The following is a 144,179-nucleotide window of genomic DNA, read 5'->3' on the forward strand; positions in this document are numbered from 1 at the left end:
CACATAGACTCAGATTAGGAAAATAACCGTTATAAATCAGGCCCTGCATTATTCAGGGTAGAAGATCAGACATAGTGCATGGCCTTTGTTTACATTTATTCCAGCTTTTTCCCCATACTAAAATAATTTATTCACTTGGCAGACCAGCTAAAGAGCGCTCCTGTTGCTATTTTTTAGGTTTATGATCATTTCTCATATTAAAGTTCCAGAAGATTATTTGACCCTGTGATCTGTGCAGTTTGGTTGCTGGTTCTCCCTTCTGTGCAGCTGCCACATTGTTACAGTGGGGCATTCAGAAATTAAACAACAGTATAAAATAAATACTGTGTACATTACTTAGAAGGCTTTACTCGGTCAGACTGAGAAATGAATATGATCTAGAATCCAATTACTGATGTATTGTTGGCCCAAAATATGAATGTTAACCCAGATTGTGAAAACTGAACAAGGATATGATTATTGATGTGTAAACCGTTGAGATCTTCTTTTGGAACGACGGTATATAAAACACCTAAATAAATAAATTCCAAGCATCATTGCCATCCTTCCCAGGTCAATCTACACGCAGACTTCAAGTGCACACAAGATGCAGTCCCCATCATGTAAACTATAATCACACATTCTGCTAAAAGTGGAGATCTGCGCAGTAGACTGGCTTTACTAATACTGATAGGATAGGATTACTAGCGGAGGAGAAATCCAATCACATCATTGCCAGCGGCTCTGTCTATCTGCCTGCCTCTTCTCTCTCTTGCTAACCAACCTTCTAACTCATTGTACTTATATTTAATTTCTATATTTAATTTGATTTATATTCCACCTTTCGTGCACTTCAAAGCGGATTACATTCAGGTATTGTAGGTGTTTCCCTGCCCCCAAGGGGGCTCACGATCTAAATTTGTACCTGAGGCAGTGGAGACGGAAGTGAATCACCCAAAGTCACAGGGAGCAGCAATGGAATTTGAATCCTGGTTTCCCTGGTTCACAGCCTCCTGCTCTAACCACTCGGCTACTCCTCCGCCAAGCAGGGTTAGACGCTCAGTCCATTTCAGAAAACCTCTAATTGGTGAATGAAAATTTTGATTAATCAAGGAGACAGAGAGAAAGCAAGCGAGAGATAGAAAGGTGCCAACAGTTGTTTAAATGAATCCATTATAATTCATTCAATTTCTGAGTTTCCAAATCAGATGACTTTAAACAGCCCTGGCACGAAAAGATGAATTATGAAAGATTTATTGAAAGTGAATTGAATTTAATTAAATTTGTTGGGCCTGAGACTGCACTGTTCTAGAGCAGGGGCTCTCAGCAGGTTTGTCGGGACACGCTGGTGTTCTGCAGGGCCAGCGGAGGTTGCTGTCTCCTTATCAGTCTGGGTGGGAGTTGGTTGACTTTTCTTATATTAGTGCTCACTACTAAACCAAAAATGCAGCCTCAGGAGCAATCCCCAACACTAGTAACATAAATGACATAGGGCCTCATTTTCCATCTGGATCGCATGCGATACCAAAACGGGGGCGGAGTCGGCCCCGGAAGAGGAGGAGTCGGGGCGTCACCGGGGCCGACTCCACAAAGACGCCGCGGACGACGAAAAGGTAAGGCCCTTTTCGCGTCCGAGTTCGCGCCCAATAGCTACACCTTCTATGGTGGCGCTATTGGGTGTGAAACCGGCAGCGATTGCACCGTGATGGTGCGATCGCTGCTGGCTAGTGCAGGCCCGCCCCCCCGTCCCTCATTCCCTAAAGTATCGCAGGCCTGCGATACTTTAGAAAATGAGGCCCAAAGAAAGGGGAAAAGTATTAAAGTATTAAAGAATGTTGGTCAATGCTATTTTCTGATAAAGTTAGCCAGCAGTAGTAGCCTTACTTAACCATTGCAGAATACGTACTGTACCATTTTTAATGTATTTAATATACAGTACATATTCTGTACCTATGGAAAATATAGGTATTAAATATTTATAAAATAAGGTCAATTGTATCTTCTCCATTCCCAGCAGCAAGGAATGTAACACTAAGAAGTAGATAAATAAATAAATCCATAAAAAAAATCTAAATATACATATACATACATATACATACATTCATATATATATACACATATACATACACAATAATGCTAACACCAATCCAATTGACAATTATGCTATTTTTTAAAAACATTTTTATTGCTTAGAAAAATGATTTAAATATGCATATTTACAAGCAGATAAAAATGCTGACTTAATAACAAAATAGCTCTCTTCTGTAATTGCGTTGCTGAAAGCTACATTCAATATGTGACCCAATCCATTAGATTCAAAATGTTCAAAAGTCCATATAGTACCTATTGTGTGTCAATATCCTTCTGGAAAATTCTAATGCATGCAATGTCCCAAAAGCACAAATGTTACAATGATGGAATCGTAGAGTAACTTGACTGTGGTTCTACCAAAAACGTCTTAAATCCTTAGAAAATTTCGATGTGCTGAAACTGCTGAGCTTGATGACCAATTGCAACCTAGGCCTCTCCCCAACAAGGATCTCTCATTTCACCAATTACTGGCTTCATCAGGAGGAAGAGATATGAACCATTCCAGCGTAATTTCATCAGGATTCAAGCGTGTATAAAAACTTCATAAAGTGAATGGTTTCTCTGTTTCTTAAACCAAACCTGAGCCTCAGAAATCAAAGTGAGGCTAAGTTGAATGTCTAAATAAGAAGTAGGAGTGCTGAGGTTTCTCAAACCTCTTCTGAAATACCTGTTTATTTAAGATTACACTTTGTGACATATCCATGGTTTTCTGAATGTTGATGGGTGTCCGCTGCTTGATGTAGACAAAGCCATTGCCAAGCAAAACAGGGGCCTCTGTCAAGGAATGAATAATTCTTCTGGCCCTGCATGTGCGACTTGTCTTCAAACGTTTAAGGGAACTGATTGGTCCCCAACACAGAAAACTCCACACTTTGTTTTATACTGAAGAACTTTGGGGTTTAACACGTCTTGTTAGGTTTAGTAGAGGTTTATGGTTGTGTAAGTAATATTACATTATTTGCTTGTTATATTAGGTTTTATATTTTTCTATAAAATGTTTTTCTATAAATATTTCTATATAAAAATTGAATACAAATCGGAATATTATTAGTTAAGTAGTACTTTTAGATTCTTTAGCATGAGTGTTCACTTATTCCATTTGTTTGTGTATAATAATTTATAAATGCACAATAAAATGATTTAACTCTTAAGCCAATCAATTATTGAACTAGTTATTAAAACATTATGCCACTAAAGAAAAAAACAAAGACTATATAAAAATGAACAATAAGAGCTCTTAAAGCTCAACATGGCCATGTTTTGGCATGATGTCTGCATCAGGGTATAATTTAAAATACCTTTAAAAAAAAAAACCCACTACAAAAAACATACAATACAAAACAAAATTAGAAGACTTGAACCACACAAGCTTGGAATTAGAGCGAGAAACTGGAGCACACTAGGAATCCAGGAAGGAGAACAAAGAGAAGGCTGAAGGTAGAATTCAGACAAAAGTGTTCTTGATACAAGTATGGAACTAGAGTACAAGGACCAAGCTCTGACAACTGACCAACAAAACTGCCTCAGATTCTCAGAATAAGTACAAATCTATACAGGAAACAAAATGGCCACCAAGGAGAAGTAAGAGGCACTGGGCTGGAAGGACTAGAAAGATAAATCGAACCAGCTCTTAGCACCACCTGCAGACTGAGATGTATTCGTTAACAGTTCCTCACAGAAATTGCAAAACTGGCATTCATTGTTCAAAGATTGCTACAGACCAAAGCCAATACTGACTACTGTTTGAGCAGTACCAGAGGGATTCTTGCAACTCTGGATCCTCCTTCTTCCTTGATATGTAAGACAGTGCTCAGTGAAGGAACACCCTTACAAAATGGACTAAGAAAATCTTTGGTGTATGGTGTTATATGTTTTTGCAGTTTCTAAAGGTATTTTGAATTATCCCTTGATGTAGACATCATGCCAAAACATGGCCATGTTGTTTTTTTTAAAGAGCTGTTATAGTCTATTTTTGTTTTACTTTTTTTATTGGATTATCATTACATTTTTTTTTATTGCAATACATCAAGATCTCAATGTGATTTACAACACAGATAAAAATTATACAATATCAATACAACTTAAAATTGCATCTGGTACTATATTGTTTTAATAAATTATTCAACAATAGATTGGTTTAATTATTTTATAATATTTTATATATTGCTACATTTTTAGAGCTTTTATGGATTTATTAATTCATAATTTATCTATTTTTTGCTGCCATTTTGCTTGTGATTAGTATTTGCCTCTCTTGCATGCTGTCTTCTCCACTCCCATCAGATTTTGCCGTGTGTACCTTTAGTGCCTAAAATGTGTTTTGAAACGAATCAAGTTTTACAGTGGTGACTTGTTGGCATGGGAGTCTCTTTATCACAATCAACTTAACACGTTATATTCCTTCTATCATTCTATCACATGGTGACCAAAGCTATATAGTTGTGGAGTCATGTTTATGGGTAAATGTTGCTGAGAAATGGTTCATTCATCAGATCAATGTTTTAGCAGCTGATTAATACCCATCTGGGAGGCAGACTTTAGACAAATGACTCATCAGCCAGTTTCACCCTTACTGTCTTTGCTATTGGCTGAGACTGCACCATCAATCTCTTTGCCTCTTTAGCTGTATATCTGTCTCATTTGCTGCACTGTGGTACAGATATCTATGGATCCTGAATTAATCAGTTGACAGTGCAAAAAGGGGGAAATAAATTCTGAAAACTTACTGCAATTAGAATTAAATAAGTAGCTTTCAGCGATTAGCAAAGAAACTGAGGATCCAGATACAGGAAAGCTTATCTAAATTAATGTTTCCTGGGTTAAACATATTACTTTGACGGTTAATTATCAAAGTCTAGTCATTAGGTACTACAGTCAGAAATGTTTCCTTGAGTATATTCCCATAAGAGAATTAAGAAGTCCTCCCATTGAGCAAGAAATTGGAGACTTTTTATAGAATCCTGAGTTTTCTTTTTTTAAACGTTTCTTCCTTACTCCTTTGATATACCTCCATTTGCAAAAGTGCCTTTTAGGGTTTGAAAGAAAATTAACTTTTAGACACAGAACATTTGTCTGGCAATCATAACCTTAATAGTGGAAGTCTTAACTTCACTGTAAGGTGCCATGAGCTTCAACTGAGTTATTAATTCTTAATATTGTAAAATCATTGAAAGACAGGAATAAAAAGAACTTCAGAGGGTCATCTAGTCCATCCCCTTGTCTACAAGCAGGGTTCATATTACCTAAAGCAGTCCAGATAGGCGGTAACCTAACCCCTAGCAGTATGCAATGTACAATTCCAAAATAAATGAATGATAGATACAATAAGACAACTTTACTATTCATGTAACTCCATAAGAAGTGACAAACTTTCTATTCTATCCTATCCAGCTCACTTCCATCTTATTTTAAGGCAATCCTATCTTCTGCTCATCACTTGCTGGAGCCGACTGGATCTCAGAATGAGTGCATGAAACTCATGCAATTTGACCTGTCTGCTGGAAGTTTCCTATCTCCCTTTCCCCTGGTGAGTTGGTAGGTGTTATATTGCATATGTTCCACCTCTCTTCAGAGACTCTATCTACAGGTAATCATCGTAAATCTCTGACACTAAATCATATCACATGTCATCAAATGTGATAAAAAATGCATTTCCACAGACCATGTGTCATTGCTTTTACCGAAAGAAGGCTTAAGCAATAATTCCTTATGAACAGGACATTTGATGACAAATTCCCTGTCTCACTCTGGATGACATGAAACTATTGTAATATTGTAATGATGTTTTATATTTTTGCTCTTACTCGTCTTGGTAAAGCCTGGAAAAGCATGTAAGAAATAAAGATTGACTGATAGATTTTAACCCCAACATGAAGCTAAAGCCTTTAACCCAGAAAAGAGATTCATTACTACCACTACTTAACATTCCTATAGCATGATTAGACGTAGAAGTAATGGCATGTCAAGAAGAGTTTGTTGATACTTTATTTTATTTAGCATGCTTTTATGATTTCGGTCAACAGCAGTAGCAATTCTGGGCATCCTCAAGTGTGTTAATTAGGGTATTTTAAGTAATAATTATTGTCATCAAAATAAGATGGGAATGTAGTAAAACTGTGCCTCTCTTTCTTTTTTTAATTTAATTTTTTTAACTTTCTTTTTATTCCATTTCATGTTAAAGCACAAAAGCTTTGTACAGTAACAAAAAGGTAATAAAAGAAAACTCATACAAACAATAACTCAATCATCCTTCCAAGTAATTCCCCATACATAAAGAAACAGAGAGGAAAGGAGAGAAATCGAGGAGAATATATGAAAACATTTACAAAAAATAAACAAAAAACAATAGCGAGACAAAGGATTCCTGTACCTAACAAAAACAAGACTACTGGTTCACTATGGGAGAGGGAGAAAATGTTGTTAGTAACCTTCTGGCATCCAAGAAAGATTTAAGTTGCTCAGGGGAAGAGAAAGCAATCTGTATAGAGTTTAACAAAACATTTACAAGGATAATGTAGGGTGAATGAAGCACCCAAAGCGAAATATCATTCCTGGAAGCCAAAAAAGCTTTGTTTCTCTCCTAAGTCAGCCTTGATTAAGTCCGGGTAAATTCTCACCTTTTGACCAAGAATGTCTGCGTTTAAATTTCTAAACTATGCAGCCATCACTTTACTGAAATCAGCGTCAGTTATAAAAGAAATAAGAAGAGTGGCCCTCTCAATAATTCCAGGCCCAAATGCTTCCAGCAATTTAGTTAAGTTTAATGAAGAAATAGGAACATTTTGTTCAAACAAACATGAGATCTAGGAGAAGATGGTAAAACTATTACTTTATTTATAGGAGGAAAGCATCTCAGATGAAAACTGTAAAACCCCCACAAGATATTTTTTAAAAGGGCCATATGTGGAGATTAAGCCTCCGAGATGCATTCTCCAAAGTCTCAATCCTTTCAGAAATCATAGCTCTTGAATTGGACGCCCTGAATTTTCCCCACATCTTCTTTGAAAACAGTCAACGGAGTTTCATGTTCCTGTATTGGTTTGTCGTGCCTGGAGTCCTGGGGCTCCAACTTTGAAACAAGGGAACCCATTTTAATAGCTGGAACAGAGAGCATTTGACTAAACTGGGCCATGAACTCCTAAAGGGAGTCCAGTCTTTTCAGTCGTTGAGCAAACTCACCCGCAATGAGGTCCTCTTCAGGTCTGAGCCCAGAAACAGCTCCAACTGAGAGCCCAAGGGGGTATCAAGGATTCACCGCAGCAGGTCAACCACGTGGGGAGACACTTCAGATGCCGGCAACAAAGATGGCACAGGCGCTGAAGCCTCCCCCAGCCCCCTCCTGTCCAGACACGAGAGAGAGACGTCATCATCGGGCGCCTGTGCAGCCTCCCGGGAGGGCGCACGTCTGGCTGCCGGCGGGTAAGCCTTGATCCCAGAGGCTGAGGGAGACCTCCTCCTTCCCCATGCTCAGCGACAGCGACAGCGACTTCACCACTGGGCGGTGCAGGAATCGCGGACGTGAGGAGGTGCTCCCATGCTGGCCCAGAAGGGGAGTCGGTTCGGCAGGGAAAACCCTCACCTACCCTTTCTGTTTGGGAGCCATAAGAAAGAAACCTACTTAACAAGGGGGAAAAGATCAGGCACAGCAAACGTCCTCTAGGTGCTCGTGGCCATCTTGCTCCTCCCCCTCCTGTTTGTGTTTGTATTAATATTTGCACGTGCGATAATGTGCAAACAATGTGCTATGAATGTGGTTCAGTGCATTACCAGCGCATTTAGCATTTGCAAACACAAATACAACATCAAAATATGTACAAAATAGGTATAAGCTGGGAAAATTAGCTCATTTCCTATGTTTACAGAATTGATTTTCTCATGATAAGAACATGCTGAATCAGACCACAGTACAGGGAGCCCAGCAGTATATTTATTTATTTATTTTTAGATTTTTATATACCGGTGTTCCTATATGAAATAAAGATCACATCGGTTTACATTGAAACAGAACATGAAAATTGCCAAAAGGCATTACATAGAACAAGGTTATGAAACTTGGAACAGTGTACATAAGTTCAAAATTTAACATTTAACAATAACGTTGTATATGCCACAAATAACTCGGCAGTTCCTAAAAAGTAGGAGATCCATATTCAAAAGCATTTAGCCAGTTAACTCAAGCTATCCAGCTAAATAAAGATTTGGACACTTATCAGGCAAACTTCTATCCAGATAATAAGTTATCCAGCTAAAATTTAGCCTGATAAGTTAGGGGCGATCTGGAAGCATAACTGGGAGAAGTTGAGTTGCTAACTCCAATATTCAGAGTTAGCCAGATAACTTATTCGGCTAGGTCTGATCAGGCCAAAGAGCTGCCCTAAAGTTAGCCAGATAAAGTTAACTTTAAGATAGTCATCTACAAATGTTTATATGGCTAATTTTGCTATCTGGACAGTGCCTGAATGTGGACCTTGAGAATTCTATCTTGTTATTCCCTTCCAGGAATAGGGAAAGCTTTCCCTTATCCACCTGGCTAATAATGTTTTATAGAGTTTTCCACCAGGAACTTGTCCAAATCTCTTTTAAATCCCGCTATACTAGTCACCTTGACCACATCCTCTGGTAACAGATTCCATAGCTTGATCGTGCATTGAATGAAAAATTATTTTCTATGATTTGGTTTAAATCTGCCAGTTAGTTTCCTGGAGCATCCCTTGTTTTAGTATTATCTAAAAGGGTAAATAGCCATCCTTTATTTACCCATTTCAACCCGCGCATTACTTTATAAACTATCAAGTCTCTTCTCAACCGTCTCTTTTCCAAATGGAAGAGCCCTAACCTGTGTAGCCTTTCCTCATAGGGAAGCTGTTCCATCCCTTTTATAATTTTTTTTTCACCCTTCTCTGTACCTATTCCAAATCTGCTATGCCTTTTTTTGAGAAGGCGGTGACCAAAACTGCACACAGTACTTAAGATGTGGTCGCACCATGGATCGATGCGGTTGCATCATGATATTCTCCATTTTATTCTCTATTCCTTTCCAAACAATTCCTAATAGTCTATTTGCTTTTTTGACCTCCACAACACACTGAGCTGAGGATTTCAATGTATTGTGCACAAGGACTTCAAGGTCCTTTTCCTGGCTAGTGATTCACAATACAGAACCGAGCATTGTGCACCTGTATGTAACCCCATCTCTAGTGGGGGTACCTGATGCAGGGGCTACAGCAGAGTCTCAGGGCTGTTTTTACTCCCCTGGACCTCTTTCACTTGCAGTCCTGGGGGCCGATGTTCTTCAGCGGGAGGTGCTATGGTAGAATAATTAAGCTTCACATTTACTCTCACTCGTAGCTAAATACTCATAGTGTAGGGGGTCAGACAATCCGAAAGGGCACACTTGAATAAAAGGCTAAGAGTCCAAGGTTGTTGTTCAAATATTAAAAAGATTTACTTAAGCTTGAAAATTAGGATCCATGTGTTCGTGTATGTGCAATTGTTGTAAAATGGCCGCATCCCTGGGCACGGGCTGAGGAATACGCGCACATGTGCACCCTTGCACCTGTTTAAAAGTCACTGTCCCAGTTTCTTAACACGCAAGCTAATTTTTTTTTAAACTCCCAATACTGTAAGCAAATAGCAGGCTAATGCATTGGGAGTTAAAAAAAAAATACAATCAGACCATAAAATGTGTGCAAAGAAAAGGCTTAAGAGGTAATATTAAAAGGAGTTACATGTGTAAATGTATCATACTGTCAAAGCAATTTTAAAAAGTAATTTACCTGTGGAAAGTGCACTTGCACATGAATATTCTATGGACAATTCAATGGCATAGATCGTAGCAATTTTCAAAAGCCCATTTACATGTATAAAACCCAATTTTAAACATATAACTGCTTTTTAAAATTAGGCCCTATGAGCACAGCAAAACATGGTTTATGTGCACAAAAAATGTGCATAGTTGGGAACAGAGAGGTAGGAGCATATCTTTCGTATTTCTAACCTGAGTTAGGAACATATTTTTGCGCTCCTAACTTGAGTTGGAATATAACTTTTCTTGTATGCTCTTCAGTGCAGCGACTGTTTTTAGCACAGAAAGCTTCTTTTGTGCACATTAATCATCTTTTATGCGCAAACATGCTTTTTGTGCACAGGGAATGTTTTCTGCACATAAAATCCTGACTGCAGATCCTGGCACCAGAACTCCAGCTTCTGCCCATAGACTCACATTAGCCCTGGAAAATTTACTCCACTGCTGACTGATAGGAGTTAAATTTTTCAGCTATAAGAAAACATGAGGTAAGCAAGCACAACTCTCTGCGTAGAGGGGGTAGTAGCTAAGGTCTTCATTAGCATGGGATCTGCATGAGAGGGCGCTAAGGAATACGCACAGTTCTATGTGTACATTTTTTGTGTGCACTGCTCCTTGTTGCATCAGCAGTAAAGTTTACACACACAAAATGTGCGTACAACTGGAGGTTAAACTGTGTGCGCCACTGAGCGCACCTTACTGCATCAGCCTGCACAACAGGACACTGTCCCATCCCATGTCTTTTCAATTTCCTAAGGAGTCTCTCATGGGGGATTTTGTCAAACGCCTTCTGAAAATCCAAATACACTGTATCAACTGGCTCACTTTTATCTATTTGTTTATTTACACCTTCAAACAAAAATCTAATGGATTTGAAAGGCAAACTTCCCTTTGCTAAAACCATGTTGATTTTTTCCCTTTACGCTGTAACTGTCTAGGAAGTGAGGTTAAGGAGGTTTTTTTTGTGTTAATCTTCATGATTTCCTGTGACTTTTATCAGGGATAAAAAAAACTGCCCCCGTCAATTAGCTCATTGTGTCACTATCCTAGCTGAATGTCAGATCTCAGGCTTTCAGCAAGTGTGACCCTAAAAGCAGAGTTCAGGGCTACTGAAACAAACCTAAAAACAAAAACCAAGGACATGAAAAATTCTGCCAAAAGCAGATTATTCCTGGGTCCATTTAAACTGCTTGAATATTGTATTTTATTTCAGCCATGCAGCCTTGCAGAATTAAATGGCATACAACTGACATGGCTGGCTCTATCAAGCTTGGGAAGAGAAAGTTAAAACCATCCCTCCCTACCTCTCCCAAAAAAAAAAAAAAAAATCCCAGAATTTGCCACCTGCGAAAAGACTCTTCAGCATTGCAGAGCCACGAGATGCCTGAATACACTTTTGCCTGCTTCCTCCGGTGATGCCTGCCTGACTCTCCTATTTTCTTTAAACTACAGAAAGCCTGCACAGACTGGAGCTCAGCAACAGCACCACCACCTCACAAGTTTAGCTTCCAGGGACTGAAGCAAGCCTGCCCATTATCCTGCCTCTGTGCAGAAAAGACATTGGGTAAGTACACAAGGCTTATGGGAGTTTCATTGTATGAAGGACCGTATTCTGTTAACACTGCTGATTGATCTCTGTCATAATATTTCCAGAGAAAACAACTGTGGGGGAGTAAGAGTAGGCAGGCTCCTGGCAGCCCGGGAGACATTCTGGCGCTGATACTTAATGCTGGGACTGTTCTATTGACCTGTGAAAGGACTGTTCTGATCCTGGGGGATCTCTTACAGCCCACGCTCCCCATGCTGGTGTTAAACGACTCTAAAATGACTTCGCAGCCTTTCTGGTAATACTGCTTTTAAGACAGTGCTGCTCAAACGGGTCCTGGGGTCTCCCCTTAGCCAGTCGGGTTTTCAGGATTTCCGTAATGAATACGCATGAGAAATATCTGTGTAGAGTGGAGGCAGTGCATGCAAATCTATCTCATGCGTATTCATTAGGGATATGCTGAGAAGCAGACTGGCTGGGGGGGGGTTTCAAAACTAAGCACAGCTTGAGCGCCATTGCTTTATTTCCTTCGAATACGGAGGTAATGTTGCGCTTGGCGGTCGACAGTTCCATGCTAGACATTGTCCTTCTTCCCTGAATGCGGCCCGACAGCACGTCGTATGGCACACGCAGCAAGGTGCCGCAGTCCCTGGTCCTGCTTCCCTCAGGGCATGTGCCAATCGACTCCTATTTAAAGGGAAAGCACCTCTTGATGACATCACCGCTTCCATTGTATATAAGGCCTTCCCGGACGACCCTCCAATGCTTCAGTAATAGGTCAAATCCGTTGGAGTATTGCATTGCCTTTGCATTCCTGGCTCCTGGGAGTTGCGATCGTCGCTCTTCGACGGCTTCACCCCGTCTACCTCTCACTACTTACAGCTACTCCCGCTCACCTCGGACTGCTGGCTGCCGCAACGTCTGTTTTCCGTCCTCTCCGGCGTCCCCGGACCGGCTTTGGTGCTGCCTCCCGCCATGCTCCTCCAACGTACCTTAGGGCGCACGCCGCCCTCATCTTTATTTCCACTTTGGCGCGAACCTCAGGGGCGTCCCCCTGATATGACGTCACGCTGCCCGGATATTTAAGCCTACAGTATTTGCTAGCTCATTGAGTTAGCTACGGTAACTCTACGGATGGGATTCGCTCTCCGTACCGAAGCTGCTCTGCCACTCCAGCGCTATCTGGAACTCTTACACCCTTCGGGGTTGCTAACGGGGTACCCGCTCCTCGGGGGCCTCTTCTGCTTCTTTCAGGTGCTATCAGGAAACCGGTACTCGCTCCTCGAGGGCCCATGTTCCCTGAGTCACTGCCTGCATCTTCAAACCTTTCTACTTGGAAGACTTCACTAACAGTTTCCATCTGTGAGTACAACTACCATCTATTCCATAGTACTGCTTCCCTGGAACCAGGTACTCGCTCCTCGAGGGCCTGCCCTCTGTTCCAGTGCCAGACCTCTTGTCTAGTGGAATCTCTGTTACTGCTACGTGAGTACAATACAACTGAGTCTCTCTGCTCTAAGGGATCAGGTACTCGCTCCTCGAGGGCCTGCTCTCCCTGTCTCGGAGCTTCTCCTAATTCTACCTGGGACTCTGAATGCTTCTTATTGTGTACTCATAACTCGCAGTCTCTTTCCACTACAGCACTGCCTTGCAGAGGATTCGCTGTTCCAGCGTTCTGTGGGAGACCTGCCCAGCCGGGCTCAACATCCACTACTCACTACTGCCACCTGTGGTGGCTTCCAAAACTGTTTAATAAAAGATTCAAATCTGTGTTTGTGTGTCCAGAGTCTAGCCTGACACTGTGGTCCCTCATGGGACTGCCCCCCCGTGGGCATGGTCAGCTGCCACAGTGTCCAAGGATCCACCCAAACATCAATAACCATAACACTGGGTCCTGCTCCTTGCATCCTTTTTCTGGATTCTGCTGTGTCCTAATCCTGGTTCCTTGGCAGTCTGGTTTGTCTTCTGAGTTCTTGTCTTTGTGGTCAGGCTTCCCTTCGTCTGTCCTCAGCATCTCGTCTTGCTCCTGTGGTCCCCCGTCCTCTTTCCTCCTCTTCGTTCCTCGACTCTTCAGATTGGACGTCTGGCTTGACCTCGGATTGGACCTTCACGCTGCTTGACCTCTGCCTGGCTCTGACCACTCCCTGCTCACCGTTGCCAACTGTACTTTGCCTGCCCCAACTGCTATCTGAACCACGACACTGTTTGAACTCCGTCCACCTCTGACCACTGCCTGAGCCTGTCTTCGTTTGCCTGCTGCCTGCCCTGGCCGCTGCTTGTCCTGACTCCACTTTCTTCACCGTGCTGGCCTGCAACCTCCTCTACGCGACAGGGCTTCACCTCCACAGGGGCCCGCGCCTAAGTCCAGCCGGCCCCGGCACCGAAGGGCTCAACCTAAGGGGAAACGAGAGCTGGTATTGGTGAAACTCCAGATGTTGAGTGAAAAATAATTTTCTCCAATTAGTCTTAAATGTGCTACTTGCTAACTTCATGGAGTGCCCCCTAGTCCTTCTATTATTCGAAAATGTAAATAACCAATTCACATCTACTCGTTCAAGACCTTTCATGATCTTAAAGATCTCTACCATATCCCCCTCAGCCATCTCTTCTCCAAGCTGAACAGCCCTAACCTCTTCAGCCTTGAGAACGTTTGTGTAGATATGAGACTGAGGGTTATATTTGTGTGTGCCTTGTCCATTGGTGTAGCGGTGACTCACTGCGTGCTTAACTCGTACTGTAACTGCTGAACAACAGGTTGTCCTCTGCTGTCTTAGGGCATTAATGCAGTTTTCTTATAGTTTATAGGAAGCAAATTCTTCAGGTCCTTTCCCAAGTCAGACTCCCAGGGCACGTCTCTTTCCTAGACGGCTCGTTTTGCGACTGACAGGTTCATCTCAAAAAAACAATGCCAACTTACATCTAATAGGACCCTCTTGGATTTCTGTTAGTTAAGAGGGAATTCAGCTGACATTTTGTAGTTTACCTTTTCCAAAATAATAAAACATGAAGTTCAAGATCAAGGTAATTCATCCCAGGGAAAAAATGCCCAAAGATGAATTAAATTCTAGAATGAAAGCGCAGTGGCTCCCTGTACCCTTTAAGCTGAACCCTGAGATGGCAGGCTCTCCCTTTCTCTGTCTCTCCCCTTCCCACTCATTGCTCCAGCGTACATACGCAGTGCTGTCTGCTCAGGGCTTGGAATATCATTAAGACCACGCGCCTTGGCTACAAGAGAAACTGTCCACAGATCAAAGAAGATATCCAGTTAATTAAGAATGAAAGAAAAGCAGGCTGAACTCTTCCATGGGTGGTGGGAGAAGGCATCTGCAGGGCTAGAAGTTGGTGATTACTCTGAAGCTCCAATTTGCACAAGCTTAGGAAGTCAAAAGGCAGAATGAGAGAGGGAGAGAGATTTGAAGCGTCCTGCTCCTGCATACATTTCAGAAACATGAGGGACTGCAGAGAGACTCATTGTTAGGAGAAATCACCGCCAGCCTGATTTACTAAGGCTTTGCTCCTATTCTCTGAATCAGGCCCCTGTGTCTCCAAGAGTTGCTGTTAGTTCCAGCTCATTGCTACCTCCACACACAAAGCTTAACCAGTTTCAGCGTCTTGGATTAAGGCTCAGCATGTTTTTATAGTGACAGACAAGAGGATTTTTCTCCATAGCTTCACTTTCATCTAATGTGTTTGGAAGCAATACTGAAAATTTAAGAAAAGAAAATTTGCAAAATTTCTCACGGGAATACTCAGAAAATTCAAGTTATTTACCACTTTTTATTAACCCGTTTATTCATTTTAAGGACAGCTCAATATTGGTTTAAAAGTCTGCATGCCTTGTGAATCCCATTGAGGAACTAATACCCTGTGTGTGCATCCCACTTCACCCTCTGGCTAAAGTAGGAATGCCGGTATTTGCATTTGTCCACTGATCCTACCGTTCTATGATGAAAGGCGTGCGAAGACTGAAAGGACGGTGCTGTGTACAGTGCACGGCGCTCACTGCACTTGGAGTCTGACTGAGAAGTATAACACTGGCACACTGTTGGAAGGGTAGTTGATAGCTTGGAATAACCTTTACCAGCAGAGGTGATGGGAAGCAATAATGGGACAGATATCAGAGGCAGCGATAGGAGCAGGTAGACGATGTGGGGATAGGGGACTGGAATGTTGGTTTAGGTCTGGAAACTTGTGCACTCACCTAGCCATAATGTTAAAGGACCACGTCCCAAAAAAAAGTTATAGCAGAATTAGAAAAGGTGCAGGGAAGGGTGATCTAATGATAAAGAGGATGGAATGATTCCCCTATGAGGAAAGGCTAAACAGGTTAGGGCTCTTCAATTTGGAGAAGAGATGGCTGAGGGGAGATATGATAGACGTCTATAAAATAATGAGTGGAATGGAACGAGTAAACGCGAATCAGTTGTTTACTCTTTCAAAAAGTACAAAGACCCGGTGGACACACAATGAAGTTACTAAGTTGTACATTTAAAACATGTAATTAAGCACTGGAATTTGTTGCCAGAGGATGTGGTAAAAGCTGTTAGTTTAAAGCATCCCTGGTTCCTTCATTTAACATCAAATGAGACAGAGAGAGAGAGAGAGGGACCAATATGTCATTCTACATTAGCAATGAGCTGACACACATCAGTTTTTTGTTTTTTATTGACAGTGACCTGAAAGAGCGTTGAAGCTGAACCACTGAAATCTGGGGACAGCTGAGGCAGATAACACAACCTTTCAACTCATCCCAGAGCACCTGTTTAGGAAATTAAACACTGTAGAGTTAGAAAAAGTAGTGAATAGGCAAAAGGCTCCACCTCTCACCTTTCCAAACTCAGCAAAATGGGAATAACATTGCACGCGGCATAACCGTCCAACATTCCCATTCTGGACAAGCACACAGAGGCAACTGAGAGGGAGAATAAAGGGAAAAGCATGAATTAAAAAAAATGTGTGCTGCTAAAATATGACTTCATTCTCTGGAAAAAGATGGAGAGAGATTTGGGATCCAGAATGTTTTTCATGATCCCAAAAAAAAAAAAAAAAGATACTGGGTCAGATTTTCCCCAGTGTTTGCTGTTGTGAATAAAATACTTGGGTTGGGCAGTGCCATGGGATACTCCATAAATCTTTCAACCCACTTCTTTTGGCCTGGAAGTAAAGGGTTAGTCTGTGACCCAGCAAGCACTTGCATGCTTGCTTCTGACTATTTTTGATGTGAACTTCTGCCCAAACAGTAAAGTTTTGATTATGGCAAGATATAAATAAGAAATGAGTGTGTTATGTGGGATTAGATTAAAGTTTGAAAACAATTCTGTGTTTTAAAATATCAACAGCTTGCAAAAGCTTAAACTTAGAAGTCTGCTGCAATGTTTTTTTTCAGTAAAATGATAAGTTGGTCTGCAGATGTGGGCATTAAATTCCACCAAGCTGAATGATTAATAAGAGGGCTAAAATGTAAACCAGTCTTTTGTACTTACAAGATCAGATGGAGTGGGTGTCACAAAATATTGATAAAATATATATATATATGGCATGTGGAATGAAGCTGAATCCCTCTGGACCAATTAAACGGATATTCTGGCATCCTGGAATCTCATTTCAAATTCTTTGGTGAGCAAATTGCTCTTTCAGAGGTAGAAATAAGATGTCTGAACGCTCCCTCCTGGTGCCTGCATAGATTTTCTCTGCCCTAGTTCCAGAAACTGGGAGCAAGTTCCGAAATCTCTCAGAATGGGGGATCCTGAATCCACAAACTGGAGCTGAGTTTGGACTCTCCTGAAACTGGATTCAAAGGTGGGCCTACAAAGAGGGCTGGCTCCTGGCAGTGGGAGTCCGATGGCACAAACTGGAGTAGAGCCTCAGGTATCTGTGGACAGGGCCTCATTTCTGGGGGGGATGGTGGAACCCATACCTGAGCAGAATCTCATCGTGCTTCTCTCCTGTGATTACATCAGGCTTGAAAACCCCACGTCCTGGAGAGGAGTCACTCCTTTCAGGAGATTCGGGTCAATAGATTAAGGGCCTTATTCCCAAAATAATTTTTTTCCCATTCTGTGCCTAGGAAAAAAAATGGTTGGTGAGCAAGGTCCTTAGTGTTTCCGGAGCAGGGAAAGGGTCTTATGCAGAAAACGGTTCTAATATTCCTGATGACAGAATTTCACCATTGGCTTTTTTCCGCTTCAGTCACTCAGATCTTTACATAGTCCCGGAAGAACACTTATTTATTTATTTAATGTTTTTATATACCATTTTACCAACATTAAATGCTGACCAAAGTGGTTTACAATGTACTTCAAATTAAAGGAAAAAGAATTAAGTTAAAAAAAAAATAAAAACTTCAATAAAAGCAAGAATAAAAATACAGTAAATAATATTATCAATAACGTAAAAATTAAATAACATGGGATAAGAAATCTGGCTATTACTTTTAAAAAAAACTTAAAGATCAGAAAATAAAGCAAAGTATAAAATATTCAATATCACTGATCTACAGTATGAATTAAATCTAACACTTCAACATCATGTAGGTTCCCCATATTCATGTCAAAAAATAAGGAGGAACCACACTGCGTAGTATCAAGGCCAAAAAACGACAGTGTTAATACTAATCACGTTTAACCATAAACATAAAAAATGAAAAAAAAATCTGTGTATATCTAAAGGCATCAGACCTGTGAAGGTCTCCTGATGAAGATCAGTTTCGAAACATCGATGTTGATGCAATTTGTTGCTAATCAGCATTCCAGCTAACACCCTTAAACCCCTTCAAATGCTACAGAACGCCGCAGCCAGGATACTGACTAAGACTAACAGGAGAGATCACGTCACCCCCATTTTGAGGGACCTACATTGGCTTCCAATAAAGTACAGAATCTTATTCAAAACACTATCAATCATTCACAAAACCCTTCACAAGGGCATTCCTCTTGAACTCAACGTTCCACTTCAATTTCATCTTCCAACTAGACCAACAAGAACAGCTTACAAAAACACTCTCCGAACAACACACGTCAAAACTTCGCTAAGCAAACGCGCACTGTCTTCCGCAGGACCATCAATTTGGAACTCCCTACCTTCTTCTCTCCGGACAGAACATTGCCCAATCAACTTCAAAAAGAGACTAAAAACCTGGCTATTCGAACAAGCGTTCCTAGCATGACAATAAAATACATCAACACCTACTCACTAGCAAATAGTCTATCTAAAGACCCTCAAACCAAGTTTAAAATATAAAATATTACTACAAGATAATTTTCAGCTTCTCCATCCTCCATTATGCACTAAGTTATTATACCCATTTTAATTTACCCATGTACAAAGTTATTTTTACCCATGTAATCTGTTTCCAAGTTTAACAAAGTTATTCCAAGTACAAAGTTATTTTTACCCATTTAATCTGTTTCCAAGTTAACACCCGGTTCTATGTAACTTGCATTACTCATGCTTGTCGTTTTCAGTTACAATGTAAACTGAGATGATATGCAAATTCTGCATGAATCCCGGTATATAAAAATGTTAAATAAATAAATAAATGCTACTCCTTGAATGCATTTTGGAATTACTGGATCCTTTACACATGAAAGCAGTGTGGGAAAGTTTGCAAAAGTTAAGTAACCTGTTTGTTGACTGACACGGGTATCAAATTTAGAATTAAGTGTTTTGCACTAGAGTGAATTCATTTTGTCTTTAAAAGTAACACTTTTCAACAAAGGATGCTTTTTTAAGAAGCTTTTCAAATGTTTTTTGTGAGTTTAATCATGGCACCTTTTGTTAAATGCACCATAACATGCATTTGATGACATTGGGTGGAGTCTTTCGCTTAAATTCTTGATGAAGTTCCGAAAAAAGTCTCGTACCTGCAGTCCAACAGAGTCCCAGATTTTCCCAGTTTGTGTCCTGCGTTGGGGTCTCCAGTTGATCTTGAACTCTTCTCTTCTGCACTTCTGTGTTTTGACCTCTTAGGGGGAAAAGTCCTTTTCTGGGTACCAGATACCATTACAGCAATCGGATTGGGGACTGCAGCCAGCTGGTCGTAGTCTAGGCATTTCTGACTGAATGAATACTAACGGACTTACTTGCAATGCCTCTAAAACAGAGATCCTGGGGTTGGATTGGGTGCTCTTCATAGTTAAACCACAGGTTAAAGGCTTGGGAGTTGTCTTGCATTCTTGCCTTTATTGTGAAGAACATATTTCATCTGTGTTTAGAATATAAGCTTCAGATGGTGCATCTTTTGAGAGTTTTTCTAACAGACACCCTTTTCTCAGATATTGCCGTTCTCTTCTTGTAGTTCTTCCATTACATGCCCTACATGGCTTACAGAGGGTTCAGACTGTGACTGCCAGGTCTATTTCTGGATATGGTTTTAGAGCAGTGGTTCCAATCCTGTCAGCCAGTCAGGTTTTCAGGATAGCCACAATGAATATGCATGAGAAAAAATGTGCATGTTATGGAGGCAGTGCATGCAAATTTTCTCTCATGCATATTCATTGTGGCTATCCTGAAAACCCGACTGGCTGGCCCATTCTTACTTGCAGGGTTCCTTGTTGATGGCTTTTGTCCTGCACCTGCAGGAGTTCACGGAAGGGGGAGGGGAGGGCATCATTTTTGCTTATTTTGGAGTCTACGTCAGAGTCTGGGATAACAATTACAGGCCAGGGGGGATGAGGCTTGTGCATTTCCCTGGAATCCCTCCCCCCTGCATTTGGGTTGCTTTGCAAACATTTCACAGGACAGCGTTGGACAAATTGCACAGAGCTATTTGTCATCTCTTTCATGTTTCGTTTCCTTTTGTTAGTACTTTATTGCTCTTATTTTACAAAGTCCAAGTTGCTTCTGCGGTTATTCAGTGTATTCATGCTGCTTTATGGAATCGGCTGCATGCTCCTGGCTTTACTGCTCTGGCACAGCTTAGCATGACACAGTGATGGATCAAGGCATTACTGAGCAGCTGAAGGTGTTTCTCTCCTCCAGATTTTCTTATATTCCGTTTTCTTTGCTAATGGGCTGTAATTCATTTGCACTTCTAGGCACAATTAGAGCTGCATGCACTATCGATTTGACATAGGATATAGATCATTTCCATTTGAGAAATGGCCTTTTTAGATCTTGGCATTAGGTAAGTTATTGGGTGACTCCTTCATGGTGCCATTAGGTGCCTGGGCCATGGGCTTTGGGAGCTATCGGCTGGAAAGAGAAGGAAAGAAAAATTGTTTTGTTACAGTCTCCTACACTCAAAAGTCTTGTATTTATTTAAAAACATTTTTTGCCCACTTATAATGCACCTGGCAAGCTAAGCGGATTACAACACTATAAAATGTAAAACATCATAATAAAAAATACAATCATAAACCATGAAGCATAAACCTGGATCACATTTGCAATATACCTCCACAGTTATTAAATACTAAATACTTCCCCAAAGGCTTCCTGGAATAAAAAAGATTTCATCTTTTTTCTAAAAATCTTTATATCAGAGAGATTGCCCTCCAATGAATTGGCAGATAGTTCCAAATTACAGGCTCTATAACAGAAAAAGCTCTGCTCCTGGTTTCACTTAAACAAATAGATTCTATGGATTCATTCTCAGATTAAGCCCTTCTCTTTTATGGTTTGTGAAAATTATGCATCTTAGGAACTACCAAAATCTACTTCCCTGTCTTGGACTGTGTGCATTTATGTGTCTATGGGACCATGAGCCGTGACCAAGTTTGGGTTGGGTGAACTGGTTTGAATTCCATCATCCCCCTACTCTGAGTGATGAATTCGGTCTGACCAGAAATATTCAAACCCTTTCCAGTTCTGGTCCAGATTCAGTTCGATACCTCCACTAACTTGGACTGAAATTTGTAACAATTGGTGTGAGGTGCAATGATGGTTTTCTATGGTAGAATGTCATTTAAATTCTCAAAAAACTTGCAAGATTTTGTAACCTTCAAAAGATGTTTCTGGTGTAGTAGAATCATGACAAAACTGAACATCCCCATCCAGCAAACATTAAAAGCAAATCAGAACCTGGGCAAATCCTGGGTAATTCGATTTTTCCTTACTATAACAAGGCTCAAGTAGGCCCAGTTGACGCTCACTAGGGAATCTTATTTGCCATATAACTGATTCACATTGGCCTATCTTTAAAACAAATGAACTCTAAACTAGATGGATCTAGAACTTCTTAGATACAAAAAAACATTATATTTATAGGACCAGCAGGTTTATAAGAAAACTCTTTTGTATCTCCTGCAATATTTCAAACATCTAGATGGCAGTAAGTAATAGGTAAAAGCAAGGGCATGTGTGAACTTCCTCTTCAGACCTGGTAAGACCAGCATAGATGAGTGCTACCAGCAGAAGGAAGTGGAAGGTCCACTGAGCTTAGCTGAAGATGCAGAGTGCAACAGTTCAGCAGGCCAGGGCAGAAATTCTCCGAAGTCAGAGACATGTGCCTATAGTTTTGGTCTGCTTGGCTTCTCTGGGTATCTGCCAGTAGATAGGAAGGATAAGGTTCAATCAAATGAGCACGACAGCATATACATGCATGAATGGCCACAAGCAGATTTAGGAAAGTATTTATAGCCTATACAAATGATATACATGTGTTTTATAAACTACATGTATCTCTACCCTGCAACAAATGCACGTGTGTTGGCTTGGGTGTGAACACATGCAATGCACTGAAATCACGTATATCGATGCATAGAACCTGCATATTTTTCCTGCCTATTTTAAAAATATGTGTGTTGGGGCTGATGTGTCATTAGTGGGGGGGGGGGGGGGGGGAGTACAATTTTGACTAGCTTGCACTGTTTACAGTTTATACAGACACTTTTAGCGCAGTACATCGCAATCAGTTTTCCAAAGGGAACCCACCATGCAGTTTCCCTTTTCAAAGGGTAAAAGTGTCAATTTCCTTTCTAGGTTCCACCTGCTATTCGTTCAGGCAGTTGATCAGGGGATAAAATAAACATGGAAGCAGTTTTTATATTTCAATATTCTGATTCCATTTCAAGAACTGTAACAGGATGTACAGTATAATACAAAAGCTGTTCAAAGTTACATCAACGCTCTATATCATAGAGCAGCAAACCCATCTTCTTAAAATACCTTTCCTTTTTTTCATATTTTCCTTACTCCTGCCCGCTCATCAAAGAATTCTCCCACCCTCCCAACCTCTTTTAAACACTAAATAATACCTAACAGTATTCAATATAATTCCAAACAGGTTCTACAGTTACTTTTAGACTAGATCGGTATATCATTTAAGATCAAACTTCTAGCGTTAGGAGATAATCTCTGTAAATATATATTCCACCTCTTCAGGAAATCATGTCTTTTTAAGGACCAATCTACTCTCGCCACGCTTTTTTTCCCAACACATACTCTTGGTGTATTATATTTTACAATTGTGGCAATGTAGGTCTTTCCGATGTCGACCATTTTTGTAATATACATTTTTTTTGCCAGCAATAAAACTTTTCTACCCCAGAACCTGGAATATTTATTTTTAAAAGATACCATCTTGAGGTCATCCCACAAAAACACGGATGTGTTCAGCGGGATATTCACTTCCATTACCCTAGAGAGATAATGTTGCAATGTTCCCCAAAACCTCTGTGTTGATATACTTGACCAAAACTGGTGTCTCAAGGTTCCTGCATCTTCTCCACATTTTTTACATTTATCAGACTCAGCAATCCCTAGACGATAAGCCGGTTTCAGTGATATATAATAACAGTGTAAAAACTCAAGTTGAGTTTCTCTCAAATTAACATTAGTAGTAGGAGTCCCAATCATTGAAAAACATTTATCATATTCCAAGGAAACAATCTGAGTCCCTAGTTCTTCCCTCCACCCTTGCAGAATATTATCAAAGCCCAAGACGACTATTTATTTTCAAAGTGCTTTATACCAAAATGAAATTGTGTTATGGCTTGGATCTTCCATTTCAAGCATCTCAGATAGGAACTCCCATGACAGATTTTGACAGTCTGGGAGGTCTATGGATTGAACATAGTGTCTAAGTAGCAGATAAACATAAACTTGTAACTGAGGAATACCATACTCCTCTTGGAGATAGGGTGATAGGGAAATGGGATAGGGAAATGCATTCATTTCCCTATCACATGAAAAAGAGTCTGAAGCCCCTTAGCGTGCCACTCACAGAACACTCTTGACTGCATCCCAGAAGCAAAATCTTTATTACCCAAGACTGGCAAATAAAAGGAAGGCCAATGTTTTACTCCTAATAATTTATTCAAGCATTTTTAAAATGGAACATACATGCACGTTTTATTCCTCTGTACCAAACAAGCCCCCAGGAAGCGCTCTTTTTAATCTGGCTACAAGCCTGCAAGATGTGAAAGCCCGCATTTACTTTTAGCCTTTAAAGGAGGGCAAATGGCTTTGAAAATTGCTTTCTAAATTGTGCTTGTTTCAACTGGCAAATGAATTCACTAAAACCATGTGCGCCACGCCTGTTGCTTTAAGGGCCTCAGTGCAGCGTCATGTCAGACAGGTGCTCCCGCACCGGTCCAGGTGCAGGCTGTTGAATGAGTCCAGGGCTATCGCTCACTTTCCAGCACACCAGAAGTTTCTAGTGCCCCCTCAAGCTGTGTCTGCTAACTGGTTACCTTAAAATTCATCACCGGGCTTCTTAACCTCTACTTCTATCCCATCTTCCTCAGCACCGTTAATTGTTCTTACTGCAGATTATATCTTGACCTCTGCACCTGTGGTATTCAGTCTGTTGCTATGGAAACTAATGGACTGCCATCCAGTTCCATTTAGGGCCTAAACTGAGCTCCCACATCTGCCAGCCAGAGAAGTAAATGAGTTTCCTGGTAACCATATCCTAAAGTATTCTTGAACGAGCTTACGTTCATGGATATGAAATAGAAACGGGTTAATTTATACAAGGAACAGAACCTTTCCATTTTCCGGTTTATGACCATAACATGGTTGCAGACACAGTTGTCCAAACCAGCAGACCTGTCTTGTAAATCTTTCTGTTTTTACTGGTTTACACTCCCATAGATATTTTATTAGGTATCAATTTATCCTCTCTTCCTTCTTTTCTTCTTTGCCTTTTCATTTATCTTCTCAGCGCTGCATATACCTAGCGCTAATTTTCTATGACATCAACATCTGAAAGTAATTTCTTTGTGAAGAAACATGTCTCCATTACCACATTTATTTATGATTTATTTATTTATCTGTTATGGGTTTGACATGTTTGTGGACCCTTGGTTGCTATATTGATGACTCCTCCCACAGGGAGGAGTCCCATGGGGAAAATACAGCAATAGGCTGCCTCTACAGTAACGACCACAGAGAGAATGGAAGCTTTATTATACAGCAGTAGGCAATGCCCGAGGAGCAGGCAGTGCGCCTCAGCCAATGGAGTATGTCTCAGATAATAAAGTTCAGTCCAGGAACTGTGTTGTATGAAGTGCAGAGAAAGTCTCACCAGAAGCTGGGAAGTGAGGGGTCCGGTAGTGGTCTGCAGAGCAGGGTAGGCCGAGAACCCAGTCACAGTTAACGTAGTCAGCGATGGTAGATCCGGTAGTGGTCCATGGAGCGGAGTATGCCGAGAATCTATTCTGTGGTGAGACAGGGCAGCGAGACTGAAGAGTGAAAATATTCACGAAGGCTGGTAGCTGTAGGAGAGGTGACCTCCGTAGCACGAAGGTAGAGATGAGGCAAGGCCCGGAGCACCAGAGCCAAGATGTCCTTTGTAGAAGCAGGTCGACCCAGGAAGTAGACAGGCATGAAGCAAGGCCCCCAGGGAGCGGGTACCTAGGGTCCTGATGAATCTGGGTAACCTGGAGAGTAGACAGGAGCGAAGCAAGACCCCTGAGGAGCGGGTGCCTTGAGCGTCCTTGCTGGACCAGCGTAACCCTGGAGGGTAAGAAGGAGCGAATAAGGCCCCCGAGGAGCGGATACCTGGAACACCCTAGTGTAGCCAACGTAATCCCGGAGGGTTGTAAGAGCGAGAACTCTGAGTGGAACGCCTCTGAATGAAGTCAAAATTAGCTAGAGGGAATCCTTGCTAACTGCCCCGGACCGCCCCACCCCTTTTTGCAAGCCTCGGGATTTACACACTTCGCCGGGCCTTTTTAAAATAGGCCCGGCGCACGTAAGCCCTTCTACGTGCGTAAATCCTCTGAAAATCTGCCCCATTGTCTTCATTTACCAAGAGAAACTTAACTGAAAAACAATATTTATTTATTTATTTATCTATCGAGTTTTATATACCGTCATTCGGTTTCGCTATCACAACGGTTTACAAAGTTTTGATGTTTAACAGTGTTCAGAAATTCACTTGCTTGTTAACATAGTTATCGTAGTCGTTATAAACATATGTACAGGTTAAATTCCGTGCTTTGTATTGGTTCTGCAATGGAAGTTGTAGCATAGAGTCATTGGGTGTTTTGGTAGGCGTTGGTAAACATCCAAGTTTTTAGTTCTTTTTTGAAGGTTTTTAAATTTTGCTGTGTTCTCAGTTCAGTTGGGAGGGTGTTCCAGAGTTCGGGGCTTCCTAGGGAAATGGCTCTTTTCCGAGTTGAGGTAAGTTGTTTGTGGCGAACAGGTGGAATTTTTAATAGACCTTTGTTAGCTGAACCGCGATTTCGGTTTGGTGAGTGGAGTTTTCTGGATGTACTTAGCCAGTTTGTTTGGTTTTCATATATTATTTTGTGTATTATGGATAGTATTTTGTAGTCTATCCTGTATTTTATTGGGAGCCAGTGTAATGATATGAGAGTCGGAGTAATAAAAATAAAATAAAAAATAAAAATGGGAAGATTAGAAGCGGTCTTTACTGAGGAGGGTAACTATTCAAAGCTGGCAGCTGGAAAAGCTTGCACGTAGATCTAAAATTAGTAACACTTCCTAAAGGAAAGATAGTTTTGCTGTAAGGCAAGAGAATCTCAAAAGGAACTGTGCTCTGTAACATAGGAGCTATGTAGCTAAATGATGAATTATGATTAGAAACTAATTTACCACAAAAAAGAAGTGCCAAAAGTGTATTTCTCCGAGGACAAGCAGGATGGTAGTCCTCACCCATGGGTGACATCATTAAATGGAGCCGCAACACAGAAAACCTATCTCAAAGTCTCAATATCAGGGATGGATATGAAAAACCTCATACTTTAAAACGACTGAAACCGCTTCTCAACCATAATGACTTTCGAACAGTCCTTCAATCCCTAATCTTTGCTAACTTATTTATTTATTTATTTAACATTTTTATATACCGATATTCATGTAGAAAATTACATATCACTTCGGTTTACACTTACAGTATAACAATAACTAGCATGTAAGAATGCTTTTACATTTAACAGGGATAAAATAACTTGGAGCAATGGAACAGGGATCAAAGCAACAATTAAATAGGCTCTTTCGTGGGGCCAGATATTAACTGGCTAAAGATCTGAGTGCATATTGAATTAACTTAGGGTAAGGGTAAAAAGGAGCATAATTAGACAGATCATCTACAGAGTTGGGGTGCTAACCTAAGAGCTAGTCTGTTGGTATGTAGGGTGATGTACTAGAAAGATCCCCTGCATAAATGAAAAGCTTGGTCAAACAGCCAAGTTTTGAGTCTCTTTTTGAAGGTGAACTTAGGGACTGATTTACTAAGGTTTTTCTCCCATTCTAGGTCTATGGGAAAAATGCTTAATAAATGAGGCCCTTAGATTACTGCAGAGCTTTGCTATTGGAACTTCCACAAAATACATTCAGACCTTTGCAACTACTTCAAAATGCAACCGCTAGAATTCTAACAGGAGGAAAGAAATGTGATCACATTACCCCAACATTGATCACTTTACATTGGCTACCCATTAAATTTAGAATTGAGTTTAAAGTTCTTTGTATATTGCATAGATCTGTTTATAATGAAAGGACTGAGATAAAAAATGGTGACAAAACATTTTTCAGATACATCAGCGAAAAGAGAAAGGTCCAAAGTGGTATAGTGAAATTGAAAGGTGGTAATGATCAATGTGTGGAGAGAGACGAAGAAATGGCAGAAATATTAAACGAATACTTCAGCTCTGTGTTCACTAAAGAAGACCCTGGAGAAGGACCATCTCTACACAACAAGAAACTGGAGGGAAGTGGAATGGATGAAAATCCTTTTACAGTAGAAAATGTGTGGGAAGAGCTAAAGAACCTGAAAGTAGACAAAGCCATGGGGCCTGATGGGATTCATCCAAGGATATTGAGGGAGCTCAGAGATGTTCTGGCGGCTCCGCTGTGTGACCTGTTCAATAGATCCCTAGAAACGGGAGTGGTGCCGAGTGATTGGAGAAGAGCGGTGGTGGTCCCGCTTCACAAGAGTGGGAACAGGGAGGAGGCTGGCAACTACAGACCGGTTAGCCTCACTTCGGTGGTGGGAAAAGTAATGGAGTCACTGCTGAAAGAGAGAATAGTGAACTATCTACAGCCCGGAGAATTGATGGACCAGAGGCAACATGGATTCACCAGGGGAAGATCCTGTCAGACAAATCTGATTCACTTTTTTGACTGGGTAACCAAGGAATTGGATCGAGGAAGAGCGCTTGATATCATATACTTGGATTTCAGCAAAGCTTTTGATACGGTTCCGCACAGGAGACTGGTGAATAAAACGAGAAGCTTAGGAGTGAGGGCCGAGGTGGTGACCTGGATTGCAAATTGGCTGACGGACAGAAGACAATGTGTGATGGTAAACGGAACCTTCTCTGAAGAGAGAGCGGTTTTAAGTGGTGTACCGCAAGGATCGGTGTTGGGACCGGTCCTGTTCAATATCTTTGTGAGCGACATTGCGGACGGGATAGAAGGTAAGGTTTGTCTTTTTGCGGATGACACGAAGATCAGCAACAGAGTGGACACGCCGGAAGGAGTGGAGAGAATGAGACGGGATCTAAGGAAACTGGAAGAGTGGTCGAAGATATGGCAGCTCAGATTCAATGCCAAGAAGTGCAAAGTCATGCATATGGGGAGTGGAAATCCGAATGAACTGTATTCGATGGGGGGGGAAAAGCTGATGTGCACGGAGCAGGAGAGGGACCTTGGGGTGATAGTGTCTAATGATATGAAGTCTGCGAAACAATGCGACAAGGCGATAGCAAAAGCCAGAAGAATGCTGGGCTGCATAGAGAGAGGAATATCGAGTAAGAAAAGGGAAGTGATTATTCCCTTGTACAGGTCCTTGGTGAGGCCTCACCTGGAGTACTGTGTTCAGTTCTGGAGACCGTATCTTCAAAAGGACAAAGACAAGATGGAGGCGGTACAGAGAAGGGCGACCAGGAAGGTGGAGGATCTTCATCGCATGACGTACGAGGAGAGATTGAAGAATCTAAATATGTACACCCTGGAGGAAAGGAGGAGCAGAGGTGATATGATACAGACTTTCAGATACTTGAAAGGTGTTAATGATCCAAAGACAACGACAAACCTTTTCCGTAGGAAAAAAATCAGCAGAACCAGGGGTCACGATTTGAAGCTCCAGGGAGGAAGATTCAGAACCAATGTCAGGAAGTATTTCTTCACAGAAAGGGTGGTGGATGCCTGGAATGCCCTTCCGGAGGATGTGGTGAAGACCAGAACTGTGAAGGACTTCAAAGGGGCGTGGGATAAACACTGTGGATCCATAAAGTCAAGAGGCCGCCAATGAAGAGTGGGTGACTCGCCAGAATGATGCCTACTGCCTGGAGACAATACCCTTATTAAATAAACATACACATGCTTACTGGACTCCAACATCGCTCTAAGCTTCAACCGCAAGAGGAAATGTGGTAAAAAAGGATTCACACTCACAAAGAGGGGAGTAGCTGGCTTGTTACGGCGGTTACTACCCCAAATCAAATAAGCCTGATACTTCACTTTCAATGCATATACAGCATAGTTCTCTGCTTCAACGGCAGGGGAGAAGAAAAACTGATACTTCACACATCCAGCAGAGCTCTCTGCTTCAACGGCAGGGGAGAAGAAAAGAGGGTTCGCACTCACAAAGCGGGGAGTAGCTGGCTTGTTACGGCGGTTACTACCCCAAACCAAATGTGCCTGATACTTCACTTTCGATGCATATCCAGCATGGCTCTCTGCTTCAACAGCATGGGAGAAGACTGATACTTCACGCATATCCAGCATAGCTCCCTGCTTCAACGGCAGGGGAGAAGAAAAACAACCGATAAGGGCTGTATAACATAGTCTGGGTAAAACAAATAAGCATGGGTGTAGCTTGCTTATTGCGGCGGCTACTACCCCTAACTAATCAAACTAGATATTTCACTGGGATGCAGCTCCATCACTGCTCTCTACATTAAAGGTGGGGGTGGAAGGGAAATAGAACAAAGAGCTAAGAGAAACAGATAAGTATGAGAGAAAAAATGTGTGAAGCTTGCTGGGCAGACTGGATGGGCCATTTGGTCTTCTTCTGCCGTCATTTCTATGTTTCTATGTTTCTATGTTTCTATGACTGAATGGTTGAATGCTGCTATATATATGTTTTTTTTCAATTCCATCCATTCGAACCGCACATTTAAGTGGGGTAAGGGAGCGGACGATCTCAATTGCTGGCTTGAAACTCTGGAACACTCTCCCCGTCAACATAAAGCTACAGAAGGATTTTTTAATTTTCAAACAAGATTTCAAGACTTGGCTGTTTAGGAAAGCATTTGAAAAGGGAGTTTAAAAGTGGTTTTTGCAGATCGATTGAACTATGATGAATCAGAAACTTGATATACCTGAGGTCTTTTTTTTCCTTGACTTATTTATCCCATCATTCATCAAAAAAAGTTAATAATGCATAGTGCAGTAAACTTAGCACGCACTGTGAGAATCCCTATTTTTCACAGAGAGGGAGAGAGAGGACTATCTACAAGGCCCTCATAGTAGTTACTGGTATATCTCTATAGGAGGGCCACCTGATAGGTCGAGGTGAAAGGCAGTCAGTAAGAACTCAGTAAGGCAGCTTCTTATCTACTTATGTACCAGGGGCGATATAAAGTTCCTAGCAAGATCAAATCACCTGTCTTTGCAGATTATTATGTATTATTTATTTAATTTATTTATTTAATTCTTTTATATACCGACCTTCATGACGGATGTCATATCAAATCGGTTTACATGGAACTAGGGGGTAAACACTCTTAGCAACCATTTAACAATAGAACATTCAGAAGAGGCAAAGTTACATTTAACAGGGAGATCAAACATGGGAATAGAAGAAAGAGAAGGAAAGAGAGACAACCATTATGGGTATAAGAAGGCTTAGCTACGTATATTGCCAGGTAGGCTTAAGTTGTAGAGTTCATAAAGCGGAATGATTATGGGAAAGCTTGGCGATATAGCCAGGTTTTGAGTTTTTTCAAAAATGTTTGTAGGCAGGGTTCCTGTCTGAGGTCCGGTGGTAAATTGTTCCAGATGGTGGGTCCTGCTATCGAGAATGCTCGTTCTTTGGTGGCAGAGTGGCTTGTGGCTTTGGTTGAAGAGGCTTGAAGAGATCCTTTGTATATTTCTCTGATGGGTCTGGATGAGGAGTGGAGTTTGAGGGGGATCTGGAGGTCCAACGGGTGTTGTTTGTGGATAGTTTTGTGGATTATGGTGAGAGATTTGTGTAAGATTCTGTAGTTTATTGGTAGCCAATGTAGGTTCCGTAAGATGGGGGTGATGTGATCTCTGCGGTTTGTATTAGTCAAGACTCTAGCTGCTGCATTCTGGAGCATTTATAATGGTTTTGTGGAGGAGAGTGGAAGCCCCAGAAGAAGTGTGTTGCAGTAGTCAATCTTGGCAAAGAGCATGGCTTGGAGTACTGTCCTGAAATCATGGAAGAAAAGAAGGGGTTTGAGCCTTTTTAGGACTTGCAGTTTGTAGAAGCTGTCCTTAGTCGTGTTGTTAATAGATTTCTTTAAATTTAAACGATTGTCAAGGATTACTCCGAGATCTCTTGCATGAGAGATTTGGGTTGTGGGAGGGGACTGAAGTGAGGTGTCGGTATGGTCAGCTGAGATAATGAGAAGTTCAGTCTTGAACGCATTTAGGACTAGATTCAGATTGTTGAGGAGTTGGTTGATAGATTGAAGGCATTTTTCCCAGAATATGAGTGTCTTTGAGAGTGACTCTTTTATGGGGATCAGGATCTGTACATCGTCTGCGTAGAGATAATGTGTTAATCTTAGGTTGGTAAGCAGCTGACAGAGGGGGAGGAGGTAGATGTTAAATAGGGTGGGGGATAAGGAGGATCCTTGAGGAACTCCAACTGATGATTTAATGCTGGGTGATTCTTTGTTGTTGATTTTGACTTTGTAGGTTCAGTTGCTTAGGAAAGAATTGAACCATTTGTGTACGGAGCCTGAAATACCGATGTCTGAGAGTCGGCTTAACAGAGTAGAGTGGTTCACCGTGTCGAATGCTGCAGAGATGTCAAGAAGGGCTAGAAGGAATGCATGACCTTTGTCTAGGCCTAAGATGATGTGATCCATGAGGGAGAGGAGGAGGGTTTCTGTGCTGTAGGATTTGCGAAACCCGTACTGTGAAGGGTAGAGAATTTTGTGTTCATCAAGGAAATCTGAGAGTTGGAAATTGACCAGTTTCTCAGTGATTTTAGCAACAAAAGGAAGGTTGGAAATTGGGCGGAAATTAGAGAGATCCTGTGTATCTAGGTTAGATTTCTTCAGAAGAGGTTTGAGTGACGCGGATTTTAGTGAGTCTGGATATATTCCGTGAGATAGGGTGCAATTTATGATGTCTGCCAAGGGTCTGGATATGGTGTCTGGGATACGAAGGAGGAGTTTTGTAGGTATGTTATCTGATGGGTGGCTAGATGGTTTCAGTCTCTTTAGGAGGGATTTGATCTCCTTGGCTGAGGTGGGTTCGAAGGTATCAAATTTGGCTCCGGTGATGGTAGGGGTGTCAGTAGTAATTTGTTGTGTGGAAGTGTTGGAGGGCAGCAGTGCTAGGGTGTTTGATATTTTTTTTGAAAGAAAAGAGCAAGCTCTTCTGCTTTGCTTTGTGCCTGTTCCTCCGGTATAGCCGGGGCACTGGTTTTCGTGAGTTGGGAGACGTGTGTGAAGAGAGCATAGATTCTGCTGGCGAAGAAGTTTCTTTTAGTCCATAGTATGAGGTTTCTATATCGGTGGAAGTAGTCTTTATAAATGGACAAAGTAGTGGAGCTGGGTGCTTTGTGCCATTGGCGTTCCTTGAGTGTAAGGTCTAGTTTAAATTTTTTAAGTTCTGAAGAGAACCAAGGTTGTTTTTCTTTCTGATCCGAGTTGATTGTTCTTACTGCTGCTGGGCATAGCTTATTGGCTATACCCTCCGTGATGTTCTGCCAAGATTGTATGGCTGCATTGGGGTTGGTTATATTCAAATTGGAGAGTTATCTGGAGAGGTGTTCGGTAAGGATGTCAGTAGGGCATGACTTCCGGAAGTGGATGGTGAAATGGGGTTGTGGTTGTTTAGAGCGTGTTTTAATTGTCAGGGTGGTGGATACCAGTGCATGGTCTGACCATGGGACTGGAGTGCATTCAGGGGGAGAGGAATATGAAAGACCGGGGTTAATGAAAATGAGGTCCAGTGTGTGGCCTGCTCTGTGTGTAGGTTTGTCTATGATTTGTTCAAAGCCCATGACTCTGAGATTGGTAAGGAAGGCCTCACAGTTGGCTGAGAGTGGAGTGGCATCAACATGGAAGTTGAAGTCCCCCAGGATCATAGCAGGGGAGTCCGTGTTTATATATTTCATGGTAGCTTCTATGAGCGGGGAGAAGTCCGTGTCCAGCAGTCCAGGGGGGGCATATACTAAAAGGATTTGGAGCTGGTTTGAGTTGATAAAGCCTAATTCCAGTTTAGAGGAGGAGGTCTTGACTGGATGGTTAGAGAGGTTGAGAGGTTTTTTTGCTGCTATCAGAAGACCACCTCTTCTTTTTTTCTGTCTGGGAATAGAGAAAAAGTCATAGATGTGAGTAGGTAGTTGATTTATGAGGGCGATGTCTGAGTTTCTGAGCCAAGTTTCTGTGATGGCACAGATGTCTGGATTTGAGTCGGTGAGATAGTCATTGAGAATATGGGTTTTCTTCGTTAGGGGTTGCGCATTGAACAATGATAGAGTGAAGAATGTGAGTCCTAGTAGTTGAGAGAGTGGAGAGGCCATGATAGAGAGTCGGTTTGAAAGTTGACGTGGTGCTTTTGCTCGAGAGGCGTGGTGGTGATATATAATGGGAATAGGGTAAGATTGCATCTTGTTTCTTAAGATGTGTGATGGTAGATAGTTTGGTTGTGGTTAGGCACTGATCCAGGAGTTGGTCAGATGTTAAGTATTTGAAGAGTAGCCTTGTACCTATGCCTGTGGATTGGGCAGGTGGATTGGGCAGGTGATCACCGGCACAGGTTCGCATGAAGGGGCGCATAAAGGGGCAGGCCCCATTGTCACGCTCCTTTGGCGCGTGACGCCGGGGTGGAGCCCTGTTTAAAGGGCTGGAGAGCTGGAGGCGGTCTCTGGCCTGTGATAGGCCTAGATTGGAGGTGAGGGCGTGGCTTCCTGTCGGCCGGGGCGGTGGCGTGGTCCGGTCGGCGGCGCAGCGGCGGGACGATCGGGGTCTCTTACCCGCGCGATCTCGGCCGCGTGTTGGGGTCTCCTGACCCTTTCACTGCTCCGGGCGGAGGAGGAAGAAGAAGAGGCCAACGCCGGGATGGAGCCCTGTTTAAAGGGCCGGAGAGCTGGAGGCGGTCTCTGGTCTGTGATAGGCCTGGATTGGAGGTGAGGGCGCGGCTTCCTGTCGGCCGGGGCGGTGGCGTGGTCCGGTCGGCGGCGCAGCAGCAGGACGATCGGGGTCTCTTACCCGCGCGATCTCGGCCGCGTGTTGGGGTCTCCTGACCCTTTCGCTGCTCCGGGCGGAGGAGGAAGAAGAAGAGGCCGACGCCGGGACGGAGCCCTGTTTAAAGGGCCGGGGCTTGCATTAGAAATTTTAACTTGGGCACCACAGTTGCCTCAGTGCAGTAGAAAGTTAACCATGGGATGGGCCGAGGTTGCTTTATGTGCAGTGCAGCTTCAGCCCCCCCCTGAGGGGGAGCTCAGTCACAGTGCTCAGAGTCGTAAATATTGTGAGTCATAACTGCCTCACAATATGGTTCTGTTTTCCCAACTTCATCCCTTGAGGATCTGCTCGCTGCGGGGAACCTAGCACAGCCGTTCCTGGAAATCAATACTTCATTTCAATGCCGGGCCTCTGAGGTCCTCTATGTGACTGTGATTAGTCTATTTGTTCCTTGTGAAGAGCTGGTTAAATAGCAAGGGGAGTGTTTCTAAGGCAAACTGTATTTGCTTTGTAATTTGATTTCAAAATTATAAAGTAAAAAAAAAACAACCCCAATAGCAAGGGGAAAGGAAGAGCTCTAGCGAAATAGTTAATTGATTTTGGTAAGGCTGATATCCAACCCAATTCCAATAATTTCAGTCACACCTTCAAGGTAAATCGTTCTGCATGATAGATGGATTAATTAGGAGAAAACTGATTTGATTTCTGTATGCATGCAGTATAGTTCAAGTTTCCTTGCACTGCTAACCTGCTTATAGGGTCAAGGCACTGATATGGGATCAGTTTCCTAGGGCATAAAATGTTCAACATTCCTTCCAGTGATGAATAACAGAGGTACTGAGGTTTGGGGGTATGGAAACTGAACGGTGCAGCACGCTGTCCCTGAAGTGACAGCAACCATCAGCCTAATCTGGATGCACACCCAAAGGTGCAGGATTCGGTTCAGTCTGGGACCTCTACAGGGAGTAACTCAGGTTAGCTCCTAGTATGAAGTAATGTTTGGCCTGCTTTTGGCTAAGATCCAGGTGCAGAGCCTAACTCACGAGCTGAGGACAGACTTTCAGCTGAAAATGAGGAGGTACTTACTGGTATTGAGTACTTTTCCTTGATTTACCCTGTAGTCCCTCAACTCCCCCCTCCCCCCCAAAACATGCATCCTGCATGTTTTTTTTGGGGGGGGGGAGTTGAAAAAAAGCACGGAGAAGCTGTATGATATGGGGGAAGGGAAGGGAAGTGTTTAACACTCTGCCACCTGACCCTATGGAGGGAATGATGATGTAATGACCTTTGCCAAAGCAGGAGGATTAAATCTCCTGCTTTGGCAAAAAAAACCCTCACAAGAGACACAGGAAATTCCTGGTTTTCAGGTCCCCTGCTGCAAGGGTATTCACAGTCAGGCCGATTCAGAACGGTGCGCTCAGGCCGAGCGCACCGTTAGCCCCCGTCTGGATGTGCGTTTTCGACGTGCTACAAGGAAAACGTGTGTCCAACCCCTCCAAAAACTAATAGTGCCTGCAACATGCATGTTGATGAGCCTATGAGTTATTTCCACGCCATACAGAAAGTAAAATGTGCAGCCAAGCCACACATTTTACTCTCAGAAATTAACGCCTGCCCAAAGGCAGGAGTTAATTTCAGCCGGCACCAGGAAAGTGTACAGAAAGGCAGAAAAAAAACTGCTTTTCTGTACACCCTCCGACTTAATATCATAGCGATATTAAGTCGGAGGCCCCAAAAACTAAAAAAAATTAAAAAGCATAAAAAAAAAAAAAATAAATAATCAGCCCGCAGCTCGCAGGTTGGAAGACGGACGCTCATTTATGCCAGCATCCGTTTTCCGAATCCGTGGCTGTCAGCGAGTTCGACAACCGACGCCGGTAAAATTAAGAGTCGGCTGTCGAACCCGCTGACAGCCGCTGCTTCTGCCAATAAGGGGGCGCTAGGGATGCGCTAGTGTCCCTAGCGCTTCCTTATTACCGTGGGCCCTCGTTTGAATACAAAATCGCACGCCCAGGAGAGTGGCCTGGGCGAGGGTCGGGAGAGCGGGCGCTCGCCTCGGAGCGCCCGCTCTCCCGCGCATTTTACTGAATCGGCCCGACTGTAGAGAGGCTGGGCAGGACGGCAGCAAGTCCAGTAATTAGAGCAAGCTGGAGCAAGACAAGGCTGGAAAGCAGCGAGTCCTGGAGCTGGAGTAAGGCAGGACAAGCCGAATGCCGAGGATTCTCTGCACAAGAGCTGGGAAGCCTTCCTGCCTCCCATCAGTCCCCTGTACCTGGCCTTCAGCCAGTCCCGGTCACTGAGCAGACTGGCCACTTAGTTATTTGACTCAGTCTTTGCCCTTGTGATTCCAGCTCTCCAGGTAAAGCCAGTTCGTCCTCTAGAGCGCCCCCTGGTTTAAATACTCACTGGTGCTTCATCCTGTCACTGGCACAGAGAGAATCAAGAGACGGATGCCTTCCAAGCCATTTCAAGGACAAACAAGATACCTCCAGCTTTGCACTTCTTATGTTCTTATGTATGCTTCATGCCAAAAAGAGGTTTCATTAAGATCACATAGATAGCAATGACTTAAATGTAAATCAGTAACACAGATGTGGGGCTATCATTAATCTGATGTAATTATGCACAGTGATGCCATGGGGTCCTGCTGCTCATTCCTTTTGATGTCTCACCCCCTGAGCCCCTCTACTACACCCATGTTGCAAGCAGACTTGCGCACCACAGAGGATGTCATTTCTTAAACCTTGCTCACTTGGATGGAGACATATCTGCTGTGCACAACTGATGTCCAATCACTGTGCTCAGATAAGGCTCATAGTGTAGGACTGAGGGCTATGAAGTACGTCTCACTGGAATGGGGAGAAGATATTGAATCATTTGAGCTTCTACTGAATTAAATTAAAAAAAAAAAATTGCATTGGGAGAAAGAGTGCATCATTAAAAACAGGAGATTGCTGCATGCCCCCCTCTGTGGACGAGACAGAACCCAAGCCCACCTAATAGGGAGGCCTCCTCCTCCTCCTCAGGATAAGTCACAGGAAGCACTAGAGGGCTGGGGTTATCTCATCTTTTATTCCTATGGTGGCAGGCAGTAAGGATAATCTGTACTGTGAAGTTTCTTTTCTTACAAGGTTACTCTTATTTGATGTACTTTCTAAATCAATGCGGATGATAATAAATCTGTTTTATGGACTATAAGCCTGAATTCTGCCACCTCCTGACGGGTCCGTTTCGTTTTTACCTGCTCTCTGTTACACTCTAGTGGTGGGAAGGGTCCTAACCCTGGCCACCCTGTACATAGGAAAGGAAATAAACCAGCGAGCACACAGAATGTTGGAAACAGAGTCGGACTTTGTTTATCTCAGAACATTTCACTTTTTTTTTTTGCAAAAATTATGACTGCTTCCGATTGGATATAATGTTGTATTGTCATTCTCAGTCAAACTGCTAAACCAAATCATATCAAGAGTATTAATTATGGACCAGGTGACAATTCCTATAAAGAAGCGGTATGTTACCCTCTAGTTCTTGAAGCTTTTGAGATATACTCTGTAAGTCTCTGTGTCTCTGCATGGTGGGCAGTAAAAATTGGGCAAAATCTTTAGCGTGCGCATCATTAATTTAATGTGCAACCTAAAACTTTACTTAATAAAAATGAACTAAATTTTAGTGTGCAGGTGCAAAAACAAAATAGCCTCTGTACTTTGTCCACTGCATTGAACTTAGTTTTGGAAAGTTGTGGACTATAAGAAATGCTAAATAAACATGCACGCTTCCCTTTACAACTGTTGCTTCTATGATCTAATAGCACCAGTGTGCTAAATAGCAGCTACGTGTTAAGCTGAGCATTCGTCTTCCTTTTTTCCTGAAGGCTCAGCCCTCGCACTGCAAACCGGTACAAAAGGAAGCCTCGCACTATGGGCTGAGGGCAGAAGGGGGGGGAGAGCATCTGGACCATAGGAGAGGAAGTGAAAGAAGAGAGGAGCTTTTCATGAAAGGGCAAACCAAGCTAAAATCTCCAAGGAAGAGAAGGCCTGGCACTAGAAAAGGTGCCTCGGCCAGCCCTGGCACATCCATTCTATTGATGCAAGCCCTGAGTCAGAAGGACCCTGGTATCCGACCAGCTCCCCTTTACAAGCCCTCTGTAGGGTAGGGCCATGGCGACAGCTGTTCAGTCTCAGAATGTCTGCAGTGGTCTTCGGACAGACTCTCCACAGCAATGATAGAAAATAGCCATCACCATACACCAGCAAAACAAGATCGGGTGACTGGCAACACCGCCATGAGCCCCTTCCCTGAGGCTGCTCCTCCTCTTCCACGGAGTCCCATCCATCTCCACCATGCTGGGGCCACTATCTCAGAGGGCCGTGGGCCATAGATGGGTGTCAGCTTCAGTGGGCAGCCAGGCTAGTTTCCAGGCACTGCTTTCTGTGAGGGACATATGACAACTCCTGCAGCCTGGTCTCCCCTGTATCATCGGAGACTCTGCAGGACACATGCAGTGCAACATTTACATGGGAGCTTGTGGAACAGGCTTCCATTTTCACTGGTTACAACATTGCACTTTACGGACTGCAGTGTAAAACAATGTCTAAAAAACACTTATCAATGAATCTTTGGTTTGAAAGTGCATTTCCTTGGTGCAATAAATGTAAAGGTTTTTTTTGACGTGCTGGTGTTTCTTTTCTCTGGCTTTCTCCTCACTCTCTCTTGCTGTCTCCCTGTCTCTTTTCTGTCCTCTACAACACCATCCTTCCCAAACATCTCCTGTTCTATCAGCCCCATTTCCTCCATCAGTAACCCCTAATGTGTTCTGTTAAGTGAGCCCCTGAAACAGAGTGTGAGCTACAGCAGTAACACTTGCTCCAAGGTAGACAAATTGAAGCCTTAGCAGGTGTGTGCTAAAAAGCAATATAGAGGAGACTTACCACACTATTTGTTTACATGCATGTGCAAGCCAAGTTTTAGTATATACACACTAATGTCTTTTCAGATCAGCTTAGTGGTCATGCTAGGGTCTACGTACTTAGCATGCTATTTTTTTTTTAAAACCAAATGGCCTTAGCTTACCCACTGAGCTTTAGTATGGAAGCCCCTTTTTCACCTGTTGCACGAGTGAAAATAGAGTTAACCTGTGTAACCTAACCCTAGGGCACATTAAATGTCCATCTCTCACATTTATTTAATGGGTTCCAGTTCTATGGGACATGCAGTAGGGGAAGTGGACCCTGATGGAGACAGCAGGGATGGCTTACAAATCACTGGACTAGTCAGAGAAAACCACCATTATCCTCCCTTCCATGAATCCTGGCCTTTAAAATATCCCGTAGTGCTGGCAGCAATCAGGCTTTAAGATAAACACACACTCTTAACTTTTATTTCTGATATGAATCCAGCCACTTATACAGGAAGGGGCGGATTTTAAAAGGCGCGCGAATAGCCTACTTTTGTTTGCGCTCTAGGCGCAAACAAAAGTACGCTGTATTTTAGTAGATACGCGCGGAGCCGCGCGTATTTATTTATTTTATTTTTAATTTTTATATACCGAGGTTCCTATAGAGACTATAAATCACTCCGGTTTACATATAACGATAAACTGCCCAACAGAGATAAGGGGCTTTACATAGAACAGTGGCACATATGGAACAATATAACTGGATGACAATTGGATGACAATATAACTGGATGACAATATAACTGGATGACAATCCGCCCCGAATAGCGTAAGGTAGAAATATAAATACTGGGGCGGATTTTCAGAGCCCTGCTCGCCGGGAAGCCTATTTTACATAGGCCTACCGGCACGCGCAGAGCCCTGGGACTCGCGTAAGTCCCGGGGTTTTCGGAGGGGGCGTGTCGGGGGGGCGTGTCGGGGGCGGGCTCGAACCGCGCGGCGTTTTCGGGGCGTGTCGGGAGCGTTCTGGGGGCATGGCTACGGCCCGGGGGCGTGGCCGCGCCCTCCGGACCCGCCCCCAGGTCGCGTCCCGGCACGCAGGAGGCCTGCTGACGCGCGGGGATTTACGCCTCCCTCTGGGAGGCGTAAATCCCCCAACAAAGGTAAGGTGGGGGTTTAGACAGGGCCGGGCGGGTGGGTTAGGTAGGGGAAGGGAGGGGAAGGTGAGGGGAGGGCAAAGGAAAGTTCCCTCCGAGGCCGCTCCGATTTCGGAGCGGCCTTGGAGGGAACGGGGGTAGGCTGTGCGGCTCGGCGCGCGCTGGCTATACGAAATCGATAGCCTTGCGCGCGCCGATCCAGGATTTTAGCGGATACGCGCGGCTCCGCGCGTATCTACTAAAATCCAGCGTACTTTTGTTTGCGCCTGGAGCGCAAACAAAAGTAGGCTATTCGCGCTCGTTTTAAAATCCGCCCCACTGAGTGTGAGTATATATATTTAACATTTATGAGTCACCTACACCGAAGTGACATACACATTGAAATCACAAGTAGTGAAATAAAACATGTAGAATAAAAACAATAAACAAATTAATATGTACAAAATAAAACATTAAACATAGAGGAACATTAACATTTAAATCACAACAAACCGTGAATCGAAAACAAATATTCAGCTTACTTGCTCAGATGCCTGCTGAAATAAATATGTTTTAGCATAGCCTTAAAAGTTTTTGTGCAGCTTAACAGCCAAAAGTTCACCAGCAATGAATTCTAGAGTGTTGAACCTATAACATAAAATGTGTTCAGACTTTATGGGATACAACTCTTCCCCATGGTATGCGGTGTGGTGCTCCCTAGGATGAGTGTACCCATCACGCAGCCTACACTTGAACATCTGTTAGATCTCCCAACTCCACATTCCAGACATTCTACTGGGAATATAAAGATTACATTCCCATGGTACATTTCTCCCATTTTCACACCAGTAGATACTCTTCCTCCTCCACATCCCAACCTACTACCCACCATGAAGGACTCGTACCATACATTCCTCTTCATTTTAAACACCGGTCTCAAATCACAGACTTCAGGCCAAGAGGGAAAATGAGGTTCACCCCCCTTAGGATATACTCATGACTCACTTGACTGTTCAATTTGATCTTACCACTCCAGTAACGTTCAGGTTTTCCCAGTATCCTTCTTGCCCTGGGATCCTCATGGGACACTTCTTATCTCAGAACAACCCCTTTCTCCTTCCTCTTAGCCTTTTCCTCAAGAGAAAAGTGCCTCTTCTCCACCCTCAACTCCTGGATATTTCCTTGTTGGGAGGAAAGCCTTCTTGCACTGTGGCCTCAGGCCTCTCCCCTTGAGGGAAAGAGCCCCTGCAGGGCTTCACTCCATGCTGGGGTAGTCCCCAGGCCCACCAGCCCACAGGCTGGGTACTCCAGGCCACTACATCTCCTCACACCAGCTCCAACCTGGGAAAAAGCAAACTCATGCCAGATCCGCCCCTTTAAACCATTGTCCACCAATCACAATCACACCACTCCTTAAACCCAACAGCATTAACACATCGACTCGCTCAATTGTTAGTTCTCAAAATGCCATCCAGTGGTCATTCAACTTTATTACAAGTGCAACATAGATAAAATATTAAATAATAAACTCCCCAGATCTCCCCCACCCAGTCTTGTGCTGCTAAAACAGAACATGATACACTTTAAGAGGAGACCCCCTTACACCTGCAGAAGTCAGCCATATGCAGACAAAGTGAATTTTCAGACATCTAAAATTCCGCATTTACCTTCATAATGTCCATAAATTTGTCAGCAAAAAAAAAAAAATGCATTTGGGGGGAGGCAGAGGGGGAGAAGCGTGTATTAGATGTATGCACATTTATTTATTATTTATTTGAAATGCTTTTATTCCGTGACCTCCATAAAATGTTTTGCGAGGATTACAATATAATCATAAAAGAACAAAATACATATAAACAAATTAAAAATCATTGACATGTGTTATTTCATTAAAACAATTTTTAAAATGAGTTGTCCCATGTCACCCAAAAGCAGTCTCAAAAAATACTGCCTTCAAGGCCTTTCTGAAGACTTTAAAATCTTGTACCTGTCTCACTTGTACTGGAAGGCTATTCTACTATTTATTTATTTTATTTTTATTTATTTAAGAGTTTTTTTTATTCCGAGGTATAGCAAAAGCCTTCACCCCGGTTTACAATTACAACAACTTATTACATTTAACAGAAAAACTGAAACCACAAACTAATTATTACAAATAACATCAACGTTTAAACAGGGTCTATAAGTGATTCAACCATGTATATTGGGTGAATATGTCTGGGTGATGATTAATGAGTTAATGATTAATGATTTGATGATTTGATGATTAATGAGTTTGATGATTAATGATTTGATGATTGATGATTAATGAGTTGATGATTAATGAGTCTTTAGGCGCAATAGCAGAAAAAACACGCCTACTGGTTTTAACTCATTAAAATTTTTTTTACTGACAGAACATCTAGCAATTGTAAATTCACAGATCTTAATGTGCATGCCAGAGTGTAACACATGATGAGATCCCGTAATATGCAAGGGAAGAGGTTATGCATAAGTTTGAACACAATAGTTAACAACCTAAATTTAAACCTCCACTTCACTGGGATCCAGTGTAATTCCCTAAGAACCGAGGATATATGACCTCTTTCTGAGATCCCCATTAAAATTTGCGAAGCCGAATTTTATACTAACTATATCACACACATCAACTTGTCCAAAAGCCCAGTATAAAGAATACTTCAATAATCTAAGTGACTAAGTACCAATGCTTGTAGTCCCGTCCTAAACAATACTGGGGGTAAGAACACTCTCAACGGTCGAATCATCTTGAGTTTATAAAAAGCTGTCTTCATTTTATGGCAGACTTGCTACTTCATGGACAAGTTGGAATCTAGAAATACTCCCAAGCTCTTTATCTCAGATTGTATTGGAAATGAAAGAGCATTAGATAGGTGAATTTGGCTCTTAATCTTTAACTCAGGATCCTTTCCCACCCATAGGATCTTAGTTTTATTCATATTCAAAAATAAACGATGACTAACCAACCATACTTGCAACTGTAACAATTTCTTGTAATCTGACTTCCGGAATTTCACCTTTTTGACATTCAAAAACTGAAAAATAGCTCCTATAGGGGCCAAGTAGAGATTAAAAAGTGTTGACAATAAGCAAACCCCGTGGCACTCCCCACTTGATTTCATACCATGCAGAATGTTGCACTCCAATTTGAACCCTTTGTTCCCTTTCAGTCAAGTACAATCGAAACCAATTTAGAACAGTAACCCCACACGCATGGTATTTAGATATTTTTTTTTTTATATTCTGCTTTTCACACTTTTTTCAGCATTTCAAAGCAGATTACATGCAGGTACTTCCCTATCCCCAGAGGGCTTGTACCTGAGGCAATGGAGGGTTAAGTGGTTTGCCCAGGGTCACGAGGAGCAACAGTGGGACTTGAATGGTGATCTTCTGGATCATAGCCCACTGCTCTAACCACTAGACTACTCCTCCACTCATGATGAAGGGTGTCAAAAGCTGCAGACAAGCTGGACCAAAATACCAGATCCACCATGGTCAAGACAACTCGATAAAGTATCCATAACAGTTAACAATAGATACTCAGTCGAATGGTTCTTACAAAACCCAAACTGATAGTCATCCAACAGCTGTTGATCCAAGACAAGTTTTTCCAGAATTCTCACAACTGTTGGCAAATTGGAAATAGGATGATAGTTTGCCAGCTCAGTGGCTGGCAACCTGTCATCTTTCTTGATAGGCCTGACTATGGCCTGTTTCCAAGCTTTGGAAATTAAACCATCACTTAGGGATTTATTAATCATTTTTTTTCAAAACTCCATAAGTCTCCTCCCGCAATTTTTTTATAATTTGAAAAGGACAAGGATCCAATACTGAGAAGGTAGACTTTAAACTTCCTTCAACGAAATCATTTCAAATACTTGCCATTGGTCTTGAAATAAACTATGATCTAAACAAGTGGCAGCTACTAAGTTCGGTCCAGTTTGCTGTTGAAGGTTCTGGATTTTAGTATTAAAGAAATTGGCTAACAAATCACAATCTGGAAAATCAGCCTTACCTATCTTGCCTCTTCAAAAGATACAGGCACAGATGACTTTTTACATCATCTAATATATATTTACCCACCCAACAATCCATTTTCAAAGTCAGCATACATGGGGATCGTGGCAGCTAGGTGCCATACAGAAAATTGGCAACTAAGGTTTGGATAGTCGGAACACTGCCTCACATTATTTGTTCTGGATTGCTTTGGCCCAAACTTGGGTGAGATAACGCTCTCTTATCACCTAAGTAATTGCTTGCACAAGACATGATCACTTGTGTTGCCGGGACAGCTGGAGTCCTTATTTCTGTCAAAAAAATATTTTTAACAACCTGTGCTTTAATTAGGCTTTTCTTGCCACCTTCTCCCATCAGGAGGCAAAAAAGCAAGCATGCATGTTTTAGATTAACTTAAAATGCCACGGCATCCACTCTCAATGCAAAATGGGCAAAGAATCAAGCACATTTCCTCAAGCAAACATTACATCATGAGCTTTGCCCCTTTTCAAAATGTTCCAGTTGGTTTTACTTTTCACTAAAGTACAGACTTTGAGGAAGAAAAGCAAATAGCTGTACAAACATTGGAATGTAAGGCTTTTACCCTATAGGCACAGAATGGGAAACCCGATCCTGATAAAGGACATGTTCAGGGTACCGAGACTGCAGCCTCTGTGTAGAAATGCACGGGCAGCTCTGGATTCACAGGGCTTGTGTGGGAGGAATGCTGCTGAGCTCAGCTGGGCAGGATTGTGGCTCCCTCTTGTGACAGTAAAGTGCAGCCTTCTCCAGAAAATTGTATTAAGTTAAAGTTGGTTCAACAGAAAGGCATGGCCTGTGTAACACCCCTTCCCCCCTTCACAGGGGCCACACTTCAGAGACACTGCTGAGTACTGACAACTCATTGCAGTGTCTGGAAAAAAAGCTATGGATTCGTGCAGTGGGGGACAGGATAACCTGTAAGGTGCCCAGGATCACATTCACTCACGTTAAAGAAAACAGTCCTCACACAATGCAAGGTTCCATTGTTAGGAACTGCCATTCAAGAAAAGGATCTAGGCGTCATCATTGAAAATACGTTGAAACCTTCTGCTCAGTTTCCAACAGCAGCAGCCAAGAAAGCAAATAAATGCTAGGGAGTAGGAAAGGAATGGAGAATAAAACAGAGACTATCTTAATGCCTCTGTATCGCTCCATGGTGTCTACTTATCTTGAGTATTGTGTGCAGTTCTGGTCACCACATCTCAAAAAAGATCTAGCAGAATTAGAAACGGTACAGAGAAGGGCGACAAAATGATAAAGGGGTTGGAATGATTCCCCTATGAAGAAAGGCTAAAGAATTTAGGACTCTTCAGCTTGGAGAAGAGACGGCTGAGGTTGGATATGATAGAGATCTATAAAATGAGAAGAGTGGCATGAGAAAATGTTAATTGGCTATTTACTCTTTCAGAGGATACAATGATCAGGGACATACGATGAAATTACTAGGTGATACATTTAAACCTAAGAAAAGAAAATATTTTTTTACTTAACATATAAATAAGCTCTGGAATTCATTGCCTGAAGATGTGGTGAAAGCTATTAGTGTAGCTGTGTTTAAAAATGTTTGGACAAGTTCCTGGAGGAAAACCCATAAACCATTATTAAGGTGGAGTTGCAGAAATCCACTTCTTATCCCTGGGATAAGTAGCTTGGAATGTGTCTACGCCTTGGGATCCTGCCAGGTACTTGTGACCATAATTGGCCACTTTTGGAAACAGGATACTGGGCTTGATAGACCTTTGGTCTGACCCAGTATGGCAAATCTTATGTACACAAAAGAATGGATAAAAAATAAAGCAGTTCAGTGATACAAAATCATTCAGAGACAGTCCAAAGTACAAAAAGAAGAAAGTAGCTTCTTATACAGTCCACAACGCAAATCCTCATGCTCTGTGAGTAGCAATAAACACTAAACAGATGGAGGGTAGGTCTTTTTTTCACTTCTAACACCAGGTCTCCTTCTAACCAGCTACCCATTCAGAATTTAGGAATCTTCTTCCCAGTGGGAATAGTAGCAAACACCTGGCTGTGCACTCACTCTTCCAGACGAGTCTCTCTCACTGGTGGAACTTAGGAAAAGAAACCCTCCAGAGTCCTTTTGGCTGACCTCCTCCTCCAAGCAGACGTGAAAGCAAGGCTTGCTCTCTCATTGGACAGGAAACAAATCCACTTGCCCTCTCCTCTCCCAGAGTGCAGACAGCAAGCCGCCTTTTGCTGCTTCTCTCCAGCTGCCTTGTTGATGACTCTCCTGAGTTGTCTAGGAGTCCCTTTTATAACTTGGAGCCTCTGACCCACCCCTTTGGGGGGTAGACGCTATCTCTCCAAATGACCACAACTCCCCCTGAACCTCCCATTACTGGAATGTCCCTAAATTCAACTGGGCCGCTACCAAGAGGAATGTCCCATATTAACAAGGGGAATAGCAATAGATGTTGGTTGAGTTTAGCTCCCCATGTGAGAGGCTGAAATGGTGGATTTCATAGAGTATAAAACCTAATGCCGCCATTTTTATGTGTGGATGTTTAGTTATCTCTTAAAGGGGAGAGGATATCTCTGCTCCTGCTCCTGAGTCTAGTTTCTTTTCTTTTGGGAAAGAACCCTTAGACCTCATGGAAGGAGGTGTCTTGCACCCACCTTAGACCTCATGGAAGGAGGGTGTCTTGCCACCCACCTTAATGCTGTTATTTTTGTCCCTTGGGATAAGGGAAGTTTTTCCATCCATCCTTGGTCCAGTTTTGGTTATATTTGGAACTGCTTTATTTTCTATATTAACTCAGCCAATCCAGAAAATACTAATTTACTTATAAAAATTGTAGGGTCATTATAAATAGAACTTGAAGTCAAAACAACTTTATAGATAATAAGTTCAATAAATATAATCATCAGTCCTGTAAGAGAGTCTTGAATAAATGTCTCATAAATCCTTAGATTTATCGATGCATATAAAATCATTCAAAAAAGAATGTGACGGGGCTGATATTGAAAAAAAAAAGCTGAGCTCCTAAATTTAGGCCTCTAGATTAGATACTTAAGTTAGGCACCAATTTTCAACCAAACCTATGTGCCTAAGTTTTCAGCTGAAAACTCATATAAATTTAGGACCCTAAAAGTTAGGATCCTAAATTTAGGCCTACAATATGTTTTTATAACTTTTTATCTAAAAAAATACACATCAGCCATCCACAAGGATAATATATCCTTTATTTGCCTAGATTTAGGTTCCTAAATTATTTGCCTAGTTCTGAAAATCAGTGCCAAGCTCCTAACTTTGTTTCCCCACCCTAACACTGCTTCTGTAGCCACCCCATTTTTTAGGTTCCCTAAATTTAGGAACCTCATGAAGCTAGGAGCCTAAATGTAGGCACTCAGCCCTTTTACATTTTCAAAAGGGCCAATTTAAGAGCCTAATTCCAAAGGTTAGGGGCCTAAATTCTTTGAAAATTGACCTTGAAAAGTCCCCACAACGTATCTGCTTGTAAAGAAGTTAGAATACAGCCCTGACAGCACAGGGCTGTGTTTCAAGTGACTCTGCCTCAGAGGTAACATCTTCCAAGTATTTTCACCATCTGACTGAATGTCCTAAGGAGCCAGGAACTCGGTGCTTAACATCTAAAAGGAGTTCCATCGGGCCCTGAAACACCCTGAAGGAATTAATTTCCATTCATTCATAGGAGGAGTAAAAGTGGATTTCAGAGAGGGCCAGTGGCACCTATCCGGTGTTAACCACTATGATATCATCTGGATATTGAAGAAAGGTGTGAGGAGGTACTCTCCAGTTACCAGTAAAGACTGTAAGGAGAATGCAAAAGAAGTAAGAAATACATCCTTGAACATCTGGACAAAGGTAGGAAACTTGGGACTTTAACTTATTACCCCTACATTAGATTTAAGAGTCTATGTACTAAATCTTGGGAGGGAGCTTTAAAACTACCTCAGCAATAGAAAAGGATCAATAATACAAGACTAAATGAATTGAAATTGTCAAGTCACGGATTTACTGGAAAGACCAACTGTGTGAATGGACTGTATGGAGCAAGGAATTATAAAAAAGAATTTTCAGTTTTTCACCAGTGTGATTATTACTGCTGTATACAAAAGGCTGTGGTGTGTAAATATGGATTTAACAACACTGGGAGCCTTGAAGATAATCTCTCCCCCTACTGCCGAACAGGGAATCAGATGGGGCTTGATAATAGTAAAGTCAGACTGAACCATCAGAAGTCCTTAGATTTAAAGGTGCCCTTTGGGATCCTATAAGGGGACATCAGCCCGGAGGTTGCACAGTCTATGGGGGAAAGCTAGTCCCTTCTTGACCTACATTTTCTATATTACTAAACAGAGCTGTTTTTCAGATAAATTCTACCATTGTTTCCAACAGTTCTAAAATGAAAGTTTCAGGGCTTGTTTGGTCTTAGCTAAACATGGAAACTTTAGATCAGAGCTAAAGAGCAGAGGGCCTGCCAGGCCTAATGAAAATGTGCCCTTCCAGTAAGCAGTAGCAGGGACTGATGCTTTGCACAGCAGTTTCCTTGCTTTGACTTGCTGCCCTGTGTGGAGCTTGCTTTGAGATGTGAGATCTGGGCAATGAAGAAGTCACTTTTGAAAACCTATAGCTGGAATCATTTTGGAGGGAGCTCTGTTCAAGGAGCCTGTATCTGTGAGTATATGTAATATATGTGTTCATAAATGTGCATAAACATTTAAAGCAACATATTACAGAAACAAATGCATTTAATACCAAAAGCTTCAATACAAAATATAATGTACATAATTTAACATTAAAAAACAGACAGCTGCTAAAATAAACAAGTTAAACAAAAATATCAACAAGCCAAGAAAAAATGCCAGACTGATTGTTTCCCAGCTTATAAACAGGCCTGTTTAAAAAGAAAAGTTTTTAACAGAACTGTAAATGTTTTTAAACAGATTGACAAGCTCGTTGCCTCAGAAAATGAGTTCCATAATATGGGAGCTGACACAGAGAAAACACATTCTCTCATTCCTTCCTAAAACAAGATCCAGTAAGCCTCTCTGCGAGGATGTCAAAGATCGTGTGGGTTGACAGATCCTAAGGAAAGCATCAGAATTTTATATTCAGTGTGTTGCCGAACTGATAGCCAGTGTAGGTCCATTAAAACTGGAGTAATACGTTTCCTGTGACTAATTCCAGATATGAGATGGGCTGCCGAAATCAAAAGAAACCGCAAAGGTCATAAAGTGGAAATCGGGAGGACAAGGTACACAGCCCGGGCAGGATTGAAGCTTGTACCCCTGTGTGAAAATCAGATTTTTCAAGTAGATGTTTTAGTCCACGTACAATATGTACTTCATAAAAACCGACCCTTGCTACAGTTTTAATATGAGTGCAAGAAGAAAGTTTTGCATCATTCCATACGCCCAAGCCTCTAATACTGGATTGGATGGGAAATGTAAACTCACCAATGGTGATAGGTAAAGGGCACGGTTTTGAATGCGATCTTTAAAATAAGGTGCGAGCTCAGAACCTCTCTCTCTCTTTTGGCCCCTTCCATTCTTTATCTGTTGGGTATGTCCTCAAATCTCAGCCTCATCAAAGAGGGAAATCAGGAAGCCTAAAGAATATACAATGTCCTTTTACCTGGGTGACCAATGAGGAGAGCAGTCTCCCTCTGAGCAGTGCAGGGACTGCAGAATCAATCATTTCCACTTGCTTGGCCCGGAATCCTTTTTGAGATGGAGTTGCTTGTTAGTGTGCAGATCTCAGGGGTATTGGCACAGAAGGACAGCTCTAGAATGATATTTATCTTCCAAGCATTAGTAACAAGGAGGCAATTGTGCCTTGCGAGAAAGTCAGGAGGCAGCAGTCAGAAAGTTCAGATTGCGGATGTGACTGGGTTGCTGCAGGTCAATAATTGCCTAGGAGTGACGCACACAGGCAGAGTCAGTGCTGCTCACAGAACAAGGTGCAGTTAATCAGAGTGTCAGATGCTGCCCGTTTCCTAAAGACCGGAGGGCTTCAGATTCATGGTCTTGCCTAAGGAGGCTGCTGGCACGCTCTGCTCTGCTAATTCCTGCAAACAGAGGAAGATGCTAATGAATGGTTAGGCATGAAAGTGGGCAAGATGGGAAAACTGAGAAAACAGAAAGCAAAACAATGCATTCCTTGTTTCACTCCTCTTTGAATCATGCAATCCTTCCTAAATGTCTCCACCATTTCCCATTTTTCCCTTCCTTAATCCTCTTTTCAACATCTGGGAAACTGGGCACTAACAGCTTGGCATGCATGTTAAACCAACCCTGCACCCCCCCCCCCCCCCCCCCCCCCCCCATGCCTCCTTCCCATGTTACCAGGTGTTTGTTAAAATTGGCACATACCTGCATTTAAAAGAGGAAACATTGTATGCAAATAAGGTTTTAGTGTAAGCGTTGTGAACCCTTATGGCGGTGGTGAGGTTGGCATAGCCTATGGGACAAACCCCATAGGCCCTCACCGACAGCTGGCGGACGCTGGCTGGCAAGAGACTGGTCCTACAGCTTCATCTGCACCGGCCTCTTTCCCCGCATGTTGAGCTCTCGGGTTCTAGGGGCCGGCAGGACTTAGCTGTGCTCTCTTGTGGGATTAGCATATGCAGAGGTCCAGGGCCAGGCAAGAATCAGAGTAGTCAGAGTCCAGGCAAGGTGCCAGAGGCAGGCAGCAATAAGAATTAGCCAGAGTCCAGACAAAAGGTCAGTAGTGGGTGGCAGGCAAGAATAGTCAATGTCCAGGCAAGGGGGTCAAACCAGAAATCAATCCAAATGGAAGACAGGAAGGACTGCCATGAGGACTGGCAGGCGGGCAAAATAGCTGGATATGATGAGGCTGGGAAAATGTTAAGATAACCACTCGTGGGATGGCCCCGTGAGCAGCTCTACTCACCCCGACGCCGGCCAGATGCTGTTGCTCCATGTGACAGAGAGATGCCGCTGATGCTGCTTCTCTGACGCTGCTCCTAGGCACGCTCGCATTACTATTTACTTTAAAGTGCCCGTGGCAGGAAAAGCCATGGCGCCCTCAGATGATGTCATTCCTGCCTGCCCTATAAAAGGGCTCTTCTGACATCCCAGTGTTGTCTCGGCAAGAAGGTTGACTGGTTCTGTTCCTCCTGGTTCCAGCCGTGCTTTTGCCACTGCCTGTTCCAGTCTCCAGCTTGTTCCTGCCTTCAGCCTGCTCCAGTCTTCAGCTTCAGCCTGCTCCTTGCCTTTAGCTTCAGCCTGATTCCTGTCTTCATTTAAGACTAATCGGAGAAAATTCTTTTTCACTCAACGCACAATAAAGCTCTGGAATTTGTTGCCAGAGGATGTGGTTAGTGCAGTTAGTGTAGCTGGGTTCAAAAAAGGTTTGGATAAGTTCTTGGAGGAGAAGTCCATTAATGGCTATTAATCAAGTTTACTTAGGGAATAGCCACTGCTATTAATTGCATCAGTAGCATGGGATCTTCTTGGTGTTTGGGTAATTGCCAGGTTCTTGTGGCCTGGTTTTGGCCTCTGTTGGAAACAGGATGCTGGGCTTGATGGACCCTTGGTCTGACCCAGGATGGCAATTTCTTATGTTCTTATGTTCGCTTGATGTGAAACAAAGGCGAAGATCGCAAAATCTCTGTCTCTACTGTGCTGCACAAGATCACTTTGTCCATCAATGTCCCCTGAGACTGAAAAACTCTATAAAGAGAAGTCTCATTGGAAAGGTAGCCTTGTACAATCCTGCTTCCTCTCCACTACTAACAGTACCGGTGTGTCTCACTTACGGAAAACACTCAGTTCAGACTGAAGCCTTACTAGATTCTGAAGCTGGGGGCAACTTTATCCAAGAGTCACTACTATATCAATGTAGTTGCCAAATTACCAGCTTAACCACCCCCTGTGTCATTTCATCCATCTATGGAGAACCCATACCTGGTCATGTGAATACAGTTTCCTTGCCCATTACAATGCAGATTGGGTCTCACCAAAAGAACCTTCAGTTGAACATACAATCCAAAGCATTCAGCCCTCTTGTACTTGGACTACCCTGGCTGAGTCTTCATCAATCTTCTATTGACTGGAATCCTTTACAGATTAACCGATGGGGTTAATCTGTAAAGGGCATTGTATTATTTCACCCTTGCCTCCGAGCACTTCACTTCGAACTTCCTCATCCAAATAGCCAGTGTTGCCACTTCAATGTACTTCCTGTTCCTATGTGAATCCTGAATGTGTTGTTCTCCTGCCAAAGAATTCTTGTTGATTAATCAGGACCAACCTTAGTCTTCATTTAAGTTGCCAGTCTTGTCTTGTATTCCAGTTCAGCCCCAAAACCAAAAAAATTTCTGGATCATGTGTCTGGACCCCCGAGCCCCCAGTTGGTAAAGAAGTACTTTCATCTCCTTGGAAGCTGCAGAAAAAGAGGCTTGAGGAGGGGGTTTAGAGGAGGTACTGTTAGGCTCACTGCTCGGTGGGATGGCCCCATGAGCAGCTCTACTCCTCCAATGCCGGCCAGATGCTGCTGCTCCATGCGGCAGAGAGACGCCATTGACAACTGCTCTTCTGACGCTTATGGAATATTTTATAATAAATCAATATGCTGAAGGTTCTCAGGCAAGTTGCTCCACTTCTCAGCTCTAACAACACTCACCCAGGAGTCTCCTTTAAATGTACTTGCTTAAATGAAAGAATATCTAATAGCTTCTCTCCTGACCATAAGCAGCGAAGCAAAACAGGGACAGTAAGAAGCTCTACAAGATAACTTAGAGCAGTCTTATTACGAACCGTATAAACCAAATATATCATTTTAAAGCTTATATGCTGTTATATAGGCAACCAATGAAGGTGCTTCGACATTGGGGTCACATGGTCTTGTAGCCTCCCACCCATTACAAGTTGCATTGTGTATTTTGTAAGACCTGTAATGCATGGATTCGACAGGCAAACAAACCATCAAACTATTTTTTGTGATCGGCGGTCTGTGGGCTCCCCCACAGATTTCCGTTCTTACCTCCAGCCCAGCCTGACTTGCAGCAGGATGCTGCTTGCGTATGTGGTGGGTTGCTGCCACCAATATCCCTGGAACTGATCACTGTTCTTCGACGCGGCAAGTACGCGCGCACATCTGTCCTCTGGCTTTAAAGGAACCATGGCAGGAAATGCTCCATGGCCCCTGAAGGTGACATCACTACTTTGCTCCTTAAGAGGGGAACTCCTGAACTGCAACTTGCCTCGGCAATAGGTCCAGTACTACAAGTACTGCAAGTTGCCTTCACGTGCTCCTGGTCTTCGTTCCTGTGGTCCTGGTCTTCGTCTCTTCAATAACTAGTTTTTGTCTTCATCCTGTGGTCAGTCTTCAGTTCTTCTTCAGTTCCTCATCTTGTGGTCAGTCTTAGGTTCTTCTGTGTCTTCTATGTCATCTCTGCCCACCTGTGTTGTTCCTCATCTCCCTGCCTATCCATCCTGCTTTCCCTCAGATGGATTTCTGGTTTTAAATTCGGCCTGCTTGACTCTCGACTTTCTTGAACTCTGCCTGCCACTGACCCCTGCCTGACTCTCGACTTGCTTGAACTCTGCCTGCCACTGACCCCTGCCTGACTCTCGATTTGTTTGAACTCCACCTGCCACTGACCACTGCTTAATTCTCGACCTTGCCTGAACTCTGCCTGCCACTGATCACTGCCAGACTCATAACCACATTTAAATGCTGCCTGCCTCAAACACAGCCAGCCTCAGACTACGCCTGAACCCACCCTTCCTCAGATCCTAGCCTGTGACCTGACCATCTCTCCAGACATCCACCTCATCAGCAGAGGCCCCCACCTAAGACTTGCCAGCCCCCACATCCGAGGGCACAACCTAAGGAGAACAAGGGCTGGTAGAGGTGAAGCTCCAGTTGGGCCTCTGTCACAGCCAGCTCTGTCAGTCAACAGTGGGGACCTGCAGAGCTCCTCCCAGCGGCTTGTGCCAACTCCACCTCAGCCAAAGGGTCCACACCCACAACACTATTACAGTAGTCAAGTATGGTTAAAACAAATGCCTGCAAAACTGTTCTGAAATCTTCTTAGTTTATAAAGTATTTCAAGTAATGTAATAACCATAGATTATAAAAAATAGACTACAACACCATTCATTTACAATTTAAAGATGAGTCAAGCAGGAAACCAAGATCTCTCACATCCCCAAATAGGATATTAACATCAGCAATGGTTAGAACCATCCTAACCTCTGATATATCTTTATGAGAAGCCAATAAAGCCTCAGCCTTAGCTAGATTCATGATGAAATAATTTTCTCTAAGCCAGGCCCGAATATCCAACAAACATTTTTCAACTTATGCAAGAGTACTCTTGGGGTCAGTATGTACAGGGAAAAATAGCTGTATATCATCTGCATATATTTTATAAATGATACCAAAACTATCCAGATGTTGCTCCAGGGAGGAAGACTCAGAACCAATGGGGTAGATTTTAAAAGAAGCGCGATCAGCCTACTTTTGCTTGCGCATCAGACTCAAGCAAAAGTACGCTGGATTTTAGTAGATACGCGCGGAGCCGCGCGTATCCACTAAAATCCTGGATCGGCGCGCGCAAGGCTATCGATTTTGTATAGCCTGCGCGCGCCGAGCCGCGCTGCCTCCCCCCGTTCCCTCCAAGGCCGCTCCGAAATCGGAGCGGCCTCGGAGGGAACTTTCCTTTGCCCTCCCCTCACCTTACCCTCCCTTCCCCTACCTAACCCCCCCACCCGGCCCTGTCTACACCCCCCCCTTACCTTTGTCGGGGGATTTACGCCTCCCGGAGGGAGACGTAAATCCCCGCGCGCCAGCGGGCCTGCTGCGCGCCGGGCCGCGACCTGGGGGCGGGTACGGAGGGCGCGGCCACGCCCCCGGGCCGTAGCCACGCCCCGTACCCGCCCCCCAAACGCTGCCGACACGCCCCCGCAACGCCGCGCGCTCTGGCCCCGCCCCCCGACACACCCCCCTCCGAGAACCCCGGGACGTACGCGAGTCCCGGGGCTCTGCGCGCGCCGGGAGGCCTATGTAAAATAGGCTTCCCGGCGCGCAGGGCCCTGCTCGCGTAAATCCGCCCGGTTTTGGGCGGATTTACGCGAGCAGGGCTCTGAAAATCCGCCCCAATGTCAGGAAGTATTTCTTCACGGAGAGGGTGGTGGATGCCTGGAATGCTCTTCTGGAGGAAGTGGTGAAGACCAGAACTGTGAAGGACTTCAAAGGGGCGTGGGATAAACACTGTGGATCCATAAAGTCTAGAGGACGTGAATGAAGAGTGGGTGGCTTGCGGGAATGACGGCTACTACCTGGAGATAATACCCTTATTCAATAAACATACACACGGTTAATGCGACTCCAACATTGCTCTAAGCTTCAACGGCAAGAAGAAATATGGAAAAAAGGATTTGCATTCACAAAAAAGCGGGGAGTAGCTTGCTTGTTACGGCGGTTACTACCCCAAACCAAATAAGCCTGTTACTTCACTTTCAATGCATATCCAGCATAGCTCTCTGCTTCAATGGCAGGGGAGAAAGACCGATACTTCACGAATATCCAGCATAGCTATCTGCTTCAACGGCAGGGGGAATGAAGAAAAGTGGATCTATATACAGACAACAACCAACAAGGACTGAATTACATAGTCTGGGTAAACAAATAAGCATGGGTGTAGCTTGCTTATTGTGGCGGTTACTACCCCTAACTAATTAAGCTAGATAGTTCACTTAGATGCAGTTCCAACACTGCTCTCTACATTAATGGTGGAGGTGGAAGGGAAATAGAACCAAAAGGTTACTAAGAGCCAAGAGAAACAGATAAGTATGAGAAAAAAAAAGTGCGAAACTTGCTGGGCAGACTGGTTGGGCCATTTGGTCTTCTTCTGCCATCATTTCTATGTTTTTATATGTTGACAAAGTGTCTGTAAGTAGATATTAAATAAAGAAGTACTCAGGGCAGAGCCCTGGGGGACACCAGCCTGTATTGAAAACCCAGTTAGAGGATTTCTGACCAGACATAACCTGCAGCTTTCTCTCTAGCAGATAGGATTTAAACCAACCATACTGCTCATGGATCCTTAGGCTGAGGTGTGATTGGTGCAACTTGCAAGGAGGAGCCCTGGGGTTCTCATCCTTTTTTAGCACTGGTCAAACAAAAGCTGTTTTCAGCATGTTCGGGAAAACTCTTTCGATCAAAGACTATTAACCATTTCTAGTAAGTCATCCTTTGCATTACAAAACATCACTTCAGGACACAGATTTAAAGAACATTTGGATGTATTTAACTTACATAATACAGAGTCAATTTCTTTTAAGGAAACATAAGAAAAAAAGCATCCTATCTTGCAGTGCCGGGAGTGACATCATTTCCAGGCTACTGCTCATGGTATGGGGCAAAGCATCCAACAGTAATCTGCAAATTCCTGACAATCAATAGTGCATGAGAAACAGGACTTTGTTTTTTTCGCTCTGTAAGAGAAGGTACTATATTAAATAATTCAAATGGAGGATGCAAAGACTGGTGTCATTTTTCTGAAAAATATTTTTTATGAACCTCATTAAACAAAAACTTGTACTTAGTGTGAGCTTGATAGAAGTCATCCTTATCTTCCAAAAATTTAAATTTACACCATCTATGCTCTGCTTTTCTCATCAGTCTCTAGCATCAATCAGATCTCTACAGAACCAATGCACAGACCCCCTTTCCCTCTAATTTTCCTAAACTTAAAGGGAACAAGATCCTCAGTTATTTTTCAGCAGAATCACTAGTACTTTAGTTCTGCTTCCTCCCTCCATGTCCTGGCTCAGTCCGTTCCATTCTTCTCCCTCGTCCACCCTTACCTTCTCTTCTTTCACTTCTTGGTACTCTAATTCATCCTCCACCACACTCGTCTCTAAGGATGACGTACATGGAAGACTCAAAGTCTGGACATCAGCTTTCCTCCTCCTTTTTTAACTGCGTTCTCTCATTTTGCCTTTCTGCACACTGTGCTGTGATTGTTCCTAACTTCACTGGACTACACCTTGGGAGGATCTTAGCTTCTCTGGAGAAGATTAATGGTGACATATTAACACAGTGGCATTAACATGAATTCCCTAAGGGTTAAAAAGATCTCTTGTAGCACTTTTTAACCCAACAAATTTGCATAAAAATACCCATCATGCTTTGCAGGTGTTCTCTTTTCCTTGCTGTTTACGGTAGATAAAATTGGTTGGTGGTGCCACCCAACTCCTATCATTTGCCTGCTACGCCAGACTAACACTGCTATCCCTCTGAAGATGTTTCACAGTAGATAAAAATGTTTGGATGACGCCTTTGAGAAACTGTACCACTGATAAAAGCATTGTTTATATTGTCTACCCTGCTCTGCTTTTCCCTTGTTGGAATTTTATTATAAATACCCAGGCAGATGGAGGGAGGTGATAGCGGGTGTGTTTGTGCATCATCAGATGAAAAAACTTCCCTTGGTGTCAGTGAAAACCAGCAAAACTGAAGTGTATTCTTGGTGTTGCTTTTAAGTAGCGGATGAGTCAGTTCCAAAATGAAAAGGTAATTGTAGCTTCCATTGCTCCCACATATCAGATAAGCCATTAAAGAGCTGACATTTCAGCAGAAATAATTTATTCCTAATTCCAGCACTGATTATTATAACAATCCCTTACAGCTGCTGAATTGAAAAATAAAAAGAATGAAATCTAATTTTCTTCTCCCACCTACCCCCTTTTCCTCTCCTCCCTCATCTCCCTCCCCAGTATTTTCCGCTTCTCCATTTTTCTCCTTCTTCCTACCTTTCACTCGCATACACACACATGGTGGAGCATTTTATAGCGCACAATGTTACCACAAGTGTTTTATCTCTGAATCTCACATTGAAATATACATTGGGTTCATAGGTCAAATAGCTCAAGCCTACAAATAATGTGCTGGTTACCAGGTAAAGCAAGACCCAACTTATCTTAAAGCACGTGTAATCACTCTCAACATTTGTCGGCTGATGATGACTCTTAAAACTGATTGAAACCATTCATGCAGCACTTTACTTACCACTTCACATTGGCCTGTTTAATCCACCTCAAGTCCGCTTCTCCTTACAACACCGTTTATAGAGTAACCTATGTTACATGATGTATGTTGTAATAAATTAATTCACATTGTAAACACCATTTTTTGTTGTTGTATTTTGTTTGGGTTATAGCCTGCTGTACTAACCACTAAGCTGCTCTTCCACTCCGACACCACTTTCATGCCTAGATTTAGGTCTGCAATTCACTCATCTATCTAAATTTGGATACCAAACATTGAAAATCAGTGACCTTGTCTCCTTTTCACTGTCTAAATGTAAGCACCTTGTTTAACTAGGCGCCTACATTTAGGGGTTTAGCCCTGTAAGTTTTCAAATGGGGTGATTTAGCTCACTAACTCCCAAAACTAGGCAGCTATACTCTAAAAGGGGACCCCTTAGCAGTTGATTTTCAAAGAGAGCCATGAGCAGCCAAGTTGCAGGAATAAAGGGGGAGGCAAAGGGGCCTCTTTCCATGTTTTCTGGGCAAGCTGACTGGCAAATGCTGCTCTATTCCCTGCAGCTGCTGTCTTGATTCAGGTACGAATTTTGTGACCTCCGGCAGAAACGTTTCTTCTTCGCAGCAGCATGAATGATCCAGGTAACATGCAGGCATTCTTAGCCACTGGGGATTGGTCACTCCTCCCCCCCCCCCCTCCCTTGTCTTCTTATGTGGAAGGGCCCCAGATGGATGCAGGGGAGGGAGGGGGTAGCAGATGCCGAATCAGAGCAAATCCCAGAGGCTGCCACCATTGTGCCTCCACCACCCACAAAATGCCATCGTCAGACCGCAGGTCCCACCTGCGTCAAACTCTGAATTATTCTACTGGCTCAGCACTGAAAGACATATTTGTTCTCCCTCCGTCTTTGGAAAACCAGTGTCCCAGAACAACAATGGAAGGGAATATGAGAGCCATAGCTCAGCAGAGGGTGGAGTCCTTCCTCATTCCCGTAACAGTACATCCCAGGCCAGATCAACATCCTGGGCAACCTAACCGCAATGGCACTGTAGGCCATGAACCCAACCACCTAGTAAGCAGTTAGGTTCTGCAGCGCCTTTTGCCTTGATTGCTAGGGAAGTAGATACTTGGGGGTACTTCTGGGTGGAGGGCCTAACAAGGACTGCCCAGGAGAGAACCACCCCTTTTGATGTCACCTCCCACCTTCAGCCCATGCAAATCTCCCAGGCAGGGTCATTTGTGCAAACTGATGACTACAGAGATTCTTGTGAAAGTTTTCTGGTAGAGGATCCAAAACCCGGTACCAGAAGGGAGCAGACAGGAACCTTCTCAACATCTTAGAGTTAATCACCAGACCCCAGGGGTTGGGAACATGGACATGAGCTGGGAATAAAGAGAAACACTGCTGCCCGTAAAAAAGAGAGGGGTTTCGTATTGGGTAGGGATACAAAGCCTCATAAAATTTGTTTCGGTTCATTTTGTGGGTACCTCAGTTAATTTCATTAGCTTTGGAATGAAAACAAAAATTCATTCATTCCATTTGTTTTTCATTTTACACTGAAGTCAACGAGGGAAGGCCTCAATGACTTCAATTCAAAGGATAAATGGGCCGGAGCCCAGGCCCAGCGCTAGGACCTGGCCCAAGATCGGGTCCCGTCTCTTGAGATCCAGACCCAGTACTGGGTCTGCATAGACAAAGGCCCAGCGCTGGGTCCCAGTCACCACGGCTTGGGCCTAGGCCAGGGCCTGGCACGAGGGCCCAGCTGAAGCTTAGGGCTTTGACGACCAGTCCCCCATTTTCCTATCCCTTCCCCAGTTTGGTTGCCCTCAGTTTGTTATTCTAGAGTGGCCAGAATCAATTGGCGAGTTGAGCAAGGTGCACTATCATCTCTAATGTAATTGCTTGTCATGCTGGGACTGGAGCGCAAGACCGAATTAATGGACTCACCACCAGGCTTTCCATAGCAATTACTGCTTCCCTTCTCACTTAGGGACGAAGGTGTCAGTTCTTCTGACCGGCATTAATTGAGCTGTACTGATGTCAAATGTTGCTGGCTCCTGTTGTAGGGATGCTGCTATATGGAACAGGCAGCAATTATACTTTTCCCCAAAAGATTTAACGCCACCTAAAATAAATACTGAATGCAGCAGCACGACACAGTACTTTTTTAAATGCACTGCCATATCCTTAAGCAGGATATGGCAGTATTCAGTTTTGTCCGATAAAAGGATAAAATGACTTTTCTTGAGAGCAGGCCTGGTACAAGGTTCCTGTATTGTATTGGCACCCCCTTCACCCCCCCCCCCCCACCCCCACCATCTGCTGGCCAGCATCAGTGCTGACGATGCCTCCTTCCCCCTTCGACCCGCTGATGGTGTCTGATATACCCTCCTCTCCCTCCCTCGGCTGCTGATGCCTCCTGACAAACTTCACCATGGCTAGCACACCTGATCGGCTACTCAAATGCACACTGGGCAGTCGTGCGGGTGCCTAAATGTGAGGACCGTAAACTGCCGTGTGCTCATGGTCCTATGGCGATGTGGCCCTGCCTCTTCCCAGTTACTCTGGAAGCAAGCCCAGGAGGCTATAGCCCACGATCTAAGCCATGACTGCCCCAGGCTGGCAATGAGGAAGAGAAGAGGGCATCGGTGTGAAGAGCTAGGAGGTGAGACAAAAGATGGTCAGGAAAGAGGAGGGGCAGCAGAAGGCAATGTTACCACCTTTTGCTGCTTGCCACCTGGGTCATGCCAGCTCTGATAAAAAAAAAAAAAACCCCTATAATGTGCATTCAGACAGCCCAAGTTTGCATTATGGAAGAAAATTAAGATACAGTGTGCACAGCACTTCATCCTCACACATCCTAAATTACAGGACGTAGAGGTAAGAAGACGATAAGAGCTTTCCAAAATCACATACTGTAAGCAGGCATTCAACTGAAAAATGTTTCTTTTGCTTTTTTTCCTCCACAATTTGCTGTTCTCTCTCCGCTCTTTCATCTTCTGGCTTCTCCTATCTTGTTTTTCTCTCTGCAGTTCTCCTTGTCACTTCTCATCTCTCCTCTTGGCTTCTTCCATCCCTCCCATTCGTTGGCATCTCGGTGATTTTATTTACCTCTCACCCTTTAACCCCTTATTTCCCACATCATGCCGTGCCGGCTTTCCATTTCAGGCATCTGCCGCCCACTTCCTTCTCCTTCATCTTCATCCTCTTCTGCCTTTTCGCCATTCCTATTCCCCCTCCCTCAATGTGCCCCCAGCACGCCCAGGCTTCTGAAATCATTCTCTGCCTCCCTCCCTCGTGGCCATCTTTCCCCACTCTCCACGTGCTTCCTCCCCTTCCTCTCCCTTCTAGCTCAGAGCCCTCACCTGGAGCTTCCCGTCCCCTTTGGTTCTTTTGTCATAAAAAACCAGCTCTGCCCCAAATGTCTTGTCGAGCAGCCTCTGAGGGTGCTGCAGTTGGGAAGGACTGAAAAATAAAAGGTGACATGGGGCTTAACCATTTTCCATCATAAATGAAGCTCCCTCAGAGTATTTTTCCTGTTTGTCTGCCTTGAAAAGTTTGTAAGCTCCATGGGGGATGGGACTGTACCACTTTAGAGTTAATACAGCAGTAAGGAAAGGCCGAATAAGAGAAGCACTGCCGTGTATTAGAGACGTTCATGGCCATGGCTAGTAAAGGGGCGAGAAGAAAGAGCCTCCATATTCAAGGCTTTGCAGTTAGCCAGCCAAACCCAGCCCCCTCCCCACTCACCAGCTACATTTTGTCCGGGCAAAACAGTTGACCTCGCAAAATTTACCAGGGTAAAGAGTGACAGCACTGAAGGTGTTCCCGGGTTGTGGTTTCACTTTGGGCAGCGTTGATAATTCAGTTGACAACATGGCCGGCTGAGTATGGCGGAGGGAGGGAAGGGCATCACAGATTCAGGTAAGACCTGTGACAACCCAGTGCAGACGGCCTGAAAATTGCCCTCAGGGCAGCTTATAAAACCGTCTGTAGCTGATTGATCAGTTTTTCTCCAGTTCAGCTCCTGCATTTTTCCCAGTAAAACATTGGGATATTTGCTTTTGATAAATCTGGAACAGTTTTTGCACTGGAGCATAACATTGATAAATCTGTTTCTCTGTCTGTGTTCTTTTCCATTCCGAAGAAAAAGGAGGAAAGCAGAAGTGAGAAATGAATGTGACTTTTTAACAAAACCAGGTCATTTAAAACCTTAATAACCATGAAACCATTTTAAAGTGAAACATGCTCTTCTTTTGGGGTAGCAGAGTACTAAGCTGTTCAAATATAAATGAATCTATTAGTCAAGTAGGTTTACCTATAGCACAGAGACAGCTAAAGCTACAATGCTCTGTAGATGTAAATAATTATCCTACGTGCTTTTAAAAATTTTTTTTAATGTTAATATGACTATATGCAAATGAATAAAAAAATGAGATGGCCCTGTGCAAGTTCCCTGGGTCCTTCGTCATGTCTGGAGTCCATAATGGCACATGCAGACAGGCATTTCTGAAAATATCTTCTGTACCAAAATGGTTTCTGCCTTTATCTCTCACGAAAACAACTCTCTGCAATGTTTTTCATCCTCACATATATTTGATTTGGTTGAAAAGCATATTCTTTCAGCAGTTTGAGGGGGAGGTTATACGTTTTAAGAGGCCAGATATCTATTGCACTTTGCTGGCTCTGTACAAAAGGGGTAGTATATGCTCACGCCTTTTCATTCGTAGCGTGAGGTGGGTTACATTCAGGTCAGTAGATATATTAATGCATATGTTAAGCTACAAGGGACTATTTTTTACTATTCAGACACTGATTTAATTTTCTGATCATCAGTGTGCCAGGAAATGTGCACATACAGTGCATGTGTGCCTAGCAGTGTTTGTGAATGTGTCAGAGTGACGTGCAAAGAAAATTATGGAAGACAATTATGCAGGCTTAGGTTTTTTATGACCACCTCGCAGAGCGACCTTAGGCAAGCTACTGGACTGTTCTTCATAAGGGCTCTCAGCAAGATTTTCCTTTAACTTTTCCCTTAAATGAGTTTCATGTTCATCATATTAAGATTTTATTTGCGGCTTTCTTGTGGCGCTCCACCCAGTGCGCCGAACACACCAAAATGCAAATAGACTGCAGCTCATATTCGCTGTAGCTTAGAGACCGTAGCTTACAACATTCATGTTGCTTCCCTTCTGTGTACCTTTCCTTGCTTTCGTTAATGGCAAATAAATACCTGGTGCTTGCTTGGTTTTCTTACCCAATGGCTGCAGTTTGCAAACCATTACCGGGAAGCAGTTTGTATGAAAAGTCAAATTCGTTTCCTGTCGTTGATGAGCAAACATGCCTCATTCACAATTCTTTTGAACTTTCACAATGCCTGGAGGTTGTGGCCTGTACAGAAGATGACAGCACCACTGCCCAGATCCGTATAAATAAGTAGAGCAGTATTGAAAGGGATCTAGGCAGCTAAACTCAGAATTAGGTGCCTGGTCTGAAAATCTTCCCTAGGAAGAGCAGCAAAACCTGGCCGCATAGTTTCTCAATATGGCTCTGTTTAGCCATTTTTAAAGTAGGCATTCCCAGGGGCGTGTGTGGGACAGGGAGAGAAGTACATAAACCTAACTGAATTTAGTTATGTCCCGGAACCCTGGCTGCACAAATAGCAGAGGCAAAGTCGGTTGGTATTTTTTATACCTGCATAATTCTAGCCAATTTTGAAAGGACAATTAGCTGAGTAATTGCTAAAGATAAGTGGCTACAAAAATAGCTGTGAACTATGACACTAAGAGGCCAATATTCCCAAAAAACCCGAACTCCTAAATTCAGATCCGCAATTTATTTGCCTAGATTTAGGCTCCCAAGTTAGTAGCCTATAGGTCAAATCTGGGTATCTTTACCGCTCACCGTGTCTCTAAATATTTGGGAAAAAAATCCCTTACAGGCCAACAGTGGAAATATCTCTCCACCTCCCCCCAAATAATTAAAAAAAAAAAAAAAGCATGTCAGGACCATAGCAACCTAGACTTCCCTGCTTCCCAAATTAAAATGAAAAGATGGTGGACCATAGTGATCTAATCCACTCTCCCACCCCTCTCCACCCAGGTTATACATAATCATGTTGGGCCACCGCAGCCTGAGACCCCCCCCCCCCCCCCCCAAGTTTTACAAATAAAGGTATAAACCTGATCCTCCCTTCCTCTTTTTAACAAAGTGGGCACCACCGTCACCCCACTCACCAAATCCCAAAAGTCTCGCAGTAGCCCAGCAGGAGGAGAAGAATCTCTTATCTTCTCCCATGGGGTAACCATCTGCACCTCATGACTATTTCTGTCTCCTGAACAAAAACAGATGTATCTTTTAAATATAATTAAGAAGACTCTGGCATTTGATCCTCTGTGCCTCATTGGCTCCAGACAGGCATTGCCCACACCAGTTCTGATGCAAAGGCCTACAATTGGTCCTTTTGAATTATAATAATGTCCCATGGACTGATTAAAAATGTTAATTATAATAAATTCTAATGTCTTCCCCTGTGCACTTGCTGTCTCTGTTGGAAAGTGGATGGCTTTGTCAATAGGACCACATGTTTTCCCAAGGAACATCAATAAGGTAATAAACATCATAAGGAAGAGTTAAGGGCCTTTGGGCTGGATTTTCTAATGTCGCGCACCTCTCTGAATCCCGTGGTAACAGGGGACGGGGGGGGGGGGAGGGCGGGCCTGCGAAATCCGGCAGCGATCGTACCACCGCAGTGTTATCGTTGCCGGTTTTCGCACCCAATAGCGCCACCGTGAAAGGTGGTGCTATTGGGCGCGCTATTGGCGGCGATAAAGGGTCTTACCTTTTCGCCGCCAGTGAAGTTTCCGCTGCGTCCGCCCCGACGACGCCCCGACTCCTCCTCCTCTTCCGGTGCTGACTCCGCCCCGACTCCTCCCCTATCTAGCTAGTGCACGCAAAACGTCCCTTTTCGCATGCGATAGGAATAGAAAACGACCCCCTTTGTTAGCTTTCAAATGGAACATTTGCTTTTCTACTCCTGGGCATTTCCTGAGTTCAGAAGAAAGTGTCTAGGTCTAGGAGATACCTCCTTTGTAATTTAATTTACTCCAGCCAGGCAGGGAAAAGAACAATTTAATAAGACACTAGCTTACAATACTAAATAGACCTGTTGAATAAGGCCTATATATAAGTTTGAGAGTTTAAGACATTGCTGTGGGCCCTTGGGCCTACCTCCAGGACAGGTTAGAGAACAGATTATTATATGTATTTTACTGTAAGAGTATTATACATGTTTGGATCATGGTTACATTCTTAATTTTTTTTTTTTTAAATTTATTTAAATTCTTTTATATACCGAAGTATAGCAGAAAGCCTTCACCCCGGTTTACATTGTAACAATGTTTAAACTTGTAACATAAGTACATAACAATCATAATTTATTTATTTTATTTATTTATTTATTTATTTTTAATTTTTATATACCGGAATTCCTGTATGCAATACAAATCAATCCGGTTTACAAGTAACAAAAAGGTTGCCCTGGTCTGGGAGGTTAGACCGGGGTTTTTTACATAGAACATTGAACAATAACAATCAACCAATGAACATTATTACAAGGAACAGTGAAATATCAATAATATTTAACAAATAATAAATAACCTTGTTCGTGTTTTGAATAGTATGTGTGTGTTCCCCTTTTTACAATGGACTTTAGTAGCGTATATCGACTGCAACGGTTATATAATATGTCCTCTGTTAAATGACTGTTAAGTAGGCAATTTTAAATAGTTAAATGTTAAATAGGCATTGCGAATAAGCAAGTACGTGTAAGAAGTTAAGTGTCAAGCTATTCGTGACACCCTACAATGGTTGGATCTGAAAGACAGGAGGAGGTGCTTAGTTACACTCTGGGAATTGGAATGCTTGCCTGAAGAGCCAGGTTTTTAACCTTTTTTTGAATTCTGGTAGATTGGGTTTGAGTCGTAGGTCTGGTGGGAGCGCATTCCATTGGTGTGGTCCTGCAGTGGAGAGTGCTCTTTTTCTTAGTGTTGATTTGGCAGGAGCTGCGACTAATGTGCCTTTGTAGGCGCTTCTGATGGGTCTGGAAGATAAGTGTGGCTGAAGTTGAATTTGTAGAGATATAGGTGCGGCGTTATGGATTGCTTTGTGAATGATGGTTAAGGTTTTATATAGGATTCTCTGTTTGATGGGTAGCCAGTGGAGGTTGCTCAAGATGGGGGTAATATGGTCTCTTCTATTAGTGTTAGTTAGGATTCTGGCTGCGGCATTTTGTACCATCTGTAGGGGTTTGATGCTGTTAGAGGGGAGGCCAAGTAAGATTGAGTTGCAGTAATCAAGTTTCGAAAAAATAATGGATTGAAGAACGAGGCGAAAGTCATTGAAGTGAAGGAGTGGCTTTAGCTTCTTTAGGACCTGTAGTTTAAAGAAGCAATCCCTGGTGGTTGTGTTAATGAATTTTTTTAGGTTAAGTTGGTTGTCAAGCCATGCTCCTAGATTCCTGACGTCTGCAGAGAGCTCCATGTTTTGTGCCAGGCTGGGTGCGTGGGTGTTCGGTTTGTGAGAAATCAGTAGCAACTCTGTTTTGCTGGAGTTTAGAATCAGGTTCAGGCTGGAGAGTAGATGTTTAATTGGTTGAAGACAATTCTCCCAGTAGGCAAAGGTTTTTTGAATTGATTCTGTGATGGGGATGAGGATCTGGATGTCATCTGCATAGAGGTAATGAGTAAGCTTGAGTTGTGATAGGAGATGGCAGAGGGGGAGGAGGTAAATGTTGAACAGGGTGGGAGAGAGGGATGAGCCTTGTGGTACACCTTGGTCTGATAGGATGGGGTCAGATTCCTTGTTGTTAATTCTGACCTTGTAAAACCTGTTTGATAGGAACGATTTGAACCAACTGAGAGCTGTGCCTTTGATTCCTATGTTTGATAATTGTTCTAGTAGTTGTGAGTGATTTATCGTGTCGAACGCTGAAGATAGGTCTAACAGGACCAGTAAGAATGACTGTTTTTTCTCCAGGTTCAAAAGTAAATTATCTGTGAGAGAAAGCAAAAGAGCCTCTGTGCTTAGTGATTTACGAAAACCATATTGTGCAGGGGAAAGAATGTTGTGCTCCTCGAGATATTCGGAAAGTTGTTTATTTACGGCTTTTTCCATCAGTTTGGAGATCAGGGGCAGGTTTGCAATGGGTCTGAAGTTGGCTGGGTCCGTGGGTGATGCAGTTGGTTTTTTCAGTAGGGGTTTGAGGATTGTAAGTTTTAGTTGATTAGGAACTGTGCCCATGGCTAGAGAGGTATTGATGATTTCTGCAATAGGTTTTGCGACGGTGCTAGGGATGGCGGTGAGCAGATTAGTAGGGAGTGGGTCCGAGGGATGTGCAGATGGTTTAATTTTTTTAAGTAAATTTTCAATCTCCATGGCTGATGTGGGCTCGAATGACTCTAGTCTAGAATTCAGCGTGGGTAGGTATGTGCTATGAGGTGTTGGAAGAGTTTGATGGGTTGTAAGGGAGCTAGTAAGGTTTGAGATTTTTGTCTTGAAGTAAGTGGCTAATTCGTTGGCTTTGCTGAGCGCTAGTTGGTCTGGAATGGAAGGTGGCATTGGTTTGGTAATCATAAGTACATAATAATTGTATGCTGTAGCCATGCATCCCACTAAAAGAATCTCTCTCGCTTGAATCAAGGTGTGTATTAATTTCTTATTGGGCAATTAAGGAGGGGTTTGAGAGAACTATGGGACTGGGTGCTAACTTCATAGTTGGTTGCTTTGTAAAACAAAACATTGTTGGTGTTACCTAGATTGTCTCTCACCCATAATATACATCATGTGGAAACTTAAAGGACTTGAATCTTGAAAGTTGCATAAAAAACTGTATTCAGCTAATAGAAGTCATGCAGATACAATGCCACAAGGTAAGAAAATGCTCTCACTACATCACTTTTTGGCATGCATGGCATGTTTTTTTAAATGGTGCATCATTAATGGATTTGTGTTAGCTACGTTAGGAGAAGGAAAAGTCTAAAGAGACTTGAGACCTGTATGGTTTTGCAAAAGATGTGGCTGAAACGTTAAAGGCAAAAAAGGGTAACCATTTACAGGGTGCAGAATATCACGGCGAGGATGGGGACCAGAATTGGGGGGTAGGGAGGAGGAGGACGAGGCACAGGCAGATAGACAAATCAGAGGGGCACGATTGATTTTGCAGAGCAGTTTATTTACTTTTTATTTGAAAATATTTATAGTCTGTTAAATCTTACAAGCGTGGAGGAGCACAATAAAACAGCTAAATTAGATATACATGAAAACAGACAGTGGCAGAGCGTGTGAAAGGAACCTTACAGGACTGGTCCCAGAGCTCTGCTCCCAGTCCACCTTAAGGCAAGGCATTCTGGGAACAGTGGGGCTCCTCTGAGCAGGAGTATAGCTTAAGGCTTAGAGGAGAGCAAGAGAGACCCTTGGAGGATGAGAGGAAGGCAGCTCCAGATAAATACTGCTCTGTTGGTGTTGTTATGTGAAGTACTACAAGGTAAGCAGTTTGGGATTTATGTTAAATGCTGTGAAGAATAAAGATCTGTGTAAAGAAGAGCCAGAGTCCTGCATGTGTTTGGCCTCTGACAAGCTACAGACTGCTCTTGCTATACCACACAGACATTACCACAAGAGTGGATTTTTTTAGCTGCCCTAGGTAGCAGGAATTTACAGAAGTCTGATCCTGTGAGCTTTCATCTCCTTTGGGGAAAGCTATTGACACTTGAAAAAATGCAACCAAACCCAAAGCTTTATTTATTTATTTATTAAATCTACTGCTATCAAAACAGAAAAGAGAAACTGAGGTAAATACTGGAAAGTGGAGACAGTCAGAGCAGGGAGTGAGAGACAGATTAGAGACCATGGAGAGAAACGATATAGATCAGAGATAAGAGAGAAAAAAAAATAGGAAGGTCGGAAGGAAACCATTAGAATGTCAGTCCCATTTACAATAAGCAGAGAAGGAGAATGTGCGTAAATTGCTCTCCACACGCCAGATTACGCATTCAAGACTGGAAGGTGTTTGATGACTTTCTGCCTGTTGGGATGGATGTAGTTAGCTCTCTAGAACAAGATTAGCCCAAGGTGTGAGATAATATGTCATGAACATAGTGAGCCTCAAATTTGTTCTTTTTTTTTTTTTTACTCTTTCCTCTGACCTAAGCTACAAATGTAGTCATGACACGCAAAAAAACCAAATGCTGATGATACAGAGTTCAATCTAGGATTGACATTAGCACCTCCCTCGCTCAAGATCTTGTGGAGAAATCCAGTATCACTGACCTGGATGGAGATCATTGTCTTCTGTCAGAAGGATTTTTCTTTTCTGGCCTAGATCATCACTCTATGTACAAATACAACAAAGGTATAATCTAACCCTTCTCAATCAATATACAATGATGAGAAAGCACAATATATTTATAAATATCAAAAATAGTACAATAGACTTTTATAGTGTGTTTAATACAAGAAATTAAAACATATATCTATTACATCAAATATATAATAATCATGCAGGTACCCTATACCAAATACGACACTTCAATTAAAACCCGTAACACTCACACTCACATCATCCCCACATGCTCAACCATTACTCATACCAACTATCAGTTATATTCAAACACTCATCCACTAAAAACACTCCTTATACCAACACAACCAATATACAATGTACAATTCTTCGCTTAATGATTCATTCCCCAAGTTCATCCTTACTGTTGTCAAAATATTATTATAAAAAAGTTCTCACTGTTGAAAAAATGTCTCCCATTAAATTATATTTCAAAGTCACACTGTTGTTCAAAGTTTACATGATCAACCCACTTCAATTCTCTCACGTCACGTTCTTCTGTTATTTTTTTCTATTGCACATTCTGTTTTCACATGTGGATGCAGCCATCCTTATTCGTCTTCTACACCATCAAAGCCCCCTATTTGATGCAATAGATGTGTTTGAATTTCTTGTATTAAACACACTATAAAACTCTATTGTACTTTTTTTGATATTTAAAAATATATTGTGCTTTCTCATCCTTGTGTCAAGTATCTAGATCTTTCTACATCAGCATTTTGGCAACAAAGAAGACAAATCCATTCCTCTAGAACTTATTAAAGGACCTTACAGGTCGATCAGATGGATTGCTATAAAAGCCTTTGATTCCTCCCTACCTTCAGGGAAGACACAAATCCTTCCTTTTCTCTGGTTTTGAATCTGTCACTTGAATAGGATGGTCTCCAAGAGCAGAATGGCATAAGTACAATACCTTTAAAAAAAAACAAAAAACCAACAACCCTAAATCTTCAGTGTGAAAAATGTAAGCTAATTAGTTGATGAGACACATCACAGCCAGTACTTCATCATCGTCACTACTAAAAATAATATGAAATATTATAACAGAGTGTAAAACCCTTGCTGTGCTCAGAGGCTGTGAGGGTCTGTCTTTTGCCTCAGGGACAGTACACTTTGAAATTACATGTGTGCAGGCTGTTCTGTATATGAACTAAAGTATTTATTCTGAGGGCCAAAATCGAGCCAAGCAGTGAGATCCACAGCCCTCTTTTTGGTTTATTAAAATTCAGCAGAAAGAACGACATCAGCTTGCAGTTCTATGAACCAACGTATAAAACACCAAATTCAAATTCCTGGCAACACTGCGAAGTAGGAAAAGTTTGTTTTAAAGCAATTACAGATTCATATAAATTTCATGTTTTAAAATTAGCTTCGAATGCCTACAGCTCTCAGAAGCAGAGAAATTAAATCTATTGACTTTATTCCTTAAGTTTACAATATGGAATACGTGCAGAGCTAATTAACATGTTACATTCTCTCCATTGTGTTTCCACTTAGATTCACTCTCTTGGTCTCAGATTCTTTCTTTCTCCAAACAAGAGACAGAAGTAGCCCTTCAATCACTCCAGTGTTTCTAAAGGTGCATCTCTTGTCAATAAAATGCAGGACTCATTCTGAAAAGTCCTCGCTTAAGATGACAAACAGATAACAGCCTAAAACTGATTTCACATACATACAGTTATCTACATATACACAACAAAAAAAAACAGAGCAAACAGGGCAGGAAGCATTCTAAGGTCCTAGGCAAAAAGGTTCATGGAGAATTCTCTTAAACTGATTCTGGGAAAGGGTGAAGTCAGCTCTGTCTCCCAGTGCAAGAAAGGACGCCATAGCCTGTTCCTAGATCAGTCCCTATAATCTAAAATCTAAGAGGTCAATATTCCAAGAGTTTGTCTGGCTAACTTTTGGAGTTACCCAGATAAACCCCAAGATTTGAATTTCCTGCCTTTCTCACTGGCAAATTATGTTCTTAAGTCATTTCCCAGCTAAGATTTAGCTGGATAGAAAGAAGCTGGAGTGGGAGGCATTCCAGGAATAAAATTTAGCTGGATAGAAAGATGTGTGGGGGGTGGCAGGTAGTTCCAGGGGCATGGTTGAATTTATCCAACTAATTCCAATATTCAGCCCCAGCCAGGTAAACTTAGCCGGGTAAGTCAGGTAGGAAAAATCACTGTCCCAAAGTTACTCGAATAACTCTGTCCAGGTAACTTTAAGCCAGGTACATTCAACGGAGCACTTATCCGAGTATGTTCCTCTGAATATCTGGATACAGTAATGGCTTCAGTACTGAGGACGGATCTCTAAGAATATGAAACCCATTGATCAATTTGCTCTCCAGAAGCTCATCAGACTTCCTATTAAATATTTCTTTAAGAACATAAGATGATAAAAAAAATACCATTCTGGCAAGAGTTAAGGTCCAACAAACCCAGCATCCTACCTCCAACAGTGGCCAATCCGGGTCAAAAATACCCAGCAAGATCCCAAAGAATAGATCCAATCCTTCTTGCCCATAATCAGGGATAAGCAGTGGCTTTCCCAAGTCTACTTGGCTAATGATGGTTTATGGACTTTTCCTTCAGGAATTTGTCCAAACCCTTTTTAAACCCAGCTAGGCTAACTGTTGTCACCACATCCTCTGGCAATAAATTCCACAGTTTAATTATGCGCTGAGTGAAAAAAATACTTTCTCCAATGTTTTTTTAATAGTGCTACCTATTAGTTTTATGTCATGTCCCTTATTCCTAGCACTATTTGAAAGGGTAAATAACTATTCCTTGTTTTTGCTCATTTCACCCCCCTCATGATTTTATAGAGCTCTATCATAAATCGTTTTAGGTGTCTTTTCTCCAGCCTGAAGAGCCCAAACCTCTTCAGCCTTTCCTCATAGGGGAGCTGTTCCATCCCCTTTATTATTTTGGCTGTACTTCTCTGTTATATCCTTTTTGAGATGGGGCAACCAGAACTGCACACAATACTCGAGAAGATTATAGCCAGTTAAATGGCAATAGTGTCTTTAAAAAAACGTAGTATTCTGACAGCAATGCTGGTAGATAGGAGTGGGCAGGAGGGTACCATGGTTCTGGTGACTGAAAGGGGTTTGGTAAGGTGCCAAGTGCATGGGAGGATTAGGTGGGAAGGCAGGGAGGTAGAGGAGGGGGTATTCCAACCTTTGCTTGCTGCCTCCCCCCACACCCCCTCCTCGCTTAGCCCAACTATCAATTCTCTTACCTACAAGATCCTTCACTCTACAGCTCTTCAACACCTCTCATCTCTTATCTCTCCCTCCACTGCTCCTCATGAACTCTGCTCTTCTCCTCCACCGCCAACTCCCAGCTCGTGCTTTTCGCCTTGCTGAGGATTATGTCTGGAAGAGATTTCCTGAATTGCTGCGCCGTGCTCCCTCTCTGCCCATATTCATAACAGGTCCAAAAACCCACTTTTTTTGAGGCTGCTTATAAATTTTAACCCCTGATTCTTGCTGTCATAGCTTTTAACCATTTTTATAATAAATACAGTTCCCAGTCTCTTTCCCTGTATGTTTGTCTTGATTAGATGGTAAGATTTACAGAGAAGGGACTGCCTTTTATGGGTTATTTTACAGTGCTGCATCGAGTAGTGCCATAGTAGAAGAGTTAAAGAGTAGTAGCAATCATAGAAATAATTGAGATGATTTTAAATTGAAATCAAAACTCCAAAGGCAGCCAATGTAGTTCCTTTAGGGGTAATAAGGTCTTTGTTCTTAGCCCCTGTCAGGAGCCTAGCCATTGTATCCTGACAGAGTTGCAAATGTAGAGAATCCTATGGGTTCCTTCTAAGTGGGGAGAACAGAAGAAGTATTTGGTTGGGTTTTAAACACCCCCCCCCCCCCCCCCATGAGGGAGGCTGGATAGGTGCAATCTTAGAGTATAAAACCCAGTGCCACCATTTTAGGGTGTGGACTTTGTGTTGGCCCTTTCAGGAGGCAGGATGTCTCTATGCCTGCTCCTGTTTTTAGTTGTTTTCATGGGGAAAGCACGCTTGGGCTTCAAGAGTTGAATCCTGGGAATGGACGAAAGGAAAGTGTGCTTTTTTCCCTTTCTGAAAAATGTCTTTTTTTTTCCCTTTTCAGTTTGAGTGAAGGACATCTTGCCACCCTTCCTTCCTTCCTTTTTGGGTGTTCTTGTTTTTCAAGACCTTTATTTTTGCAACCTACCTGAATTCCTTAGGATCTAGGGACAGGGTAGCAACATCCTAAGGAGTTGGTAGTCTCTCATAGAGAGAGAGTGAGTGGACTATTTGAAGTCCTGCAGGGGGATGCATCTTCATTCCTTAAAGAAGAAAGAGAATGAGGAATGTAGAGGAGTCTAGTGGCACCTATCCAGTGTTAACCACGATCATATTAGCAAGATATTGAAGAAAGGAGTGTGGAAGTGCCCTTCAGGAACCAGCAGGGATGCAAGGAAAAGGAGAAGGAGTAAACATTTTGTGCTGAATAACTGATCTGAAGGTACCCAATATGGGACTTTAATACATATAAATTATCCTAGCCAGCAGACTCTGGTAGGAAACTTTAAAACTACCTCATTGATAGGAAAGGATCAGCAAAAAGAGAATCAATTAACATCCTTAACAGAATAAATTAATTGGAAGCTTAAAGTCACAGATTTATTAGAAGAACTAGAGCTGTAAATGGACTGTAACAAATAGACACTTGTTACTGCATATCCTTAGCACTTTTCCATCTTTAATCGGTAAGAACATCAAAACATAAGAATTACCCTACCGGAGTCAGACCAAGGGTCCATCAAGCCCAGTATCCTGTTTCCAACAGTGGCCAGTCCAGGCAGGATCCCAAGCAGTAGATAAGAGCCCATGCTGCTAACATCCAGGGATAGCCTAGTGGCTTTCTCCTAAGTCTACCTGGTTAATAACAGGGCCTTGGAATTAAACTCTTCCCCCCTTGCCCCCCCCCCCCCCAGCAGGGAATCTTGGACTCAGAGGGGGTCGATGCTGGTGAAGAGACGGCCCTGGGACTCTTTCAGGAGCTCTTTTTGCCCAGGGGTAAACAGGGTTTCAGCTGGGAGAGTGGAAGGCCTGGTAAAGCGAGTTGCAGGAATCTATGCGATTTGTAGCTAAACAGCGGATGATTATGGCAAATCTTTCTAGGTAAACTGTGAAGCAATGTGCAGACTTGTACCTTCATTCTGTGGGTGCAATATTCAAAAAGCATTTCTACACAGGTAAACACAAGCTTATTCATGTAAAACCTAAAAAAAAAAATTGTCTTAGTTTACAGCCCCTTAAGTGGCATTTTAGCATATCTGTTAAATTTCTACCGACACACGCTAGAAGTGTACGTACATAGGCTTAAAGTCATACATCTTGATATAATCACGGGAAATGTTTTTATTTGGACACACTGGACTGCTTTTTTTCTTACCATAGAATCAGCTTTATTATTACTTTGTTCTGTTGTAACTTAGTAATCATTGACAGAATAACTACTTTAAGAGAATGGTTTAAAATATTTGTGAATGCTACAGCACAATACCTCCTAGGGTAAGAAACTGTTCAGTCTCTGAAACAAACACTCCAGGCCAACAAACAGTTATTCTGAGAGATGCTTGGGAGCATTGGCATTGGATTATATCCAGGGACCCCAGTTTTCTACTGCACATTTTTCGAGGTTCTGTGGCAATTATGCAGCAAATTTGTATCGTCCTGCATAAAGATTCACACCTCTGACGATGCAAAAAAAGTCCATTTTCTTCTTTTATTGAAAATCTTTCATGGTGTTTGTTTTTAAGTAAAATGTAAGATATATAAAAAATTTAAACTAAAGAACAAATGTACCAAGTACAAAACTCTACAAATTATCAAGTTAAGACATATAAGGCACAAACTTCTAACTGTGAAATATCACTTTTGTTTTGAATTGAAATAGTACAACCCATCCTTTCCATATTTTCTTGAGCAAGTCCTTGTCTGCCTCTGTCAACATGGATGTGTAAACAAGGACAAATTTCATAGCAAATTCAACTCTGTTAAATAGGGACTTTGACTCTGGGCAGACTTTAAAAATGAGTCAGAGATGCAGGGGATGGAGGAAGAGTGATTGACAGAGCATGGAGGCAAACGTGAGAGAGGATGAGTGAGAGGTGCAGGAGGCATGAGTGAGTGTAAGGGGGATTGGAGAGGATATGGAGGGAACGAGTGAGGGAAATTGTTGGGGGTGCTGAAGAGGGAGTGACCGAGTGAAGGGATAAGAGATGATGTGGAGTGTGAGTGAGGGGATCAAAGGAGCTAGGCAGTGTGACTGAGCAGATCAGAGGGGATATGGGAAAGGGAGTGCATGAGGGGATTGGAGAGGGTATGAGATGCGAGTGAGAAAATCAGGAGGAGGCAAGAGAGTGAGGTGATTCAGGAGCTATGGGCTGGGGGGGGAGGGATATGGGTGAATCATTCCTTTCTCTCCTGATCTCAGATCCCACTCCTCTTATCCTCCCCTTCCCTTCTCCTCACTGATTATCCCATCCTCTCCTACCTGTGTGACTCTGTCCTCCTCCATTCCTTATTCTGCTAGCTCCTCCTGACTGAGAGCTCTTCTTCATTATATATTTTTATTTGGATATTTTATGAATGTTCTTATTGTACTCCACATACATCCTTGGATATTTCGGCTTGTAAGTGTGTAAACAAAAAATGTTATTTATGCTAAAATTGTGCTCACCATTGTCTGTTCATCATGTTGTTAATTACACACAGGCCGATACAGTACAGTGCTCTTGGACGCATGTTTTCCCTTACCCCTTATTCAGTAAGGGGAGGAAAACGCGCGTCCAACCCGCGGCACCTAATAGCGCCCTCAATCTGCAAATGCATGTTGATGGCCCTATTAGGTATGCGCGCAGGATACAGAAAGTAAAATGTGCAGCCAAGCCGCACATTTTACTTTCAGAAATTAGCGCCAAAGTAAAAACTGCTTTTCTGTGCACCCTCTGACTTAATATCATGGCCATATTAAGTCTGAGGTCCCAAAGAGTAAAAAAATTTAAAAAAAACAAAATTTTTGAATTCGGGCCGCAGCTGTCGGGCAGAAAACCGGACGCTCAATTTTGCCAGCGTCCAGTTTCCGAGCCCGTGGCTGTCAGCGGGCTCGAGAACTGACGCTGGCAAAATTGAGCGTCAGCTGTCAAACCCGCTGACAGCCGCCGCTCCTGTCAAAAAAGGAGGCTCTAGGGACGCGCTAGTGTCCCTTGCGCCTCCTTTTACCTGGTTTTACCGCTGGGCCTAATTTAAATACTGAATCGCGTGCACCGGCGAGTGGCCGTTTGCCCACTCTCCCACAGACTTTACTGTATCAGCCTGACAGAAAGATTCGTGTGCATATATTGAGTGCATGGCAATAGACACAAAAAGAGGTTGATTTAACACAAGCCTGAAACTTGTCAGCAGTGGTGCCAGTCATCAAGGAGTCTACAAATTGAGACTAATGCACTGGCTGCTAGCTGTGAGACACCAGCAGTTGCAGATTTCCACAAACATATCAAGGTTTTTGTAAATGGTGTATAATTGGCCATTAATGCAGGTGCAATAAAGTTTATATAAAGATGAAAATCTTCTAACGGGGCAACACTCCATCCAGGAATTATGGTTTGATTTAAGATATCTAAGACAGATCAAACATTCTGATTGAGTTATCCATCCCCTCCAACCTCACCCCCTCCCCTCCTTTTCTCTTCAGGACAGGAGAAGGGGGGGGGGGTAATAACAGAAGGAAAGTGGCTAGATTAGAGAGCAGAGTAAGAACATAAGAAAATGCCATACTGGGTCAGACCAAGGGTCCATCAAGCCCAGCATCCTGTTTCCAACAGTGGCCAATCCAGGCCATAAGAACCTGGCAAGTACCCAAAAACTAAGTCTATTCCATGTAACCATTGCTAATGGCAGTGGCTATTCTCTAAGTGAACTTAATAGCAGGTAATGGACTTCTCCTCCAAGAACTTATCCAATCCTTTTTTAAACACAGCTATACTTACTGCACGAACCACATCCTCTGGCAACAAATTCCAGAGTTTAATTGTGCGTTGAGTAAAAAAGAACTTTCTCCGATTAGTTTTAAATGTGCCCCATGCTAACTTCATGGAGTGCCCCCTAGTCTTTCTATTATCTGAAAGAGTAAATAACCGATTCACATCTACCCGTTCTAGACCTCTCATGATTCGAAACACCTCTATCATATCCCCCCTCAGCCATCTCTTCTCCAAGCTGAAAAGTCCTCTTCTTTCTTTCTTCCTTCTGCCTTCCTAATGTTTCAGGAAATTAATCTTTCATGCAAAAGATTTTACTTCAAAACAGTGCAAGCAAACTGGCTTGCATGCTTCTCTGGTCCATAATCTTCTAAAGGTCTTTTAGCTTCTTGGAAAATCCCCTGTTTGTCTGGAAAACCCCAAGATGCCCCAGAAAATCCTGTGGTCTTCTGGAAAACTTCTCTCTTTAAGATCCCATATTCTTTGAGAAAGCCCAACATGGACCTGGAGTCCTATACTTAGGAGGCCACGGCAAACATTTATCCTTGGGGCTAAAGTTCTCTTCATATCTCACAGCATTCAAATATTCCCAGGCCTACAGAATTCTGCCATAGAGGAGAGGATAATCTCCTGGATCCTGGACAATAGTGGGTAGTAATAAACATGCTGAAAACAGCTGTTCCAACACAACAGTTCTTCTTGCAAGTTTATTATTTTATTGCAGAAATCCAATAAACAAAATTACATTTGGCAAATCTGTAACTCTGGATATTTTTCAAGCATGAAATCTCCAAACAGCTCTCTCCCTACTCTACTGGTAATTGGGTTCCTTACTTGTGGGGTGTCTGGCCAGCAGTTAACTCCCATGTTCTGTATCTTGCCTTAGTAATCCCCTCCTTACTCCTGTGGTATCTGAGTGACGCCTCTTCACGCCGACTCCTGGATACCAGCTGAGTATCTGAGTGGTCATGAACCAGATGGGTTCGACTTTTCTCCTTTCAAACACTGGATTAGTGTCTGAGGTCTACTTGCTAACTGCATTAAGTAGATGCTGTCTTTCTTAGTTGGAGAGAAACAGGAAACAAATATGCAAAATGGAAGGAAGGGTGGAATACTTCCCTCAGCCAAACATTCGGGATAAGCAATTCCCTCCTTCTCAAAAGGGAATATAATTCAAAGAGAAAGTCTTTCAATGCTTCCCCTAATCCAGGCCCAAAACGTGGGGTCCGGCATTTCTTCTCAAGCCCCAACTCACAAACTCAACAAAAAACATTCCTTCCTCTCTGTTGTCCAACTGAAAATCCACACATCCACAAGAGTGGCTGACGTCACTATATAGGAACAGACAGCAACCACTGCAGTGGCCTTACAAGGGGGTGCTGTGAAATCAATGATGTGCTCCTCTAGAGCTACTAAGGATCCCTTCCTAGTCTGGCTACCAAGCTACACTTTAGTAAGGGAACCCGATGGGGCCTTTCATCTGAGATGTTCTTAAAAGCTCCACATTCTCCTCTAAAACCATCTGATCCCTATAGACGGTTGTCCACTAGTTATGAACCTTGCAAACTTCTGCAAAGCCTAATAATCTTCCTAAAAGACCTGAAAAACTGATGGACAGCTCTGTGACCTCCTAAGAGTCCTTCAAATTTTCCCAGCAGAGCCAACTTTGCACCTGAAACCTAATCCCTATGTATGGACCCCCTCAGACCCCACTGGCACCTAGAAAAAAATGTAATTGTTTAACATTTGCTGGTCATTTGTGTAATTCAGTGGAAACTCTAAATTGTTCCTAACAGAATACATTAGAGTCCAAAACCTTCAGTGCTTCTGCATTTTAACATAGCCAGTGGGAATCTGTGCAGCTAGCAAATAACGTATGGCAAATGGATTCTATGTTTAGCTGAAATAATTATTTTTCTCTCACTAGACATTTTAAAAGTCTCTCATGGCATCTGTCAGAAATGACCAAGAAGAGGAAATATCAATGACAAGAACTTTCCAGAAACATCCCTTAGGCTTTGTTCTTCAATACCCACTTCAGGCAGGTACTACATAGCTCACTTTACAGAACTAACCAATAAAAGGGCTCATTACTCATCAAATAATCTCTTCCTAACACTTGTTGCATGAGATTTCTTTTATTATAGTAATATGTCTGGGAACTTGGAATAAATAAACCACTGGGAGGTTATTAAAACCATACTTTCTGTATGTGGCAGGCATGCAAATAGGCAAAAGCAACACTAGACTAAACACTAAAGGTGGTAGTGAACAAAAATCCCCAATAATGATAATTATTTCAGCAATTAATAGGAACATAGAAACCAGCTAGACGTGTTGCTGCTTTCCCTGATGAGGCATTTTCTTTATTACATTTTCCTAGTGAAGGGAAGGACTATGAGGCCTGATAAACTGTGAATGGCGTAGGATATACATTTTAAAAATAAATGTAGGAATGGCCTGATAATGCAAGGTATTTTTCTTGCAATACAAGGCATACACATTATGAAAATGAGATTTATGGCAAATTTTCTGTGTTAAAGTTTGTGCAAAATCAGTTTTTAACACAAAAATCCTTTACTGCCCCTCCTGGAAGAGTTGTTAAGTTTCATACAAAAATGTTTGCACAAGGCTTCGCATATTTTTGCGTGTGAAATTTAGCTATGCAAATGTAGGTAATGAGCTGCCTTGTGTAATTATGCAGGTCATTACTTACCCCAGATTCAACAAAATGCTATAATAATGCCCGCAGTAAGAAAAAGGAAGTGATGAGAGAGAGAGAGACTATTTATAAGGCCTCAACTATTTAAATCTCTATAGGAGGGCCAGCTAATAGTTCGAACTGAGGTAGTAGTGGTGTTTTAGGGTTTAGGGGCCAGTTTTACACGCAGAGTGAGATGTACGAACAGCACAGTACACCTCAGTGAAGATTTGACGTCATTTGGAATGAGGAAAGTCTCATAAAGATGAGATGTCTACAGTGTTCGCTTACCTTAGCTTGATGAACTTTATATCAGGGTACTATCAAGCTAGGGTAAGAGAACATTGTAGAAATCTCATCTTTGTGAAACTTTGCTCACTCCAAATGATGTCAAATTTTCACTGAGCTGTACTGTGCTGTTCGTACAGCTCACTCTGGGGTAGATTTTCAAATACCGCGAATAGGCGTACTTTTGTTGGCGCTCCAGGCGCAAACAAAAGTACGCTGGATTTTAGTAGATACGCGCGTAGCCGCTAAAATCCGGGATCAGCGCGTGCAAGGCTATCTATTCCGTATAGCCGGCGCGCGCCGAGCCGCGCAGCCTACCTCCGTTCCCTCCGAGGCCGCTCCGAAATCGGAGCGGCCTCGAAGGGAACTTTCCTTTGCCCTCCCCTCACCTTCCCCTCCCTTCCCCTACCTAACCCACCCGCCCGGCCCTGTCTAAACCCCTCACTTACCTTTGTCGGGGGATTTACGCCTCCCGGAGGGAGAAGTAAATCCCCGCGCGCCAGCGGGCCGCTAGCGCGCCGGGACGCAACCTGGGGGCGGGTCCGGAGGGCGCGGCCACGCCCCCGGACCGCCCCGGGCCGTAGCCACGCCCCCGGAACGCTCCCGACACGCCCCGAAAACGCCGCTTCGCTCGGTCCCGCCCCCGACACGCCCCCCTCCGAAAACCCCGGGACTTACGCGAGTCCCGGGGCTCTGCGCGCGCCGATAGGCCTATGTAAAATAGGCTCACCGGCGCGCAGGGCCCTGCTCGCCTAAATCCGCCCGGATTTGGGCGGATTTAGGCGAGCAGGGCTCTGAAAATCCGCCCCTCTGCGTGTAAAACTGGCCCCAAAATCCTAAAACACCAGCAACACCTCACCTCGAGCTCTTAGCTGGCCCTCCTATAGAGATATGAATAGTTGAATACGGTGAAGGCCTCCCTAGAGGAGCTCTCTCTTGCTCTCTCTCTCTCGTTCTCTGGCCAAAATGCAATTTACTATCTAAAAGGTGTAGTTATTAATAGCATGTGTGATATTGCCCCTCATTTTAATTAATTCCCAGTCTCACTCCTTCAAAACATTTGCATTCACACAATGCGGTAACACGATTATCGCATGCATTATTGTGTGCATTAACGCCATAACACATTTTGATGAATGACCCTATTAGTTTGTATAGTGTGACTAAATTTCACATGATAAACTGATGATGGTGCACAGCAATGCGACAAGATGTACTTTTGGTGATTGTAGAATACAAAATGGCATTTGTAAATTTGGCTGCACTTTGGTACATCAGCCTCTGTGTGTGTGTGTGTGTGTGTGGAGGGGCAGACTATGTTCAGTCAAAAAAGATTTTGAAATACAAAACACAGAGTAAAGATCTGAATTGATTTAGGACCAGATGCACTAAAGGGTCGTTGCCATTCTGTCTATGAGAAAAATGCTTTGTATATCTGGTCCTTAAGGGGGTAATTTCTAAACTAACTGAGGGACTTGCAAGCTTATTTTCAAATCCTTTGAAAATCACAGTGTCTGCGGACGACGTGCCCAGGTATATTTATACCTCCTTAGAAGCAGGTGCAAATGTACCTGCAAAAAATACAAATAGAGCTTTCTCTCGCCCCAACCTCCACCCCTATTTGCCAGCAGGAAAAAGTCCCCATGCTTAAAATGTACAAGTATTGGGCAATTTTCAGTGAGGCTTTCCCTTAACCATTGAAAATTGCCCTCCAAATGAGTTTTCGCATTCAATGAAATCCTTCTTTGCAACGTGAGTCTCTTTAGCTCCTCCTATTATCCATAGTGTATGCTGAGTAAGAAATCACAACCTCAACCAATCCAGTTTGAAACTAAATTCAACTCTATGATTTGCTGGGATAATCAATGCCCACTTCACCCCAATTCAAATCTGACTTCAACTTTTTAAATGTATTTATTTATTTTATTTATTTTGGGCTTTTTTATACCGACACTCATGATATCAATCATATCGTATCGGTTTACAATAAACAGCGGTGCAATAACATTAACATCAACGTGAACAATAGGCGAAGAGTGAAAAAGTGAATAAAAGTTACAATAAAACAGGAGCACTTGAACTGGGAGGAGGAAAAGCCAGAGTCATGGCTAACATAGAAATAAATAATATTTAGTCTCAGAAATAAATAATATCTAGTCATATACTTAGGACTATAATAATCACTTGTACTCAGGACTGAATATTATCAAATATATAAATAATATCCTATACTCAGGGCTGTAGAATATCAAATGTTCCTGACTAAATAGTATTAGTTCATAAAACTCGGGACTGATTAATATAACGTCAGAAGCCATGTCAGGGGTGGTAAATCCAGATTTACTCAGCTTCTGTTGGATTATTGTGACCAATCTGCAGATTTGGAGTATTCAACGTTTTGAACAACAGTTGTATAATTTTGTTAATGGGAGTTTATAACTGGAATGTTACAGTAAAATTCTTTGGTTCTCCAAAATGATCTCCACCCTCTCGCCCTTCATGCAAGCATTTCCAAAGCTTTCTCTGGAGGTCTGTTTAAAAATGCAGTCTCATCCCCTCCTGTCCCCTCTGCTCAGTCTCCAACCCTTGTCCACAGGTGAGCTCGCGCCCATTGTGAAAGGAACCTGGTCCCATGCACTTGTGCCCTGCGCCTGCTAGAGTAGCTAAGCCAAGAAGGTCATTGGCTCTGGAAAGAACGTCCCAACGGAGCTCTAATTTAGAGTGAAGCCTAACCTTTAGGGAGGCTGATTAAGTTTGACAAGGGCAGGAGGTGAATGCAGGATTTCTTTGCAAGCAATTGAGAGAGGAAATGTTTTTCCTCTTAATAAGACCAATTCAGATTCAGGAACATTCTGCCGGGGAGCTTATTATTGTGTTCTAATTTGCCAGAGTTTCTGTGAGTGGGCAACGTGTGGAGGCTTACTTAGTTGACACCCACGAAACTAGGGATTTTTGTCAAAGCAGACACGCGAATGATATACGTTGACTGAATCGTACACAGCTGGTGAAAAGATCTGAGGTTGGTCATGCCCTGCCGAAAAGGTACAGGGTTGTGGAAGAGTCAGCTGAGACTTACTGTCCAGAGTGAGCAGACTCTGACCTGTACTTAGGTTAAGGGAGGTAAGTAAGAGACAAACAGAGAAGACCCTTAGTAGTGGGAATGTGAAGGAAAAGAGAGATTGGGTAGGTAGGATCTGTGGAAATGTAGTAAGAATGAAAAACAGTCAAGCAAAATGAGTTTTCTGGCTCTCCTCTGTCATCATATTCTCTGCTTCCATAAGAGAACTTGCACTTCAAATAACTATTTGGCGTACACTCCTACAATGTAGCAGGCAAAGCCTCAGGTGCAAAGTCCATAGATGTTATATATGATCCTCTGAAAAGGAAGGCAGATTTATAAACCTGAACCCCCACCAATCCAAGCAATAAAAGTTTACTAGAAATTTAATAGAGGAGAGCAAGAATGAAGAGAATGAATGACTGTTTACCTCCAGTACCGGTCGTCAGCATCAGTGCTGATGACCGGACCAGATTACTATTTCTCCATTGCAACTGGTGCTCATCTTATCAATTGCACCTATACAGGAAGACAGACTGAGCTGACCTTGCTGGGATCTAAATCTATGAATCTCACATTATATAGAGATATTCCGATGCTACAAACAGATGCTTTTTATACAGCCCTGCTCTGTTCCACATATTCCCACTGGTGAGAAGTTAAATCTCCTTTTACTGTATCAGGAATATTCACCTTCACTAGCACTGCTTCTCTCTGACTCTGAGGTTATGAAAATCCCTACATTTTTAAATCATTCCAAGGTTATAAAAAAAAAAAAAAATCAACAACAACAACAAAAGAACAAAAAACCAAACTACTGAATGGCAGCAAAGTTTTGTCATGTTTTCAGGATTTGTTTCATTTTACAATAGGGTTGTTAAAATAAATTGCATTTGCACAAGTCTCCTCTTTATTTATTTATTTTTTAGTATTCGCTGCTTCTAATATGTCCAATGCTGAGTACACCATGCATATTCATAGTCATAAATAAGAAAGCATTAAAGTTAAAATAAAACATAAAATATTATAACACACAATAAAATGATATATCACAGACATGTCTCCTTAAAATAGAATGCCTTTACTTGCTTCCTGAAGCTCTTGATATCGTTTTCACCCCACAATTCTGCTGGAAGAGCATTCCATATAGTGGGAGCAATGTAGGAAAAAGCCCTTGCACATGTCACCTGCAATTTATAATCTTGCATTGCAGGAATTTCAAATTAATTAGTACCGGATGAGCTAAGCATTTGCCTGGGAGCTTGCCTTTTTTATTTAGCCAGGAAATATGGGCTTTCATTATTAATAACTTGTGTATATTTTCTCCAAATAGTCAGCTATATGACTGAACACTTTCAGTAAAAGCTTTGTGTCTAGAGTTAGGAGTGATGTATTGGCAAAATGGCATAGAATGGAAGGTAGGACATGCAGACTCTGAAGAGTTATGGTTACATACAGATTAAGCTTAACTATTGACGGTGGTTATAAGATCCCAACAACCATGGATATCAGATACAAAAAAGGAATCACATGATATTAAACATCATCTTGCAAACTGCATATATATTAACGTTACTAATTAAACATGTGCTTATACTCTAACCCATATTATTTAGACCATAATACAACTTCCCATATTCATAATAACGTAACATTCAAATTTAACCCCCACTCCAGCCTGGGATCGCAGGCCGGCCATCGGCCGGCGCGCACAACCTACGCCTGCCCGGAGGCAGGTGCAACTTATAGGATAAAGGTAAGGGGGGGTTTAGGTAGGGCTGGGGCGGCAGGTTAGGTAGGGGAAGGGAGGGGGAAGGTGGGGGGAAGGAAAGTTTCCTCCGAGGCCGCTCCATGTCCAGATTGCAGCATTCTTTCTAATGTGGAAAAGAAAACCCCTGATGGCCTCTCGGGCTCGAGCATATTTAGCTCCGTTCCATAGAGATTTGCTCCTGCACATAATTTTTTGCACACCTCCAATTTTTGCAGATTAAAAGCACCCACAGGGCTTCATAAAGTGCTCACTTTTTGTTAGGTTAAAAAGAGGTATTGCAGGGGCATCTAGGCTGAGAGAAACTGCTCATATACATTTAATATTCAAATATCCATGCACTTATGTTAGCAAACCCCCCCTCCCCACCCAATCTCCTGCCCACACAAATGGCAGGTACAAAGTAGGTGTGCAATTTTAACATGCATGCTTGAAGTTAATTTTCAAAGGGGAACGATCCAGGCGGATTCAGTTTGACAATTCGCTACAAGGTACACAGGTACAAAGGTTTATGCATAGCTTGCAGGATAGTGGGCTAATGAAAATAACCCTAAACATATTAACTGCCTATGGTGGCCAAGCTTGGGTTCTGGGGAGTCACATTTACTAGAAGGTTTCATTGGGTATCTGGAAGTATGTAGGTATTTTGAAAAAAATTGGTTGAATTGTTTTATTTAATTCTCTGATTGCTCTATTCATCAATGTGACACTGTATTTGTAGCTTCATATAGATGGTTTCTGTGCAACAGAAATTATCCAGTGTCATATATTTTGGGCTGACTTTTATCTACTGCCTGCGAGCATTTAAGCACAGTAAATGGTCAGAATAACTAGTCAGACTGAACAGTAAGAAATGCATCAAAATGGAAGGTTAGAATTAGGCTTAGTGAAGTCCCTCTTACAGGATCATTATTTTTTAACATATTACTCCTGCTTTTGTACTTGTTGGTATTACAGACTGTAACAGGTCATCTCTGTTGTACTTCACAGTCTTACTGATGTTGCTAAATTGGCTGTTGATGTGTAAGACAGGCCTCTCTGCTTAACGATAATGCCTGAGATCTACTTTGTCACATCCAATGAATTTTGACATTCTTTATTACAAATTTATGAACATACTTTTTAATTATAATTTGTTCCTTTATGACCAATTTGGCTGTCTGCAGGACATTAATTATCCTAAATGAAATCACATTATGCGTTGGAAAGATTAAAAAAAAAAAAAACCTGAAAGGAGCTTTCCCATTTTAGCCAACATGCGATAATTTATTTCAGACAAGCCAATAATTGCCTTACTGCCAGATAATGACCTACCTGTGTGAAAAGCCTAAAGCCAACCCCAGCCACAGCATAAACTGCTTCTGATTGCCTTGGACATGGCTGATTATTGTTTAATGAATATGCACTCAGTGCTGAAACATGATTAATTCATATGTTATCATGTCTTCCTTTCTCAAGGAGACAAAGCAAAACAAAATTGCCAGATCTGATGTATTTTTTGCATGATAAGTATATTTTTGTAGTTAAGTATTGAATAGTCCATTATTTGAAGAGGCAAGGTGTGAAATGTCCAGTTGTCAGCTTGCCACCCCAGTACTAGTAGCCACAAGGGTTGAGAAGCATTGCATGAATCTGGCAACCACCTCATCCTGTGCATCCTGTTAATTGTTTTGCACAAGTGCTAATACCCAGGAGTTGGGAGCAGAAGTGACTGAGAGACAACACTTTGTGCTTGCTGCCTTCATGCCGTGGTGTTGCATTAGCATGAGCGTATAGAAGAAGGGAAAGGAGAGCGCAAGAGCGAGCAAGTGGTTGGAAAAGAAAACAAAGAAAAGGGAGGATGAGAGAGAGAGAGCGGGGAACAGATGTGAATGAAAAATCAAGATAAGATGAGAGAACAAACAAGGGGAGGATAAAGGCAGCAAGCAAGTGGGCAAAAGAGGATGAGGAAGGGAGGTGAAGAGAGCGCGCAAGAAATATAGAATATGATAAGGACCATTAGTCCCATCTGATTTGCCCCATTGAATTAGCTTTGAGCCAGCCAGGAACCAAACTTAAAATCTTCTAGATATATTCCAGGGAATGGAAGAGCGAGAAACAGCAAGCGGGTGGCATAAGAGAGAGCAATGGGTGGGAGAAAGGAAAAATAAAGAGAGCAAGGAGTTGAGAAGGGAGATAGGGAGGATGTCAGAGAGAGGCAAAGCAAAGGGGGATGAAAGAGGGAACAAGAAGTTAGGGAGAAGGAGACAGAGAGCAAAAGGATAAGAGAGAGAGATAGAGCAAAGGAAAAATAATAAATAGGGGAGGATGAGAGACAGAGGGAGGCAGAGGGGAGAGAGCTTCTTACATTCTTACACTGCAGAGTCATATTCACCTCATCCCATTAAGCAAGCACACTAGGTCCATCTAATTAACGCCTTCGTCTCTTTGGTTCTCTCCTCAAACTGCCACCTTCGCCTGGACAAAGTTCACAAGATTCATCTTGGCATTCTCTCCAGTTCTTCCACTTCGAGCTTCTGCCAGTCCTTTCCTCTCCACTGCCCTTTCTTTCTTTGCTAAAGTAACAGAAGGAAACCGCTCTTCTTCTTTGCTCCAAACTCAATATTTCTTCCTCTGACTCCATTCCCACCCAGCTCCTCAGTTCTCTCTCTCATTCGGTCATCCTTTCCATTTGTTATGTCTTCAATCTATCATTTTCCACCGCAACTGGTTCTGCTGCTTTCAAAGATATTGTAATCACACCACTCCTCAAAAATCATTCACTGGGCCTTACTTACCCTGCTAATGATTATCCTATCACTCTCCTGCCATTTACATCCAAACTTCTTGAATGTACCGGCTGCCTCCATTGCCTTGACTTTCTTGAATCTCAAGCCATTCTCAGTTTGCTTCAGTCTGGCTTCTGCCATCTCTGTTCCACTGAAATGACCATTACCAAAGTCTCTAGTGACCTCTTATTTATTTATTTTTTTATTTTTAATTTTTATATACCGAAATTCTTGTAGGGACTACAAATCACTCCGGTTTACATAAAACGAAAACGAAAAACTGCCCAACAGAGAGAGGGGCTTTACATAGAACAGTAGCACCGATGGAACAATAACTGGATGACCTCTTCATGGCTAAGGCCAGAGGCCACTACTCCAGCCTCCTCCTTCTTGACCTATCTAGTGCTTTAGGCATTGTCTACTTCTTGGCACTCTGTCCATGCTTGGAGTCTGGATATTATTAGGTTGGAGGGAGTGAAAGAAGACATGGAAATGTAATTTTCAAATCTCCAAGAGGGAGATTTAAGGAGTGCTAACATCAGAGCCTTCATTTCCTGGTGGTAAGTTGGACTTGCTGGGAAAGAATGCTAAAAATCTTTTTTTTTTTTAATGTCTTTCAGGGTTAAATTATTACTAGCTGTGTGTTAGAAATTGTGAGAGTTTAGAAATAATAGCTTTGAGCTAATATAAAATCAGTATTTGTTTGCCACTGTTACGAACTGTGAGAGTTTAGGGTTAATAGACTTTGAGCTAATTTTGTGAGCTAATATAAATTAGTATTTGTAAATATTAGAATTGTGAGTTTGCAAAGGTCACTTACTTGATCTGTAAAGGTGAGAATACAGGTTCCTGGACAAATAGTCACTAGTTTTATTCTCACTCACCCACCCCGGTTCTTTTTCTGTTAAATAGAATCCCCCCCCCCCCCCCCCTCACACACACACACACACACACACTCCCAGTTAAAAGGAAAATCTTCAAAATATGAGATTGCAAATATTGATTTTTAATAATACATATTTAACCCTGAGTTTAGGGATTGACTAATTTTTAGTGTTATTGCTGGTCATTCACAAACTAGCACAATTCACCTAGTAATCAAGGTGAAAACCTTAAGGCTCTATTTACTGAGCATTTTCCCCATAGAGAAAACCTTTAGCAAATAGGCTCCTTAGATTTTAAAAGACACCATCTAAACAGGCCTGTTCATACAGGCCTATCCTTCCTCCATGAACCGCCTTCCTGAAACCACCTAAACCATTGAGTACACCTCCTTTATCTTCCAGCACTCCCTGCTGCTACTTCCGTTTTTAGCAACACTCTCCTTCCCCCTCCTCTTCCTCTCCTCGCCTGCCCTCTGATCTTAACGCTTTTGCAACCTAACTCTTGTCTAATATTTTGTAAATTGTCCATCTTTGCCTTTGCCAGTTACCAATGTTGCATATCTTTTACGATTTGCCCCGCTTGCCTTCCTAGTTTCCAAGCTGTAATTAATCTATTTGTCTCTTACTTTTGTAAATACTATTAATTTGCTTTTAGATGTTTGCTATTCCCTAGTTCACAGTTTCTGTTCCATGTAAAGGCAATGCCTAAAGTTTTTAGTTATCTGTAAACCGATACGATGTGCAAACGGTTGTCGGTATATAAAAGTTTCTAAATAAAATAAATAAATAAATGATGTCACAAACTAAAATAAGTCACCTAGTTATATTAAAAACCTAATAGGTGAATTTTCAAAGGAGTTATGCGTGTAAATGCAACATACTATCATAGCAATTTTCAAAAGCTATTGACCCCTGTTAAGTGCACTTAACATCGGTAAAACTTATTGACAATTCAATGGCATATATTGTAGCAATTTTTAAAGGCCCATTTACACAGGTAAAGTGCATAAACACAGGTAAAACCCAATCTTAAATGTGCAAATACTTCTGAAAATCAGGCCCTTTGATTTTAAAAGACATCAAATAATTTAAAACCCCTTAAATTCAGAGATCTAACTACTCCATAATCTGCTTTAAAACTTTAACAACTTAATAAAATTAAGATGCAGACAGAAGTTTAGCAGCGAGTTGACAGCTATCCAGTCTTTTGCACAGACTGCCACATGTATGATTAGCTACCTATTAGTGAGGTGTTGTATGTGTGCACCCAGTGCAAAGAGCTCCTGGCTCTTGGAGAATAGGTCTAATATCTGTAGGCAGAATGGCAGACCTGGAGGAGCTGAAGCAGACAGATATATAGTAGAGGAGACCTTCAGAGACGTAGTAGAGCAGCCTCAACTCCAGTCAAGCAGCCCTTGTGCTGCTTTTGGAGGATCAAGGTCACCTGGCAGAAACCATAACCTTGGTGTGGCAAGAAGTGATCCTGTAGCTAGAAAATGCCTTCCAGGTGATATCGTATCTCTCACAATGAGGTTATGTCTCCATGGCCATGTTCCCAGGAGTGAAAGGATAGGATGGCCGTTATAGTGGGTGATTCAGTCATTAGAAATGTAGTTAGCTGGGTGGCTGGGTAGGCATGAGGATTGCTTGGTAACTTGCCTGACTGGTGCAAAGATAGTGGACCTCAGTGCTACTTAGATAAGATTTTAAAGAGTGCTGGAGAAGAGCCGACTGTCATGGTATATAACATAGGAAGGTGCAGAAGGGAGGTACTGGAGACTAAATTTAGGCTCTTAGGTAGGAAACTGAAATCCAAAACCTCCAATGTTGCATTCTCAGAAATGCACTCTGTTCCACACACAGGACCCTAGAGGCAGGCTGAGCTCCAGAGTCTTAATGCATGGATGAGACAATGGTGCAGGGAAGAGGGTTTCAGATTTTTTAGGACCCGGGAAACATTCTGGGGAAGGGAGAACCTATTCCAACAGGATGGCTTCACCTTAACCAGAATAGAACCAGGCTACTGGCACTAACCTTTAAAAAGGAGATAGAGCAGACTTTAAACTAGATGATGGGAGAAAGCCGACAGTCACTCAGAAGCACATGGTTCAGAACAATGTACGTAACTTTGAAGGATACTAACAAAACAGGGAAGTTAAGGCATCCCAATAGAGAGGTTGCAATAAATGCTATAACATCCCAGGTACCTTTAAGCAAAGAGCAAACAGAGCAGAAAGATTCCAAATTAACTTCATCAACTGATAAGCAGGTTGTTAATACAAACAAAAAATGTACTTTGAAATGTCTGTATACATATCCTAGAAGTCTAAAAAATAAGATGGGAAATGTATAGCACTGAATGAAGAGGTATATATAGTTGGCATTTCAGAGACCTGATGGAAGGAGATTAACAAAGTCCCTATTATTGCTTGTTCTCTGTATAGCTAGTTTACCTATTAATGATTGTTCATTGTTCTCTGTAAAGCTCGTTAGCTGCATTTTGTTTACTGTGAACAGATGAGATGTTCCCAACGTTCGTCTGTATATAAAAGATTATAAATAAATAAATAAATAAATAAATAAATAAACTAATGGGACACTGTAATACCAGGGTATAAATTATATCACAATGATAGCATGGATCAAATTGGTGGAGGGATGGCGCTATATGTTAAAGAGGACATAGAGTCAAACATGATAAAAATTCTACAAGAAACAAAATGCACTGTAGAATATTTATGGATAGAGATTTCATGTGAGAAGGGGAATAGAATAGTAGTGTGGTTGTACTACCATCCACCTGACCTGACCAGTGTAATGGATCTGGATGGTGGATCCTTGATGCAAAGGAGTTGTTGACACAACCACTTGGTCCACTCCATCAGCAGACAGTGATGCCCTGTGACGGGACAGACTGGAGCTTCACCTATACCAACACAATCCTTCAGATTCAGCCCTTGAGTTGTGGTGGCCACCAGGTCTTAGATGGGTCCCTAGGGCAGTGGCAAGAACAAGAATCTAAGGCCAGGCAGAGGTCAGGGTAGGCAGCAGAATAGGAAAAACCAGTAGGTGGCTGGAGGTCAGGGCAGGCGGTAGACAATGAGATCCAGTAGATGAGCTGGAGGTCAGGGCAGGCAAAAGACAAGGCAAGAGTCAGGTCCAGGCAGCAAATGAGAATGGTCAAGGTCTGTAGCCAAGGTCAGAATCAGGAAATCAGGCCAAGGGAGGACAGACAAGACAAGGCAAGGAGAGGACAAGTCAGGAACACAGGAACAAGGCAGGAGACAGAAACAGGACTGGAACGAGGAACCCAGAGCAAGACAAGAATGCAGGAGAGGCAACATCCACTGATGAGCAAAGCAAGGCAGAAGACCTGTTGCTGAGGCAAGAAACTTCTGCGGCGCCTGGACTTAAAGAGGGCAGGAGACTAACGTCATCAAGAAACGCCGCTCAAAGTCTTCCTGCCACTGTGGGCATTAATGGATAGGTTGAATAAAGAGAAATGGTGGCATGTGTGGTGGATCTGGCGGCGTTCCAGCCATGTTTGAGACCAGGCAGTCTTGTGAGTGAGTGTTGCAGGTTGTGGATCTTAACAGCCAGAATGAACAGACAGACAGACAAGGACATGCTAATAGAAATTAGGGATGCTAACAAAACCCCAATATTGACTAGGTAAACACAAATTGGTTGTTTACTATTTCAAGAAATACAAAGACATGGGGACATGCAATGAAGTTGCTAATGTAATACATTTAAGACAAATAGGAGAAACTATTTTTTATTATCAAATAATTAATCTCTGGAATTCATTGCTGGAGGATTTGGTAAAAGATGTTCCTGGGCTTAAAATAGTTTCAGACAAGTTCCTGAAGAAAAGTCCATAAACTATTATTGAGGTAGACTTGGGGAATCCACTGCTATCCCTGGAATATGCAGCATAGAATCTATCAGCCTTTTGGAATCTTTCCAGGTACTTATGGCCTGGATTGGTCACTGTTGGAAACAGGATGCTGGGCTTGATGGACCTTTAATAAACAGGGAGCAGAACTTGGGCTTTGGAAGACAGGAGGGAGGGAGAGGGGGGGTGGGAGGGTCAGTGATGTGATGTGGAATTTGAAATACTGTTTTTGTCTGTACTCTGCTTTGAGGTTTTTAAGATTAAAAGTGAGTTAACAAATGTAAATAAGTAACTCTTAAGGTAGAAGTCTTTTTTTCCAGATCCCTGAATATGCAGACTTTTTTATTAGCAACTCATAGAGTGAAAAAAAAAAGTTTAAGTAAGAGATTTGAGCCAACTGATTTTAAAATTCAGCTATTTTCTTTCCTATCTTAATTACTTCAAGATAAAATTAAATTTTACAGCAAGATGCTTTACAGCATCAAAATGAGTCGAAGTTAAATAAGATTCATTCAGAGGATATCCAAGTAATTGGTCTTCCAGAATAAATAGAAGAGGATTATACAGATTCTTGCTTAGAAAAAGATCTCTGCCCTATTAACAAAAGTCTTGAACTTTCAGTGTGAGTGTAATTTACTTTTTTTTTTTCATGATCATTAACTTCCATAGGGCAATGTTGGAACTAGATAGCAGACCAATTGGCTCTACATGGTATATCTTTTTGTATGAGTCAGACAAGGATCTGATTATGTCTTTAATAATAATTAAAAAAAAAGAAGATTCTTAAATACAATGAGTATGGAATTCATATATTTCAAGATATTGTAAGAGCAACCCAAATAGATTGCAAAAGATTTTTTTTTCCATTTGTCAATGGATATCTGCTTATCCTGTCTTTTCTCAGCTGCCTTTCGTTACCCCCTCTCCCAGTTTTGACTTCCCTGTTAAAATGTAATTTTCCAAACTTAACCTGTTTACTGTAAACCGACATGATGTCCACAACTAATGCCGGTATATAAAAATGTTTAAATGAATAAATAAATATCTATTTTGTTTCCTGCAATGGATATCTATTTTTTTCAATGGATATCTATTTTGTTTCCTGCAATCAGGATTTTTTTTTCCTTTGATGGTGATAAAGCATAAGGATGATCCCTGACCATAGGACATCTAAAAGGAAAAAAAATGAAACTCTGGCTTCAGTTGAGGATTTGCATTCAGATTGATTATATTCTCTAACTGAATGACCTGTTTATTTCTTTATAATTTCCTGTGCTTTTAGAATTGTCTCTTTCATCTATTTGATCTTGGCAATTGAGTTAATGGTTGCTTGTTTCTAGTTTTAGGTTTCTTCCCTTTGACACCGTTGCTGCTCTAGAACTGTGAATAGGACTTTGCCATCATGCACAAAAGTTCCAATAATTTATTGCTTAGTGAATTTTTCTAATGACTCTTTCTTATGCCTTTATTATGTTAAATAGAAGGACAGGGAAAATTAAATCTCAATACTACAAAATATGATTACCTTTTTGAAATACATTGACTGATAATGCAACATTTGTGGTTTCTCATCTTCATATTTTTTTTATTTTTTTTCTCTTTGGTTATTTTTATTTGGAAGAGAAGCAGGGGGTGTTGTACTTTGGGTTAGTTTTGATGGTCCAGATTAAACTGTTTTCACAGGATACAGCTTGAAAAACACAACATTAAGTTTGATTTGAATTGAATTACTTTCCTTTCCAAATCTGAGCTCAATGGGAGTTACAAATTTATTTATGACTGTATCAGAATACCGGTATAGAAATTGAAATAAATAAATACATAAATATTTTCAGTTACAGTTGGTAGATTCTTGCCACAGAGGGCGTACAATCTAAAGGGGTTATTTACTAAGCTGTGTTAGGCCATCTACTGCATGGTAAAGATCTAACACAAAGTATTTGAAATATCACGCATTATCTTCACACATGTAAACACAGCATGATGCGGGTATTTAAATTAGCTGATTTGCATGCAAATACATGCTAATCTCATAACTAGGCAATATAATGCAAATAAAATAGCAGAGCTTGCATCTACATTTTGAAGCTGTGTTGTTTTAAGGAAAGTTAGCTACACTCAAGAGATGTAGCTAACTTTTCCCAAGAGCATTGGGACACTAAAACATATCCCGAGGCTCCCAGGATTCTCCTTAAAGTGGCCAAATAGCCTAAATATGTACCTCCCAGTGGCGTTACAACCTCTGGGATTCTCAAGACACCCTCCCGGCCCACCACCCCTTGAAGCAGCTCCAGTAAATACAAAGTGTTAATAAGTATAAAACTGTGTAGTCTTGGGACCTACCCCTTTTTGTCTGAAAATGTGACCCCCCACCAGACCACCTACCTGCCCCAAATCCTAGCTGCCCCATCCATTACTTTGACCCCTAATTTTGTAGCTGAGGAAATTGAGGGTGATGCTTACCCAAAGTCACAAGGAGCATCTATAGGAGAAGTAGGATTTGAATCTTGGCTTCCCTGGCTTGCAGCCTGCTTGTTCACATCACTAGGCTACTTCTCCATGCCTCATAAATGATCTGCTATAATTACTATTCATGGATTATTATTATTATCATCATCATCATTATCACAATTTGTGTAGACATAGCAGATGTATGCAGAGACATATACTAGACACTCCTTACTCCTTGGAGCTTACAATCTAGTCAAAGATGGGACACACTATGAAGAAACAGATAAAAATTGTTTATATAACATTATTCCTAAGGAGCAGCATAATGTTTATCTTAAAATGATTTATTGTATCTTTATATTAAAGGACTGTAGTTGTAGTGGATTTATAAGCTTATGTATGCCATTGTATATTAGGGCAAATGAAAAATAAGTTAAAGTGCCTACAAAAATCATTTTTTTGAACAATTACAAAGAAAGTACGCTAACAAGAGCTGCTATTCATGATTCTACTGTGGTGTTAAGACTCATCATCCTGATCTTATGCCACTCAGTTATCATGCATATAAAAGCCGAAGGAGTTGGATGATTTTGAGATTTTTTTAAAGGTAATTTCCTCATTTGCAGGCTATTTTTCAGCAATTTTCTAGACATGGGTGTTTTTCACTAACAAGAGCACGGATGTCAAATTATTCCCTTTTAATAGGAAAACCATACTGCAAATTGCTGAAAATGAATGTGCAAAATAGGAAATTGCTGGGGGGGAAAAGAATCCGTGATTCACTCACATCCCATGTCATTCTAATCAAGCTGTGCCAAGACATCAAAAGGTCTTTATAAATGATGGGGTAGAGAATGAGAATTGTCATCCCAGCAGCCTAACCTGACAAAACCAACTTAAAAAAGTTAGCTAAGAAATGGAAAGTGATTATGGGTAATTTATCTGATAAAATCTTTCATTACATAAAGTACGAGTCTTACCACATACTATATGCAAACATCACTATATACAAGGTGACCATATCGCTCATGTCAAGAGGGACAAGCTGAGTCAATCCTGGTTTAACCCCGTTGCATACAGGGAGGCCTATTCATTGAAGGGAGAAGATTTGCTCAGATTACATGGCAAATCTGCCATGTTTTGATGACAAGTATTAAGATAATATATGCAGAGGTGACCCATTATAATGTTTTATGATTATATTCAGAGCAATGCACAATGATGCCTTGGCTGCATGGTAATACACCTTATCACATGGGAAGTGTACAAGACTGTATAAGGGTTGCAAAATATCACAGGAAACCACACCCATCTCTGAAAATTATAAAAGACAGGCATTTCTTAGGGATATTTGTCAGCAGTGCAATCAGGTTGAGGAGAGCAACTGGACAGGTAAGGTAGATTCTTGCTGTAAAGAACTATAATTCAACTTCTAAATGTGGTGTGTTGTCATTTGTTTTTACTTTTTTGATTCTTATCCATTTTGTCTCTTCATTAGCTGTTGAAGTGAAACAGTGCAGATATGTGTCTGTTAGTCATAGTGAGATGTAGTAGTTATTGTAATGCTATTTGTAGTTGTGTGTGTGTGTGTGTATATATATATATATATATCTATAATATCTCAACATTCAGAAGAAAACATCTATGTAAATTAGCCGAATAAAACTTATTCAGCTAACTTACAGGGGATATTTAGCAGCATGGCTATACTGCTGAATATTCCCATTTTGGTGTTACTTAGCCAGCTGTTTTATCCGATTAAGTTAGACCTGTTCTATAGCAGATGTTTCCAGGGACATAGTAACTCGTATATTTATGAGACTAGCAGTATAGTAAGATGGCTCTGGCACCTTCCATTAAAGCTGACTGTTAACTTAGACAATGTCAGAAAGACTTATCCACCAGCTAGTCTTAGGCATATTTTCCTTGCTCAAATTGCTTGAAAAAGCTGATGTGACACAGGATGTAAGAGTCAGAGCAGGATTCAGGGTACAAATTTCTCTTGCTGTCATGGAAAACAACCAATACATTCAGGGAATGCAAATGTTTCCTCGCATCTATTTCCTTTCATGAGGTAGCATCTTCACAATATGGAATGAATTTTCAGTGGGGATCCATGAATGCAAATAGCATATATGTACCTAAATAGCATGTATGCACATATATGCTGTTCTATGAATGTCAAGAGTACACATGTATTTTCAATTTCATGCATACTTTTCATCAGGGGAGAAAGGTGTGGTCAAGAGGCATTCTGAGGCAGGAGAAGTACCTACAGTAGTTGCTATTTTGTATGCAATATACACATATTCATTACTGACCTTGTTTATGCACTTTTGCACTTGCTAATTAACTCACACAAGTGAAATCAGACTTCTTAGACTGCAGTTTTTGGGTGGTAGGTCTGGGAGAACGGGTGGAGATTCAATGAAGTGCTAGAGGGTCTAGGTGAACTGGAGAAGGTCTGGGAAATTTGGTGGAAATATCAGTGACCTGGTCATTCCAAGTCCTTGCACATAATTTCTAATATACCTGCCTCTGCATTTAATTCTGGGTATTTATTCAAACAGTGTGACAATTATTTTGTACATACAATATATGCCCATATTTTAATAAAATGGGTAAATAAAGTATTTTCTTGCATTGGAAATATACAGTGCATGAGAATTAAAACATACATACATACCTTCAGAGCTGAAATCCATGGAATTTTATAAACTGTGCAGTTCCTACCACAGTTTAGAAATACTGGCATTCTATCTCTATATTTCCACTTAAGCACTCGGTTGCTGTACCATGGATAGGTTTGAAAGTTGGGCTTCCTGTGTGCAGTCAGTTGCATCAATCAGTTTAGGTAGGCCAATGATGCCCTGCTGTGCTGTCCTCTCAATAGGAAGAATTATTTAAAGCCTAAAGTATTTCAGTGCCTTTAGTACTTGGATGAAATACAGGGAAAAGTTGGACTGCTCCTTTCCAACCTTCTACAATCACAGTAGACTGAAAAGATCCAGAGTCCAGAAAATTTAGGGAACCCTAACCTTGACAAAAGCATGAGAATCAGCTGTTAAATGATCCAGGTCTTCCCTGACCTCACAAAAGTCTTAATAACTTGGGAGTTCAACCAGTATCTGTGAATGGCTTCCCTTTCAAGAAGTCCAAGCAGGATAATCTTTACTTGACAATCCTGGTCCTTCTGTACTCCAGCCCTTTTTTTTTTTTTTAAATATTGTTACTGAGCCCTCTGTTCCTTTCTGCCCTCTTGTTGGCATTCTCTGGACAGACATTTACAGGCTCCATTTTGCTAGGAAAACTGTGCCTCTCAGCCATTGCCTTTTATACATAAGGTTCTCCGTAATTTTCACTTCCCTCCAGCAGATGCTAAATTTTTTAAAATAAATTTAGCACAATATTTATCCTGCTAGTCATTGTGGTGAACACACTGTAGGAATATGTAATTAAAACAGTCCATTTATATACCACTTTAAATAAATGAATACCCTGGCATGAAGTGTTATCATGCACTGAACAGAACACACTACATTTCCACACTCCCCTCCCCCCCCCAAAAAAAATAAAATAAAATTGTGCAATAAGTTTAGCACATACTGTGACAAGGTTTCACAGGAAACCTTGCTTTAATCCCCAGAACTTCTGCATGCACTATATAAATTCCACATCTGCATGCAGCTTTGCTGAATGCTGGCATTCACTGCACTAACCTAAAAAGCTGCAGATGTGGAATTTCAATGTGTAGAAGAAGCTCAGAATGTCTGTATATTATATACTGTATGCATTTCAGTATGTTTTATATATAGATAAAGTATGCAGGGTATGATTTCATAGTATATATGGCAGTAGATAAAATTCAGTATATAGTGCATGTATTTCATTTATCATTCATACACTAGAATTCAAGGTGTATTTCATGGAATATATATTTAAGAGTACATGCTCATCAGTATCTGCTCAATGAATTTGACTCTATTGCATATGGAGTCTACTGTAAAGTAAAAAGTTCATTCACCTGAAGTTTATTTCTGACAGTTATTAACTGATGGTTCCTTTAATTGATAAGGGACTAGCAAGGAATATTTTGTAAAGAACTGCATCATTTTTAACTCATAATCGTCTGAACTGCTCAATTTATAGCTACATAATTAAAATAAGGTCAATCAGAAAAGCAGAATGGACTATTTTGAGTGTGGTTTTGGGCTTAGAGTCTAACTTTAAATTTAAGACATTCTGTCATGTTCCTGTTTTTCTTCTTATTGTATTCTATTTATGCAAAATTAATTTTTATTAAGGGAACGCCACAGTAAATACAAAGATCAGTGTGGAGCTAACCCTTCCACCCACCTTAATGCTGTTGTGCCCACTAGTTTTCTTAACTTTGCAGCAAATGAGAATTGGAAGGGACCTGCTTCAGCAAAGCTTACAATATGGGAACAAATAGATTGCAAAAAGGATCAGATTGGGAATATATTTAAGTAGCTGCTTTAAGGTTGAGCAGTGAGAGCAGTTGAGATAACAGCATTTGAACCTGGAAATCTTAGGGGTAGGATGGGGGGTCGTCGCAGAGTTGATAGTTATTGGCACTTACTAATGAACTACCCGCCTCTTTCAGAAAGGAAGCCTAATCATGGCCCATGTGAGATTCATTTTTCGCAAATTCAGCATTTTATTTGTATACTTCTTTTGCCTCGTCGGGCTGTTTAAAACTCGAATCCACCTGTGTTATGTTATAAACATCTGAAAGATTTTTGTATTCTGTTGCTGTAAGCCGCAAATTCCTGGAGAAATGTATTTTTAAATACGGTTATGAGGAGGTTCCAGTCCACCTATGAAAAAGGGAAAAGAACAAATAACTCCCTTTGGAAAAAAAAAAAAAGTTTCTGTCTTAACGTGTATCAATCGACCACCCAAGACGTGGCATTTCATTTGCAGATATTCTGTGAAATCTCAGCAGTGTGAACTGGAGAAACTTTGTAATTATCCATAAAGTTAAACTGAGCAGCAGGAAGGGAAACACAACGTCTCACTGATCCTCCGAAGTCTGCTTTCCCTGCCCCCAAGGAGCCGTGATGCTTTACTTTCCATTCAAAAGATCAGGCAGGAGCTTTGATAAACAGTTCAATTGTCCCTGCCTGAGCGCCCCCCACGCTGCTTTCTGGCGTCACGACGGGGAGGAGTCGGTTAAATAAATAGGAGGAAGATTCCCCCCTTTCCTGATGAGAGAAATAGAGAGGCAAGTGACCCAACGCCGGCAGAATCCTTCCAAATTGCCTTCCCAGGTTCCGCTCGATCTTTTTTTTTTTTTTTTTTAAACCCCTCCGCCCCCTCCCCCTCCTCCGGTGCGTGTTCCTAGCCCCACAGGGGGAAAGGGGGGATTTCAGCACCATGGAGAGCTCCCGGACGCTGCTGGCCGCCCTCGCCTGCTGGCTGCTGCTGCTGCTGGCCGCCGCCGCCTGCGCCCAGGAGAGCTCCGAGCTGCAGCCCAGGGCACTGAGGGATTTCTACCCCAAGGACTCCGTCCCTTCCAGCGAGAAGGAGCTAGTGAGTGCCGCCGCCGCCCGCCTCTTGCTCTCTGCCCGCTGCTCTGCAGACTCTGTCGTGCCCCGATCGTGCGGTTTAAACTTTAATAGCCCCGCAGCACTTCGCATTGTTTCGTGTGCGTGTCAGAAATGCCTAAACTGATCAGGGCACTTTTAGTGATCATTGCTTCTTGCTGTATATAAAATGTGAACAGGGAGGATCTTTTTTATCCGCTTTACAGGCGAGCCCCCACCTATAAAGAATTGTTCTGTTTTATGGAGATTCTGACTCAGGTCCCTCGCATATATATGTGTAGTTTATGTAGTTTCAATTGCTACTTTTGATTTATGTTTATAATTATTGATTATGGCTCTTGTTCCAGGCGATGACATCAGCACCATCTAAAAAAAAATCTTTTTTTATAACACAGCGATTTATTCTCTGCATTAAATTAAAAAAAAAAAAAAAGACTGTATTTAAGTAATATCTATGTTCTGACCGGGATCCCATACTCAACTAATGTAGTAACCCAAAAAAAAAAGTACTTGTTGTGTTCAAGCAATCTGGTTCCCAGGCAGTCACAAGACGTATCCATATGACTGGAAGCATAAAATTCACGAATGCATTTGTTTTCCCAGCTTGGAGCTTTACAAGAAGTTCTGGAGAAACTGCAGAGTAAACGAGTGCCAGTCTGGGAGCAGAAATTTGGACAAGTTCCCACGGTAACTTCTTTCATTAGATTTCAGGATAAGCAAAGCGCTAGGGGAGGAAATGGGTTCTTAATTTACAGAACAAGGGGAAAAAGAGTAAAAAAGATTTTGATGAGAGGTTTTTAAGTAAGAGACTGGAAAACAACCTATGAGGAAGACAAGAAAATAATATATATATTAAAAAAAAAAAAAAAAAAGGTCAGCGTCCAATTTCAACAAGCATCTGCTTTTTTTTGTTTGTTTGTTTGTCAGTTGTGGCATTAACTCTCTGCTCTGCTCTAGTGCGATGCCGGGGAGCAATGCGCCGTCAGAAAAGCCTCCAGGATCGGTAAGTTATGCAACTGCCCCCGCGGAGCCGTCTGCAACTTCTTCTTGCTGAAATGTTTGTAAAGAAAACAGACGCCCCCCCGAAACTGCAAGGATTGTTTCTCGGAGTCAAGGGAAAATGGAAGGAAAGAATTCATCAAGGAAAGAAAACACGAATGACTGTTTCATTCTTCTGCAGCCTCCGATGTGATTTTTCCACTTATTATTTTCTTGTTATTGTATTCCACCTTGTTTGAAATATGCACATTTACCCTCATATGTAAAATAAAATGATTTTTTTTTCTCTTTTGTAAAGTAGTCTTCTTGTTCTCTGTATTTATCAGGAGACACCAGGTAAAACCCAAGTAGTCTGGATTCAGCACCATTTCAAAGCAATACAAGACTAAAAAAAAAAACTCTCCTTTGATAAGAACAAAATGTTATTTTATACAAGTTACAGGCTGATTATATCTCAATGGTACTTTAAGGAGACTAAGGGCCCTATTCACAGCGGCTTTTTCCACATTCTTGGGTTGATTTTCAAGCCTTTTTTGTGTATATAGGCCTGTTTTATGCATGCAGTTGGCTCTGTACATGCGGAAGTACACCATAACTTGGTCACATGCGCACCTTTATGTGAAATGCAGAGCTGCAGCAGGAGAGGCACAGCTCGGGCATTGTTGGAACTTATGGGGGCATATTCAGTAAGCCGGAGAACAGACAAGATATCCAGCAAAAGTTAACTGGATATTCAGTCCCGAAGAGCTAGTGGGCTAAGCATACTGCTGAATATACTCAAAGTTAACCATATAACCAGTTAAGGTTTTAAAGTTATCTGATCTTGTGTGACTAGGTAACTTTCCACTTAATTGGATCTCTTTGAAGAGATCCAGCTAAGTGGCACTGTTGTTAAATAAAAATAAGTGCCTTGTGGCCCTGCAGCTCGATTCCTGACACCCCCCCCCCCCCCCCAATATGTCTATATGGTGCTGCCAGGCCATGTACCCCTCAATCCCAAATCACTCCAATGTTTACAAATAGATGTGGTCAGCAAGTCTGCCCCTCCCCCACTCCCATTCCTTTCCTCATTGTTTTTTGAGTCTAAGCCCTCTCCTGCTCTCCCCACCCCACCCCCCCCCCCCCCAAACCCCAGCCAAGAGTAAGGAATTCACTGATCTGCTCCTGGCACTGTTGGAACCAGGAAAAGCAGCGGAAGCATAAAGTTACCCCTCTCTTTATGCTTCCAGCACAGCTGCTGCTGAACAGCAGGAGAATCATAAACTGCAGACAGCTTTACCCTTCTGTCAGAGCAGCACTGAATGTGCCAGAGCTGGTAAGGGAATACTTTGCTCCTGGCTGAGGATTTCTGGACCCAGGTAGGTGGAGGTGGTGCTGGGGGTGCTGGCAGCCTGGGGTTACAGAAGTTGTGGGTGGGATAGGGGCAGAAAGAGACTAAAATTTAAAAACAATGGGGAAGGAGGTGGGTTTTGGGGGGGCTGACTTGCGAATCGTGTGTATTTATAAACATCAGAAGGATTGGGAGTACGGGTTATGGGGCCTGGCAGGGCCACCTGTGACATATTGGGGAGAAGCTTGGGAACTGCGATGCAGGCCCACAAGCCATCTTTTTTTTTTTTAATTTAACAGTAACACTTAACACGATATCTTTGAAGATATCAGTTAAGTGGAAAGTTATCTGTCCACACAAGGCCAAATAACTTTAGATCTGCCTTAAAGCAGGTGTAAAGTTTGGGTAACTAAGGGCCAGATTCATTAAGGCTGTGTCTCCCATTTTGTGTCTATGGGAAAAACCCTTAGTGAATCAGGTTCTTAACTGGTTTCAACTGAAAATCAGTTAAGTTAGTCAAAAAACTTAGGCCCACCCCAGAATGCCCCGGAACACCTTTTTTATCCTGCTAAATTTCAGCTGGATAATAACTATAATTTAGCCAGCTAAGTGGCCCAATATTCAAAAAGTTGCCATTTAACCAGATTAAGGTGCGTTATGTCCTCTGAAGAGCAGGTGTAACTTTACACGAGTTAATCTATGCATGAACCAGGCCAATTACCCAAGCATTTTCAAAGCAAACTTATTTGCTTAACTTTGCTTTGAAAATGCCAGCTAGTTTGTGTGTACAAGTCAAACACAAACTTTAGCCCTACCTGCACAATTGTAAAGTTACCCTCTGGGAAAAGTCCTTAACGAATCAGGCCCTAACTGTATTTTTTGTGCCTCTTTAAAAGTTCTTTATAACTGGAATGCCCATAGCAAATATGGAAATTACACACAGTGGTTTTCTTGTTTGAACAGCCAAGGAACTGACAAAAACATGCACACATCCAGTATTCTAGGAGTTCTCCACTGAACATTTGTATTTATTTTGGTATACTATGAAGCTATTTATTTCAACTCTAGTTTCCAATTAATCATAAGCAAACCATGCTAAGTGTGGAGTGAATAGTAGTACATTGATGCCACAGAGGCCTTCATGTACTGTATATTCATCAGAATAATCTTGTTTTAACAACTGTTAAGTATCATACCTAACAATCATCATGCCACATCAAAATGACTGTTCATACAAACAAGTCAACATACATTGAAAGAGGCTAAAAAATGAGTGACTTTGGAGATTGGCATTGAAACAAGCGTATAGTTTAAATATTTAAGAAGAAATACGCTTTATCTGACAAAGGCTATCTCATCCTAATGCCTTTTATTTTTCATTATTTTACTGATGTGGCAGGAATGGTTTTAAAATAAAGTTACTTAAGCAGAAAAATGTGTGCAATGCACAATTCCTGAAAAAAACAGAGGTCCATAATCAGACACAGTCTGGCTAGCAAAATTAAGGGGTCATTTTCTAAAGTATCGCAGGCCTGCGATACTTTAGGTAATGAGGGGCGGGGGGCCAAAATGGGGGGGTGGGCCTGCGCTAGCTGGTAGCGATCGCACCATTGTGGTGCGATCGCTGCCGATTTCGCACCCAATAGCGCCACCATAGAAGGTGTAGCTATTCGGTCAAGCATTCCCTTAACGTACTTAGTCTTCCACAGCTCCCATAGACTGTTTTCATACTGTTGACGTCCAGAACCTATGCTCATGTTTTTACTCATCAATAAGAAATTTCTCCCTCCTCCCCCCCCCCCCTCCACGAACAACCTTCCTTCCCCCGCCTCCCCCCCCCCATTAGCAAACCTCCCTCCCCATGCGATAGTTTCGCTCTAATAGTGCATACTGCTACTGTTCCTAGTTATGTTATGTTATATTATCCAAGTTGTTCACTCCCTTGTTCATTGTAAGACATATGTTGTCATTGTTTTCTACTTGTTATAATGTAAACCGGAGTGATAAGTAATTCTGTTACCTGAACTTCGATATAAAAAAAGTTATAAATAAATAAATAAATAAATATTGGGTGCAAACTCAGACGCAAAAAGGGCCTTACCTTTTTGTCGTCCGTGGCATCTTCGTGGAGTTGGCTCCAGTGACACCCTGACTCCTCCTCTACCGGGCCGACTCCACCCCAATTTTGGTATCGCACGCGATAAGGGATATTTCGCATGCGAAATGTCCCTTATCGCATGCGATCCGTTTAGAAAATAAGGCCCTTAGTTGGATAAACTTATCTGGCTAACTTTGGAGGTTTATTCAATAGTGAAATTGCACTATTGAATATAGGTGACGATCTTAAATTTAGCTGGCTAACTATAGCCACCTAATTTTAGGACAGCTCTTTAGTTCAACCAGATTTAGCCAGCTAAGACACATGGCTAACTCTAAATATTGGAGTTAGCTGGTTAACTTAGATGGCTAACTCAACTCCCAGTTATGCCCTTGGAATGCCCCTAACTTAACCAGCTAAATTATAGGCACCTAACTTATTAGGTGGCTAGAATTTAGCCAGATATGCACGCAAATATTAATTTAGCTGGATAACGTCTGAGTTAGCCAGCTAAATGATTTTGAATATGGACCTTGAAATTTTTAAATTCAGTTTTGCAATAAATTGATTTTAGAAGCAGAGAGCCAAGCTATTGCTTCTAGTAAGGTTGGAATTTCTTGGCTTTCAGTTGTTCTATCCATGGATGGGAGATGTCAATGGAGCATGGTTTTCTAGCCATCTTGGGCACTATAGATCTGAGGGAGGAATCACCGCCCTGCAGTAAGAATAAACATCTAATCTAGCTGTTATGTATTATCTATCATTCCCCTTCTCCAATAACAAAACCCACAATTCACAAATGCAACCCAAGACTGCAAATTAGGTTATAACAATAAAAACAGAGGGAAGAGGGAAGAGATGAAAAATGAGGGACGCCCAGTCATTTGTTCCTTACTAATAATTCTAAAGCATTTTCATACTCAGTATTTATTAGAATATTTTATCTTGTTCTTATCTCTGCTGGACAGCTGTCATCCATTGCTGCAAAAGAACTTTGCCTCGAAATCATATTCATCTCAATTTGCTTAATCTTGTATTGCCACACTGAGAAAAGTGAGCAGAATAATGGAATATTGTGTTAAAAATCAAATGCATCATGTTTAATCCATTTTCTTTTTTAAAGCTATGTAGTTAAAGTACACATTGGCCTGCACCCTCATTTGAATCATCTCTGTGCGCTTTGTAACCCATTTTATATAAGTTTAGTTTAGAGTTAGGAGAGACTCAGAAAACATCACATTTGAGTACATAGAATATTTATTGTTTGCTATCTTTTCTAGCATCAGACCTCCTGACTTTGGACTCCTCTGAATAAAAGAAGAGGCACTCGATTAAAGAATCTGCAATGAGCAAGAATGTGTTGAAAGAACCAGGTGATTCACACGTCAGTCCATGGAACAGTCCTTCTTCCAGTCCTACCCTTTGCCTGGTCTCTTCCCTCCTTTCCTTTCTCTCTGACTGCCTCTCAGTTTTGACCTTGCCTGACCTCCTCCTGCCCTGATCATTGCTTGGCTACCGATGTTGCCTGATCTCTGCCTGCCCTTGGCCTGCTTACTAACTCTACCTGACCACTCTTGACAGGACCCATGCCTTAAGTCCTTCTGGCCTCAAAACCCAAGGGCTCAACCTGTGTTGGGGGGGAAGAGGCTGGTACAGGTGAGCCTAGCCATTGTCCTACCATTGGCGTATCTGCCTGCTGGCAGCAGAGGCCAAGCAGGATTTGCCGACTGGGCAGTGCCAACCTCGCCACAGCTCAAAAGGACTCACATTCCATGGCACTACCTCGGGACGATGTATTTATTTAAAATATTTTAATCCCACCAACCTGAATGGCTTATTCTTGGAGGAGTGCAATGAAAGAAACATCAAATACAATCTAATACAAAAAAAGAACCTACGGTGTAAACACAAAGAGGCTGATGAACTAACCCAGAGTATTTTCCAGGGGTTAAAGGCCTGTTTGCATACAATTTTGCTATGGATGCAAATGAGCTTGGAGCTCTCTAGCATCCACAACAATATTGCACAAGAAATGTTGTACGTGTTGCCACGGCCAGGAACTTTTCAATTGCTCCCAGCTACAATGGCAACTTAGGGCTCCCCTTGTTAAAGGGTCCAGGTGAAATTGACTCTGACTCAACATATTCACAAAATTCTCTGATGGACCTGGTGGACCCCACCCCTATTCCTATCCTGCTCACAGCCATAAATGTGGTAATGTAGTTGGGGTGGGGTGGGAATCCTATGGGACCACCGTGAATTTTTGTGAACACTTTGGAATGAGTGGGAGCGCCAACTTCACATGGACTACAAGGACTCTTGAACAAGGGGAGAGGTTATGCGTGAAGCACTGCTCCCTGGGGCAGGCAGCAAAACATTATTTATTTATTGTCATTTACATTCCACTGATCCAAGCAAGATCCCAGCAGCATACCACATAATAAAACAAGACATCAATTCATACGATAACAAAGATAGCTATTTCTCTTGTGAAAACAGGCCTGCAACACCTTTTCTGCATCCCAGTTTTGCAAAATACCACCTTAATGAGCTGCTTTGCATGATTTCGTATTGCAAGAGCTCCTTAATGTGGCATTTAAATAAACTCGTGTTCGTAGCGGACTATACTCAAAAGTTTACTACTATAAAACAAAACTCATACAAAACACCTACATTTTTATTTTTATGCATTTGTAAGTGTTGTGCACTATGTTTTTCACAAAAATCCTTATTGTGAAAACATTTGGCAGTTTAGTACATCGGCCTCTAAGACAGAGGATATCGCCAATAAAAAGCCCGGAGAAATGCACATATAATGCTATTGTACTTATGCTTCATTAAGAGAGGGTGAAACTTTACAATATGGCACCGAATATTGAGGCGTCAGACTTTTTTCCATTGCTCCCTCCCTTTGCTGTTCTTAGTTTCTGGTAAAACGCTTACCTTTAGTGAAAGAAAAGGCATGCTTGTTTTCCATCTGTCTAGGACGCAAAGCTTTATTTTTCAAGAATCGGAACAAACAGCTTTCTAATTTTTGTGCAGCATGTTAAACACAATAAAGAAGAAAAGTCATTGAAAGCTTGAGTTTAAGACATTGGAGCTGAGTGGAATGCAATATCCACTTTTAGCTTCTATAAGCTGCAGGCTGTCTGGCAGAAGGTTTACCTTGAGTTCTGATTCTGATGTCACTTTAACCGAAAATGAAACATTTGTTAACCTTCCTGTCACAAGAAGTTTGTGTTGATGGCCCTGAATAAAGACATTTATCTACCAAAATAGCATTCTGGCAATTTATGGGCATGAACATCCACAAATAACAGGAAGAAAATAACGGGTAATGTTCTTTCTCGTTATACTCTTCCCTCATCCACCAAAAGCATCTGGTGGATGAGGGCTGCCATGGCTCAAGCATTCATAGACCTGAACCAAATAACCTGAACCAAATAAGTTTCAATATTGTTCATTAAAAATGGACTTAGACTTAGACTTAGTTTTTGGGTACTTGCCAGGTTCTTATGGCCTGGATTGGCCACTGTTGGAAACAGGATGCTGGGCTTGATGGACCCTTGGTCTGACCCAGTATGGCATTTTCTTATGTTCTTATGAAGATAAAGAGTGTGGCCCACCCCAATGCACCCAATGTTAATTCAAGTAGAAATACCATTAACATTTGTATCAATGTCATTCAGAGGAATTCAATTTGCTGGTCTTTCATGCAAATGCTGGAATTCACCCCACTGTATAGTGGAACTCATTTTAGCTTTTGGAATGCATGTGTGGTTATATCCCCTGTTCACCAAGTCTGACTGCCCTGTAACAGAAATGAGTGCTTGTATCATTTTCCCCATAAATGCGCATACATAGCTTCCACTTCAAATCCCTCATACTCTTTCCACAATACAGCCTCTTGCACATGGATACATTTCACATTTTTAAGTTCTTTCATGAAAAGTGTCCTTGTTCATTTCAAATTTTGTTTCACTCTTGTTCAGCTGGGCTGTTGAAAGGACTGCTCCATTGCACTAGCCGTGCAATGAATGGATGAAAGCACACAGTTCTCAAGCAAAACACATTTTGTAAGTATATCTGCTTTATACACCTTCTCCAATATTGCAAAGATCTCAGACTGACCACATAAGGTTGTACTCTAATAGCGTAAATAGTCAGAAGAAGCAGTTGTTTCCACTTTCTGTTTTCTGCTGCAGAATGGCGCTTTCTAAAATTCCCTTTTCCTCCCACCTCACCTAGGCCCTAACTTCAGAAAATAATTCATCAGTGGGCTACAGGGAGTGGAGGAGGAGCCTAGTGGTTAGAGCGGCAGGCTACAAAACAGGGATTAGAAGGCAAAAATTAGATACATTTAAATCAGTTTTAAGACAACAAAGTATACAGTTACATAATAAATGTGATTTTTTTTTAATGTGTGTATGTTTTGTGGGTTATTGGTGTTTACTAGAATGTATGTGTTTGGAAGTTTTAATTCCTATTATTTTCCATATGGCATTGTTATGTAACTATATACTTTGTTGTCTTTAAATTTATACAAATGTATCTCTAAAATTATTGTCCATGGAACATTTGTAAATATAGTTGTTTCAATTTGAACGATCTATTGTACTTTTTGAAACAGCATTGTTATTAAGAAAAGTCCCCCCTGCAGAAGTTATATATATTAGTGAAACGTGGACCTCTGTCAGGGTCCACACTGCTTTGAATTTTCCTTGTATGCATGTTAGATTGGGTTATGAATGTGATCTTTTAATGTGTGTATGTTTTGTAGGTTATTGGTGTTTACTAGAATGTAAGTGTTTAGAAGATTTAATTCCTATTATGTTCCATATGGCATTGTTATGTAACTGTATACTTTGTTGTCTTTAAATTTATACAAATGTATCTCTAAAATTATTGTCCATGGAACATTTGTAAATATAGTTGTTTCAATTTGAACGATCTATTGTACTTTTTGAAACAGCATTGTTATTAAGAAAAGTCCCCCCTGCAGAAGTTATATATATTAGTGAAATGTGGACCTCTGTCAGGGTCCACACTGCTTTGAATTTTCCTTGTATGCATGTTAGATTGGGTTATGAATGTGATCTTTTAATGTGTGTATGTTTTGTAGGTTATTGGTGTTTACTAGAATGTAAGTGTTTAGAAGATTTAATTCCTATTATCTTCCATATGGCATTGTTATGTAACTGTATACTTTGTTGTCTTTAAATTTATACAAATGTATCTCTCAAATTATTGTAATAAAATAGTGTTGTAACTTTTGTATGTTTTGAAGGGATTACTTTCTTTTGTTGTACCTTCTTTTGTTGCATTACAAAACAGTGAAGCCAGGATTAATATCCCAGTGCCATTCTTTGTGACCTTGAGCAAGTCACTTCACCCTCCGTTGCCCCAGGTAGAAAAACTTAGATTGCGAGTCCTCTGGGAACAGGGAAATACTTCCTGTACCTGAATGTAATTCACTTTGAAGTGCCAAAAAAGCAGAATATAAATAAATCTAGCAGTTCAAATAAATACATCTAACAGCAATAGAATGTAAGTATTATAAAAGTGTGCAAGTGCAGCCTCTTATTTGCTTGCATGTAGCAGCTTTATTGCCTCTAGCCAGCCCATTTTACATCAGAAAATATTTCAAGAGTCACACCATTTACAGTCATTGCTATCTCCAGTTTTTCTGCAAATATGCAACTGCCCCAGGGCTGGCCCAGTGACAATGCTGCACACACTGTCATGCAAAAGAGTTGGGCTCATAGTGCCAGGGGAAGGAAGCCGAGTCATTGCACCACAGTGAAACGTATGGGTGTGACATTCAGGGTGCACAAGCAATGGGTCCCAAAGGGGGCGACAAGAGATCCGTATCAATGACTATCATTGCAATGGTTGGGTTATAGAGGGAGGAGGACGACTGGAAACGGTGGAAAAACCTCATGGAGCTGTAATGAAGGCTCGCTGGTTGGGACAGGTTCTGCTTGAACGGGAAGCCCAAAGGAACAAGAAGAAATAACTGAGCCAAAAATATGTGCACAACTATTTATAGAGGTAGCACAAGATGTGAGATTTTCCAACGTCAACCTTCTGAATAAATAATTAGGGTTAACTCGCTGTTTATCAGAATGATTCTATTACATCTTTTTCTCATTTTTTTATGGTGCTGATGACACTGAGACATGATCATGTGAGGCAGATGTTGCTTTAATAAGAAGTTGGTCATTCAAAAGTCACAGATGACCATAAAATAAAAAATATAAATTACTAATACTTGTTACTTAGCAACAGACTTCTCAGCAAAGGGCTGTATACTTTTCCATGAAAGGTTACACTGCTCACTTCAGGGAAACCAGAGGGGGCACAGTGAGAGAGAGAGAGAGAGAGAGAAAGGGAAAAAATATAGCAAGGTCCCAGCTCCATCACATGTAAAAATATGTCAGAGATAGTATGTGATGTATTCCAGCTGTATACAAGCACACAAAATTAATTAAATCACCAACATAAAGCACATAGAACTTAAAGAACACAAAAGTGTACAGACAATATAAAGTTAATACTTTAAAAAGTCCCATATGTGGTCCTGAAATGCAGGCTGTAGTGCTGTGTGCTGCAGAGCTGTAGGCTCAGGTTTGAGGCTGCTGTCTGTAAGGTCAGCAGGGCTCAGACGTGCCCCAGTAGTGATGACATTTTATATTCTAGGAAGAGAGAGAAGGCAGCTGCTACAACTATGGCAGACCCTGCTGGCCACAAAGTGTCATCCCTCCAACCTTAATGACTTGCAAGGGTTGCTGATGCTACTTGAGCAAGCCATTGGGGGGAAGGGGTAGTGATTTAAAGAAGAAAAAGATCTCTCTTCTGCTTTTATCTTTTCGTCTTCATTGACTAATTTTCCTTATTCATATTTTCATTTTACCTAAGTGTCTTTCCGTGTTTTCTCTATCTTTCCTTCCTCCTTCTTCTTTCCGATTGATGTATTTCAGACATCTCTTGGAATTTATTTTATTTATTTATTTATTTATTTTGTATACCGACATTCGATCGAGATATCACATCGGTTTCCAGGTAACAGGTTGAATAGGGCGAGATCTGCCCTATTTTACATTTAACAAGATAACAATTGATTAAACTATTGAAGTAAAAAACATTGTAACATATGAATACAAATGAATGGGAATATAATTTGTAGCATCTATCCTATATACAATATATACAGTTTGAATTGGTTACGGTTACGATTAGTTCTGGTGGGAATAGGGGGGGAAAAGGAGGGGGTGGTTGTGAGGGGGGTGATATGCGGTAGTGCATGTAAGGGTCAAGTGGGCAGGTTTTCAAGAACATGCAGTTGAAGGGGTTGGGAATCCGGAGGGAAGGCTTTCAAGAACAGCCATGTTTTTAGCTGTTTTTTGAAGACTTGTGGTGAGGGTTCGTGTCTGAGATGAGTGGGGAGGGAGTTCCATAGGGTAGGGCCAGCTATTGTAATGGCTCGTTTGGAATGAAGAAGCAGCAAGACTGAGAAGCAGGGAAGGCAAGGTCCAAATCCTGCTGATGCTCACTGTGACCTTGGGCAAGTCATTTCACTTCACCTCCATTTCCTCAGGTTCAAACTTACAAAACAATTTGATTACGCACTTTTTCATCACATGCTCAGAGAGTGGTAAGCATTAAAAAAAAAACACAAAACTATACTGGTCTTTTATCATCTCCCTAAAATACACAAATCTTTAAGTCATCCTCCAGGTCGTCCAATTATTTCAGCGAAAGGATCATTATTGGAGCCATTGTCCATTTTTTGTGGACACATATTTAAGACCTTTGGTTCCCTATTTACCTTCTTATATTAGAGATTCTGGCGACATTATCAACACTTTGCAAGAATACACAGGACCATTTCAGAATGTATCTTTATTAACCATAGATATAGTATCCCTTTATGCTAATATACTGCAAGATGCTGCTATAGAAGTTTTCATAGATTTTTTTGGTTTTACATAAAGTGAGCTGGCATGCCCCGATTGAGTTTATTATCCAATTGGCCTCTTTGGCCTTAACAGAAAATTATTTCATGTTTGATCAGTTTTATAAACAGATTGGTGGGATGGCAATGGGTGCTACGATGACATCTAGTGTTGCTAGTTTATATATCGGGGCCTTTGAGGACAAATGGTTGATACAATATCCTTTCAGACAGTATATTCACTGCTGGCATAGATTCATAGATGACATTCATAGATGACATTTTAATTCATAGATTCATAGATAACATTTTAATCCTTTGGTCAGGTGGTTGAAGTTCGTTTGATAAATTTATGTCATGGTTGAATGGTTGTGATCTGCATTTGCAATTCACTTTTTGCTATAGAGACTTGTCAGTGTCTTTTTTGGATATCACCATTTCAATACAATCTGAGGCTTTTTACTTTTCTATTTTTCAAACGCCAACGGATCGTAATACCCTTTTAAGGTATTCTAGTTGTTATCCACAAGGCTTCAAGAATAGCATTCCCGTTGGACAATTTTTGCATCTTAGAAGGATTTGCTCTACAGTACAGGAATTTAAAAAGAAGGCTCGTGATATGTTCCCAAGTTTATTGATAGGGGTTATCTCCCTTTGGTTGTAAAAAGGACTATGAAGAGAGCCTGATGGAATGACAGAGAAACATTATTGAGAGCTCAACATAGCAAACCTTCACAAAAACTAACATGCGTATTACCCTTCTCTCCCTCAATGTATTGAGTGGCGAGGAGAATTCATATTTACCTCCTACCCCTATGCCACCTCCTCTCCGACCTAGGCCTGAATTTCTTCCTATATGCAGATGACGTGCAGATTCTCATCCCGTTTCAAGGGTCCACTAGCGAACCCTTGCAACGCTGGGAATCTAGCCTCGCCACCATAAGCACATTTTTATCTGATCCCATCTAGCTCTAAATACCTCAAAAACAGAACTACTCATCATCTCCAATCAACCAGAACGCTTCACTCTCCCCATGCGACAGAACACTCCTCAAAAGACAACCACAACCCTCCCTCAGGCCCATTTTGTAAGAGACCTGGGCGTCTTTATAGATCAGCACCTAAGTTTTAAACCCCACATCAAAGCTCTTCTTAAGGGGGGTTTCTATAAACTTAACATCCTAAAAAAACTCAAACCCCTCCTCCACACCCATGATTTCCGCACAGTCGTACAGACCACCATGCTCACGAAATTAGACTATTGTAACTCCCTGCTACTAGGACTCCCCAACACCACCATCAAACCCCTCCAGATTCTACAAAACTCCATGGCTAGAATCATAACCGGTACGCGTAAAAGGGACCACATCACCCCCATACTAAAAGACCTACATTGGTTGCCCATCTCCTTCCGCTCACAATACAAAACCCTCACCATCCTTCACAACACCCTACATAAACACAACCACAACTGGCTCGATGAAATGCCTCGCTACCGCTCCTCCAACCGCCCCACAAGAACAACCCACACAGGCACTCTCCACATCCCATCCCTCAAAACAGCACACTCAACCCACACCAGAGGGAGAGCCTTCTCCGTCGCTGGCCCCACCCTCTGGAACTCCCTCCCCACCTTCCTACGCCAAGAGACATCCTTTCACAACTTTAAGAAAGGAGTCAAAACATGGCTATTCCGACAGGCCTACCCTGACACAAACCAAACTTAATATCTCCGCACCTTAGCCCCCCCTCTGCACGACCTGACACCCTGCGCCCCCCCCCCCCCCCAGGTCCCCCCCGCCTGGCCTTCCACCCTCTCTCTCAGCCCGCCTGATCCCCTCCCCTCCTCCCCTGGCCACCTCCCTTTATCCTCGACACCCAGCCACCACCCTACCCCCCCCTTTTTTTCCCCTTTTTCCCCTGCCCTCCACACCCCCTACATACCCTTGAAGAAACCCTTCCCAGCAATTACCTCCTGTTTCAATTGTTCCATATTCCTATTTAATCAAATGTTTCCTGTACATTAGTCATCTGTACATAGTATTCCTCTTTTCCGCTTTATTCCCTCCCTTTACCTCTGTTAACTATACCTCTCCCCCCTTCCCCCCTTATCCCCCTTTCCCACCCACCTCCTACACCTTCCCTTTTCTCCCCCCCCCTACCCCCCTCAAATCTCTATTCCTTGGTTCCATTTATTGTTTATTTTGTTGTATTTGGTTTTGGTTTGTTTTTTGCTCTTGCGTTAGTTTTTTCATACTGTTTTATTGTCATATTGTTATACTGTATCTCCCACCTGAGTTCATTGTAAACCGGCATGATGTGCTTCACGAATGTCGGTAAATAAAAGTTAATAAATAAATAAATAAATAAACATTGGTATATTTTACAGCTGCACCCATCTTTTATGGAGAAACCCTTGATAGCGTATCACAGAGGTCATAATTTGAAAGACCAGGTTGTTAGATCACATTTTTTTCAGCATCAAGTTGAATTGGCACAGAGCCAAACACACGAATAGTGCTTTAACTTTTGAGAAATTATGCAATTTTACACCAAGGGCACAAACTAATTGTCTATCTAGTAAGATTTACATTTCACAGTGTTACAGCAATTGAATACTGACCATCAAGGTGGTGACCATAATTTACATTTACTCCAAGCTGATCAGCATTGGATATTTTCCTTCCAAACTGTTTATCTGAAGGGATTTGTTAGTGTTTGTAAGGATTTGGGTTGACCCCTGGACTCTGTGGCTGCTGACCATGTCCACGGGGGGAAATCCCATGAGGGGCCACAGGTCAGGCTCAGCTTTAGGACACACACACAGTTAGATCTTTTATTAAACAGTATTGAGGAGCCACCAGAGGTGGCAGTAGTGAGCAGGAATGTAGCCCGGCTGGGCTTGTAGTCCCTCAGGCTCTGGAACAGCGATCCCACAATGGCTGTGCTGTAGTGGAGAGAAACTGAGATCGTGAGTACAAGCAATATATGCAGGGTTCAGGAAGAGAGCCTCGTTGGTATAGTATGCACACAGTGGTCTCTCAGTAGGGAGCACAGGAGCTGGAGTAAAGGCAGGCCCTTGAGGAGCGAGTACCTGGTTCCAGGGAACAGCTCTGAGAGAAGTAGATGGTAACTCACTGATGGTATAGGCAGCAGTGTCTTCCAAGCAGAAGAGAAGTCCAGGTAGCGAGTCCAGGAACATGGGCCCTCGAGGAGCGAGTACCGGTTCCAGACAGCGACCTGAAAGAGAAGAGAGAGAGGCCCCTGAGGAGCAGGTACCCCAAATAGAGTAATCCAATAGTGGAGGCAGAGTAGCTAGGTACGGAGAGCAAATCCCATCCATTAGGAAACCTTTGCTAACTCGAAGACTAGCAATCGCGTAGGCTATTTGTATTCGAGATGCGTGATGTCATCACAGGGGGACGCCCCTGAGGTTCACGCCAAGGAAGGTACTTGAAGCAAAGCCGCGTGGTGTGTGCGCCCTAAGGCAACTGGACAGCATGGCGAGAGGCAGCGCCCAAGTCGGACCGGGGACACCGGAGAGGATGGCAGGCAGACGCCGTGGCAGCCAAACGTCTGTCAACCGCAGGAGGAGTCACCAGAGAGGTAAGGAGGGCGGAGTGGAGATGTCAGGCAGCGACAGTCGTAACAGGATTAAATAAAGAGATCAATTGGTCAGTTTTTATGCGACATCCATTTTGATGTGAGTAGGTAAAGACCGCTGTTGATTTGAGTGAAGCTGTGCAGTATTCAACATTTCAACTAATAGGATGAATCTAAGTGATCGATTGGTCAATTTATTTGTGTGGTTATTCTGATAGGTCTTAGGCAAAGAACGTACATGGTTTAAAAAACGTTATTGTAGGGACGGAGTTAGAGAGTGCCCTTCATTTTGACAAACAATGTGAACTGTTTAGGTCTGGTAGAAAGGTATGTTTCTGCTGGGTTGCTGGGTATGATGTGTATATTTTAATTGTATTTTTGTGTGCTCTTTTTTAGATTGTTATAGTTCCCCTAAAGAAGGTACGAGAGTGCCAAAACATTGTCAGTGTTGGACTATTGATTAAGCACACTAGTAACTTTGTTGTATTTATAAGAGTGGATCGCCTCTTGATAACTTAAGTGGATTTTTAAAGATAAGAAAATTATACATTAAAAATATAAAACTTTTGTTTGTAGAGAAGGTTAAAGGCTTAAAAGTCTAGTTATGGGGAAAAGTCGATGAACTAAACAAGGTGCTCAATTGTATGATACTGGTTGTAGCCCACTGAGGGCAAGAGCCTGTGGATTACATAAGAGAGATTACATGAGAGAGAGCACACGCAAGTCTTTATCATTATCATAAGTCCCTGCCCTCTGGGACATGGAAATACCTCTTCTTCCTGAATTTAACTCACCTTGTGCTACCAATGAAAAAGGGTAAGCTAAAATCAAAATAAACCTCTCACATCAATTCTTTCTCTTGCTTCCCTCCATCATTGCGTTTTCACTTTTTTCACTCCTTTTCAGCACTCCTTATATTTTTTAAATCTCTCTCCCCTCTCCACAACTCTTTCTCATTGCTCTCCCCTAGTCTTCCATTTTCTTTTCTTTATCTTCTCCCCCTTCTAGGTCTCTAACTCTATCGCCATCTTTATCTTTCTCCTTCCCGGCTCTCCATTTCCCTGTCGCTTGCTCTCCCCCAGCCCTTTCATTTTCTCCCACTTTTCTAGCCTTCCATCTCCTGTTCTCTATGTTTACCCCAGGACAATCAAGGGTCAACAAAAGAGCTGCATTCACTATCTCTGCATGCGAGGGAAGTTCAGCAATTCTCCTGGGAGAGGAATTGGGAAGGGTAAGCAGCCCTAAGGTATCCTGGAAAAACTGACACATTTGGATTGTCTGGACCACTTTATTAAATGGTCTAGCTCAAAGCAAGTCCTATTTGGGAAATGTAGGCCTCTTCTGGTTTTTCAACTCCTATTTCAAAGCGTTTTAGGAGCTTCTCTATAGAAATATCCTATTTGAAATAGGGAAATGAAAAACCAGGACTTATCTGATTTATTTATTTATTTATGATTTATTTAAAGACTTTTATATACCAAAAATCATGTACTAGTACATATCGCTTCGGTTTACAGATAACCAGCAATAGAATTACCATATACATGGTGTACATAGAACAATAAACAGTCAACCGTGTACAGTTAATAAATAAGTAAGGTATTAAACAAGGAGAATTATACATTAAACAAGGAGTATTATGAATTAAGCATTAGGTTTTTACAGAGAACAATTAATGAATGGGTATACATTGAACATGGCGTAATATACAAGTGGAACATTAATATGTATGGTACATTATAGGTAGTGTAGTACTTTATTGGTGGTATGGGAATCTAAGTGGTTTTCCTATTCCATTTGTTATTTACTATAGGATATGTAAACTATGAGCCAGATGTACTAAGAATTTTTCCTACAGATACAAAACAGAAAATTGTTTTGGTACTCTTGGCTATATGACTCCCCGTTTTCTATACCACCCTAAGGCTTGCCTTGGAAGGAACACACATATTAGCCTGCAGGTTAGTAATAGTAAGGTACTGTTACTACAGTTTAAAGTGTTAATTACCACACCCTTTATCTATTATAAGCCACGTTACTGGACACAGAGATTCCAGTTTTCTCATTCTCCTCCTATTCACACGAGCTCCTGGAAGAAGGAGGGAAGTGACTACTGTACCCGGCAGGCTTTGCGCTGTCGCTGTGCTGACGTCATTAGCGAGCGGCGGCGGCAGCGGCGGGAGAGAGCCGTTTCCTATCCCGAGGAGGCGCCGGGGGCCCGGAGGGAGAGCGGGCCAGCAGCGGAGATGATCCACGAGCTGCTTCTGGCGCTGAGCGGGTACCCGGGGAGCATCTTCACCTGGAACAAGCGGAGCGGCCTGCAGGTAGCGGGCACCGGAGGGGCTCGTGCTGTCCCCTCGCGCTAGGCATGGCTGGGGGCTGTGCCCTGCCTGACAGGAGCGCGTGGAGAAAACAGTCAACAACTTCTTTGTAGTTGGCTGAGACGGTTTTGCAGTGGGTGTTGTGAGCAGGACCCGGGTGGAAGGGACCTCTTTTAATTAGTGAGATTTATGGATTCCAACATCAACAGGTTTAAAAAAACCAACCCATTAAGGACCAGATGTACTAAGCTTTTTCTTTTCTTTAACTACAATGGGGAAAAGCCCTTCAGTACATCTGGTCCCAACTCCCTGTTATCTTAAAGAATGCGCCTGAGAATTGCCAGATTGGAAGCTGCCTCCTTCGATTGTGTTCCAAACATTGGCTCATCTGCACTGTGTTAATTTTGAGTGCATCTTTATGGCATAAGATTTCTGATAAACTTTGATGATTGTAAAAGCCCCTGTAAGAAAAATAGCTTATTTCCAACTCTCTGAAACAATGTAAATGAAACGTCATTGGCAGAAGAAAGCTTTAACCTCATGTCTCACGGCTTCTGAATCACAATACTTTACACTAACCACTCAAGCCAATCTCTCCCCCCAATAAAGGGGCCGATGCAATTAAAACGCGCTGAAAGCGGGCACTAAGTGTTCAGGGCCTGCCTTCCTAATGCACTCCCAGGCACCCTTTCTGGGGGTGCCATGCAATATTTAAATTAAGGATTACATTGTCAAGGAGGCGCTAGTGTCGATTGCACGCCCCTAGTGCCCTCTTGACAGCGGGAGCCCACAAGTGTCGGCTGGTTTAGAAAATGGACGCTGAATTTATCGGCATCCGTATTGCTAATCGACATACAGCCAGGAGTTCAGGAAACGGACACTTGTTAACTGAGCATCCATTTCCCGAACCTGACCGTCGGCACTTTTTAAAACTTTTTTTTTTAAAGTTTTTGTGCCTCCTACTTAATATTGCGACGATATGAAGTAGGAGGATGTACAGAAAAGCATTTTTTTCTGCTTTTCTGTACAACTTTTGGGATTGCTCAGCAATTAACGCCTGCTCTAGGCAGGCGTTCATTTTTTAGCGTAAAACTGTGCATTTTAGATGCACTTATATTTTTTTGCATTGCGGGTGATTCCCTAATAGCCTCAACAACATGCATTTGCATGTGATGAGCGCTATTAGTTTTGCCATGCGTTGGATGCCTGCCTTGTGGAGGCGCTAATCCCCTTATTGATTTGCATGGGCCCAAAAGAGAGTTCTTCAGACTGCTATGTCATCCCCTTTGCAATTCTGAATGCCTGTCTTGTGCTGCTTAAGTGTAATTAGAGACATTTGAAGATGTGTAGAACAGCTCTGCTTCAGTCATATTGATGTTTGATTTAATACTATTGCTAGTCTGGTGAATGACGCCAATACTTTCACTTGTTTTATTTATTTATTTATTTATTTGTGTTTTTCTATACCGGCATTCACGGAAGTTCGTATCATGTCGGTTTACATAAAACAAGGGGTGAGCAATACATTATAACGTACATAAGAGTATACATTACAAAATATAACACGTGCATAGAAGAATAAGTTACAATAAAACAGGGGTTATTCTAACTGGGAGTAGAGTAAGAGGAAAGATAAAAGATTAACAAGAAGTAAAACGTTGTAGTGATTGGTTGGTAGTGTATGGTTCAGTTTAATAGATGATGTTCAGTCTTGCTGCATTTGACCTGCTTAAGACCTGGCTTTTTACTTGCTCCTTCCCTAGCAGCTAGTTTTTTGTTTGTTTTTTTTAAAGCAAATTGTTCAGAAAATGTGTAGTATTGTATGGAAGGGCTGTATGTTTAGGCCAGAGTATTATTATGGGTACATTGGGATATTTAAATGTTGATTTAGGGATTGGGTGTATGTTTTATGTTGTAACTTCATATATTTTACGAATGTAACCTGTTTTGATATCTTTGGATTAAGGACAGGCAATCAAATATTAATAGGAAAGACAGTGAGAGTAGAAAAGGGGGAGGAGTAACTCTTTATGTAAAACTTATTAGCAAAGTGGTTGAAATGCAGGGTGTAAGGGGAAAGGAGGAGGGGCTTGGAAAGAGATGATGGCAATTCCATCTGCACTGGTGTAGTCCAAAGATCTCCAACTCAGACAGAGAGCTGGCTTAAGATATGCAAAAGATAAGCGTGAAAGGGGAAGCGTTGTTGGTGGGAGATTTTAACCTGCCAGATATGAATTGGCGTATCCTATCTGTCAAATATGCCAAAAGTAAAGAGATTGTGGATGCCTTCCAAGGAGCCTTGCTCGGACAAATAGTGATGGAACCCGCAAGGGAAGAGATGATACTGAACGTGGGGCTTATAAGCGGAGGAAGTATCTCAAATGTCCAGGTAGGTGCCCACCTGAGCACCAGAGATCATCAGATGATATAATGGCCAAGGCACAGAGGAATCTTAAAGTTCTGAATTTCAAAAACACTGACTTTGGTAAAATGGGAACATTCCTTAAGGACATGCTGGTGGTTTGGGAGGAGGTAGGTGACATGGAAGAATAGGGGACCCAAAAAAAGGGAGCCATAAAAATGGCAACAAATCTTTATGTCAAAAAAATAAATAAGAATAAGAGTAAAAGAAAACTGATATGGTTCTCCAAAAAATAAAGGCAAAAATGTGTAAATGTTCTCAAAAAGAACAAAGTCAGGAAGATTATCTAGTAAAGGTGAAAGAGATTATAGAAAGAAATCAGGATGGCAAAGGCACAAGCAGAAGAAAAGGTAGCTAAAGAAGTAAAGCGAGGTGATGACGTTTTTCAGAGATGCTGGAGACAGGAGGAAGACCACAGATGGAAAATAGACTTGCTTACCTGTAGCAGGTGTTCTCCAAGGACAGCAGGATGTCAGTCCTCACGTATCGATGACATCATCCAATGGAGCCGTCATGGAGCTTTGATCTCGGAGATTCTAGAGCTTTCAGCATGCTCTGCTGAGAACCTCTAGAAAAGAAAACTGCGGGTCACTCGTTTCCAAAGAGGAAGAATGGAATGCATTTGAAGAATTGCGCCCGATGATTGGCCAAAAAGGACCAATGGGCGTAGAACCCAAGCAAATGCTTGGGAGAAGAAACAGCAAACAGCAGCAGAGTCTGCAGCAGGACTCCAGTTGCCTCATGACTGGAGAAGAGATCTGACCCCGCAGGTCAGATGGCGTGGAACTAAGAGTCGTGGTCAAAGTTGTCCAAATGTGTAATAGTTCAAGTAGAAGTTTTATTTAATCTCAAGAATCTGTCGCAACGCTGCATTTTTAGTCCATTTGCACAGTCCCCCCGACACAGACTGTGTTTCCATTAACTGTGTCGGAGGGACCTCAAATCTGTATAGATAAACATGCAGAACAAGACTGAAATGTAGGGACAAATAAGAGATTGACATACACAACCATTTATAGCATAAAGATATCTAAATATGGCAAAACTTACCAAGGCTCAAATGCTTACACAAATGCACATCAAAGTGATCACAAATGCACATCAAAGTGATCTTCTGGTTATACAGGGTTAAATAGCTTATAACAAAAAGCATGCCAAATTGGAAGGTCATGTGATCAAGGCTGTCAATCAAAGAGCAATCTAGAGTATCTAAATCAATTAATATATGTAAATAAATCAAACAGAGTGACTAGAAAACCAGTAAAGCAAGGCAAGGTCTCAGAAAAACACAGAGCAATTAATGTTAACCTTGAGATTGCAGGGAACAATAGGGTCAAGTGTGTGAATCCACCTTTGCACATGTTGAATCAAAATGTGGGAGAAGTCACCCCCCCCAGGGGATGGAGACCATATCTCAAGGATGCAAAAACGGAGTTGTGATAGAGTATGTTGTGTGTCCCACCAATATCTCACTAGAGGGACATTTTCATGGTCAAGACAGAAACAAGAACAGTGTTCATAGATGAGGATGCAAATACATCATGTAGTTTTCCCAACATAGTGCTGTCCAAAAAGGAAATGTTGTATGGGAAATCTTACACTAAATACCACTCCCAAGAATTTTTTCAACAATTTTTTTGTTAAGTCTATAACCGCATCATCAAGCCTGACAGCGTGCTCTCTGTAGTTTCAAAACGAGAGCCGGACGGACCAGTTAGAAGGTTTGACTGCTTGCTGACCACAGATAAGTAACAGAAATATGTATATATAAGAGTTTGGTACATTGAAGTATCTGTTTTCACATAGGAACTCACCTGACAGAGAAAAATTGAGAATATATATCTATGGAAGAGTATCGCTATTTTATTCAACAGTTGATGAACTACAGCTCCTGATGAAGCAGTTGTGCTGCGAAACGTCTGCCGTTTGTCGAGCTGGTTGGAGATTTTCATAAGTGATATATTTTTTAGATGCGATATAAAACATACATAAAATAGAAGAAATGACAAAAAAAGTAAAAACAGAAAAATAAATGCCGCAGATGATTAGAGGTCCGGGCGGCTCTCGTTTTGAAACTACAGAGAGCACGCTGTCAGGCTTGATGATGCGGTTATAGACTTAACAAAAAAATTGTTGAAAAAATTCTTGGGAGTGGCATTTAGTGTAAGATTTCCCATACAACATTTCCTTTTTGGACAGTGATTTATAAGGGTGGAAATTGTTTCAGTTCTTTTTTTTGGTTTTCCCAACATATACATGGGACCATGGGCATAGAATAATGTAAATCACTCCCTTCATAGAGCAATCGGAGGATAATCATAATGAGAAGCTTCTCCCAGTTGTCAGGCCGATTCAGTACACGCGCGGCCAACCCCCCGAAACTATTAGCGCCCGCAACATGCAAATGCATGTTGATGGCCCTATTAGGTATGCCCGCACGATTCAGTAAATAAAATGTGCAGCCAAGCCGCACATTTTGCTTTCAGAAATTAGCGCCTACCCAAAGGTAGGTACAAGTTTCTGCCGGCACCGGGAAAGTGCACAGAAAAGCAGTAAAAACTGCTTTTCTGTACACCCTCCGACTTAATATCATGGCGATAGTAAGTCAGAGGTCCCAAAAGTAAAAACAATAACTAAAAATAAAAATAAAAAATAATTTAAAATCAGCCCGTGTCTCGCGGGTTGAAAACCGGACGCTCAATTTTGCCGGCGTCCGGTTTCCGAACCCGTGGCTGTCAGCGGGTTTGAGAACCAACGCCGGCAAAATTGAGCGTCAGCTGTCAAACCCGCTGAGAGCCGCCACTCCTGTCCAAAAAGAGGCGCTAGGGCCGCGCTAGTGTCCCTAGTGCCTCTTTTTACCGCGGGCCCTAATTTGAATATATATATATATTTTTTTTTACTGAATCGCGCACACAGGAGAGTGGGTGCTTTTCCGCGACTTTTACTGTATCGGCCTGTGTGAGATTTGTAAAGGGTGAGTGAGTGAGAAAAACCACATGCTTTGCACTGGCCACGGTAAATAGTTGAAATAATAGGGACTGTGAAATTCAGAGGATAGAAAGACGCGTACATTTCAACCACCATTAAATACTGCCCGGGCAAACACTTCCTATGTCTTCCTGTTTGTTAAACCTGTACACACACCCTTGCCACCAGATATGGTGCTTTTATCAGCCAAACTTGCAAACACACAATCTTTAATGTTTCTATTATTTTGATAAAGAGGCATGGGAAGTCAAAGCTGAACCATTTTGCTTTTCCAAACCTGCAAGAAACGACTCTTCTGCCATCAGCAGCCAATCTACCCAATTTATAAGCAACAGAAACAAACGAGAAAAACATGCATAACTCGCTGCTGCTGCCATAACCGGGCGAAGGATCCAAATGTCATCAATGTGCAGAACAAAGATACAAACACCTACCATGATGGCCTACCAAAATAAACCAAAACCTTCATTTTATTTCCCCCCCTTAAAAATCCAGTGTTTCAGTCCCCTGCATCAGGATTTGGTGGTTTCGATGGAGAAGGAAGCAGAGCTCCTGGAAGTTAGTCACGAGCATATTCCATCTGTCCCATAAAATGGCAGCATCTACACTGTGTGTGTGACCTTTCATTCATTTATTTATTTATTTATGTATGTATGTATGTATGTATGTATGTATGTATTGCTGTGTTTTGAAGCTTGCTTCCTACTTACGTACTGCAGCTCACTTGCTCCAGCTGCCGGTCAGAGTGTGGAAGCGCTAGGGCTGACAAACATCAGGTGATTTATTTTGAATCTGCCTCATTTCTTGCTTGGGGCTCAGGATGCCGGAGATTTCAAGCAGATTTTAGTTGCCAGCGGTCAGGGCAGATTCTGTGGCTGTTCCTGTTCACTAACTGCACCCTTCCGTCCCCAGGTATCGCAGGATTTGCCTTTTCTCCACCCCAGTGAGACCAGCGTGCTGAATCGTATCTGCAGGCTTGGGACAGACTACATCCGCTTCACGGAGTTCATTGAGCAGTACACTGGGCATGTGCAGCCACAGGTGAGACGGCAGCTGCCCCCGCGGTAGGGATCCTGGGATAGCTCTTTTACTGATAAGCTGGCGGCTGGCATTGGTCCGCAACAAAGGAAAGGCAAGGGAGTAGGTAGAGGGACAAGTCAAGAGGGAAATTATTTATACTGACACGTCTTGCTGTACAAAGAATTAAAGTGTAGGGATCCATTTCACTGCTGTAGAGCCCATTGATTGGCTGCTGTCTTGCTAGTAGCTAGGTCAGAGCTCAGCTGTCCTTTTAAAAAAAAAAAAAAAAAAGCACGGAGTATTTTCTTTTCTGATCTGGCATAAGGGCTTAGGGGCTCAGTGTGTGGTGTTTGTATGATGTGCCAGTGTTTGACAGGCAGCACAGCACATCTTCCATCTCACCAAGCATAGAGCATTAGAGGCTGCCTTGGTTCTTAAGTAAGATACGGAGGATGGATGAAGTGAAAGAAAACAAAGCTTCCTCTTCATCCAGTCGGACCAATGTAGATGAATGGGTTATGCTTACCAACCAGGAGATGGAGACAGAGATCAACAGGTTTGCTGACATCTCCATCTGGAAGGTTATGGTAGCGGTGGCAGTGGCACTGTAAGAAGAGGACATACTGGTGCATCCTTACTTGGAAGATTAGCTTATCAGAGAGCATAGTCAGAAAGAAGAGCATTGCAGCCACTGGAAGGATGTGGAATTGTTCGGACATCAGGTTGGGTTGTAAACTTCTCCAAGAGCAGTTTTCTATCCTCCCAAACTCTGGCGTACCTGGGAACACTGTTTGACACAAAAGTAGGTCAGGTTCGCTTAACGGGACAAAGGGTCCAAAAATTGCAATAGCAAGTTTGCTTGTTGATATCGTTACAGAATCAGACAGTATGGAGTTATGTGCAGCTTCTGGGGTCTATGGCAAGGACACGTATGAGGCACCTCCAGGGAGCACTGTTGTCTAGGTGGAATACTCAATCCCAGGAATATCATAAGAGGTTGCCTGTTCTGAATTCAGGCAGGGCAAGATTGTACTGGTGGCTGGATTCCAGGAATTTGGAGAAAGGAGTGGACCTTGAGCCTCTAGCCTGGGTCATGCTGACAACAGATACCAACCTTTCAGGTTGGGGGATCTTTGCCTGGGACATGTTGCTCATGGGCTGTGGACAAAGGCAGAAGTGGCATGATCCATCAATCGCTTGGAAACCAGGCAAACTTGATTGGCCCTTCAGAATTTCATATCCATCCTCAGGGGTCAAGATGTCAGAGTGCTGTCCAACAGTGCCACAGTAATAGCATATGTGAATCATTGTGGAGCGCCAGGAATCCTCAGGTATCGGAAGAAGTGGATTTGCTGATTCACTGGGCTGAAAAGAATCTAAAGAAGATTTCAGCCTCGCATATAGCAGGAGTGCAGGACATTCAAATGTACTTTATCTGCTACAATACTGTCAATCCAGGAGAGTGGTCATTGTCCTTGGTGGCCTTCAATCTGATAGTCATGAAGGGGGCTCCCTCTGGTGTGTCTGATGGCCACCGACAAGATGTAAAGATCCGCAGGTTTTTCAGTTGGAGGACACAGAAAGGGTTGGCCAGTGTTGGATCAAGGCATCCAGATCGTACATCACAGGCGGTTCTATATGAGTTTCCTCCATTGCTGTTGGTGGAGGAATTGTTCAGAGGATTGCTGGTCATCCAGGCCTGATAATTTTGGTGACTGCAGATTGACCAAGGTGACCTTGGTATGCAGATCTCATTAGGTTGTTGGACACACAACCATTGTGGCTTCGTCAGTGCAGGGTACTACTTTCACAGGGTCCTGTTTTTCATAAGGTCCCGGATTGGCATTTTCTTACAGCTTGGCCCTTGAGCTGTAAGAAAGCAATTGATCAAAAAACGATGCACTCCCGAGGTGGTGAACATTCTCTTGAAGGCTAGAAAATCTTCTACCTCCTTAGCCTATGTGTGGGCTTGGGAAAATTTTTTAGTTTTGGTGTTTTGTTAGGAAGGCCTCGGTGGCTAACATTTTGGAGTTACTGCAGGATAGTCTGGCTAAGGGTTTAGCTCGTAATTCTTTGAAGGTGCAAGATGCAGCTGTTGCCGCCTTTATTTTCTCATCCAGATATTACTTGCTTCTTAAGAGAAGTTTAGCAAATTAGGCTTCCGGTGAAAGACCTATTCCATCTTGAGATCTGAATTTGGCGTTGTCCTCTCTGGCAGGTTCAATGTTTGAGCCTATTCAGGCACTTTTGCTGAAGTTGTTTTTCTGGTGGCAGTTTGTTTGGCCAGACAGATCTCTGAATTACAGTTGCTGTCATTACCATTTTTAATGATCATGAGAGATGTGGTCAATATTCATATAGTATTGTCCTTTCCTCTGAAAGTAGTGAATGTTTTTCACATAAATCAGAATGTGTGTCTGCCTTCTTTTGGTAAGCATAGGGAGAGAGAGAAATACAGTATGATTCACTCCTTTAGATGTGAGGAAAGTTCTGAGATACCTGAAACTCCGAGATGAGTTTCAAAGATCACATCATCTTTGTGTGTTGTTCAGTGGAGTTAAGAAAGCTGGAATCGGCTGCCAAGGCCACCATTGCAAGTTGGATTAAGGAGCTTCATGGCAGCTTCCACGGATAAGGCAAGTCCTTACCTAAGCAGGCCAGGGCACATTCTGCTAGTGTGCAAGCAGCTTCATGGGCAGAGTTACATTTTAGTTTATCCACAGAAGGTATGTAGAGCTATAACTTGGAGGACTTTGCATTCCTTCTCAAAGCATTGTCGTTTAGATGTGAGTTCTCCGCTGCAGAACTCTTAAGAGAAGGATTGGCAGTATCCTGCCCAGTTCAGGATTAGCTTGGGTACATCCCATTTGCCTGGACTGGTCTGACTGATTGAAGAGGAAGGTGAAATTTATTCTTACCTATCCTTGAAACTAGAACCCACTCTCTTGCACTGCCAAATAAGCTGCTGTTCCTTGAAGCTCTCTGAAGTGGATGATGCTGATTGGATCCTGCTTCTGGTAAGCAGGGAAGATAAGTATCAGTGTTTTGTATATAGTTCTGTGCTTACTTTGTTTATTTTCTCTGTTCTTACTCTGGATAGCCCTCTGGTTGGAAGGGATTTAAATTCTTGAAAATTAGTTTGATACAGGTAATACTGGCAGACTGAAGTCAGCACACGTGCTCGTGAGGAGTGATGTCAGCAAACCTGTTGATCTGACTCCATTTACTGGTTGGTGGGCATAACCCATTCATCTGGGACTGTCTGACTAGATTCAAGGAAAGGAAATTCAGGTAAGAATAACTTTCACCATCAAGGGGCAGGCAATACTGAGTCAGAATGTGTTATAGAAATGTATTTATCTGGCAATCACTCCAGAATGGTCAGCTTTAATTCATTCCTTGGCCTACTAAATGAAGCTTTTCAGTGTATTCACAAGATGTAGAAGTGGGGGCCACTCTGGGATTGAAGTCTATGCAGAACGTGTGCTCGTGGTTTTGTGCTGGATCTGGGTTCCATGGGGACAGCTTTCACCCTTTTTTAAATGCTACATTTCATTTCTTGTTGTTTTGTTTTCTGGTTTCCTTCTGCTGTTGTCTGAGGGTCTGTGACCTTGGGTAATACAGATGTCTTTGGGTTTTCAGGACCACCATCCATCCCAGCAGGGCCAGTGTGGGCTGCACGGGATTTACCTTCGGGCCTTTTGCACAGGTCTCGACTCTGTACTGCAGCCATACCGGCAGGCGCTACTGGACCTGGAGCAGGAGGTAAAAGGATAATATGGGTAGGGAGACCCTGGAGGCTGAGATGGGTCATTTTATTCCCTCTTGAATGAGTGGGGCATCAGCTCTAAGCATCTCGAAGGCTCTTTGTTTAGAAGGCTGTAGTAGTCTACTGTGTTCAACTGTTGTTCGTTGTAAGCATTCTATTTCCAGCTGACATTGTGAGATATTTTAGGAGCATGGCTACTTTAAGACGATCCCTGTCCCTGCTGTGAGGTACTGTATACTCCCTGCTTCAAGGATCTATTGAGGAGGGGGAGAATCGTCCTGCCTCATCTACATTTTTGGGTGTCTGTGAGGCCAGAATAGCTTCTGTAAGACACACAAATTCTGCAGTTTTTTCCAATGAGGATGTGCCCAGGAAATTTTGCTTCTTATCCCTGTGAGACAATGTGTGGGTAGGCCAAGCAATGCCTTTCCACTACAGCTTACAGCTGAGGGCTTTGCAAAGCTGAAAATACGGTGCCTTGTCTTTCATGCGCTGTGCTTTTGGAGTTTTACCTTCTTTGCTTTATTTTCTTTGCAGTTCTTGGCAGATCCTCACCTCTCCATCTCTCACATCAACTATTCCCTGGACCAGGTATGTTCCCAGTGCAGAGCACCTTTTGGCTTCTGTTTGCACATTTGCATTACCAATTGAAGAACAGTTTGATTAGGAAACACAATTGTGTGCCATAAAGTGCAGTTTTTCTGGGTCTGTATAAGAAAACAGAAACTATTAGAAAGATCGGTCAGCTTGACTTGTGGCATGTGTAGATAGCATTCAGTTTTGCTAATATACTGTATATTTTTTTGAAAATCTGATATATCTTCCTGAAAGGCAATAGAAACAGGAACGTTTGGGAATATTACCAGGGAAAGCAAAGATTTCAGCTTGCATGGAAGAAAACGTTTCGGGAGAGAAGATGGGATAAGGAAGATGAATGAAAAAGAAAGGGCTGAGGAATGAGAAAGGAGAGGAAGAAAGTGTGTAGGGATGAGAGTATCCTAAGAAAAAATGGATGGGAGGTAGGGGAAAAATTAGAAATGGGAGGAGTTTAATTGAGCCTGAGGATTAGTTCTAAGGGGTAAGATTAGCGGAGAAACGAATGGATGGAAGGGAGAATTGGAGAGGAAGGGAGAAGAATGAGGGAGAAGAGTGCCAGAAGGAGACTGACATTCATGCCTAGAAAGATTTATCCTAGTTCTGAAATCTGAAAATGCCTTCCTTTTTCTCCACATTTGCATATGTTAATTACCTGCTCTTAGGAGGTGGAGATTCCTATAGCTTTTGAAGTTGTCTTCTCCAAAAACTGTCCAAAAGATCCTGACTCCATTGATCAGGTTTTCAGAATAGGCTACCTAAGCCACAAGGATTTGTAGAGGATCGGCTATCTTAGGATATATTTTAAATTATACCCTCTCATGCTGATGGTATAAGTCTATATATTGGCCCATGTTTTTTCAGTTCCAGCTCCTTTTCCCGTCCGTGATGATTGTGGTGGAACAGATCAAGAGTCAGAAGGTAAATTTTCCCCTTTACATCTCCTTCCTTTGCTCCCCTTCTTGTTTCTTATTGTTAGAGAAGCAGCATATTAGAAAAGAAGGGGCCCTGTTTCTGCATTTAATGCTGTGGAACTACAAATACCACAATGCTCTGGGGTTTGTATGAATTGAAAAAAAAATGGGTTGATCCAGTCCTACACTAGAACTTGTAAGCCATCATTCCTTGAAGAAATGTACAAAAGTTCAACAGACTTCCTCTGACGAGGGCTCCAGGGATGATCTTGGAAACTATTGGCTTGTGAGCTTTGATGTCTGTGCCAAGTAAAATGGTAGAAACTATTCTTAAAAAAATCACTGGCCATATAGATAAACGGATTAACGGGAAAGAGTCAACATGGTTTTAGCAAAGGGATGTCTTGCCTTACCAATCTCTTTAGATTCTTTGAAGGTATAAATAAACACATAGATGTATGCGATCTAGTGGATATATTGTATTTAGATTTTCAGAAGACATTTGACAAAGTCCTCCATGAGACGTGCCTCAAGAAATTAGCAAGACAGGGTAGAGGAGGCAGTGTCCTATTGTGGACAGAAAATAGAGGGCAAGTCTAAATGATCAGTTTTTCAAATAGAGACCTGCGCTGTTTAACATACTCATGAAAGACCTAGAATAGGGAACGATGAGCGAGATGATCAGATTTTCAGTTAAAACAAAATTATTCAGAGAGCAACGGATTGTGAGGACTTACTGAAGGACCTTTCAGAGATTGGGCATTTGAATGGCAGATGAAATGTTTAGGGAAAAGTGCCAAGTGATGCACATAGAGAAAAATAAAACCAATTACAGGTACACGATGCTAGGTTCTGTATTGGAAGTCATCAGCTGGGTCAAAGACCTTGGAATTCTTGTGGACAGTACTTGAAATCTTCAGCTCGGGGTTTGGCGGTGGTCAATAAAGCAAATGGAAATTTTGTGGAAAGGATTAGAGAACAAAACTGAGAATATCATAATGCCTTTGGATAGATTCATAGTGTGACTGCACCTTGAGTTTGATGTGCAGTTACCTCATCTCAAAAAAAGACATAGCAGAGATATAAAGAGTTCAGAGGAGGGCGACAAAAATGATAAAAGGATGAAATGGATTGTCTGTGATGAGAGGCTATGCAGGCTACGCTCTTTAGCTTGAAAAAGAGATGGCTCAGGGGGGACAGGATAGAAACTCTATAAAATCATGAGTGGGGTGGAACGAGTAAATAAAGGATGGTTATTTATCCTTTCCGATAATACTAAAACAAGGGGCCGCGCCTTGAAACTAATGAGCAGTAGATTTAAAACAAATCATAGAAAGTACTTTTTTACTCTGCGCACTATCAAGCTGTTCCTTGTACGTACCCGGATCAGTCCAGACTTGGGGTTATGCCTCCCTTCCAGCAGATGGAGACAGAGAAAAACTTGAAGGGCACCCTCACTTAACCTGGTGTGCCACCTGCATCCCTTCAGTATTTCTCTATCTCCAGCAGATGGAGGTGGTGCAAACCCTGCTGTCTTGCCCTGATTCATGGTCAAGGCGACTAGCATAGCAGGGGTTAAAAAAAAAAAGGTTTGGACAAGTTCCTGGAGGAAGAGTCCATAAGTGACGCGCGCAGCTCCAGACCACGCGGTGAAGTAATGGTGTGCGGCAGTGCATGATGCATTTGCGGAGACTCGCGGTCGCAACAAAATATGGAAGGATTGTGTTTCTGATGGGTAAGGCATGTTGGCAGTGCCTCCCTCTCGTGCTAAGCCTGCTTCTTTGGCGCAAGCTTCCAGGCCTGTCCCGGGGTTTCCTCTCTCGGCGCGGGAATGGTGGCCATGTTGGATTCGGCTATGCGGCTGTCAACTTCACCGGGAGAGGTCAGGGTTTCACCACCGCGACTGTCCCTAGCTATGGTAGGCACAAGGATGGACCAGGGGAATTTGGACAGGGATGATTTCCTCCTGAATCGTGGAGGCTCAGCTGTAGGGGATTTCCCCCTGGATTGTGACTGAGTCCCTTTTCAACTAAATTTGATCTCCTTCTGCACAAGGCATACTTAGCCAAGAAAGTGTCTGGGGGGTCCTTTTAATTCCCTGTCTCGATCTGTTGGTGAACCCAGATCATGGGAGAGGAAGCGTACCGAAGGTGTTCAGCGTGTTTTGGGATTTTCATTGTTGGCTGATGAGTCTGAGGATCTTGAGCCGGCACTAGGGGAGAAACCCAGGGACAGATGCGTTACCGGAGGCGCCTGACCTAGCTGGGGACCCAGAAGATGGCAGAAGGAGATGATCCCAAAGTGGTGCACCTCTTTCGCAGAGAAGAACTCTGTCTGCTGTGAAGGCTTTTTACAGTGCTTATCCCCGTGTTTACAGATAAGCAGACAAGTACTCAGTCAGGTTAGAAGCATTTATTGATATGCAAAATAAGATAGAGTATTGGGAAGGATAATCAAATGACTTACCTGATAGTCACTGTCGGAACTCCTTCAGTTTTCTGCCGGCACATTAGCTGCTTATAAAGATAATTTCTTTCTTTGTTTACAAGTTCCCTCTTATCTGAGCAAGTCATGACAGCTGAATCTGTTTCTTTTCATCTTTGCCCAATATTGCCCCATCATTAGTATCTTTCCTGTTCCCAGAGGCTGTTATCTCTCTTCTATCTGAGTTTCAATCCCACCAGGTGCCTGTGGTTTCGGCATCATGAGTCGCTTTTGTCTGGTTGTCAGATCTCCCCACTGGCAATGTTTCTTTTTCTGATTTGAATCATGAGCACCACAGCTGCAGTTCTTGTGTGTGCACATTATGTCTGCTAGAGCCGACTCTTGCTCTGCAGATGTCCAGTTTATACCACAGGTGCTTTAGAAGCTAGGAATCAAGGTGGCGCAGGAGTCTGACTTGGAGGAAGCAAATCCTATGTTAAACGGTTTGTGCGGTCCAGTAAAGGCTTTTCCCTTTCATAAGTCAGTAAAGATGTTGCTAGTTCTGACGTGAGATGCTCTAGAGCCCAGCTTAAGAGTTTGGAGAGCTATGGCGAAGCTTTATCCGTTGCCAGAGGAGAATTTGGCGCTTTTAGCTCTTCCCAAGTTTGATGCTTTAGTTTCAGCGGTCACCAAGAAGACCACTATTCCGGTAGCAGGCTCGGCCGCTTTAAGGGATGTGCAGGATCACAAATTGGAACTTCATCTTAAAAAGAAATTTAAGGTTTTGGCCCTTGGCATAAGGGCTGCAGTTTGCAGAGGACATGTCGGTATGGGGTCCAGCAATTGCCGGAGTCACAAGCTACGTTGCGGGACGCTGAGTGTCGGGAAGCAGCTGCGGCTTAGGGAGTGGATGCCTTCTATGATCTGCTAGACGGTTGTTATGGTTACGAAGCTGGCCAGTGGTTGTGTGGGCCAAATCTCAGCTTGGTGCTCTTCCTTTTAAGGGAAAGGTTTTGCTTGGAGAGGACTTGGGAGCAGATAATGAAACATCTGGGAGAGTCCAAGGTGTATTAAGTTGCCAAAAGATAAGCCGACGGGCAGGAGATGTTTTTTTCCTGTGTGGGCTAGGTTTCGAGACAATATGCTCTGTGAGTCCACAGAGGCAAACCGCAGTCAGAAGTCAGTCCTGGGGGTCATCCTTTCGAGGTGTCAGGAGACCGTCCCAGGACAACTCTGCTATGGATGCAGGGGGAACCCAAAACTCTGTTTCCATATGGATGGTTATTTACCCTTTCAGAAATAGTTTTGGGTAAAGCAATTGTGCAATAAATTTATAAAAAAAAAAATAGAAATTAAAACAAAAAACAGTAGTAATAGTTTTCTAGGGAGCACATGTGGTTTTGAGAAATGTTGTGTTGAACACTAGAAAAATTGTGGGTATTTTCTAGCATGTTTAACTTTATACCATGTAGAGGTTGTATCAGCTTCTGTTTTCTTCGAGGCTCCTTGAAACATACTATTTATCAGTGATGCTTAAATATTTACATGTGGCCTTACTTCTCTGCTTGTGGTAGATGACTGTGCTTTTGTCCGTTTCTGGTCATCTGGAGGACATAAAATGTCATTGATAAATATTTGGTATTTATAAATTGACCAATAAGGTGTGTAATATAAGTAAAAACAAGAATCCCAAAAATGTTCTAACACCCCAAAAAGAAACCTTTTTAAATTTAAAAAAAAAAAAATTCCACAAAAAATATATATACCAGTACCACTTGTTGTTTTAAATTAGTCATTTTTTGAGGCGTTAGAATGTTGCTTTTGGTATTCTTGTTATTGATAAATATGCATCTAGTAATATATAAACAACATAGTATTAAAAGCTGATGTTGCTCTGTTGCTCTTCAGTATGTCTAGAAAAGCTTGGGAAACCTCATAGCGTTTTTTTTTTTTTTATCTCACTTTAAAAACAGTCGTTACACAGCCTTTTTGCCATGTTAATTGCTTAACACTGCTTTTTGTTATGTGTGTTGGCTTTATTTTTAAGTGTATATTACAGCCCGAAATTGGCATGGAGCTGTATAATTTTAATCATTGGTTTCCAAGCTATGACTGTGAAACTGAAGCAAAAAGCTGAATTTTTTAGTTTGTTTTTTTTTAAACATTTTTTAAAACATTTTTAAGACACTAGCACTTATCATTTAAGAAGTCATAGCTTGGAAACCAATGATTAAAATTATACAGCTCCATGCCAATTTACGGGCTGTAATATACACTTAAAAATAAAGCCAACACACATAACAAAAAGCAGTGTTAAGCAATTAACGCGGCAAAAAGGCTGTGTAACGGCTGTTTTTAAAGTGAGATAAAAAAAAAAACGCTATGAGGTTTCCCAAGCTTTTCTAGACATACTGAAGAGCAACAGAGTAACATCAGCTTTCAATACTATGATGTTTATATATTACTAGATACAGGATTATACATCATATTGTTGCAGTTTACAATATCACATTGATAAATATGTGCCATGAACAAATTCAGCTCAGTTGAAAGCAGTGTGGGGGTTGCTAGCCACCCATGTGGATCACCAGGGCAAGGCAGACCCGGATGCTGACTTTTTGGATAATAGAGACATTTCTGTTATCTGGAGATAGCCTGTCTATTCTTGCTTCTGTCATAGAATTGGTCCTTGGTGCTTTTCCAATGGAAACATTTATTCTGTCAGCTGGAAAGATTGTATCAGCAGCAGAATGGAGCGTTTGCCACTCATCTCTGCTTTCTTTATGTAAATGATGCTAATTTCCATTTGCATTCCATGTTCCATTCAGGCAGGCAGCCATCCCACCCCACCTCCCCAGAGTGCATGGTTTCTCAGTTTCCAGGCTTGTGCACCTCTGAAGAGGAGCTGGACAAGGAACAATCTTCCTAGTACCCAATTATACATTTGTAAGCTGAAACACAGGTAGATCAGGCTATATAGAGTCATTGGCAGATCCAGGACACGGACCCATGTACATTCACCATATGTACGTGATTTAGGCGTTATGATAGATAATCAGCTTAACTTCAAAAAATTTATAAGCACCACCACTAAAGACTGTTTCTATAAACTTCTTGTCCTGAGAAAATTGAAACCACTTCTCCACTTCTATGATTTTCGGATGGTTCTGCAAGCCATTATACTAACAAAAATTGACTATTGCAACTCGCTCCTTTTTGGCCTACCAACCTCATCCATCAAACCCCTCCAGATGATTCAAAACTCTGCAGCTAGAATCCTTACCAATACGAATAAAAGAGACCACATAACCCCCATACTAAAACTCCTCCACTGGCTGCCTATTAAGCAAAGGATTCTCTATAAAGTATACACAGCAATTCATAAATCTATTTACAACATATCCCCACTCCACTTAAGCACCCAACTACGTTTTCATTCTTCAACTAGACCTATCAGAGGAGCTTATAAAGGCACACTCTATGTTCCTTCAACAATATCCTTACATCGGAAACGTTCCATTTCTTTAGCAGGACCTGTCCAATGGAACATGCTCCCGCCAGACATCCGCCTTGAGATCTGCTTTGCTTCCTTCAAAAAGAAAATTAAAACCTGGCTCTTTAGCCAAGCTTTTCCAGAACTTTGATTATTTTTTACCTCCAGCTATCAAGATTTTCTCACCATCTCAATCCCTTTTGCAGATCACAGTTATCTTAGACAATTACGCCTTATTTTATGATTTGATTTCTCAGAGACTTTACAACTTTATCAGTGTTATTATTCGAATCTGTTTTCCATGTTTTCCAAGTTCTATAACCTTGTTATATGTACCGCCTCTTGGCATAATTTTTATGTTTCAATGTAAACCGATGTGATCTGTATTTTAATACAGGAACACCGGTATATAAAAATCTAAAAATAAATAAATAAATAAAAATGATACATACTCCCATTAGAGGAAAAGGAAGGACCTGAGCAGTCTGTAGAATGGATCACTATGCTGTGCTTGAGTTTCATCTTTGCTGTTTGGTATGATATTAATCCTTCCTTCTTTCTGCTCTGTGCACGACATAGACCAGGGGGGGAAAATGTGGTACATTGGTTGGGTTTTCAGGATATCCATCATGAATATGCTTGAGAAATGTATCTGAATGCATGGAGGCAGTACATGCAAATATATATCCGAGGCATATTCATGGTGGATATCCTGAAAACCCGACCTGCTTGCGGAACTCAAAGACTGGAGTAACCTTCCTTTGGCATAGATCCAATATGACTGTCAGGAAGTAAAAATGTTGATGCCCTCCAATTTGAGGGTTGCTCCTACCCGCTTTACTTCCAGCCCAGCATTACTTCCCTCTAACCTCTCCATCTTCCCAGGGAATACTATGGAGACACATTCTAGAGCACAAAAGTGTTATTCCTACCCGCTTTACTTCCAGCCCAGCATTACTTCCCTCTAACCTCTCCATCTTCCCAGGGAATACTATGGGGACACATTCTAGAGCACAAAAGTGTTATTCCTACCCGCTTTACTTCCAGCCCAGCATTACTTCCCTCTAACCTCTCCATCTTCCCAGGGAATACTATGGGGACACATTCTAGAGCACCAAAGTGTTATTCTGCAAAGGGCATTCCAAAGTTATACCTGCGGGGTAAATGTAATTTTGTTTGAATGGTCTTGGGGACTGATGTATCAGCAGACAGATCAGATGAATGTGTCTGTACAATGATCTTCTTTTTTAATAGATTGGTTTGGATAAGATAGCCTTATTATTATTATTATTTTTTTTTTACTGAGCTGGACTGGTTAATATGGTTTCCACCCTCGGCTGCAAACCTTCATAGAACATTTTTGTCTTTTTTTTTTTTCTGTGTAGATTCATGGATGCCAGATCCTAGAGACAGTGCACAAGCACAGCTGTGGGGGGCTGCCACCTGTCCGTAGTGCCCTGGAGAAGTAAGGAAATGAGATTTCACAGTCTGGCACCAAATGATGCTGGCTTACTGGACCAGGGGCCTATACACTTGCGATTTTCAGAAAAGTCAGAATTACAGATCTCAAAGTGTAGTAAATAAATATAAAAACAGACAGGCCCCTATTCAGCTGCTATGCAGCTCAGTTAGTTAGTTAGGATACATTTATCCAGCTAACTGAGCCCTTATATTCAGCGATGCGGCTGTGCCACTGAATATATCCTGCTTTCTTAAAGTTATATTATATATCCAGCTAGCTTTAGGACAGGTGTTTGGATCGACCACAGTTAGCTGGATAAGTTATGCCTTGATTTAACCAGCCAGATTTTAGCGGGATAAAAAGTTATCCAGCTAGAATTTAGCCAGATAAGTGCACATAGGAGGAGGCTGGGAACTACAGACCGGTTAATCTGATCTCTGTGGTGATCAAACTAATGGAATCACTGCTAAAACAGAGAATAGTGCAATTTTTGGAATCCAGTGGATTGCAAGATCTGAGACAGCATGGGTTTGTTTTTTGGTTTTTTTTTTTTTACCAGAGGTAAATCTTGTCAGACGAATCTAATCAATTTCTTTGATTGGGTGACCAGAGAGTTGGATCAAAGGAAAGTGCTAGATGTAGTGTACTTGGATTTCAGCAGGGCCTTGTCACGGTTCCACACAGAAGACTTATAAATAAATTGTGTGCCCTTGGTATGGATCCTAGAGTGGTTGCGTGGGAGGTGACAAAGGATAGTGGTAAATGGAGTTTTCTCTGATGAGGGGGATGTTGTTAGTGGTATGCCTCAGGGATTGGTCCTTGGACCGGTTCTTTTCGATATTTTTGTGAGCGATATAACAGAAAGATTGTCGGGAAAGGTTTGTCTTTTCTCCGATGATACCAAAATCTGTAATGGGGTGGACAGCCAGAAAGGTGTGGAAAACATGAGGAGGGATCTAGCGAAGCTCGTGGAATGGTTTAAGGTTCAGTAGCTAAGACTTAATGCTAATAATGCAGATTAATGCATTTAGGATGCAAAAGCCCAAGGGAAAGGTACAGTATTGGAAGTGAAATTCTTCTAAGCACAAAGGAAGAGCAGGATAGGGAGTAATTGTATCTGATGATCTTAAGGTGGCCAAACAGGTGCTTAGCAAAATGCACAAAACATGTTGAAATACACCCACAGAAAGTGACAGGCAGGTATGCACTTAGGAAAATGAACAAAACACGCTGAAATGCGCACATAGAAAACTCTCAGGTACATGCGCACAAAACATGCTCAGTGATGCACTTAGCTATGTGTACCATATACGCACAAAGAACATGAACGGGGATGCAGAGTTAGGAACACAAGAAGGTGTGCAGGTGCACAAAACCCCACCGCGGCCTACCATGTGGAGTCAGAAAAAGGGAGGTGATATTGCCTCTGTATAGGTCCCTGGTGAGACCTCACTTGGAATACTATGTACAGTTCTGGAGACTGCACCTTCAAAAGGACAAACAGGATGGAGTCACTCCAGAGAGTGGCTACTAAAATGGTCAGTGGTCTTCGTTCTAAAGCATATGGGGATTGTGATGGAGTGTACAGACAACTCCCTCATCCTACTTTAAGGAGCCCAGTTTAGGTTTCTAACCCAGTCCTCCTTAATGTAGACCGCTGCCAGAGATTCTGGGTGAAGGGAGGTCAAGTAATAAGTTAGGGCTGGACAGACCAGCAGGTGCTTTTGTTTTCTCCGCCTCGTGTGAATCATCCATTTGGGAGCTGGCCCCAAAGAGAGAGAAAATGAAGCAAGTAATCCAGATCCTGGCCACAGGTCAGCAAAAGCTGCAGAATGCTTTACAAACTTGAATAGACAAACAGCAGTGGCTGCAAGTCATTTAACACAATAAAGCTTAGTCTTAACTAACATAAGAACATGCCATACTGGGTCAGACCAAGGGTCCATCAAGCCCAGCATCCTGTTTCCAACAGTGGCCAATCCAGGCCATAAGAACCAGGCAAGTACCCAAATGGACTTCTCCTCCAAGAACTTATCCAATCCTTTTTTAAACACAGCTATACTAACTGCACTAACCACATCTTCCTGCAACAAATTCCAGAGTTTAATTGTGCGTTGAGTGAAAAAGAACTTTCTCCGATTTAGTTTTAAATGTCACATGCTAACTTCATGGAGTGTCCCCTAGTCCTTCTATTATCCGAAAGAGTAAAAAAACGATTCACATCTACCTGTTCTAGACCTCTCATGATTTTAAACATCTCTATCATATCCCCCCTCAGCCATCTCTTCTCCAAGCTGAAAAGTCCTAATCTCTTTAGTCTTTCCTCATAGGGGAGCTGTTCCATTCCCCTTATCATTTTGGTAGCCCTTCTCTGTACCTTCTCCATCGCAATTATATCTTTTTTGAGATGCGGCGACCAGAATTGTACACAGTATTCAAGGTGCGGTCTCACCATGGAGCGATACAGAGGCATTATGACATTTTCCGTTTTATTCACCATTCCCTTTCTAATAATTCCCAGCATTCTGTTTGCTTTTTTGACTGCCGCAGCACACTGAACCGACGATTTCAATGTGTTATCCACTATGACACCTAGAGCTCTTTCTTGGGTTGTAGCACCTAGTATGGAACCCAACATTGTGAAATTATAGCAAGGGTTATTTTTCCCTATATGCATCACCTTGCACTTGTCCACATTAAATTTCATCTGCCATTTTGATGCCCAATTTTCCAGCCTCACAAGGTCTTCCTGCAATTTATCACAATCTGCTTGTGATTTAACTACTCTGAACAATTTTGTATCATCTGCAAATTTGATTAGCTGAGGCCCTGTAATCTGCTGTGTCCAAAATACCTCAGGCACCTTCACCTTCACAAATCCTGTTTAAGATGAAGGCAGATGAGGACCTGGAGGTCTTTTAAAAAACTTTGAAAGGACCGCCTGCCTTTTGGCCTGGCCAGAGACCAGCTGGACAACTTCCTTGGTGAGTTTTCTTACTGGCAGGAGTCAAACAGCTTTCCAGGCAGTCAATCCAGATGGGAGGGCTTCCTATGAGAACATCAGGTCACTGTACTTCAGAGAGTGGGGCATTCCCCAGGACATTACCGACAGCAGTTCTGGCAAGCCCAGGAGAGCCCTAGAAATCTCTTTCACCGATTGAAAGATGCCGGTTGGAAGTGGCGTTGGCCGGAGTCAAGGTCGGGATCAGAAGTAGCTCATCAGATACTCCTGAAGCAGTTCCTGGATGGTCTAGACCAGCTCATGTGGCATTGGGTCTGCTGGCTCACTAGGCTCACCTTGGAAGTGGCAGAAGCCTTTCACCAGGCACAGTCAATACCTGCCAGCATAAGGGGCTTAGAGAGGCAACCTGTAACCATTCCCTGGCATGGGACAGAGGATAGAAGACTTGGCCAACTCCCAAGGAAGACGTACACATACTGAAAAACAGTGCTTTTGAAGTAGCGACATCCCGCAACCCCAAAAAAAAATAAATAAAGGGGAATCTGGAGAGACAGGAACAACCCAGAAACGGGACCTTGCAGACCCTCTCTTTTTGTGCACCTTGTGTAGAGAATGGGCATGAAGAAGACAGCTGTCCATTTAGGCAGCCGGTAGCCAAAGAATATTTAAGTGAACCTGGCAGGGCAGAATCCTGACCGGCCCTACAGAAGGCCATGCAGAAGAAGGTCTTTGGCTTGATGACCTGGAGAGCGAAGGCAAGTTAGCAGAGCAATGGGAGAAGGAATAAAGAATGAGGACAGTGGGGAAAATGCTTGGGATCACAAGTTGTCAAAACTGCAATTTTGTAGGTGTCCTGCATACACGACTTAAGGACTTTAGAATCATGTGGATCTGGAAAGAGCCTCCACACAGGCCTTGGTTGATTCCAGCTGTAGCAAAATGCTCATTCACCAGGGCTTACTATATCATGCATTAACTCTAAGAAAATGGAGACATTGACATGTACAACCTCTTCATGACTACCGCAGGACAAGCCGTGTTAGCAGCAGCTACCCTCCCCAAGCTTCCATATCCAATAGTCCAGGGTCGGGATTATCCCCATTTAGCAACCTTATGAAGACAACTCATGAGTGCTGGGGACAATATGGCTGGAGGGGGGAGGCACTTGAAACAGAGTTGCGGTGTACCCCAGGCACGTCTGGGTGCTTGACCTGACAAGGCTGAGCTGAAGGGGAGGGTATGTGACAGAGTACACAGACAACTCCTCATTCTACCTTAAAGAGTCTGGTTTAGGTTTCTAACCCAGTCTTCCTTAAGCAAGAACGCTGCAAGGGATTCTGGGTGAAGGGAGGGTCCCTTCAGCCTGCCATAAGAACCCAGGCCTAGAGAGCTGGAGGAGGCCCTCAGAGAGCTGCTAGAACCTCCTGGTATATCCATACGGAGTATGTTTACCTGAGAGTTCTGCCTGACGCAAGGTGAGCCACTGTTTTTTTTCTGTAAGTGTGAAGCACTGTAAATAAATACTTGCACAGAACTGGACTTGTGTTCCTGGGCTATTCCCAAGGCCACAGCAGGCCCAAATATGCTTCAGGGATAGACTTAAAGATCTAAACACGTATACCCTAGAGGAAAGGCGAGATAGGGGAGATGTGATAGAGACATTGAAATATCTCAAAGGTTTCCATGCACAGGAGGTGAGCCTCTTTCAGTGGAAAGGAGGCTCTAGAACGAGGGGTTATGAGATGAGGTTAAAAGGGGGTAGACTCGGGAGTAATCTTAGGAAATATTTCTTTAGAGAGAGGGTGGTGGATGCATGGAAGTGGTGGAGACAAAAACAGTATCTCAATTCAAGGAAGCATGAGATAAATACGGGGGATCTTTAAGGAAGTGATAAGAATTATAATGCTAAATTAATTGGATGGATAGGCTGACTTTTTCTGCTGTCACATTTCTATGATTCAAATATTAATTTAGCTGGATAACTTCTGAGAATGGACCTCTCATTGGCTATGATGTCTTGGAGCTATTTTGTAATTAGCCTGAGAAAAAAATTACAGAAATTAGACAGCTGAGATCTGAAATTGTGCCCCACACCACCTGTTTGAAGGCAGCCTCTGACTGGTACAGATAATGTATAGGTTCTGGACACATGTGTACTTAAAAGGCACAAACACACAGGGCACACTCTTTCCCTCGACCTCAAAATGCTACTTGTTATGATAACGTGTGTTTTGTGGATCCTTGGGTGCTGTGGAGATGACCACACCCAAGGGGAGGAGCCCCGGGAGGAGCCACAGCACTGGGCTAGACTCGTACACACAAAACACAGGATAGTTCTTTATTAGACAGCTTGAAGATCTCCACCAGAGGTGGCAGTAGTGAGGCAGTCTGTGGTTGTATTCTCAGGGACCTCGGCAGAGGGGGCCCTTCTCTCCTAGATGACGTCAGGGGGTTCCGCAGCAGGTCTCCCAGCGAGGAGATACTGTGGATGAGATAGACTGAGAGTTAGAGTACTCACTAGGTGTTTGCTGTTGATATGCGATTCCACCAGGTCTGTTGTAGAAAGTACAGGCACCGAGGCAGGGAGAGCAGGCCCGCGAGGAGCGAGTACCTGTTCCCTGTAAGGCACCTGAAATAAAGCAGAGGGCCCCCGAGGAGCGGGTACCCAGGTTAGCAGTTACCCCGAAGGGCAGCGAGAGAGCTTCCTGCGGCAGCACGG

General features: G+C 42.2%; 2 protein-coding genes across 3 annotated transcripts in view; both read left to right on the forward strand.

Annotated features, from left to right (window-relative positions):
* Positions 1-7,269: 7,269 nt before the first annotated feature.
* Positions 7,270-102,374, forward strand: LOC115075450 (cocaine- and amphetamine-regulated transcript protein-like). Of its 2 annotated transcripts, XR_003852515.1 has the most exons (4): positions 7,270-7,488; positions 11,327-11,438; positions 101,711-101,794; positions 102,065-102,106. XR_003852515.1 is itself a non-coding variant. In XM_029575824.1 (3 exons), exons 1-3 carry the CDS (start codon positions 100,938-100,940, stop codon positions 102,170-102,172), a joined length of 348 nt encoding a protein of 115 aa, XP_029431684.1. In that variant the 5' UTR covers positions 100,855-100,937; the 3' UTR covers positions 102,173-102,374. The 2 variants fall into 2 exon arrangements, 1 of the variants encoding a protein (XP_029431684.1); XM_029575824.1 differs by lacking the exons at positions 7,270-7,488; positions 11,327-11,438 and adding an exon at positions 100,855-101,093 and having other exon boundaries at positions 102,065-102,374.
* A 16,848-nt stretch (positions 102,375-119,222) lies between these two features.
* Positions 119,223-144,179, forward strand: part of TUBGCP4 (tubulin gamma complex associated protein 4) — a gene marked incomplete at its 3' end in the record, with an annotated part of 40,625 nt that continues 15,668 nt past the window's right edge. The window contains 6 exon segments of the mRNA XM_029575466.1: positions 119,223-119,415; positions 125,735-125,863; positions 129,485-129,607; positions 130,149-130,202; positions 131,070-131,126; positions 138,422-138,501. Coding sequence (XP_029431326.1) covers positions 119,338-119,415; positions 125,735-125,863; positions 129,485-129,607; positions 130,149-130,202; positions 131,070-131,126; positions 138,422-138,501 — 521 coding nt within the window.

Source organism: Rhinatrema bivittatum, chromosome 13 (genome assembly GCF_901001135.1).
Source record: "Rhinatrema bivittatum chromosome 13, aRhiBiv1.1, whole genome shotgun sequence".
NCBI lineage: Eukaryota > Metazoa > Chordata > Amphibia > Gymnophiona > Rhinatrematidae > Rhinatrema > Rhinatrema bivittatum.

Bases quoted from the DNA above. Each gene is read 5' to 3' on its own strand.
- LOC115075450 (XM_029575824.1), top strand. From the start codon at position 100,938: ATGGAGAGCTCCCGGACGCTGCTGGCCGCCCTCGCCTGCTGGCTGCTG. The intron at 101,094-101,710 runs GTGAGTGCCGCC...TTGTTTTCCCAG, and splicing joins CTTCCAGCGAGAAGGAGCTA to CTTGGAGCTTTACAAGAAGT. The intron at 101,795-102,064 runs GTAACTTCTTTC...GCTCTGCTCTAG, and splicing joins AATTTGGACAAGTTCCCACG to TGCGATGCCGGGGAGCAATG.